Raw genomic sequence first — 106,911 nt, 5'->3', positions numbered from 1 at the left:
TTGATTAAAAAACAACGACAAAAAAGGTAATATTGTGAAATATTATTACAATATAAAACAGATGTATATGTGAATATAAAACAAATTGTAATTTATTCAAATCAGAAATCAAATATGATTTGATGCTCAAGAAACATTTATGAATATTAACAATGTTGAAAACAGTTATTTACATTTTTAATTCAGGATTCTTTGATTAAAGTTCAAAAGAACAGCATTTATCTGACATAGAAAGCTTTTGTTACATTAAACACTACCGTTCAAATGTTTGGGGTCAGTAAGAATTTTTATTTAATTTTTTGGGGGAAAGTAACAAACGTTACAGTAAAGACATTTCTAAAAGGTTCTATTTCAAATAAATGCTGTTCTTTTGAACTTTCATCAAAGAATCCTGAGAAAAAATTACACAACTGTTTTCACCATTGATAATAACAATTAATGTTTTTAAGCATCAAATCCGCATATTAGAATGATTTCTGAAGAGACTTTAAAAAAATAAAATAAAATAAAAAACATTAAAAGTCTTACCGATCCAAAACTTTTGACTGGTAGTGTAGGCCTACACATTGTGAAGTTATTAATTAAAGATAGGCTATTATTAATGACCAATGCAAATAAAAATGATTTAATAAAAAAGACAAGCTGTAACAATATTACACATTTTACTGTTGTCATGTAGCCCACAGTAGTTATTATACGTGATCATCATCAAATTTTGACCGCATGAGGGCGTCAAAACTCTAGTAAACATAAACCCTTTATCGAATCGCTATTTAACTTTCGATGATATAAAAAAGACAGTGTTTTTTGGGGATCTTTTTGTTTATTTTATAATATTTATGATTAGTTTTTAATTCAAATAATTATTGTAAAATATAATTATTTAAACAGTATTTTTTGTCACGCTAAAATAATAGTATATTACAATTAAATTGTTTATTTTATAAATGATATTATTTCAGCAATATTATTTAGTTTTTATAAAATATAAGTATATTAAAATTAGGCTATTATTATATCAATATATCTAAACATTTCCATCATATAGCCTAATCATAATTTAATCATATTAAATCCTAATGTTATATGAAAGTACATTTTATTAATAATATTTTTTAACTTTATAGGAACTTATTTTAAATTACCATGAAAAACTATAAAAAAATATTATATATATATGTGTGTGTGTGTGTGTGTGTGTGTGTGTGTGTGTGTGTGTGTGTGTGTGTGTGTGTGTGTGTGTGTGTGTGTGTGTGTGTGTGTGTGTGTGTGTGTGTGTGTGTGTGTGTGTGTGTGTATATAATATTAAAATTTTAATATTAACTTCAAGAGAAAGCTTAGCAAGCCTCAATGGCTCCATTCAAATTCCTGAAAAGTAGTTTGCATTTCCTGGAGACAATATCAGTTTGGGAATTAAGTTTTAAAGATGTTTGTGGAGAATAATTCAATGTGGAAAAGAATTGTGGAAAAAAAATAATTTAATAAATTTTGGCGAGCTATATTAAAACATATTCAGTAGTCATTTCAAAACCAAGACAGGTTTCAACTCTTATTTAATTAATAAATAAATAAATAAATCAAGCAAATCCCATCATATATAACAAAAGCTGCATGCGATTCCATGATCATATCAGACGCTCGATCTATAGGCTAATCAGCCGTGATTAAAAATGCAACACGGTTTGTTGTGAAGTTGGGTGTGTCAGTGTGTGTAAACCACACCCTCTGAATGGCACTCATTTGACTGAACAAGTTTAAATGAGTCTTGTTTCTCACACAGTCACGTCAACGCAAAATGAACGCAACGCTCTGAGTGACCAGGGATGGTTCATTTGGAAGACACATTTCTGTAGTGTTTCCTAAGTTTCGGATACAAAGTAACTTTTCTCAATATCTGTGACTGTCATTTAATTCGCCATCATGGGTGATGTGATTTCTTCCAACCTGGACGAAGGCAAGCGGGAGATGATTACAGGTAAAACGCGTTTGTGTTACTTTACAAAGGGATGAAGCCATTCTCGGTACAAAAACGGTACAATACTTAACGTAAATGCTTATAGTGAACGTGGACACAACTACACTCGTTTAAGAGAGCTTATTCAAACAGTGTAGTACAACAAAGAAAACCTGGACACATTCGCGAGACGCGTTTTTTACTTAGAAATCACAGTCCTGTCATTAACTGTGACTGTCAGTTCATAACTTTCTGCCTCACTCGTTTTATGTTTCACGGAAAGAATAGAGAAAGTCATACAAGATTGTGCAAAAACATGAAGGTGTTTAAATTATGACAGAATTTTAATATGAATTTGACGCGGTGTCTTAAAACACACGTCGTGTGTAAACGCCCCTTAATGCCTCAAGTATAGGCTACACATACTGGTTTAAATGACCTTTTGAGACATTATTGAGCAATAATGTTTATATTAAAAACACTTGATATTGTCGAGTCGGCTTCCCGTGCCATGTTTAGCGTTTAACCATTTGGCAAAAACTGTTTTTCCTCTTTGTAAACTTCACTCAGTTTTCTATGAGTAATATCTTCAAACCCTGTTTTAGTATTGTTTTGTGTCCACAAATGATATATATATATATATTTTATTTTTTTGCTATATCTCTAATAAAATAAAATAGCTAACTATAAATAAAAAAAGTATTTTTGTCTGCATTATGGTTCGTCTAGTTGGTTTAAAGAACTAGTAAATATAGACATGCTCCACTAAAACCATATATTAATTCCTCTCCCAATATGATGGGAAATAATTACGTTCTTTAATAGAAATAGGCCTATGCTTTTCTCATTAAAGGTTTTTATCCGAAGAGATCATTTGGAAAACGTAATTGTTTACATTTGCTTTTGTTAAACAAGGCTTGTAGAGATTTTCTAGAAACTTCCATGAACATTTCATAAATATCCTGTGCTAACAAACTGACACGTGGGAAAGAAAATGTTACCAGTCCATAATTTGTGACGTATGTGGTGGTTACTGTGCTGCTCCCTCCAGTTTTTCCCTCATGTCAATCCTAGATAAGATCTATGAGTGTAAACAGTCTTGATAAATAAAGCCTAAGTATTCTTTTAGAACAAAGAGTTTTTTTAGTTGTGGAAAGCCGCCAAAAGAAGTTAAATGGAATAATATCCAAAAGATAGGCTATGTTCCCATAATAACTTTCGGATATAACAAAAGCTCTTTTGCCTGTGACTGGAAATATTGGATCACTTCAACCTTGTATGTACACACACACACACTCTTAGAACAAGTCAGGACTGGTTCACAAGTATAGGTTTCATTGTGTGCGTTTGAAGTACGAGTCCGGATCTTTCACTGATGATGATAGGCTTGAGTCACTTGAGGAGTTGCCACTTCATGAAATAATTGTCCCGTTCTAAGCTCATTTCTGAGAAATATTTCCGTGAGATCAATGCAGGTGGATCTCATGCAGACGCTTTTGCTGATGTCATAAAAAGCGATCTGCTGACTCAGCCCTCCTGAAATTCCACTGCTCTGAATTGAACTGTGGGAAGATGTTTGGTCTTCAGATGACAAAAGAGCCACCCCCATAGACTCTCCCTTAGTGAGGCCTGGAGCAGTTATGAAGATGTTTGTGGTAGATGGACAGGAGGTCAGCAGGTTGACAGTCGGTTTGAACACAGGAAATTCCTCTTTAGACCTCCCTCGTGAACAATTTGACTAATAGGGCTGGATGTTTTCTTAGAGTAAGATCAAGTATGAACATGTCTTGGAGTAATAGGGAGGATCTTCTCAAGGTGTCCTCATGCCCTCATACATCTGTCTCCCCCTTGTCTTTCACTCCCTCTATCAATTCCATGGACAGTGCAGGGTTAATCTGCTGACTGTGCATGCGGGAGGGGATGTTTGTCATCTTTTGGTCTTTATGTTCGCTATGGTGCAATGGATAGATAGATTATTGGACTTGTAGAAGTCAGCAGTGAGATACAATTATCTAACTGGCACACAGATGAAGCTTTGTCAAAGAATGACTTATGGTGTTCTAGGTAGCGTCAATAAGAGTGGGTTGAAAAATTATAAACCAGTTGATAATGTGTTTCTATGTGCTATTGTTTTTCAGCAAAAGTGTCTGAATTGTACAGTTGTCTTGGTGTTCCCTGCATAAATAACTATCCCTGCATCCCTGTGCATTCTATCATCCTAAATAGTATGTGAGATAAAGCATGGCATGGGATGTTGAAAAGAGTATGGCAAAAGTCCCTGGATATTCATGTATTTCCGGTAGATTTTCGAAGTGTAGATCCATGCACATAACGGCTAATATCTATGGAAGCTTGTTTCCGCCGCAAAAAAAAAAAAAAAAAAAAAAAAAGATAATTGCAACTTTTCACAATTCAAAATTGGTTTTCACAGAATTGAGATATAAACTCGCAATTGTGAGTTATTGCGAGATTGACTTTTTTTTTTTTTTTTTTTTTTTTTTTTGCAATTCTGATTTTTCAGTAAAAAAAAAAAATAATAAATAAATAATAATAATAATTCTGTGGTGTAAACAAGGTTCCATAAAAATCGCCCAAAACCCATTACTTTGAAGGAGGATTCGTTTCAGGACTACAAACACGAATAAAAAGTGTTAAAAAACCCAAAACAAAAACATTGCAGGTGTGCGCAACCAATGGTTAAATAGAGTGGTTTAGGGGGTTGAGTGACTAATAATCAACATTTAACCTGATATCTATGTAATATTTCATCTGCAACAACAATGTGGACTTTTATAAAGATCCGTTATAGAAACACATGAAGAGAGTTCTCCACATGAAAGACACACAACTGGCACATCAACGTGCTGCTACTTTATTTAAAAAGTATTAAATTAAATGTGAATAGGACTTAAATATCCAGGATGTGTGTAAATATGAGACGAAGTGTCTATTAAAGATGCAATTTAATGACGTGATAGTATGTCCCAAAGCTTGTCTACTCTTTTGATACACACTCAAAAGTATGTACTTTTTCTTCAGAAAAAGAGTGCGTAGTTTTTAATGCTGTGCTCTTTCTAAAGAACTTAACTTAAAATGTAAAATTATATTTTTGTGTAAAAATGTATGAGAAATAATATATTTTTAATAATTTAAAGGGACAGGTCAAATGTAAAATGTCTCTAAAGAAAAAAACTGAATTTATGTAAATATAAAATCATACATTTTATTTGAAAACAGTGAAAATATTTTTAGGATGAGCCGAAATCTGACCTATTAACCTCACTTGAGCAGTTTTTTTTTTTTTTTTTACGATTGCAAAATGGCCACTATTCTCAACTGTATGTGTGTTTATTTTAGTCTCTTTTTTTTTTTTTTTTTTTTTAAATGCTTTGTTACAGGTAGTTGCTCTATTTTTTTTATATATTTTAGATGCCATGAACCAGCTGTTATGATCTTTGTGTTAGGGAACCCTTTCCCAAAGGCGTGTGTGTACACACGTGTAAATATTATTTGGAAAATATTTAGTGGCTATTATTAACTTATTACCTTTTATAATCACTAAAGTACTGTGCTGGGACAGTACTTTTTATTTAATTTAATTTTTATCAATTTTAAGTATCTTAAAAAATATATATATATTATATTTGCATTTTTTTTTTCCTGAAACATTTCTACGGACCCTCTAGCATTCCCTTGCAGTCAATCCGTTTGAAAAAGGTTTGAAAACCACTGCTCTATTGTCCACACTCCGAGTGAAACCCATCTTAAGATGTGACGAGTGACGTGATGTGCTGTGTTCGCAATGGCATTCAATTTCAGTGCTTCTGAAGATAACATAGTTTTCCTGCGAATCGACGCCAATACCTGTTCCTCCTGTGCCGATTGAACGTCTATAAACGCTTTCTGCAAATGTACATGTGAATGAATACTGTGGAATAGTCAACACTGAGCCAAAGCCAACTGAGTCTACAAGTTATTCTAGTTTAATACAATAGTGGGTCTTCTAGAGCGCGGTCTACCTCAGACGCGTCGGCTGCTGCATTCATGCAAACAAAACAACATGCTTTTCATGTTCAAATTTCCTGTAACAAGAAGCTTCTAATCTGATGGATTTCTTAAGAAAAAAAGGTGCAAGTGGAAAGATTCTTTCCTTTGGAGACCTAGGCCATGGTACAGTAAACGGAAATACCCAGAAGGCCATGTGTGCTTGGAGCACTGTACTGTAAATTTTAGTTTGACATCAGATGTGGGCTTCTTCCTTTTCCGTCCTTGTCAGGTTGTTCCTTCCTGTTCTTATGGAGGCATCTCCTTTCACATGCATGCGAACATGCCTCAAGAGATTATTTAACATGTTAATTTTAAATACCAAGGATAGCCTATCGTTTGCTATAAAACTAGACCAAGATACTTTGAATATGGCATTCAAATGTGATCGCCTCCAATCATGCGTCACTTTTTCCATTTATTGCCCCCTTTATATAAGCAAATTATTCTTAATAGCACCATCTTCTTTTCATAAAGCTTCGATAAGCCTGCAGGCTCAGGTCTTTTCATTTTTAATGTGTATTTTCATACTGTGTCTGTGTTTGTGTATTTCCACACTTGACTGTTTTTGCAACTGTTTCTCTTTTTATCAAGAACGCCCTTTAGTTGTTGACCTCCTTTTGTGTTCTAACCCTATTGAATTTCTGGAAAGCTTGGATCAGCATTTACACATATATATATATATATATATATATTTCCACATAACTGTTATGATGTGCAACAGAATACATGGTGAGGATTGCACAGTCTGTCCCAAAAATCATGATGTTTATTTTGGTTAATGTTATTATTTGTCATTTGAACAGTGATATTATAATCCCTTACATCTCATATGGCAGTGAATTTTATAAATTATTATGCATTTATTAATTTTTTATTTATTTTGTTAATTTATTATCTAAATTATTTTTTTTAAATAGAATATAGGCCTAAAAGAAATTATTATTATTATTATATAACTAAGAATCTTGGATCAAGTTACACTCTGTATGTTTGCATCTTTGTTGTTATCTTGCCTAATTGCTATTGGAAACAATTCACAACTAAAAGACTAAACTAACTCAACAGGTTTCTAACATTTTGTGATTGGATGAAATGGTGGTATAAACATTTAACAATCAGAGTGACCTCCAACAAATGCATCCTGCAATTTGCAGTAAACTCTGCAGCTGAAAGGTGATCATTTCTTTCCTCTGCTGCGGTCCTGCTTAAAATCTAACATTCTTGTATGTCTGTTCCAACCTAGCCCGCACCAGTGCTGTGATGGCCGAGTTTGGGAGGTTTTACGAGCAGCAGTACGCCGTGGCTTTGTTCAACAGTGTGCGCTTTGAGATCGAAGGAGGAGGGAATGTCCAGACACAACTACTACATAGAAAGGTAAAGCCCCTCATATTTCCATGAATTTCACTTTTACATCCGAGAACGAAAATTAAACTGCAAAGAAACCAGGTTACCCCCCCCCCCCCCCAGGTTAAAATGAGGTAAGAAATAAAATGAAGCAAGAAATAAGCCTCCTTGCTTTTTTTTTTCCTTTTCCCTCCTCATTTAGAAGGCTCTCTGTGGTCTTGCTTATCGGCATGGAGTCGGTAAAGGGGAAGTGGAACAAATTTCACACAAGTTAAATAGCCGTAACAGAAACCTGAATAGCACACACACAAAAAGCACTTAAAGACTTCAGTCGCCATTCCACCAACTGATGAATCAAAGGATCTTGGGTAGTTCTGACTTTCTCATGCTCCTTTTCAATCACATTTATGCTGGTGCTTGGTACCAACCCACATGTCCACTGACTTGAGTGATGAATATTGACATAACTAACAACATAACCGGCTCACAAGTGAACTTTGAGCATTGCTCTCTTTGTTTATTACTCTCAGTAGGTCTAAGGAGCCTAAACCAGCTTTCTGCGGTGGAAAAATGCTTCAAATAGTTTCTGATGAGACACCAGCACACTTGCTACTTTTACATGCAACGAAATAATCCATTAGTAATCAGATTGACTGCTCAGTCGGACTGAAAAGCCTTCATGTTAACATCTTAATTGATCCAATTGAGCTCGATCCGAATGAAAAAAAAAATTGTATTCAAAGGGGTGGTTTTTTCCTTTTCTAATCCGATCGAGAGATTGCGCATGTGCAATGACTTAGAAATGGCATAATGACGTATGATGCGCGGAATGAGCTGCAGTTGTTCAATAAAATAAATGTCAAAAATGACTCGTTATTCTAAAATTCTCCTACCAAGTCCCATCAGCCCTCACTTCCTACTCTCATCCACAGACACTTTGTTTGGGGCACAGAAAGGGGTGTTTTTACTGTTTGATAAACATAAGCAGCGTGGCATAACGGTTCATGTGCTCGTCGTTTCCTAATCTGTACCCAAAATAGATAAATATTAAGTCTGCTCTTCAAAACAAAGAAAAAAGCAATTTAGGAGAATTGCTCAAACAGCGGGAAACTCTGTACATTCGTACAGTGTGTACATGTCAAATAATCAATTCTGATTAGAAGCTTGTGGCATATAAACACATACATCAACCCGGTCACTTTATTTATCATTCATGTAAACACTACGCTCGGATTCATCAATCCTAATGAACATGTTTCGATTGAAACAAAAGGTGTGCATGTTGGGCTTGAGAGATGATCTTGCGAAGAAAATTAGTCCCCCGGTTATCTCCGTTATCTTAACTAATCTGGAGACCAATGAGAAAGGAAAATGTTCACAATTGAAGGCTGCTGAGTTTTTAAACTTTTTACAAAGTCCCCTTCCTCTCCAATTATCAACTGTCCATGATGAAATTTGATCTCAACTCAACACAGAAATCGAGAGTACAGCCAAGAAAAATGCCCCTTAAGAACTGTGCACAATCATTTTTCAAGTCCCTCAGTTGTTATGAGCCAAGACAGCTGGACTTGAAAATATTTGTCTCTTTTTTTTTTTTTTGGATTTGGTTTCAAAGATTAACCGATTAACCATGTTCAAAGGCATGTTCACTCACCGGCGGTAAATTTGGCATCATTAGCAGAAAGCTGTGGTTTTGATTGTAGACACAACACAACCTTGAATGCCTTTTGTACCAGTTGCTCCGCCCATTTCTTATTTTAGGCTGAATCACTGAGATCAATGTTATATAAACACATCTATAGCTAGCCTTTTTGTTATTCCAGACTGTTGGGAGTGTTTCATGTTGGTCTTCTAAGCATCATTCATTGTATTGTTTAGTCATGCTTTCATCTAGTACAATGAATTTGATTCGCGTTCATTTAAAATGTGTTTGTTCCCACCACAGGACCCTCTGAAGAACAAGTCCATCTTCTCCGGAGGTCTGTTCCAGTATCTGGAGGAGAGCAAGAAATGGAGGAGTCGCTTTTTGTACGTGGGCGACTCTTACAACATCGGCTTGTATGAGAGCAAAGCGGTGAGTGTAAACCGCTGAGTGTGGTTTATTTTTATTTTTTTATGTTCACCACAAACACAGCCAGCTCAGATAATTAAATGTAAACAAAAGAAAAATGATCTGAATGTTAATCTTGCATTATTGTACCTCTCTTAAATTGCATTGCTGTTAGTGGATGCAGCTGCATTCTGAAAAGTCTGTTTCCTCTACAGGCACATGATCGAGGTCTACACTCTAAAGGGGTCATTAACTGTGCCGGGTACAGAGCCCTAACCTCTATGGAGGAGTACCTGGAGCTTCTCAACAATAGCCTGAGTGGTGAGAAATGAATTAATATGATATATAAATAACATTATTCAAAAAAAAAGTTGTTTAGAAAATCCTATTGTTTAAAGATTCTTATAGGAATGTAGTACAAAAGGGTTTTATACAAAAAGTCCAAGTAGGGTTTAAAATTACCTTTTATACATTAGGGTTAGGCTTTTATGTATAATACATATAAAGGTATTAATGATGTTTGTTACAATGCAATGTATAATTTCTAGATAATTGTAACCAAAGTTATAATGCATTATAAGATTTGCACATTCCTTGTTACATCTAAAATTGTTTTTGTCATCATCTTTTCATCTAAAGGTTTAACAATAATTGGATAAATTAAGTGTAGCGTCAGTTCTGGCAGGTCACGTTAGTCAAGCTCGTATCAGCTGACACTCTGCTGATCCACGTCTACCTATAGGAATACGACGCCTATCACTGTATATATATATATAAGCTCCTTCAGTTTTATCAACAGCTGTCGTGTTTTATCAGGAGTGAATTACCCTCCTCCATCCCCAGCTCCTCCTCTCGTCAGTCAGGATGGCATTCTGATTCCCCTTGACTCAGAATAAATTCTCTAATTATGTTGTACTTTAAAATCTTGAATTAATGATATCTGCAATACATTCATGTTGGTTCTGTTGTGTTTACCCTAAGGGGGGTTATTGCTGATCTCCCTGCTTATCCATGCTCGGCTGCATGGGAGTTCTTGAACAGAACCATACTGCCAATCCTAACTGTATGCAATTGCGAATCGTATTTGACGATAGTGGTCCTGACAGAAGTATTATAACTGTGGTTACAGATATTCATGAAACCATAAAATGCATCATAAGGTGCATAAGGCATAGTTAAATGCATTATTTATATAATGCATTAAATATAAAGGCTTTAGGTGAAGTGTTACAGAAAGTTCTTATTTTATCTCATAATATAATATGCATCATTTTATTTATGTATGGACAGGATCAATTGCAGAATGAGTTCTCTGATTAGACTATACTTCTGTATACAGAGTATTCAGTGTAATTTGTGTTCATCTTCTTGTATTGTGTCTGTTGTTTTAGATACAAAGGCCAAAGTGGCAAGTGCCCCATTTCTGAAGTGCCCCACTCAGTTTCCCCTCATCCTGTGGCATCCATATGCCCGCCATTACTACTTCTGCGTGATGACAGAGAAAGAACAGAAGAAGTGGCATGCCGTCTTCCAGGACTGTGTGAGACACACCAACAACGGTGAGTCACTATCACAAACAATGACAAAACAAAGAAGTCCTGCTGTTTGAAAAAAAATTAAATGTGTGTTTTTGTCAGTGTATCTGCTTTGCTGAGTTTAAAAAGATCTATCTTATCCACATTTGCAGGAAATGGTGATTTCATGTTCTTGTGGTGTTTTGTGCGCACTAAAGATGCACATTGTCATGAGAATGTTCCTGTAGTTTGTTTTGGGGAAATTAAAAATGCTGTAGAAGTAGATTTTGCCAGATCAACTACTTTACTGTGCTCCAAAATAACATTAAAACAAAACAAGATTTGACTCTTTCCTCCCTGTCGATCAAACATAATCTTTAGTTTGTAACTAAATATTTAAAGAATTCCCTGAATGCCTTTATTAATTCAGAGTATTAGATTACCTTTATCTCCACCCTCACAAATCTTCTGGCTCATTGTCATATTTCAAATCACACAACAGGGTGTGTGTCTGTGTTTGTGAGGGGGAAAGGCTGTCACAGGTTGAAATGCCTTTGAAATTACTTTAAGGTGTGGAGGATGTTCCTGTTGTAATTGTAACTGATGTTAAATATCCCATGCAAGAACTGTGAAATTATTATTATTAATTTTTTAATTCATCAATGCGCTGATATTAGCCCCTTTCACACATATAGTCTTTAACAGGTCATGTGTGAACAGGAACTTTTCAACTATACCAGTAAATTGGTTCTGGCAATTTATCAGTGAGCGAAGTTGTAACATTACCAGTAAATTACCGGTATATGTGCTGTGTGAACGCAGAATGAAGATTACCGGTATTTTGCACGTACCAGGTCAGAACGTGCTGACTTAAATGGATACTCCACTTTTTTTGGAAATAGGCTCATTTTACAACTCCCCCAGAGTTAAACAGTTGAGTTTTACCGTTTTCGAATCCATTCAGCCGAAGTCCAGGTCTGGCGGTACCACTTTTAGCATAGCTTAGCATAGATCATTGAATCGGACTAGACCGTTAGCATCTCTCTCTCAAAAAAAATGACCAAAGAGTTTCGATATTTTTTTCCTATTTAAAACGTAGAAAATAGGCGCTGCGTCATATCATTGCGCCTGCTGGACCCATGGTACAACAGCAAAGTTTCTTGATTATTACGCAGGAATGAGAGTATAGTTCCTAGCCATATCAGCCTAGAAAATCGCAACTTTTCATTTTCCGTCTGTTTTAGTACACGATTTAACTACAGAAGAGTCAAGTTTTAAATAGGAAAAATATCAAAACTCTTTGGTCTTTTTTTTTTTTTTTTTTTTTTTTGAGAGAGAGATGCTAATGGTCTTGTCCGACTCAATGATCTATGCTAAGCTATGCTAAAAGTGGTACCGCCAGACCCGGAGATCGGCTGAATGGATTCAAAAACGGTAAAACTCAACTGTTTAACTCTGGGGGAGTTGTAAAATGAGCCTATTTCCAAAAAAAGTTCTTATCCCTTTAAGAAGTGATTTAGGCTAATCAGAAGCCATTGAAACTATATAACTAACATTTAACATTTTGGGGTCAGTAAGATATTATGGTCTGTTTTTACTGTATATTTGATCAAATAAATGCAGCCTTGCTGAGCATAAGAGACTTCTTTTAAAAAAAAACATTTTTAAATGTAGTTATTAATAATTTGTTAAATTTATATAGCGCTTTTCTGAGTAGGCCTACTCAAAGCGCTTTTCATATGGAAGGGGAATCTCCTCAACCACCACCAAGGTTATTAAGATTATTAAAAAAAAATTCCTACCGCTGCATGAAAGGTTTAAATCAAAAATGTTAAGTTTCTAAAGAATGTCACACTTTAGACGTTGCAAAACTAATAAAAGGAAGATAGCGGCCAATAAATACAACTTGCAGAGCAGCATAGCTCCAACATGTTGCCAGTCATTGACTTCTAACTGAATATCCTCTGACCAAATGTCAACACCTTCCCATAATGCCCTGAGGTAGATCAGAGGCACTCTCAGTTGGGCTTGTCAAGACATGACAGCAAATTACTATCTTTGTGGATCACAAATGATTCAAAACCAGATACCATACAATTTACGCAGATATATAACATCAAATACCTCTTGGTATCTCACTGGCATGTGACAAGAGACTGCTGAATATGATTAAGGGGTGTGTCTAATAAACGGTAAACCTACATTGCTCACGCATTCCTTCACTCTTGTCCGTCCACTTTGAGGAAACCCAGACCTTCCTGCTCTCCTCAGTCAGATTGATCTTGTTAACTTGATTTTTGAATAGTCGTTCATTTGCCAGGGGCAGTGACCTTCCTGCTGCATTACCTGCAGGAATAAGGCAAACCATTTTTCTTCCATATTGTAACATTTTGCATGTTTGTGACAAACAGGAGACATTTTTTTTGGTGGGCTTTGATTTTTCTGTTAGGAGCTGATTCTGAAAAGTAGTTTGTTTTAAAGAGTAAAAAGCTAGTTTAACCTTGATTTTAAATGGTGATGCTTCTATTATTACTTTGATGTATTTCACAATAGCTGTTTCAATAGTCTGCACAGCTTACATCACCAAAAGCATAGGTGAAGCAAGTTATTACATTTTGATAGATTTATGTAGCCCTTATTTTCCTTTTCTTCTTTTTTTAAAATGGCGTGGACTGTAATCCTGCACAATAAGATGAGGAATGTTGACTCATTTTCAAGAGGAAGTTGTGTTCCTCAGCCTGTTTCGCATATTGATTTAAAATTAACATGTAACTAGGGACTTCATCCCAGATCAATATGTACGGCAAACATATGAGATCTCTAGCTTGCCTCCAGGCTTTTTAAAATCTTAAGGTGAGGTACAGCGCCTGACTCGGTAACAGGCCAAAACAGACAGTCATAAGTGCTAGAAGTTACACAGTGAACATCATTTGCATTTAAGGCAGCAGGGAAGGGCTCTGCGAAATAAGCCGAGGACAGAGATGACTTGAGGTAGTTGCTCTGCAAATGTGAGAATTCAGCTCTGTGTTTTGGCTGGGGGGTTACCAGAGGGCAGAGATCAACCACATGCAAAGCTGTGGTGTTACAGCAGGTGCTTAATATGCTTGGGTTATATTGCAGCAATTGACAAAATCCAGGTGAATTATACTATATCTCGTACACACAAAGGCCTTTCATAGAGCTAAGATAAAGCAAACCACAGATGCACACTATTTTAGCTATCAGACTTTGAACTAAGGCTGTGTATGATCCCAATACATGTTTAAGTTGATCTGTCTAACCTTCTGGAATGGGTCAAAATTAATGGAAAGCTTACACCATTGGTGATTCAGTGCAAATTTTGCATTCTGAACATTTTTATCTAGTATTGTATTCTAGTCATTGTTCTGACGGTCTGTGGTGGTTGTTAGTCACTTGTTTTGTTGAAGTCATACCTGTCTCCTCGGAAACTGGGACAGTTGGTAATCAATCATATCATCACACCCATTATGACATCATAGCATGGAGACCCATGGCAGAAAGAAAACAAACAGGTTTTTAGAGTAGAGGAGAGTAGAGGAGAATTTCAGTTTCATATATGGATTTGTTGACACTGTTGACAGATGCAATACACCATCAAACTGCACACTTTGAATTCAGCTGAAATTTAATAACAGCCCTTCGCACTAAGTAATAGGCACCCTTTGACCATCTGTTTAGTTAACGCCCACATGCGAACCTGAAGAGCAGTGACTTAGATATGCTAGTATGATGCTTCCCATATATGCTAAGATAATTCTGCCATTTCTGCTGTAATTATGATAATGCTGCTTATTTTCAGACTGTGAAGAAATATTATTTTAGTTTGCATATTGATTTTTCTTTCTTTAGTATTTTTATTTAAATCATTTATTATAAAGGTTGCTGATGAACTGATGAGTTTGCTGTCCTAAAGTGATGTACTCCGGTTTCTTGTGCAAAAAAACAACCATCATAATTTAGTTTTGCATGAACGTTTTCTACTCTCACTTTCAATTAAAAAAAAACTATGCACATCCGTGTAGAGAAATGTTTTATTTTCTCTCTTATTTCTATCTATAACCTCACCTTTACTGGGCAGGACAAGTTTCTGTACAGTGAGTAGGTGTCTTTGTGTTAAAGTGGGCAGTCATATATTAATATTAATTTTTTATTTTTTTATATATGTTTCAGTGGGCCCTTTTTTTCCTGGGGTGGAAGTTTTACATTCTGAAAGTTACAGTTTTTAGTTTTTTTTTTTTTTTTTTTTTTTTTTTAAACTTCATGTACACATTGTATGGCCCCTTTAAACTGATTTAGTTATAGACATAGATATATTTATACTTAGAATTTATACTGAAACATAACATAGTTTTAATATAAAAGTAGTCAATATTTACTTGTAAAAGCCAGTCTATGGTGGGATTATTTGTTTTTGCTTCCTAAAGATTTAGAAATAATTTTAAAAGCTAATATGTTGTCTTTGGGTTGTCATTATTGGTTCAGAGATGAGACATTTCTCTTGAAACTCGTGTTGTTGTTGTGCTTTTGATACAAATAAGAAATGCTCCAGTGAACGAAACCGTAATGGTAAGCGCGCGCACATGTGGTGGCAGAGCAATCCTGGGAACCAGCCATCCCAGGAGTCTCGGCTAACCACCGTGCAGTCCCGTGCCAGAGGAAGCCCACGCTAAACTCTACCATATGTACTATTTTTGCTCAAGACTCTTGCATTGAGTTTCTCAGGCCTGCCAGAAAACGAGAGCAGGCAGCTCTTTTCACTCTCACACACAGACACACAGACACACAGACACACACACACATTCAAGTTAACTTTTGATGTAAGGTGTCTCTTGGACTGTTGGTGATATTACCAGTGGATGTGTGTGTTTGGGGACGAGGGGGTATGATACAGATTTTTGGGTTATTTTGTTTTATCGAGCCCAGAACTCTAGGGACTTTCTCCATACAGACCGCTGACAAACGCATCTAGTGTTTTCACATGGGGCTTATGCCAAGAAAAGCTAGTTATTTCCTACTTTCCTCCATTCTGTGTGTGTCTCTGTCCGTCTCTTTCTTTCTCTCTCTTTCTCTCTTGGAGTCTTGGAAAATGAACGCTGAGTGGATTTCCTGTTCCTGACAGACTGTTACGCTCCAGCTCTCACTGCTGACTTCCTGTCTTTGTGTCGGCCAATCTGAAACTCACTGCAGTACACACACATTTCTCATCAACTCCTGTCTTGTGAGTGTTTGTGCAGCTTGACATTGCTCATGTCCATCTGTGTTTGTCTTTCCTTGTGTAACTTTATGGATCACACTCACTTCCTGCTGGCATCAGGAAAGCAACTCTAAAAGGTTATCAATGTCCCAAAAGACTCAAATCTCCCCAAATAACAGCTGTTCAGATTGACTTTTAGTATCAGCGAGAGAGCGTGACTGTTTGGCGTTTGTTATCTACATAGCAAATTGGGTTCCTTTCAGCAGATCTGGTGCACAGCATTTACGTAAATGGTCCTACATGAAGCAGTCCAGATTCACTTCAGTACCATATAATTATATCATCATTTAAGTGTTTTTCCAAAAAGCCTTGTCACATTAGGTCTTGTGGAGTTCTCTGCTTGAGTGGTGGTAGCTGTAGTTTCCATAGACTCTTATTAAAGGCACACTATGCAAGATTTATACCTTAATATAACCGCTTTGAAATCATTTCAATGGTAAACGAATTCGTAGTACGGCGAATGTGGGATGAGGTGGCGCCCTGCCAAATCTTGCGAGAATCACGACTTGCTTTACAGCACGATGTCACATACATCAACAACATATGAAGCAGCCTCTATGGAAAACACTAGCACGCATTTCAGACGTGAATCATGGCAGAGTCGACGAAGAAAAAGAAGACAGTGCGGTCGGAAGAGTGCAGAGACGGCTCTGCATTAGTGGTATTTACAACAGTAACGTTAAATACAAGCACTCCAAGTCGGCGCCAATGGCCTCGTGGTCAGTGCGCCGATATGTAGCGCCTTTGCGCTCGGGCGGCCCGAGTTCGAGTCCCGGCTCGTGGACCTTTCCTGATCCCATCCCCCGTCTCTCTCCCACCTCGTTTCCTGTCATCTCTCTACTGTCCTGTCACAATAAAAGGAAAAAAATACAAGTACTCCACCTCTAGGGGTCGCTGTTTGAGAAAAACAGAAACTGCAATAAATGTCGAGGTTTCCAAGTAAAGATGAGGTCTTTTTTAGTGCAGGTCCTTTCCTTGAGCACAACTCATTCTTAATATAGTAATCCATTCCTCTAACCTTGCTGTACCCACTTAATTGTGTTTTTGGAGTGATTTATTGCTGGTCCAGAGGTGTTGGTCTACCATTTTTCACCAGCTTGGACCAGCAAAAAAACTCAAAAGCTGGTTGATTTGACCATATCCTTGTTTTATTGGTGCAAATGGTCCCCTGTAAAAACACTTAAATAATACTGCACAATTTTATTACTGACCTTATTTTCCAGAAAATAAGTTGCACCTGAATTTCGCATCATTTTCTAGAGAGCCTCTCCCAATATTTAACGGTAGCCTATTTAGAAGAAGAAGAAAAAAAGGCCTATAAAATAAACAAGTTATAGTGGCATTCATTACAAAGAACATTGTTTTTAAAGCCTTAACAAATTAATTTAGCGCATCACAAAAATTAACCGAAAGTCAGCGTGAAGCCTATTTGTAGCACAAACATGAGAAATATGTCTATAAAAACCTTTAAGTGTCTACCTTAAGTTTTGCCTGTTTGACGTTAAATGCATTAGGCTATAAGTCACTTTTGAATATGTTGCAGCACGTTTCAGATGATAAACGTAACAAGCTATAGTCTGAAAAAATAGGGTAGCCTAGCAAAATATTACGCGGACCCCCTAGCTAATGGTCATGGACCCCACTTTGAGAACCGCTGGCATAAACCATGTGAATTTAACAGGGAGTTGATCTGTAACATGTCATGTTTCTTGACCTCTCTAGGCCTGTCAGAGGAGTCCAAGGTATCGACACCGGCTTTCACGGATGCCCTGCGGCTCTACAGGCAGGCCAAGGGTCACTACGGCACCTGGGACTTGATGTGTGGAAACCAAGCACAGGTTAGTGAAGGTCATTCATGTTTGGAGCATCTGACAGCTGTCACAATTAAACATCCTTTATACAAAACAGGATACTTTGCATATAAAATGCATTGTTCCAGTGATGGTTTAATTTCATACTGCAACTTGTACAGTATATTTAGTGAGTTTAAGGTGCTGTCTAGTGGGCCTCAGACACTCTCTTTGACTCATGGGAATAAGAATGGAGGAGAAATCAGAGCCTCCCTGGAAAAGAACGAGAGCGAGAGGAGGAAAGAACAGAACAGACAGCGTTTATCCCTGAGCACTTCTGTTTTCCTTGGATCATTCGGATTGAGTTCCCTCTGAATGTCCTCAATCTTGGCTTTATGTGTCCCAGACAGGTGGGAGGGCACCCAAACTTTGTCTCAGGTGTGGCTGACTCTCTCAAAGTAACAATATTTATTTCACTGAGAACTTTGGCAATGGAGAATCTAGGTCAAAAACCAGGTCTACCTGCTAAAGGTGGTCAAGTTGTATTTCAAAGTCGTCTACCAGTCCTAACCAGCCATGTCTACCAGATTAAACTTGTAATGAAGCTCTAGACCAACTAATTACCATAAATGATCAACCTAGACCAGCTAGAAACCACTTCAAACCAACTTCCATCAGATGTTCATTTAAAAAAAAAAAGTAAATTTACAAGCAGACAGGTGGAAGGGTGTTCGTTTTGGCTTTGTTGCTGAGACTGGGCCATATTCTACAGTTTTGTAGCTTTTATTTTTTCCCTTATTTTCTTGTGTCATGATTTCATGAACCAAATTATATTGTAATTTTTGTAATTTACATATAGATATAGATAGGGCTGGGTGATATATCGCATGACATTGTTATGCGCATCTCGTCAGTAAAGCCGGTTCCTTGATTAGTAGTAAATCGCCATCACCTGCTTTCAGATGGAGCGGCATTTACTACACAGAGCCATAGTTCACTGACAAGCTAAGCCATATCGCATTAATTATCACGGACATATCGCGATAATTAATGCGATTATGGCTCAGCTTGTCAGTGAACTATGGCTCTGTGTAGTAAATGCCGCTCCATCTGAAAGCAGGTGATGGCGATTTACTACTAATCAAGGAACCGGCTTTACTGACGAGATGCGCATAACAATGTCATGCGATATATCTCCCAGCCCTAGATATAGATATATGAGATATAGGTATAGGTATAGGTATGGGTATAGGTATATGAGATATAAGATATATAGATATATGAGGTATAGGTATAGGTATAGATATAGAGATATGAGATATAGATATAGATATATATGAGATATAGGTATGGGTATAGGTATATGAGATATAAGAGATATAGATATATGAGGTATAGGTATAGGTATAGGTATAGATATAGAGATATGAGATATAGATATATGAGATATAGATATAGGTATAGATATAGATATAGAGATATGGGAAATGAGATATGAGATAGAGATATAGATATATGAGGTATAGCTATATGTAAAGATATGAGATATGAGATATCATAGATATATAGATATAGATATAGATACAGATATATGAGATACAGATATATGAGATACAGATATATGAGATACAGATATATGAGATACAGATATCTAATGTCTATGTAATAATGTAATATATCTAATATATCTAAAGATATCTAATGATGTCACAAATATTAGCACATTAACATATGATCAGTAACATTCAATACTTATTCAAAAACTTGGTCCGCCCAAATTAACGATGGTGTTAAGTACATGGAGGTTAGATCAAATTAGATAATCAACCTCCATGTACTTAAAACCATCGTTAATTTGGACGGACCAAGTTTTTGAATAAGTATTGAATGTTACTGATCATATGTTAATGTGCTAATATTTGTGACGACATAACAGCTTTCTGAATTACCCATTTCTCCCTCCCAAACTCATTTAAAAAAATAAATGCTAAAATACAATGTTTTCCATCTTTCTGTCTGACCTGAAGGCCATTTTTAAAATACTAGCTCTTTTTAAGCTTAATCTTGATAAGTCAGACTGATCACTCTGTATTTAAGATCTCTACTGGTCTGGAGCAGCACAAACCCTCAATAATCTCTAAACCACAAAGCAGAGAGACAGCTCAGAATGTGTCATTAGAGGGGTGAGTTATGGTCAGGTCTGTGTGGTTTATGCTGCTGTCTCATTTTAGTCATAATATGCTGGAAATAACATTTAGTTTCTAATAGATTTAGGAATGTCTATCTAACTCGCTTTCTTACTTGTGTGCACAGATTTGAATGAAATGCAAACAGGCCGTCATTAAAATGATTGGGTTCTGGTTGCCCTCACACTCTTTCTCTCTCCTTTGCACACACACACACGCACACCCATACAGTGCCCTTAAAGAGGACCTATAATACAAAATGGTGTTCCTTTTTCTCATTTTGTATTTCTTTTCCACAATCCAGCAACAACGTTTACAAAATGAAGGTAGTAACTGTAATCTTGAAATGAAAGTTTATTACTAAATATTTGTTCCCTTCAAATTCTTCCTTTCTCTTCATAAAATTACATAATTTACATATTTAGGATAAGTATCAACCTGATATTTTAGTGTTAAGCAATTTGAATGTTCTCATATACACATTTTCCTTGGTTTTCAAGAATATTATTAAAATTAAAAGCACTTCTCACCTGCATGTGACGTTTAGTGTCATTTTAATGCACATTGTGATCTGGAATTAAGGTGAGCGTAAGGTGACTCTTTCAAAATTAATTTTTATATCAAATATCAGACAATACTGAATATCTTCTCTTCTATAGCATTCAATTTGTGCACACTGAAGTCTGGTTCGTCCAAGACATGCGATAATCAATGACATTTGACGTCACTTATTGTACATTATTGTTAATGAGTTTCTTTTTAAGGGTTTATTTTTACCAACAGAAAGATGACCGCATCAGAAGTGTTTAGGTTGTATTAAACTAGGAATATTCCTTTTAAAAGCACACATGCACCTTCCGACCTTCCTTTAAATGTTATGTTTTGCTCCCTGCCAGAACACACCCAGGACATGTTTCCTATGAATGAGCTGTTTGTGTGTATAAACTCAATTAATGCCTCTGTTCTTACACTTTAACCAGGGAAAAGTACTATTGCAAATAAAGAAGGTATTGACATTTTGTGTGTGCGAGAGTGATACAGTGATACAGGGCGCCACGGTCAGCCTGGACGTGACAACATGCTGGAAACTGCTGCGTGGGTTGTTATTACTGCTGGGTGTGGGCCGTCTGTTTTTTGTTTTTCTGTGAGGGGTCTGCAGGGTGTTACTGCCCACCTGGCCCCTGCGTTACTGTGGAAACAGGACGAGTGGAGGGGGTGAAAGCCATTCTGTACTATTTACCATTGGATGAAATTGTAAGCTCATGGATCTAAGAAGAACTTGAAATGCCATTCACACAAACATCAAACAACAACAAACAAATTATTGATACCAGTTTGTTCAGCCAAGCCTAAAGCTTTAGCTGCAACAATATAATTGGCTAATTTAAGTTAAATTACTCGCATATATTAGTGTGACCTAGAGGTGTGCATTTTTGTGTATGGTGTGGGTGGAAGCTTCACAGGTGACCAGCTAATAAATGCCAGTCATTTGCTCCACACCATCACCAACAAGTCATAAAGAAGCACCTTTCTACTGACCTCTTGACCCCTTCCTCTCTCTCTCTCTCACTATCAAACACATTGGTTGATATAAGGCAACATTAAGGTGTGAGCTAATCCTAATATTTAGAAAGTAAACGTGTCATGTTTGTGGCGTATTATTTATGATAAAACTATTATCCCATCCCTAAAAACACACATGAAAAAACTTATTCACACAGACACGTTTCCCCATATCAAAGGTTGTTTCTGTTCTGTCTGTCATTGCATTCACTGAAGTGAGCATAAACAAAGCAGCCATCTGTGATGGGCGTCTATGTTATGGGTGTGAACGCTTAAAGAATTATTCATTTGACATGGTAGCCTACAGTCTGCAGTCTATGATGACATGGTTACGGAAGATATGCATGCAAAACTACAAAGCTGTTAGCATAAAGTTAATGATGCCCTCGTAGCTGTCTAAAGCAGTATTCAAATTTTGTCATGCCATCATTAAGTAAACGGTATAGTTCCATTTGCTGTGTTACCACTAGTTTTCAAAGGCTTTTTCTCATTCGCGTCTGTTTGTGTGTCTAGATTCTTGCCAACCTGGTGATGGAGACTTTGCACCCTGAATTGAGGAATCTGATCGTACCTCGGCTGAAAGGAAAACTACAACAGAGACAGAAGGACTGGATGCTGGTCAGTTCTCATATGTAAATTGTAAAGCTGTAAAAAAATAAAAAAATATCATTTACACAAATGTATGCAATTCATTTTTATAATTTTATCATACTTTCTTGGCAATAGATAATAAATCTATTAGTTTATAATAGATATATATAAACAAATTAGATTCCATTTCAGTCTATAGAGAAGTATACATTGGTGTTAGGGTTCACATTGAGGCTCAACAGTTCAAAAAGGGCCAAAATATATATAAATTCAAAATTTTCAAAACATATGTATGTGTTTATCTGCTGCAGTTTGTATGAGGTTTGTTTATCATCTGTTTGTTTACCCTGTCAGATCTCAGATGCAGTATACAGGCAGGTGTTGTCACAGACACGAACTCAACACGAAGCTCTGGTTCAGGTTTGTGAGGTGGAGCGCCCCCGTCTGGACGCTGCTCTACGCACAGATATGGACCAAATCATCACGTCCAAAGAGCATGTTTCCGGAAAGATCCGCGGTAAGAGCAAAACCAAGCTGCCTACTATGTGGAAATCACTAACGTTCCCTCTAGGCCACACACTCCTGATGACTCACACACACTCTAAAAAGCAATAGCAAAAATGAGAGAGAACATATTACATGATAAATAAGATCGTAAAGAGGGACCTAATTGTGCTTTTTTTTTTTTTTTTTCATTTTTAACGTCTTTAAAATTGGTCTGCAAAGTTACAAATTCTTCTTCAAAGGGAGTTATTCTCTATATCAGTAAGCACTGTTTCTGAACTCTCTGAAACGCCTCGATTGTAGTCTTGAGTTTTCTTCCAGGAACATACACATCACAAAGTATCTAATTTTAATAATTTCCACCCAAGACATGGGTAAAAAAAAAAAAAAAAGGAGACAAGGCCTGGTTGTTAGTTGTGTGTGAACTCGTGGTTAGGGTAAAGGGTGTGACATTTTCTGCTCGAAGTGGTTGACCAATCACAACCAGTGTTGGGTGTAACTCATTACAAGTAACTTGAATTACCTAATCCGATTACTTTTTCAAGTAACTAGTAAAGTAACGCATTACTTTTTCAATTTAGAACAAAATATCTAAGTCACTTTTTTAAATAAGTAACGCTAGTTACTTTTTCACATTTTTTGACTGACAGCTCTCTTGTCCCCATGTTGAGAGAAATAAATTTAGGAGGTGTGTGCTCTGTGTAAACATGATGGTTATTTTAGTTCTAGACTAAATGTGAGCATGCATTTACTCATCTCACTTGCACGAAAACATTCAGTATTCGTCAAAATGAATAAAAACCATAAAATACAATCTCAAAATGTTATGCTAAACTTTTATAAATAAGTATATTAAATTTCACAAATATACTTTATGTATTTAATCTCACTTTATTAACCAATGTCTTTGCTGCTGACCTTTTAATGATCTAATTCAACCATACTAATAAACAAAAATTATTTTAGATTAGATTTAGAAATAAGAGTGTTGAACTTCCTTCTCATGCATCCTATTGTTCTTTAATCCAGAATGGCAGTACAGCTGAAAGGTTTGTTTGAGCGGCGCCCTCTACTGTACAGGTGTAAATATGCATTTCCTTCAGCCTGAGGCTTGTTCATTTCACTTTTGGTGTGTAAAAGTAAAATGTAATGCATTACTTTTCATAAAAAGTAACTAAGTAACGCAATTTGTTACTTTTTTGGGGAGTAACGCAATATTGTAATGCATTACTTTTAAAAGTAACTTTCCTCAACACTGGTCTAGCCAACCAATCAGAGCATATTGCACTTTTCGGAAGGAGGGGCTTCTTAGTAAAATGAAAATGGTGATTGATTAAAGCGACTGGCTCTGTCTGGCCCCCCAAGGCCCAGATGTCAAGTTGGTTGCCCTTCATAAAACTTCTCAACAAGCCTGACACAGATTGCTTTTAATCAATGCACAAACCATAAAAACAGTTTAACGCAATCTTTCCCTAAATTCGGATTGGGTGGGCAAGACTAACGTCCATGCCTATGCCAAGATCCGTCCCTGTGCTGCAATAATGTAAAATATGTGAAAATGAATGTGTTTTTGAACATTCAAGTGTGAAAGTCTCAAATTCTTCCATATGATCCCTCTTTCATTAGAATTCAGTTTCACGCAGCTTAGTACAACTATAACCTAAAAAGCCCTGACCGTCCTGCCATAATGTAGGTTTGGCAAGACTTGAGGACTACATTTTTCTTGTCATTTGTGGCTGGGACTGTGGTCCACCGAAAACACCCGTAGCACATTTCATATAACATAAGCAAAATGATCTCGACAGCATGTTTTTGAGTTTCTCATAATCTGTATGATTTTACAGTACACACAGTCCATCTGTGTGTTTGTGGTGCCACCTTTATTCTTACTGAATAATAGAGGTTGTTTTGACATTTCAGGACAGGTGCTTTCCCACAATCACCTGTTCACAGATACCAGGGCCCTTTATGTGGCCTAGAGTCATTGTGATCAGTCTTAAGCTTTTATAATTGAGCTTTTTCTATGGTGTTCTTTGTTTTGGTACATCATTTGAGAAGTGAGACATAACATAATTAAGCATTGAAGTCCCTTGTAGGTCAGTGTGTCTCTCAAACAAGCACGTGAATTTCGCATGTGCACCAAATATTTCACATGCAAATTTAAAGCTTATTAAACTAAAGCGCACAAATTTAATATGCACACACATGAAATTTGTTTCATGTGGTTTTTACCTCTTAATGGAAGTTCTAGTGTGCTAATATCTGTCTAATCTTTTTCTTAAAGCATCGGTGTCACCCCGTGTTGAACAGCTAGTGAGGAGCAAGGTTCAGCCCTACATCCACTCCATCCTAGAGGCCCTCATGGAGCCCACAAGCAGAGGATTCTCAGAAGTGAGGGACATCCTGTTCCGTGAGCTGGTGGAGATCAGCAAGAACTCAATGAACGATGGCAGCAGGGAGAAACTGGGAGAGGTGAGACAAGACATTGATTTACAACATTAGCCTATGCATTTTAAGGATTAGTTAACCCCAAAATCTCTCAATGCTCATTCCTAGCATATGGACAAGCTCTCCATGTTGGCCTTCCACCCGGTGAAGATGCAGAGTTGCTATGAGAAGATGGAGACGTTGAACCTGGAAGGCCTCCAGCAGAGATGTGACGTGTCCAGCCCTTCTGTGTTCATCCAGAGAGCTCAGATCCTCATGAGACAGGTCTCTTTCCTTAGACCCACACTGTTCTTGTCATTTCTAAATATTCCATTTGAATATCTAAAACTTCTTGAAGTGTTGCAGTACTTGGCACTAGCACTTGAAATTGATTTGCTATTAATCATTCTATAGCCTGCATTTCATTTTTTTTGGTGCCAAGCAACAAAATCAAAAAGCAAGTGTCCACATTTATTTAGCAATGAGGCCAAGATCAAGAATCTATGAGAAAAATGGCTTGAGGATATTCAAGAGAAATTTAAGATGCAGTTTATTGTTGATGAGCTCCACCCTGAGGTAATATCTGTTATTGCAGGTCTATTGGCAATTGAGACTTTACTGATATTCAAATGAAAGTATACAATAGATCAAATGGGTATATGATTAAACGGCATATTTCTTTGGTATGATCAATGTTAGTATGATCTTACAATGTTCCATCCCAATCCGTCCTTCCCTCTATCCCAATCCAATCTTGGTATATAGTATCCCATGGCCATATACTGGGTATACTTGGTACTTTTGCTATTTCTACTGCATGTATGTTGTTATTCCAAATGTAGTCATTGTCCATGAGAATTATATAATTTTACAAATAAACCACCAAAGTTGATGATAATCTGTCACCCCTCCTTCCTAAAATTCCTCTATTTGTGGATGCAGCAAATGGATGATGCAGTGCACACATTTGAGCAGTTGGTCCATCAGAGTCTCGAGGGCAACAGCGGGGAGGACCTCTGCAAGACAGTCCAGCGCTGTCAGGACCGAGTACTCAAAGTAAGTGCACTGGTCCAACTCTAAAGCTGAAACGGGTTTTGTTTGCACAGCTCCTGGATTCTTGCTGTTATTAGACTTTTTGCTTCATTTTAATTCTGTTTGTTCATGACCCGCAGAAATATGACTATGACAGCAGCACAGTGAGGAAGAAGTTCTTCAGAGAGGCTTTGCTTCAAATCATCATACCATACATGCTGAAACAGCTCTCCCCGTCCTGTTCGACGGTTGGTACAGTGATTTTTAATACATTTTTATGCTACACATCCCTTTGTAAGAACAAAGTTTTTTTTTTTGTCCTGCTATTCCAGCTTTTTATATTTCTTAGTGGCCATTAGCCCACCTAGAGTCAGATGTTAATATGGGCTCATGTAAAAAATGTCACTAAAAAAGACATTTATTTTCAGATATTAAAAATGTGGGGACACATATGTATTATTTTATTATTGTCATCAGTAATTTATTATTATTACTATTTGTTACCAGTTAATTTATTAATTTGTATTTTTTTACTATAATTTATTAATTTATCTTGTTGCTACTACTACTATTACTACTAGCAGTAGTATTTGTAACCAGGTTATTATTATTATTCCATAAAATTAGTTGATTGTTGATCTATAAGTTTTATAGATAATAGCCTAATCATTTAGAATTTATTTCAATCAATTTATAAATAGTATTTTTTTTCCATATAAAACACACCAAGACATGTTTGCTGATTTTATGTGAAATATTCATGTTTTTTTTTTCTTTTCTTCCTATGACATCTAGGAATTGCCCAAGTTCAAGGAGCTCATCTTTGAGGACTTTTCTAGATTCATCCTAGTAGAGAACATTTTTGAGGAATTGGTCCTGCAGTCAGTCTCCAAGGACATCATGATGGGTGAGTGTCCGCAGCCCCTTCAATCCTGACAATATTTGCCAGGGGTGTAACGGTACACAGAAGTCACGATTCAGTACGTACCTCGGTTTTGAGGTCACGGTTCGATACGAGTTCGGTACAACAGGAAAAAGCAACAAATCCCAGATGCTAGATTTCTTTTTATATATTTTTAAAAGACCATAGTACATTTTGCTCCATCTAGCGGGATTTAGTCCCCCCTGAGGTAGTTGGAACAGTACAGCCTCCTTTAGTGTATTAAAGTCCCTGTAAAGGCAATTCAAAAAAAAAATTCTAAACACATTATAAATGTTAGAAATGTATTGCTAAATCATATTACAAAGACTGTGCACTTTGAAGTACTGAATTGTGGAGTTAGAACGTTAAACAGTTTTTCACCGTTGCTGTGTTCCGGATTTTTTGGGCGGGGCTAAAACGGGGGCTTGATGACGCACTGGAGCCCCTGAGCTCCTGGACACGCCCCTACTTGACGCACTGGAGCCCCTGAGCTCCTGGACACGCCCCTACTTGATGACGCACTGGAGCCCCTGAGCTCCTGGACACGCCCCTACTTGACGCACTGGAGCCCCTGAGCTCCTGGACACGCCCCTACTTGATGACGCACTGGAGCCCATTCACATCAGTTTGCAACTCAATCGCGAGTTACTGTCAGTACTATTACCGGTAGTTACTACATCCTACAGTTTGCTAGCTAGCTATGCCTTCGTCACGGAAATGCGTATTACCTGGATGCGATCACGTACAAAACAGATCGGTGTCCTTATTTAAATTTCCGAAAAACTATCATATCAACAAGAGGTGGATTAATTTTGTGAAGAGCCACCTTGATGGAGAGCTGAGGATCACCGCCAAAACCCGCCTCTGTAGTGATCATTTTACACGGGATAGTTTTATAAACTTTCGTCGGAGACAACTGGGATTCATTCACTGATAATCCGCTGTTACTGGTGGTGAATGTGGCCGAACCGACTATCTCCCGCCTCTGCCTTCATCCTCCCGTCGCGCCGACAACTGGTGCCATCGTCGGCAGTGTTTGCTCACCAATGAGTGTAAGTTGCCTTGTGTGCTTATGTTATAATTATAGTAGGTAGGTATAATTATGGCTTTGTAAAACAAATTAAGCTGCTAGGAGCATCCTTTCCGGCTGTAGCGGTGACAGTTGAGTGAGTCGACGGCAGCGAGCTTTCCCGCGAGTGGGCGTGGTTTCAGCGTAGCCAGCGGACACGCCCCCAGCGTTTGAGAGCAGAGACTACTGCTCATTTTTTCAAGATTTTGATCGCTTATTTTATGTACTTGCCGGCTTTTTTTATCATTAAAGGGGGGGTGAAATGCTATTTCATGCATATTGAGTTTTTTACACTGTTAAAGAGTTGGATTCCCATGCTAAACATGGTCAAAGTTTCAAAAATTAAATTGTACGTTTGAAGGAGTATTTCTGTGCCAAAAATGCTCCTTCCGGTTTGTCACAAGTTTCGGAAAGTTTTTTTCGAGTATGGGCATGTGTGACGTCAGATGTAGCGGAATTTCCTTATACGGGTCCTAAGGGCACTTCTCCGGAAGTACGCGGGCGCGCGCGCGCAACCGTAGACCAGAGCGAGAGAGCGAAAGCAGTACGCCCATCAAAGCGCTATGCTCGGCTTTAGGGAAGTCAATGTCACCAAAGAAGTGGGTTTTTGGTTGCCAGGGCAAGACAACCCTGCACAGATTCCCAAAGAACCCAGCGCTAAGGGACCAGTGGATGGAGTTTGTTTTTCCAGAGCATCAACGGAGTTGTGCAAGACTGTTTGTTCCCTGCATTTCGACGATGATTGTTTTATAAACAAAGCCCAGATCGACGGATTTGCAGATCGTCTAATGCTTAAGGATCGAGCAGTCACAATGATAAAGGTTCGCGGTCGTGCGTTGGAACCGGGCGGTGAGTAAAACTTTTGAACAAATGTCTCTGTGTGTTGTTGTTAGCTCGGCGCGTTAGCACAGCTTTAGCTTCGCCCACACGGCCCGCCTTCAGCCGCTCGTTTTTTTCCGGAAAGACTCGGTACAGCCTATCTTTCTTTTATAAATATAATAAAACTAAAGACTTTTTGGAGATATGAAGGATGCAATACTACTCTATAGGTACTCAAGATTAACAGGAGATGCTCGTGAAAATGAGCATTTCACCCCCCCTTTAAAATTTGGGTGGCTAATAACACAAATTTTTTTTCTTTGGTGTGACAAACTCAGAACACATACTTAATTTTGACTTTACAGGGACTTTAAGCAGTAAACAATGCACTCTTGCATTGGTCATATTTTTTTTGTAGGGCTTGTAAAAAAACAAGGTATTTGGTCACAATCAGCTACAAAACCGAAAAGCATCTGTTGTGTTATAAAATTGCTAAATAAATAGAATAATGAAAAATAAAACTTAGTGTTAGTTTATAAAACTTTAGAGATTAGTTTTCTTTGCGTTTGAGAATTAAGTATCAGTATTACGCTTTTTCAAGAAATCACCGAAAGATGAGCGAAAAGGAAAAAGAGCCTACTTCACCTTTCCACAAGGAGGCACCTGAGGCTTCCTATTTTCAAGACACATATTTGCATCACTGGACTCTAGTAGTGAGACTTCCAGACACAAATTGGCAAAATGCCAAATGATTTTGTCTCATTATAACAGCAGAACAACTTAAAATACTCTGTCGTTTATGGTCATACAGATAAGAGCAAGACATCATTCGAAAGGGTGTTTTTATTTGTGTATACTCACAATAAAAAACGAAACATTGTGCTTTTGTAAAATCCTGGCCATCCTGGTTTCTTTTCCGTGAAGTTAGTGGAGCTCGTCACAAAAATTAATCGAAACCTGCTGTATAGGCTACTCGTCTAATTGTACGTACCAATCCGTGATGTCCGTACCATGATGGTTCGGGATGAATACATGTGCCGTTACACCCCTAATATTTACATTTAATCATTTAGCAGACGCTTTTATCCAAAGCGACTTACAAATGAGGAGAGCAATAGAAGCGATCAAACCCACAATAGGGCAACAATATGCAAGTCTTGTGAGTAGTTCCAGTTAGTCTAGCACAGTACATGTTGCAAGGTTTATTTTTATAAATAGATATAATAGTAAGTGTTAGTATTAATGAGTACACAATATAGCACAACTTCTGTACCTTACTGCTTAAAAATAGTTTTAATGTCTTTTCATTTATTCCTTTTAATTTTGCAGCTGTGAAGGAAGCTGCGGTCCAGCGAAGGCACAACCTATACAGAGACAGCATGGTACTGACCAACAGTGACCTCAACCTGCACCTGCTGGGAGACAACACCATCGACTGGGCTGGCCAATTCGAAGGAGTAAAAGGGGAGAGGCAAGGAGGCGAAATGGCCAACAGGAAGCGCAAACAAATAGTCTCCATGATCCAACTGGACGGCATGCCTTTTCTTTATGAGTCCTGCCAGGAAGTACCGGGAGTGGATGGCATCCCTGAGGAGAACGAAGGTCAGGTGGGACAAGATCTTGCAACAGAAAAGTCTTTGAGACCAGTGGAGCACGTGCCCATCGAGAAAGGACCAGCTTCTCCGGACAGCATCAATCAGATCCGAGACCTCATAAACCCTGTGCTGGAATTTGTGAACCCTGGCGAAAAAGATGACTCTCAGTTGACCAACGGTCTTCCTTTGGAAGAGGGTGATGAGGTGAAGCACATCATCTCAGTAATGGAGACCGTGCCAAGAGAGTCGCCAGAAAAAGTTGACACAAAATTAGATACAACGAGCAGTGAACAGACTTTGGAAGAGCAGCAGCGTGTGTCCGCCATCGAGAGCGCCATTCATCAGATCGAGATCGCCATCCAGGAAGACCCCAGCGATCACCTGAGCGAAGGCGCCGTTGACTCTGATGGGGAATTCGCTCAAACCTCTACCAACTCTAGCCCTCATCGCCATGATGACAGTGGGTTTCAGTCTCCAGCCAATGAGAATGTAGAAGAAGCAGAGCCGCAGCCAATCACAGATGATGAGGTGGTGGACACAGAGCTGGTGATGTTAACTCTGGTGGAGGGAGTGAAAACTTGCATTGATTTAGATGTCGAAAGTTCAGAGAAGAACCCGGAAATTGAAACCACAGCTGACAGAGGCTTGCTTTGAGTGAGATTTACATGAAAACATTTTTTTTATAAACTGAAAGTGTTTGCTTGTTTTCCATCAGCAACACTTGATATTTCAGCCTAGTTGGCGTTCATTTTATTTCGTTTTATTTTAAATTAGTTCTTTTATTTTCTAATCTTGCTTTCCTAATTTAGACATTTTGGGGATGTTTATCTACGAGATATATGTGTGTATATATATTGAATATTCTCATATACACAGATTTATGACCTAGTGTGCCTTAATTTTTTTTATTTAATGTTTTATATAACTCATGACTCCCACACAAATTATTATGTGGCAGAGGTTTAAAAAAAACTGACCGTCATTATCTCGAACAGTTCGAATTCCTGTTTCTGTGCTCACTTAGACTGTGGTTTGGTCGCGGGTGACGTAAACCAGCATACGCTCACCTCTTGACATAATGCAAATGTAGACTTCACCCGACTGTACTCCTAATGTACAGCTGAGTGATATGGCAAATTAGACTGGCAAAGTTTTTTTGTTTTTGTTTACTGTGGAATATATTCAAACACTAATAAATGTATTAATGCAGCATAATTAAGCACTTATGCAATAACTATGCAAATAAATTAAAGCTTGCTTTTTAATGCTTCTAGTGATTACTTTGTGGTTTAGAACCAATTCAAAGGTTTATTAACATTGAGGCATGCCTCTATAGTGTGCTCACAGACTTGCTGTGACCCAGATTCATAGTCCAGCACATCCTCCACCTGTTTACGCATGTTATAGAGGACGGAAACACCATTGCTGAGTTGCAGATAGAGCTCCGTGTCAATGGATTGAAGTCATTGCAAAGGATTCATTTCAAAGGATTGATGTAGGTTTAGAATAAAACACTAAGTCAGTTCACAACTTAGGTTTAGTTCACCTGGGTTTTTCTCTCGCTAGTTTCCTGAACTATGATATAACATTTTACAGTCATTTACAACCTTGAAATGTCTTCTGAAAGTAGTTGAACCCTCTGGTGCAGTTGTTGAAATGCATGTACCGGTATGTGAGGAATTCTCTAATGGGATGTCATACGGGACGGCTGGGCAAAGGTCTACTCTGACTGTGGGATTTTCTTGGAATCACAAAATGGTTAATCATTCTTTACTTGATATATTTATGTTTTAATGTTTTCTGTGCGTTTATCTAAACGAAGCAACGTTTTAGCACCACACAAATATTTCACTAGTTCTCTTCTGTTATTTATTTTAAAAGTGTGAAATTGTGATGTTTTCTACGCCTTTCATTCCTTGGATAAAGAAGTGGATAAATAAATCACTGTTATTTTGAAATGCAGTAATTGTTGTGAGCATTGATTTATCATATAATGTACACTACCATTCTAAAGTTTGGTCAGTTTTTTTTTAGTGTGTGTGAAAATTAATACTTTTAGCAAGGATGCATGAAATAGTTGAAACGTGAAACTTTTACATTATTACAAAAGTCTTCTATTTCAAATCATTTCATTTTGAGCTAATTAAAATGCTCCACGCTCTCTTATGAAAATATTTTATGTAATACTTACATAACATAATCTAAAAAATAAATTGTTCTTTTTAGGGCTGTGCAACAATTAATCGCATCCAAAATAAAAGTTTGTGTTTGTATATGTGTGTGTACTGTGTATAATTATTTTGTATAAATACACACGCATACATTTAAGTTTATATATATATATATATAAACTTAAATGTATACATGCATGTTTATTTATATACACAAAATAATTATACACAGTACACACACATATACAAACACAAACTTTTATTTTGGATGCGATTAATCACGATTAATGGTTGCACAGCCCTAGTTTTTTTTTTTTTTTTTATCCTTTCACACTGGACGCGATTTTGACACAAGAATAATTCGCGCGATGGTTTTATTTTTTGATCAGCTGTTTGTGTAATGAGCATAGAATGTAAAAAATAGGTAATGAGCGCTTCCACACCGAACGCGAATGTGCTGCGGCGAAAAAAACGACTTATTTTTTCGCTTCGATGTCGATTTTTTTTTTTTTTTTTTTTTTTCGGGGACAGAAAAGTATGGAAGCTTGTTTCCGCCACTGAATAAAACATTTTAAAAGATAGTTTTAAAAATAAAGTCAGAATCGCGAGATGTAAACTCGAGATAAAAAGTTTTTTTTTTGTGGCCGAAACAAGCTTCAGCCAATCGCATACTACAAGGACAATGATTGTGTGGCGTAGCATTGACAACCAACTCGGTTATCACGACTGTGAGTAGGCTATGTTGTGTGGTAGTTTTCGTCGTTGTATAGTCCTGTGCTGTGTTGGCTTGAAGGCTAAACTACATTTGGGATAGAAAGCTAATCGTCAAAGATAGAGATAGAGACCGTGTTTGTTTACGCAGCTCATGTGATGGGTTTTGACGCGAACTGTTCGCTTTTTCGTTACGCATCCGGTGTGAAAGGGCCTGTAGGCTAAATCTAAAATTCAAAACTGTGCTGTAACTTGCTATTTTCCTTCTATACGTAGTTCCCACAGGCCAAATAATGTCACGTGACCTCCCCGGAGACGCCATCTTTGAGGGCAAAAGCTTACAATGTTTTACCAGTTCTCTGGTTTTACCATACTGTCTATGAGTTTTACAAGCAAATTTCGAATATTTCTTTCCATTTATAATGTTACGAAAATCATGAAGAGACAAAGTGACAGAGATTATAAAGAGACTCTATTAACACAAGACAGAGAGAGGTACAATGCGAAAATTTCAGTCATAAATGGTGTGGATCCGTATGCACTAACAAAGGAAGCACTGAGCACTGATTATGCAGCTTTGCCTCAGATACAGTATTATCATGTGTGCCATTATCTGGTATTGGCTAGGAGTTTTAATACATGTGAGCAATTCCGAGCCTGGAAATATGTGCATGAATATGAATATACACGTATGAAAATAAATAAAACTCGCGTGCAAATTAATTAATGTAACTTAATACGGAACTACTTTATACGCGGGTTCTTTAGGGACATAATCTGAGATTGCCGTGCTGGAATGTGTGTGTGTGAGAGTGAGAGAGTCGCGGGCGCGATCGAACAGTGGAAACAATGTTGTTTTTGTATGTTTTTAATATCTCGTCATTTTGTTCATACAGGACATAATTCAAACTGCAAAGTGTTAACTTATATTTGTGTACACTCGCAAAAAAAAAAAATTCTTGCGTGTTTTGAGGGAGTTTCTTTCCTGTTTATCCTCGCCAGCCATAACCTCCGTAGTTGTTCTGACAAAAGCTTAGTCTTTTCACATTCATGAAATCTAATGACGGGTATAATGTAAAATCCAAAATTAACTGAACCTCCGACACGATTTAAACATCCATTGACCCAGCAGGAGATCACCATTTTCACTTTTTATCACGAAATTAACTCGGTTCAGCTTCTTCTATTGTTCTGCCCACAGAAATGGCGCCGGGTCGGCAAATGCTAAAAAACTAAATTTAACTGAACCTCCGGCACGATTGGAACATCCATTGACCCAGCAGGAGATGACCATTTTCACTTTTTAATCACAAAATTTCCGTTTCAGCTTCTTCTTCTCATGTTCTGCTGTGTTATGCCCTGAGTGCCCTCAGAAATGGCGCCGGGTCGGCAAATGCCCGTATGTTGTGACGTCATGTGGGAACTATGTATAGACAAAGAATTTAGACAAGGTGTAGACTTAAACACTTTAATACATTGTTCAGTAAAACACAAATTTCATTTAAAAATAAGAAAAAATTGGAAAAAAAAAAAAAGAACGGCTGGAGGAACATTATTAATAGTGCGTTGAAATCATTGCGGTGAGGATTGTAGGTCTCCAATTTCTGCTCTCAGTCTGTCAATCAGTTTCAGCGTCCTGTATTGCTGGTGAACATTAACTAAGGCCACATGGTTTGCATTTCTCTTTTCAACCAATGGTTTTGTTCCCCATTCAGCAATAATTTCCAGCATGACACAAGAACGCCTGATCTTGGCTCATGCAGGAAGTTTATTTTACACATCACAAGGTTTAAAACTAGTGTGATTTCCCAAAATAACAGAAAACCAACAGCTACGTTGAAGCAAATTTCACAGAACAGAATTTAAACATTCATTTGTGTAACAGAAAATCTGCTTATTAATTACATCAGTAATTGTAGAAAGTTTAAAACCGGTCAGAGGCACATCACAGTTCTCAAACGGGTCACATGTGAAATCCCATGCGTTCAACACCGTTTTTTAACGCAAGATAAAAAAATTCCAGTGAGGTTTAAAATCAAACCTCTCAACACTTGACAAGCCAGACTGAAGTTAAGATTTCATGCATCTTTAAATTCCAACCGTCAAAATTATGAGAATCATCCTTGTTCAATCTACACATCTCAACACCTTCTGCACGTCTTGATCGTGAGCTCACAAACCTGGCATCATAAAATCTAACAGGTTTCCCGTCGCTCTTCATCTAGAGTCCTCAGTGAATTAAGATGAACATTTAATGTTTTCATCTCTTCTCAAATGTGATTCAGAAGAGGAAAAGCCAGAAAGTAGCCCAAGACGGATCCCATGATGACCCCCAGGAAGATCCACACGTTGTAGGACATGACGCAGAGCATTAGCATGTAGCCTAGCGTCACCTGCAGGATGTGTATGGCAGTCTGGAGGCAGTGCAGAAGCCAGCTGAAAGAGACAAACAGCAGATATTCAATGAGTTACAATGCTAAAAGTTTCCCGGTTGTGTATTGTGAGTTTGCTGCGAGCATCACCTCTTCTTCGCGGTGGTGATAGTCTCGGTGGGAGATAATGAGATCTCAGAGGGGCTGTTGGACAGAGCAGAGCTTCCCCCTCCACACTTCATGACAGGGGCGAAACACGACTGTTCAGAGGGGAATGACACTGGAGCGGGTGGATGCGTAACGGGAGAGCGCTGTTTTCCGACATTGATCTTCCACACTTTCAGAAACTCGTACATCACCGTGAGCAGTAGAACCACGAAGACCGACAGCACCATCCCTGTAGAGAGAGAGAAGTAGTGAATGTTCAACCTTGAAAATAAGCAGAAATGTTTCATATTAGAATGATTTCTGAAGGATCATGTGACACTGAAGACTGGAAAATTCATCTTTGCCATCACATTGTTAGACTATTTCACAATATTGCTGTATCATGATTACAAGTTATCTGTTTGCCTCTTTCCTATGAAGTGAAACTGATACAGAACAAACCAAATCAGGAACATGCTGTTTATGGGATTCTCACAGCATTACTGAACACACACACGATTACAGAACATTTACTGTACACTCTACACTACACACTCTTGTCTATGAAGATGGAGCATTTCTACAACAAAAGAGCCTGATGTCCAAATTGTAAACTGAGAACTGAATTGAGCTGGACGATGACATCACTGTTTTCTCCAGAGCTGCTGTATAGATAAATTAACTAAATTAATAACTAATGATTTTTACAACGGCAGTCAACACTGAACTGACTTAAGCTGGACAATGACACTATTTTCTTCTAGATCTGCTGTACAGCCGAAACAAATGTTATTTTTTTGTATTCTGCCTTTTAAAACTTCTACTTAACTAAAACTTAAAACCTTCAAACTTCAATTATAAAACTACTTCAAACTTAAAAATGCCGGTCTTAAAGGGTTAGTTCACCCAAAAATGAAAATTCTGTCAGTAATTACTCACCCTCATGTTGTTCCAACCCCGTAAGACCTTCGTTCATCTTCGGAACACAAATTAAGATATTTTTGATTAAATCTGAGAGCTGTCTCACTCCTACATAGGCTTCTAAGACATTATAACTTGCTGGCCCAGAAAATGCATTAAAGACATTGTTAATATAGTCCAAGTGACTCCAGTGGCTCAATCTTAAGTTTATAAAGCAGCGAGAAAACTTTTTGTGCGCAAAAAAAACTAAAATAACGACTTTATTCCACTATTCATTTCCTTCTCTCTGGGCCTCGAGTTTTTTCACATAGTGTTTTAGCGCAGCGCGTCTGTGTTGTACGTCACACGCATCACACACATGACCAGCGTCGGTCAATAGTGAGCCTACGTGTGACGTACAACACAGACGCGCTGCGCAAAAACACTACGTGAAAAAACTCGAGGCCCAGAGAGAAGGAAATGAATAGTGGAATAAAGTAGTTATTTTAGGGGTTTTTTTGCGCACAAAAAGTATTCTCGCTGCTTTATAAACTTAAGATTGAGCCACTGGAGTCACTTGGACTATATTAACAATGTCTTTAATGCATTTTCTGGGCCAGCAAGTTATAATGTCTTAGAAGCCTATGTAGGATTGAGACAGCTCTCAGATTTAATCAAAAATATCTTAATTTGTGTTCCGAAGATGAACGAAGGTCTTACGGGGTTGGAACAACATGAGGGTGAGTAATTACTGACAGAATTTTCATTTTTGGGTGAACTAACCCTTTAAAGCTATTAAGTCTACTTCAAACTCTCTGGTCCGGCTTTCTCAACCCAACTTAAAGTTTGTCTCAACAGACTTTTTTTTTTTTTTTTTTAGTTTTCTTGTTATCACTGTAAAGCTGCTTTGAAACAATCTGTATAGTAAAAAGCACTATATAAATAAAGGTGAAAACTTGACAAACTAAATGGTCCAGCAGTCAAAGTGCATCTTTTAAAATACAGTTAAATGTTTATCCCCCGGTTTCACAGACAAGGCTTAGGCTAGTCCCAGACTAAAGTGCATGTTTGAGCTGTTTTAAATTAAAGCAACTTGCACTGATACATCTTAAAATGTCAATGCCATTGTTTTGTCTCAAGATTCACACCAGCAATTTTGTGCTGTTGTATTGATATTTGGTTATAGGCATAAGGCCAAGTGCTGTAGGGAAATCACACATATCCATGCTGATTTGTTTTGAGATTTAAATATAGTGTCATAATATAAAACCAATGTAAATCAAAGCTTGATAGAAGAAAATATATACAAAAAAGGCACATAAAATTACTAAAACTTAAATGAAAATAGAAAAATAAAAGCAAATTCAAAATATTACTAAATTCTATAACTGTAAATAACACTAAAATAACACTGAAGTAAATGAGTGTAGATAATGTGTAATGTGTAGAAACATGTACAAGAAAGCAAGTTAAACAACATTTCAATCCAACTGGTAGAAGAAAATCAAGATGCATTGGTGGGATATAAACTGTCATTCTGTAAATGTATGCATTTCGTTTGTATGATCATGTTGGGTCTTGTTTGTAAATCCCCTGTACCTGCAGGCCCACGCACGTCCCAGAAATCAAACAACAGCGTGACGTTGCTGGATCCTTCAAAGTGCATCTGTAAAAGGCAGAAGACAAAGACATAATAAGCAAGGCTTGTAATTAGTGGCATGTTTCCATTGAGGGGTGACTTTCAACCCATCCCGTGGGAAGAGAAGAGTCTATAAACAGAAGTTAATAACGCTTCCATTACCTTGTCAAAACAGGTGATATAATCCTGCAAGTCTATGATGTTCAATCCTAGACGTCTTGTTTACTACTAAAATTATCCACATCACAAGAATTCAGTGCCATCAAGCTTAAAGGGTTAGTTCACCCGAACATCAAAATTCTGTCATTAATTACTCGCCTTCATGTTGTGCCAAACCCGTAAGACTTTTGTTCAACTTCGGAACACAAATGAAGATCTTTTCAATGAAATCTGAGAGCTTTCTGTCCCTCCACTGACAGTCCATGCAACTACCATTGTGACGCTTCAAAAAGTTCATAGAGATCATAAAACGAATCCATATGAATTGAGGGGTTCAGTCCGATTTTTCTGAAGAGACTGTATCGCTTTATATGATGAACAGATTTCATTTAAGCTTTTATTCAAATATAAACATTGATCAGCGAACATAAACAGAAGCTCAACCGAACCTGCATGACGCACGAGAACAAACCTCATTGGTTCTTGCAGAAGCTCAAAAGTGCTGCGTAACAGGAGAATGAACCTCATTGGTTCTTGCTGAAGCTCAAAAGTGCTGCGTAACAGGAGAATGAACCTCATTGGTTCTCGCACATCAAGCGAACATTTTTGAGCTTCCGTTTACCACAACTGACGTGTGCATTGATGAATGTTTATATGTGAATAGAAGCCTAAATTAAATATGTTCATCATATAAAGTGAGTCTTTTCAGAAAATCTGAACTAAACCGCTCAATTTCAAATGGATTAGTTTTACGATCTCTTTATGAACTCTTTTTGAAGCATCAAAGTGGTAGTTGCGTGGACTGTCAGTGGAGGGACAGAAAGTTCTCAGATTTCATTAAAAATAATCTTCATTTGTGTTCCGAAGATAAACGAAAGTCTTACGGATTTGGAACAACATGAGGGTGAATAATTAATGACAGAATTTTCATTTTTGGGTGAACTATCCCTTTAAATTACACTAGTGACTCAACTTCTGTCAGTTTCAAGACACAATATCTAACTAGATAGGCATCAGAATGGAATGATATCAGAATTTGTGGTCTTGGCTTTTCTCAGAACTTCTGCAGGTGTTAAGAAACGTAATAAAAGTGTAGGAGAGGAAGCCTGGCCCTTTACACTCGTGACAGTCACATTACGGTTAACAGCACCTTGATGACTGACACATTAAGACAAAAAAATAATAAGTGTGCTGCAAGAAGTACATATCAAACAGAAGTAGACAAGGAGGTCCCTGTTACCCTCTAGAGATCAACAACATTCCTCATCCTGCTATAATCATGAGTAAATCTGCTGTCCTGTCCTCAGAAGCAAAATTTGAGAATTCCATCCAGTCCATTCCAAGCACTGGAGAATTCCACCGAGTACTCAAGACATTGTGTCCTGTACAGCATATCCTCTGTTCTCTTGATTGTTTTGCATTGGCCAAACGGAGACAAGTGGCTTTTGAAACATTTGTGCCTTATCAAGAAATTCCCAGTGTTATCTCGGAGCAGCTGTGAAAGCTTTTGCATGAATACATCTTTTATTTGCTTTGTAAAATGCTGTGGCTTGGTGAACTTCAGAAAAAAAGTAAAACAACCCCAGTTACCTTTACATTTAAAAAATATGCAATTTGTGTGAATGAGGCTGTCAGTCCGTAACAGTAGGGATAAATGTAATTTCCATATGTTGAAGGAACTATCATTTTATGTAACAATTAATAATAAACACCTCTTGGTATATTAAAATGAAATAATCATGTCCATAGAGTAAACTGCAATAATGTTTTACCAACTAACACGGTTTTGGTTAACAGATGCATTCAGTTATATGTAAATGACAGCATAAAATACAAAAACAACGATATTAACTAAACAACTTTCATTAAAAAGTCAAAAACATTATTTTGAAGTGCAATGCTATAGCTGACTATAATTTACATGCGTATTTAATTCAATTAACTTATATTACCAGACACAACGCGTCCAACTTACATTCATGATGAACTCGCGTGCAGTCCTCTAAAAATGAGTTCAGGGGAATTTTAATTTTAGACAGATGAAACGTCCCTTACGACAAAGATACGACTTTACCACTTGCATATCAACAGTCAAATTCGTCACATTTTTATCTGCCTTCATAGCCCAAGCCCAGCAGCTGAGAAGCACTGAACCCAAACAGAAAGAGCACCATTGCATCACGAGGCTTTATTTATATGTGCCGCAGAGGATTCTGGGAGTTGAAGTCCTCTCATCCGCCTGCTCTGCGATGCGGAAATGACCAAATAACTCGATTAGAACTACATATCACTCTAAATTACTTTTTAAAATGCACTTTAACATGTATGAGTCCATATAAAACACGCGGTTTACAAATACAACGATTACGTTTTTAAAGGCAATTGTGGAAAGAATAAATATCCGCTTTTACTGTATCCGTCGGCTCTTGGTGATGAAATCATCAGCTCGCGCCCCGAGGCTTGTCATCAGTCGGCTAATTCTAACACAGCGAAATGAGGGGCTAAATCTAGATGGGATGGAGATTATTAGGAGTTGGACGCAGTCAATTCGACAGGATATATGTCCAGAAATATCAAGAGGGACGAAAGAGATCAAAAGTAGTGCCGGGGAATACATTTGTGGGGAAGTTTGCTAGTTAGCCGTCGTTAGCTCGACAGGTAACAACGTTAGACAATCTGTTTTAAGTCAGTGTTATAATCAAATAGATTGTCAGACGCTTTTATCCAAAGTACTTATTTACTTATGTCAACATTTTCTGTCTAGTGTTAAATTCGGTCAACAAGGCAGGTATGTTAAATCAATTAATGTCAACGAACTGCATAGGACAAGATAAAAAGTGATTAAAGATTGACAGGCCTCTAGTCAGGCAGGGGTTAGATACATTTCAAAGCGGCTTAAAAAGCATATCGTCAAGAAAATACTTCTTAAAATGGGGGTAAACTGGGCCAGAAGAGAAACACACAATTGTGGTGGGTTTGTTATTGCTCTGTTAGCTGTGATCTTCTCCTGCCTTGTGATTGGAGTCACTGGTCAAGATGGACAGGCCATGACAGCAGAGGAAAAGTCTAAAATCAGGTGAGTTTAACTGCATGTGTTGGTACATGGTAATTTTGATGATTGATGGGAGGTCATAATGATGTTAATTGGTATGTTGTGTGTACTATTGGGTATGTGTATATTTACGATTGTATATTTAATATTTAACTGATTCCAACCCATTAGGCAAATATTGTTATTGCTGTATACTCATTGTGAATGCCTAAGGGTGATGACATGCTGTAATGCGGTATGTAATGGTAAACATTACCAGCTGTATACTTTAATTCCATGTCATTTTGGTTTTGTCTGACACTAATAATGTTAGTACACCAATTTCTTGTTCTTGCAAAACATGACCTCATTGTTTTAGTGGTTGTGCCTTGTGATCTGTCTGAACTGGAGAGGATTGCCACAAAAACGATTACACTTAGCAGCTAAGGGATTGTTCACCTAAAAATCAAAATTCTGTCATCGTTTACTCATCTCTAGTTGAGGTTCCTTAACCAGTTATGACTTCCATAGTATGGGGAATTAAAATACTATGGAAGTTAATGGGGCCCGTCAACTGTTATCCACATTCTTCATTCTTTTGTGTTCAACAGAAGAAAGAAATTCATACAGGTTGAGGGTAAGTAAATGATGACAGAAAAAAAAATTGGGTGAACTATCCCTTAACCTCCTGTAATGTCTGGGGTCAAATTGACCCCCCAAAGCAACTTTGACATCTCTGAAAAATATGCTAATTGTATTTATTAGAAGAATTCATAAACATGCACATCTTGTGTTACTGAGTTTTCAAAATGACTGTCCACATTTTTACCCAATCGGTGATGTCTGGTTGCAGTTGTCATGCAAATTCTTGTTTTCAACCACTGAAGTGTGGACTGTCTCTAACCAAGATGTCATGCCTTTTCCCAGAGACAGGGTGTGGACAGTCAGTAGAGGACATTTGATATGTTTATTATGACATTAGATCTTTGGGCCTACCATATACTTGTATGTATTTTTGATATAGTTTGGGGTCTATAAGATTTTGTAAATCTTTTTTAAAAAGAAGTCTCTTGCTCTTCAAGGCTGCATTTATTTGCTAAAAATAGAGTAAAAACAGCAATATTGTAAAATATTATTACAATTTACAAAAACTGTTTTCAAGTTAAAAATATTTTAAAATGTAATTTATTCCTGTGATGCAAAGCTGAATTTTCAGCATCAGTACTCCGTCTTCAGTGTCACACAATCCTTCAGAAATAATTCTAATATGCTGATTTGCTGCTTGAGGCTATTTCTTCTTATTATTATTAATGTTGAAAACTGGCTGCTTAATATTTTTGTGGATACTTTTTCAGAATTCTTTGAATAGAAGGTTGAAATGATGAACAGCACATTTGTAATAGAAATCTTTTGTAATGTTATAAATGTCTTTTCTGTCACTTTTGATCAGTTTAATGCAATCTTTCTGAGTAAAGTTTTTCTTAAAAAAAAAAAAGAAATTACTGATCCCAAACTATAAAGCTATATGCACATACATCTATACCCTTACATCACATAAAGGAGTGAGATCATGTATATTTAATGTGGATATGGAAGGCATACCTGTCTGAAAAGGTGAATTTGGGTGACTTCTGCAACAGTTAACATAGCAGTTGAACTGAGGTTATATATTTTTAGTTTCAGTGTGATATGAAAGAGGACCTGCTGCTTACTCAAAAAAGAAAATTGTTTGTTTGTTTAGGGACCAAATTCTCGAGATGTTTGATCACGCCTATAACAGTTACATGGTGAGTAAATACCAGATCCCACTGTCAATAATTCAGAATTAGTTCTAAAGTATTTTCTTTCTGAACATTCATTTTTATTGTACCTAAATAATGGCATTAGAATTAATTGTTGTACCATCTTAATTGTAATATACCTCTATTCCATTTGTTTGTTATGAAAATGAATGCAGCTGTTATTGCTTGAGACTATGTATAATTCCTTTTTCTATTCTCTTTCAGGACTATGCCTACCCAGCAGACGAGTTGATGCCCCTCAGCTGTAGAGGGAGGGTAAGGGGGCTGGAACCCAATCGAGGGGATATTGATGACTCTCTGGGAAAGTGAGTCAAGCTCATGATGATTTTGTCAAAGTGACAAATTTACCTATTAAAATGACCTGAAATTTACCTATCACAGATCGTGTGCACACAAACATTTAATAGCGCTGAAGTGTATTTTCAGTACTGTTCTTTGATTTATCAATAAAATAGCTTAGAAACTGAAAAGTTCTAAAAGTATAATTAATTCTCACGCAATCGCTCTCTCATTAATGCATTCATATTACTGTGCTACTTTTTCTGTATCTGATTTAGAACGAGAAGAAATCTGTGAGAAATATAACTGTATAAAATAAGCTGTTATGTAGGAGTAATAGCCTTGTGGGCAGCGCTGTGTCTTATGCCATAGCTGTGCACAAGGCAACCCGTGTTCGACTTTCAGCTTATTTGTTCATTATGACGTCATCAGCGACTAGTCAACATCGACTTAACTTTAATCACATAAAAGTCGTTGAACCCCTAATGTGCACGGATAAATCATTTATGATAAACACTGAAATATTCAACAAAAAGTTGTCCGTTTTGATTTAATGGTGACTGTAATAACATTTCTTTCTCTCTTTACAGGTTCTCTCTAACATTAATAGATAGTTTAGATACCCTTGTGGTGAGTTAAATCTTATCTGATTTGATGGACTTTAATTAATGAAACAAAATTAATTGAATGAAAAACACTAATGCTGTTTATTAATTGGTACTTCTAAACTGTTGTTTCTTGTGTTTTGCGCAGTTGTTAAACAAACTGGATGAGTTTGAGGAGGCTGTGAGGAAGACATTGAGAGATGTCAGACTGGACAATGACATTGTTGTCTCTGTCTTTGAAACCAATATCCGTGTGCTGGGGTATGGATCATGATGGTTCTCTAGCTTTGGATACGTTTATCTTGTATATATTTTCAAGTTAATCAGAAATGTATACAGAGTATAATGTTTTCATATAATGTTTTCATATAATGTTCCATCTTGAAGTGAATTATTGACAAATCCTCTCCTTGTTCTTCCAGTGGCTTGTTGGGTGCACATGTGATGGCAGATGTTCTAAAGCAGCGTGGAGAGAGGATGCAGTGGTACAGAGATGAACTGCTACACATGGCCAAAGAACTGGGTTACCGCCTTCTGCCTGCCTTCAACACCACCAGTGGCCTTCCTTATCCTCGGGTAACTCCACCACTGTTGACTGATGGTTGAACACTTTAAACTCTCTTTCTTTTGGCAGCACAGTGACTTAAAGTTGTAAAACTTGGCTGTCCATTGAGCTTAGTCCGGATAGTGCCATATTTAATTTTTGACAAGAATGAAAACAAAGCTGTGAGGGTATATATATATATATATATATATATATATATATATATATATATATACCCTCACAGCTGAAAGGGGGGTGAAATGTGACGGATCCAATTACACTATTAATTTCTTTGCCGTTTTTAATTCCTGAAAACATTTTGTTGATATTGATATGCAAAAGCTACATGAGAATGACTCCATATTGTTTTATAGCCTGAACTGAAATTTAATGTTTTTGCTGCATTTAAAAATTTTTCTTCAGGTAAATTTGCGCTATGGAGTCGCCAACCCCCTTTCTCGTACAGGCACTGAGTCGGACACTTGCACTGCGTGCGCAGGGACCATGATTTTGGAGTTTGCAGCTCTCAGCCGATTGTCCGGGGACACAATATTTGAGGTAAACATGTATTTTTATTTATTTTATTTTTACCAATAACCGATCAAGACCAGACAGTGAAAAGTGTGTGCTAAAAAGTTGTTCAACCTGCATCTATGAAGGAACACGCTAGGAAAGCTATGGACGTCCTCTGGGAAAAGAGGCAAAGAGGAAGTGACCTTGTCGGCACTGTGATCAACATCCACAATGGAGACTGGGTTCGCAGGGGTAAGGCCCCTTCTTTTGTTGTCACTTCATTTACACAATAAAAACACCCCACACAGCCACTTTAACACATCTTATCCTACTGTGACTCTTAAAGAGACGATATTCACATTTGTAGCTTCTCTGCTTCTCATGACAGATAGCGGTGTTGGCGCTGGAATCGACTCTTATTATGAATACTTGATGAAAGCTTATATTCTTCTCGGGGACAAGGTGTACCTTAAGAGATTCAACACAGTAAGGGCTCTTTATTCTCTTGAAATAAACCTCTATTAGTCAAACAGAGCTTGTTTTATTACATCTATTTTCTACACATGTGATTTTGTCTTTGTCTATTGTGACAGCACTACAGTGCCATTATGAAGTACATCAGCCAGCCTCCTCTGCTGCTCAATGTGCACATGCACAACCCCACCGTAAATGTGCGCAGCTGGATGGATTCCTTGCTTGCTTTCTTCCCTGGACTACAGGTTCACTTTTTCATCCTCTTTATTTCATGTTACCTGAGGAAATAGAGATTTTTGAAATTAGAGGATTGGTCCAATCCAATAGACTTCATAGATTAGACCCTCCCTCCAACTAAAACCAAAATGAATGTTAATGTTTAATTTAACTTTCCTGGCTTTACTTTTTTTCTTTTAGGAATTACATAATTGAAATTGTAATGCAAGAATGACAGTCACCTATTTTGGCTCTTCTGTGACGTAATCGAATATACAAAAGCTCTGTATAAAAAAATAACAAAAAAGCTCATTGATCAAATGTTGTCAAATGTCCTCTAACAACTTTTTCCTCAGTTGAAGACCAGATGTGTAGCTAGGAAGCTAAAGGCCCTTGCACACTGAGTCCGGAATTCACATCCGAAATTTTCGCACGTTAAAAAATAAATGCGACCTCACGTTATGTCAATCACACTTGCACACTGCCTCCGAAACTTTCGTCCGTCAAAAAAAATTCAGATCGGGTTCGATTTTCTGTGTTTTTCGCATCCGTAACAAGCATTTGAATGGTGTTTTGACAATTTAGAGCCACAGAATGACGGATATGAAAAAAATCCATGCGAAAATTTCGGATTCAGTGTGCAAGGACCTTAAATGTTGTTCCCTTTCGAGAGGCCTCTCGTATTGCATAAGACTAGCTTACGCAATACTCGTTCCCCTCATCTCAGGGAACCGAGGTTACGTTAGTAACCGAGTAGTTTTGTTTACTTGTATTTCCTTCTTTTAATTAAGTCACCAAGATAATGTGAAGCTAAATAATGTTAAAGGGGGTCGTACACCGGACGCGCAGCTCGGCACCGCGCCTCGCAGCGCCACGTCTTTTAAATTTGAACACATTATTCTCTATGAGTGTACACACACCAGCGGCGCCTTTCGGTGTCTGTCTGCGGCGCTCAGCTACGGCTCAGGACGGCTCAAAATCGCTGCCGATGTTGTTACTGTTAACTAAAACTATTAATTTTATTTAAAAGTTAAGTGAAATAAAGCTGAAAAAATCATCTAAATATTAGATGCAAAACGTTAGAAATTAAATCAAAATTCACATGTTGCCTTCAAGTAGAAGTACAAAAAAAAACGTTTTTCAAAAAAAAAAAAACATTTAAATGACAAAAATACATTTAAAAAAATGACTAAAACTTAAACCAAATTAAAATGAATACTGAAAATTTTAAAATAAGAATAAATACTATAATAGTTTATAAATAATACCAAAATAACACTGGTCACAACATTACACAAAATACCTTTCAGGTTCTGAGAGGAGACTTGAAACCTGCCATAGAGACACATGAGATGCTTTACCAAGTGACTAAACAGCACAATTTTCTTCCTGAGGTAATTAATGAACCACTGCATTTACACAAGTCACGTAAACCTGAAAAACCCGAAAATCTACAGAGATCACAGCCTGTTGTATTGTATTTTAATACTAATCCTACATATGTTTTTGCCTACAAATGATCTGTTGTCTAACAGGCCTTTACCACTGAGTTCAGAGTTCACTGGGGACAGCACCCATTGAGACCGGAGTTTGCTGAGAGCACATATTTCCTTTACAAAGTAAGTATGCCACCTGATACAGTTGAATACAGCAGTTGAATAAGAATGCCTACTAGCAACGAGATTTATTCACTATCAATGTGAACGGAGCTTAAGGGTCACAGTTGACTTGCACTGTCTTGTAAAACTAGTTTTTTTGTCTGTCTTCAGTGTTATTAAATAACATTTTCCATCTCATTTCTAGGCCACAGGTGATCCGTACTACTTAAAAGTGGGCCAGTCTATAGTGGAGAAGCTGAATGCTCACGCTCGGGTCCCCTGTGGCTTCGCTGCCGTACAGGATGTGAGGACAGGGACGCACGAGGACAGGTGGGAGCCCTATTAGTCGTCTTTATCTGGATTAATTTTAAAGGGTAAATTAGTAGTTACACAGTGTTAGTAAAATTATTTGTTTGTTTATTTCAAGGATGGATTCCTTCTTCCTGGCTGAGATGTTTAAGTATCTTTACCTGCTCTTCTCAGAAAAGAGTCAGTTGCCTATAGACATTGATGACTATATTTTCACTACTGAGGCTCATTTGCTTCCAGTATCTCTATCAACGACCCAGCCCTCCTGCCATACCAACAACACGGTAAGAGCTCAACTTTTTTTCACAAACTTCAGTCTTTCAGTCTAGAACATCATTTGGAGGTCAGTCATAGGAACAAGAGTTCTTATGATCCAAAAAATCCTTTAAGGACTCTAGTTGTTTCATAGGGTCTATTTACTCCTGGTTACTTCATGTGTTTTCTCTGATCGGATAGTTATCCAATTGTGAATAGGCCAGGGGCCAGATTCACCAATAGCTTGTGCCAGTACTACTGTCAGGATTTACTAAAGACATGCAGTGAAAAATTAGCACTGAAAAGGTGTGGACACAGTTCTTTTTGCGGCTGACATTATTGCAAATGCATTTGTAGGAGTTTCCCTTTCAGATGCAAAATTTATGGGAGGATACGCATTCCAAACAAAACTGGACAATTGTAAATGCATCTAAATGTTGAAACCATATATGTAAATTTTACTCATTTTTATTCATTATATTAAATGAATAATCCAGCATACTCACTCTCCCAACAAAGGTCTATGAAACCTCCCCCTAAACTAACATCCCAAATGTAGCTAACACACTGGCAGAACCCAATGTCCTGTTACAGGACACATTTAGACTAAACTGAGGGTTTGCTCAAGGCTGTTGATCTACTGAATTTCAAACAGTGCTATAGCTTCTGGCTTTCCTGTATTCTGCTTCAGCTCTTTCCCTTGGTAAACTGTTTGCATGTATGTATGTGTATGTTAGAGTAGTTAAAAGAGTTAGTTCACCCAAAAATGACAATTCTGTCAGTAATTACTCACCCTCATGTTGTTCCAACCCCGTAAGACTTTCGTTCTTCTTCGGAAGTCTCAGTCCTCCATAGGCTTCTATGTTATTATAACTTGCTGGCCCAGAAAGTTAGTAAAGACAATGTTTAAAATAGTCTTTTTAATAATACTTTTTGTGCGCAAAAACAAACAAAAATAACTACTTTATTCAACTATTCCTTTTTCTTCTGTGTGGGCCTCTGAGTGAGTGTGTAACAGCGCAGCGCCTCTGGGTTGTACGTCAGAACGTAGGCTCACTATTGGCCGATGCTGGTCACGTGTGTGATGCTGGCCAATAGTGAGCCTACGTTCTGACATACAACCCAGAAGCGCTGCGCTGTTACACTACGTGAACTACTACGTGAACTCACTGAGGGTGAGCAATTACTGACAGAATTTTCTTTTTTTGGGTGAACTAACCCTTTAAATGTTTAGTCCAGATAATAAAGTCTTGTTCATGTCACACGTAAAGTTGTCCGTGTCTCAAGCTCATAACTGGAGTCACTAATCATAGATTTTGACTAGAGGCTCTGAATAGTACTGTACAGTAAGAAAGACATTTTCCATGCCCCGGAAATGTACATTTCTTAGAATTAATAAACAGTTAACACTGAGTGTTCAAACAGGTTAATTGATTGTAATATTAATTTTACTACGTTAATTCTATTTACTGATCCAAATATTCATAATCAATTATAACAAGTTATTATTGATTATTAATATTTCTTAGAGCTAATTTGCTACATTCACTAAGTGTGTTTCCATCGTAGTGTGTAACTCAATGCTTTTTTTATTCCAAATTTTAAGATTTTTATGTGTATTTTGGCATTTCCCTCCATTTTTTTTTTTTTTATGTGATACCCAAAAGTCGTATAAACATTGATAGTAACATAGCTAAAGTCACAACATCATTGTGTATCTTTCAGGAACCTCAAGCTCACGAAGACGATTTGTTTTCATACTCTTGCCCCAGTGCTCAAACCCTGTTCCCTAACAACCCCACCTTCGCCAAAACTATCAGGGACAGCTATAAATACCTCACTGGTGTGGGAAGAGCCCAGCAGGCATCACCTGTCAGGTGAGTCATATGCTACAGGTTGATCGTAGAGCAGCATGTACAAGAAAAAGGGCCTAACAACTCTTTTTCTTCAACACAGGGGGATTGAACTGCCTCTTCATGACACTGGCCTGGAGCCAGTCGAGTTTCTGAAAAGCATGGGCATCTCTCTAACGCCTCTCACTGAGCTGATCTCTGCAAGCCAAGGCTCAGCATCTCAGGTGAATCTGCAAGAATTATTCATTTCAGGAGACCAACCAGTTATTTTAGTATGTGTGTGTATGTGTAGTATTAGGGCTGGGTATTGACACAAATTTCACAATTCGATTCGATTTCGATTCACAAGCTTGGAATTTGATTCGATTTCGATGATTCGATTCAATATCGATTATTTTGGATATCAGGTACAATACATCGAAAATTTTCTCAAGGAAAACAAATCTCAAATCTCAGTTGTAGCCCAGGCTTCATTAGCCTACTATAATATTGAAGGTAAAAATTAACTGATTTGTATACAAACACTTAAAAAACATTTTTATTTATTTTTATAATAATAAAGTTATATGAAATTATATAAAAATTTAAATGGTGGCTGTCATAAAAAACTTTCCAGATTTATTCAAACATGCATTAAATATTGAAGAACATTAATGTAATTTAATGTATTAATGTAATTTAACAAAATATTCCTATATATATCCTATATAAATATTCCATATATTCCTCTCTAGAGTTAATTTTTCTAGCTGACTAACGAGTTTATGGTCACTGGATATGTTTTTTCTGAGGTAAATGTGACGTTACATGACATTGTTTATGTCTTTCCACGGTTAAAACACTGATTGAGCGATTCCATGTGACATGATACGGACTTCGATAAGTTGTACTCTTATCTTTTAACACACTTTCAGATGCTCATTCATGTTTATTTCGCGCTGTAAGTAACTGGTATTATTAAGGCGGAAGAGAAGAGCATGTGCGCGCTGCTGCTTCTCTTGAGCTGAGCTGCGCCAGAGCGATCTCGCGCCACAGCGCCAAAACGGTAATTATGTTTTTGAATTTCGTAAGAAAATGGACGTAATTTGAAATCTGAGACTTTGTTTCATATCAATAATAACAAAGCACAAAGATTATTGCGATTTATTGGATGGCATGAGCCCCTCACGGACGACTGTCGCTTATACTAAAACAAAACGCAAACATAAAGTCCAGGCCTGGTCCTCTCTTTTCCTTTACGGTCGTCCCTCCTCCTTTTATCTTCCGGAACTCCTCTCCCATGGCTCTCGGCCCTGCTCTGCTTGCCACAATATACTATTGTAGTATTTGTTAATGTTTTATCTAATATCATCTAAAATGTATATTTTATTTTACTTCAGCATTATCTCAATTAAATAAAAATGATTTATAATAGTTTTAATTAACAGTAACAACACTGGGACCAACTGTGGGACAATCTGTGAGTTATCTCTTCTGTATGTCAGTTCATTAATTCATTTATCCGTCTTTTTTCCATAGGACTCTCATAAGGGTGTGTTCAAGTTCAAGCTGGTTGCTGAGGTGAGCCAAACCCCTGAGCATGAGGAAGTGGTGCCACTGATTGTGCAGCTCATTTCCCCTCCATTTTTGGGTCGAACAGTCCTTACGGCCGGTCCTGCAAAGTTTGGAATGGATCTTACCAAACAAGAGCATGGGGTGAGCAACAATAAGGAAATTTCTCGACTTCACTGCAGGCACGTCATTCATTTAACACATTTAATTGTTTCCTCTGACTTTCTCAAAGGTGAAAGGTAGTATTGTGAAGAGCGTTCCTTACACGGCGTGTGGTTACATTGAGAATGCAGTAGAGCTGCAGGGACACATAGCGCTGGCTTTGAGAGGAGACTGCATGTTTGCTGCTAAAGCTCGCCGCCTGCAGGAAGCAGGAGCCGTCGGAGTCATCTTCATTGGTGAGGTCTAGTGTAATATTACCTGCCGCTCATGATTTCTCTGCTCTTTCTTCGAGTCTGGACTCTTAGGTTTTGAATGTTCTCTCAGATCACAGAGAGGGTAGTAGCAGTGCTGAGACGCCACTGTTCCAGATGGTTGGAGATGGAGAATCTACAGATGACATCACAGTTCCCCTGGTGTTCCTCTTCAGCAAAGAGGGAGCTACACTCACTGCTGCTCTGCAAGAACATCACAATGTGGACATTCTCCTGCTCCCCAAAGAGAAACAACTGGGAAAAGGTATTTGATCAGACTAAAGCTGCTGAGTATGGATTACACATACTCTTATTTTGTTGACTCCCTGTCACAGCAAATAAACTGAGTAATACATTTGCTAGTTTGATTTTATTTATTTGCATTTAGATTTGCATTTAAAAACAGAAATATTGTGAAATATTATTACATTTGAAGAACTAATTATTTTAATATAATTCTTGGCAAAGCTGTATTTTCAACAGCCATTACTCCAGTCTTCAGTGTCACATGATCCTTCAAAAATCATACTAATATGCTGTTTTGCTGCTCAGTTATTATTGGTGCTCATCCTCCCAATTATTAATAATGGTTCTTAGTATATAAATAACTTTTGTAACTTTATAAATGTCTTTAATTTCACTTTTGATCAATTTAGTGTATCCTTGCTGAATAAAGTATTAATTCAAATGATTAAATGTAAATTAATGATTAAATTATTTCAATTGAAAAATGAAAACGTTTGAGTTTTGGTGTTATCAAATGTATATCAAATAATATATAAATTAATTAAAAAAAATTATATTTATATTAATCCATCATTATTCACAAACCCATTTGCTAAATAACATGAGTATTTGTCTTGTATATCTTGTATAATTTATAGAGTATTTATTTTATATTTCTTGTAATTAGTTTATGTGGACTCCAATTTCAAGTTTGTTTGATTTTGTTTTTTATTTCCTTGTAGAAAAAAATGATAAGTTAAATATTAAGTTCCGTCTTGCTAAGGAAGGCGAGCTTGTTGAGGGTGAGACAGAAAGCACTACCTTCCAGCTGGTGCTGGAGCAAAGCGAGACGGACACTGAGGCTGCGTCGTTGACTGGGGACAACCAGAAGACTTGCGCCTTTCCACAGAAAGACCCTGAGAACAGCCCCTGACAATGGGATCATCCGTGACCACAGTCCCCTTAGCAGAACGCAGGGCTGTTGCTCCCTTTCACTGACCTCAGATCAGAAAATGCAGGCTGTGCTATGGTGAATGTTTCTGCTACGCCTGGACTGTACCATATGATCTCCTCGCAGGGGGGGGGGGGGGATCAGAAGTCTTATCTTGTGAAGTTGGAACTATATTGATCTGCACAGAGCGAGATGGTGCGAAGCTTCTGTCTCTCTGATATGGTGGTATTTGCAATTGATTCTTCTCAATTGTCTACATTTGAAAAGCAATCAGTTTTGGCATTAAAGCGGTGTACTAGATGTTCTCTCTCACACAAATGTATGTGGATCAGACCTTATTTGAATGGTTTTCTTTGTCTTTTTTTCACTGCAGATCAGGTTCACAGTCCTGTGCATTTATTTTTTTTATTTTTTTATTCATCCTCAAAATTGAAGTGGCTTGAAGTCTTCAGGACTGTTGTGTGAAAATGTTTCCTGGCAGATTTATAATAACCTCATTGTAAGAATTGAGCCGTCACTGCTGCAGACAGCGTTACTTGTTATATGTCTTCTCTTTCAGTTTCTTAAAATAAAATGTATTTTGTCTTACTGCAATTAAAAGCCTCTTTTATCAACTGAAATGTAACTATGTAATTAACCTGATATCTATACATCTATAACAGATGACTGTGTGTGTGTGTGTGTGTGTGTGTGTGTGTGTGTGTGTGTGTGTGTGTGTGTGTGTGTGTGTGTGTGTGTGTGTGTGTGTGTGTGTGTGTGTGTGTGTGTGTGTGTGTGTGTGTGTGTGTGTGTGTGTGTGTGTGTGTGTGTGTGTGTGTGTGTGTGTGTGTGTGTGTGTGTGTGTGTGTGTGTGTGTGTGTGTGTGAGTGAGTGAGTGAGTGAGTGAGTGAGTGAGTGAGTGAGTGAGTGAGTGAGTGAGTGAGTGAGTGAGTGAGTGAGTGAGTGAGTGAGTGAGTGAGTGAGTGAGTGAGTGAGTGAGTGAGTGAGTGAGTGAGTGAGTGAGTGAGTGAGTGAGTGAGTGAGTGAGTGAGTGAGTGAGTGAGTGAGTGAGTGAGTGAGTGAGTGAGTGAGTGAGTGAGTGAGTGAGTGAGTGAGTGAGTGAGTGAGTGAGTGAGTGAGTGAGTGAGTGAGTGAGTGAGTGAGTGAGTGAGTGAGTGAGTGAGTGAGTGAGTGAGTGAGTGTGTGTGTGTGTGTGTGTGTGTGTGTGTGTGTGTGTGTGTGTGTGTGTGTGTGTGTGTGTGTGTGTGTGTGTGTGTGTGTGTGTGTGAAAGGCATGTAGTGCCTTTGTCATTACATCACAGATTGTATGCATTTCATCATATGCCAATACTGAATCTGTGTGTTTGTATGTGTGTTTACATATTTGAAGCCAACACATTCGTCCTGCTTACATGCAGTGACTGGTCAAGGAAGATTTTTGAGAGAGCTGGCCTTTCCTCTACTGCAATACCTGCGCCGTAACGCATCTGTCATAAAGGCCCAGGACATAGACCGATTTTATACTGATTGAAGATAAATGGGTATAGTCTCTTAACAGGGTGATAATTACAATTAATCCTATATGACAACCCCCACTGTCCCACGTGCAGCTTCACCATCACATTGGAGGTGTTGCTTATACCAGATTAATTGCTTTCTACACATCACTTTGTCTTAGAATTGTTGTAATGTATCATAATGATTAGAATACCTTTTGCATTGAATGTTCATTGCAATGCAAGTTTGTCTCACACAGCCATAACGTAGCTCAGACTCTATAGTCAATTAAAATAAGAGTATTAAACGTTAAGAGTTCAGTGCAATCTTTCACTTTATAGCATGTGGAGAACGGTTATATCAGCCCAAAAAACCTTCCATTTCAAGTCTTAATTACAATGTACACCGTGTATTGTGTTGCTGATGGCTGTTCTCAAAAGGATATCGACCTGGCTTTGTACCTCTCGTTTAATTTTACAAAGGGCTTATGACAGATTTACTTCATGGTGTGGGCATAATACAGATCAGATGGGATTATATTTATTTCTGAAGATATTTTCTATACAATACTTGAGATTAAGATGTTTGTTATCGAGGGCCAAAGTGATAAATAAATTCTGTTGCAGTGACAGAACGAGATTTTTATAGTGTCTTTTTATTAGCTGTTTTGTATTGACTGATGAAATGTTAGCACTTGCCATTAAAATCAAGTTATGACCCTACTGTGTGTGTCTCGTTTTTGCTGTAATGTCATTTTAAATATTACTATTGTTATTAGATTATTATTTTTTTCACTGAGGTGCACATTCAGAACTCATTTGCAGAGAGTGCCATGGTTGCCGTTTATCTGAAGATTTAGTCTAAAAAGATTTAGGCTAAACTTAACCCTTGAACAAGTCTCGTATATCTTTTTGCGTGAATTAGCGTTCAAACGTCGAGCAATGATGAGTCTTACAAAAAAGTACGTCAGATAGAGTAGTGCCATCTATAGCCTATCTATACACACACCTTCAGTACAAACTATATCAAAATGGTTTTGAATTTTTACTTTCAGGACCTATTTTTTTAAGGACCAAATGATACCTTTTACACTTTTATTATTATCATTATTGATTGATTGATTGATTTAGCTCACAGAGGGACTAATGTGGAGAACAGAAATCCCAAAGAAAGTGTAGCCTACAAAAACGTGTGTGTAGCCTATTTTTACACATTAGCCTAGCTGTAAGGGGCTAATTAATTGTTTAAATATGTTTTTTATGCTGATATGCTAAAAGTCGGACTTCTAAAATAATTTGCTAAATTCGCAGATAAAATGTATATCCTTGCTAACTGAAATATGCTTTTTCAGTTGTCAGTGGCACTACCACAAACTATCAACAGAGGGCGCCCTTTAGCAACGCCTCATGCCTCTACTGGGCCGTCTCTAAAAAGTCTATCCACATTTCTCTTTCGATTCAGCACTTTAATTCAATTGTAACCTCACTCTGTTAGATATCATAGCATGTTCATGGAAACTGTACATTTGTATGCCTCCTTACAATTTACAGCTGCTCTTGGTCAAATCAAGCAATTCATTTAGTTTTTGTCTTGAATCTCTTTGGTTTGCAGTGGCTCTTACTCTTTTGGGTAAATTCCCACCATCCAGAATGCTAACATCTTTCTCAAGCACAACTGAGGTATCTACTTTTCGAAAACCTTTACTGGTTAATCAGTAAGAGTTACAATCATTCATACCTGTTTGCCTAGTGTTGAAGCACTTATTTTGTTTCTGGAATCATGCTTTTGCTGTCGACACTACCAAAACAGACCAGAGGAAGCCCTGTAGAAAAGCCTCAGGCCTCCTCCCCTGGGCTCCCTACCTGGCTTTCTCTCCCAAGACTAGATTCACCCAAATGTAAGCGCCACTCAACCTCTCAGCACTATAACCTACGGTTTGATCCTCACTCTGCTAGATATCATTGCATTGCCTCCTTAGTAATTCATGTCTTGGTTTCCAGCGGCTCTCCCTCTTCTGGATAAATTCTCGCAGACCGTGTACCTTTAACCCAAGCAATCTGAACAGGACCCTCAAAACTGAGGTAGCCTATATGTAGCCTATATACTTCTCAAACCACAAAAAAGTCTCATGATCAATGTTGCATTTGAGTTCACCTTTGTCTTGGTTTCATATCTCTGATTATGATGGTGATTAAAATGTTTACAGTGTTTAATACTTGTTTATTATCTCTGCAGACATCCCAACCTGCACAAAGTCATTTCCCGGAGTCAAGAAATTTCCAACGGGGGGGGGGGGGGGGGGGGGATGCGATTCGGTTATGAATAATTCGGTTCGAGAAATCTCCAACGGGGGGGGGGGGGGGGGGGGGGGGTTGGTGTGCGATTCGGTTATGAATAATGCGGTTCGAGAAATCTCCAACGGGGCGGGGGGGGGGGGGTGTTCTGATTAATTCGGTTCGAGAGTAGAGATAAAATCCCGAGGCACACACGCACACTAGCGCACACACGCAAGGTCTCTCGCTCCCTCTCTCTGCCGTGCGCGCGCTACGCTTGCGCGCTCTTGCTTCCGGGAGATTTTAACTGATTTGCGGGCATCAGGGAGCCGCTATCAATATGCGGGAGACTCCCGGAACTTCCGGGAGACTTGGGATGTCTGTCTCTGTCAGTACTCAGGCAAGGACCTTGAGCTATTTGTCAGCAACAGCCCTGGATACCCCAGAAAGGAAGCCAGAAAAGAATGCATCCGCCTTCAGTTTTGATCATTACTATGTGCAGATGACAAGATTTATGTTGTGATAAAAACATCAGTGTGCCTTTGTGTCTATTTCCCTGTAAAAAAAATTATCTGTTTTTTTTTTCTTAATTTTTTCTCTTTAAAATTGCTTTTGTATTCACGTTTATATATATATAAGAACTGAGAACTGATAAGAATGTAAAATGTGTACCTTGAAATGCACTGTAAGTTGGACTTTGGACTTTTTAACTTTGGATAAAAGCGTCTGCCAAATGCATAAAAAATTAAAAATGTAAAATACATATATAAATGGGTGTATGTATGTATATATATATATATATATATATATATATATATATATATATATATATATATATATATATATATATATATATATATATATATATAGGCAACACATGAGAAAGAAATTGATTGCTCCCTAATAATTTGCATTTTTTCCACTAGGTGCCACTATCAGCATATTTTAAAAGCATGGCATCTGAATTTCAATATTACCTTATCTGTTGATTTTTCTATCAAAAAAATGTTATAGAATCTACTACACAAACAGACAGCGAACAGCTTCTAAACAACAAATGTTTTTTTTTCTCTCGCAATTGTCATTATTCGCAGTTTCGCAGACAAACGTGTTTTTTTTTGTAGCCTATTTCTTCAGTTTTATAGACCCACTGAGATCAGTTTTTCGCCCTTCTGTTGACATGAATTCCTTTTTTCACCGTTTTTTTTTTTTTTTTTTTACATTTCAGGGCTTCCATAAATAATGAACTGTGTAATATGTGCAAAAGAAAAAAATCTAATACATTTGAAACGTGCAAACAAATATTGTATGCAAATTATTATAATGTATGTTATTTTTATGAATTGTTCATTTTATACTAGTACTGTTTCTTTTTGAAAACCAGAAACATACAGTAATAATAGGCCTAGGCCTACTAAACACTACAAGAGCACACTCAATCTAACTATTACGTTTTTTAATGGCAGCAAGAAAATTTAAGTCGTTGAGTCAAAACATTTGTAACAAGGGTTATATATTGCAGTAACTTTTTAGATTGAAGGTCTCAAAAACACAAAATTGTTTTATCTAGCATTGGTTTTGTGTGTTTAAAACAGAATTTACTTCAAAACTGTTTGCATTTTACTAAAAAGAGTATAAGGCTGTTAACAACAAGTTCCCACTTTGACAACTTAATGTGTGAATACAATTGTATACTGAAAACCTCTTTTCTTTTGTTATTAATAGAATGTGTTCCCTCACATGAGAGAAGAAGCACCGACGTCAGAGCAGCGTCATTGCGTCACGAGCTCATTCATCCTCCTCGCGCTGCTGCAAGTAGCTGTTGTAATCTCTCGAATAGCGTGTCTATCAGTGGAGGTCCTCCTTCTTCTCCTCCTCCTCCTCCCTCCTCAATCTCTCTCATCTATCTTTAGCTCTGTACCACACGGGCAGCGGCTTAACGCTCTTAACTTGAGTTGACGCTTTCATTCGGGCCGGTTTGTCTCTCTCAGTCGTGTACGTCCAACTGACCCACACAAATAAAGGAATGACACTCCGGAGCTTTTATCTGCTGTCTTGGGCTTGAGAAGAGCAGTGAAGGATGTTGTTTTACCCTAGTCGGAGCGCACGGCGAGCCCGGGCCTCCCTCCTCTTACCCGGGGTCTTGATCTGCGTAATCCTTGCCACCGTCGGTGCGAGTATGCCGGGTAAGTGTCTGCCTGTATGGTGGTGGCAGCTCTTATTTATATATATATATATATTAGTATTAATAATATATAATAGGCTACTTAATATAGGCTAATTCATAATATGTGATAGGCCAATGAAAATATTATTTAAAGTGGTTAAAATGCTATTTTAATTAAATTGTATCCTACATAATTGATTTCCAAAGCTGATTGTGAATTTAAGTATTTTTATACTTGGGAATTGCTTTAGTTTAGACGTGTGAGTTATTCTTTATTACACTTTTGTTGTTGTAGACACAGTATGCTAATTAGAATAAACAGGATTCATACTGTCAATATAAACCCTAATCCGGTTGAACAAGTGGAGAAACAATGAGAAATAAGTTGATATTGCATAACATTTAATGTATATGTCTTAGACTATTTGCATGCTTCTATAACATGATGTTTACATTGCAACGCCAAAGCCACCAAATATTCATTACTGATGTACAGATTATACTTGTACACATTTAAGTTTTAGTGTGATATGGGAGAGATAGTTACTTTTAGCTGAACTTAAATATTTAAATTTTAGCTTTGATGGAAGTTAACTTAATATTGCAATTTTTTTCTTCGCTAAAATTTGTATTAGATCATGCATTAATTGGCAAACCTGTTACCATAGGTTAAAAAAAAAATGCTGTTGTCATAATACATTCTTTATAAATTGTATTCATGTAGTAGATCTTATGCATTTATGCTTTCAACCAAAGCGCTCTTATTCATCATCTGCTGTTCCATTTGCACTAAACTGTAAATATGTTATAAGGAAGTCCATATATTTTTCCTCCTTTGTTCTATGCTCATTGAGCCAGTGTCTGATTGATTTCTCGAATGTTCATTGTAATAGTCTAAGAGGTTCATTGTGGACTGTGTGAGCTGGAATGTGGGATGTGAGTGCAGCAATTATGGAGAACATGAGCAGAGATTATCAAGTTTCTTTTTCAGACCCCTTTGGGAATTACAACAGCTGGACACTGGCACAACACTCTCTCACAATCGCACAATCACTGACACACATCTGCACGCTGAGCTCCCCTGAGACTTATTTCGTTTTATCCAGCAACCGAATATCAAATATAGAAGATGAAAATAATAATTTTTATTTATGTATGCACTAATGCACTAATTTAATCCAACATATAATTTTGCCCGAAAGGTTTCCAGTGTGCTAAAACATTCCCAAAGGCTAACAATGGAGATTTTCCATCCTTCTTTTTCTCTTTCTCTCTCTTATCTCATCTCCTAGTGCCATTAACGTGTGTTTATGCATGTTTTCCATTGTAGATTGTTTGTTGTTCACTAGCGTGTGACTTCTGAAAAGAGCTGCCACGTTTAGTGTGAACTCTCCGCCTCAGGCTGTTGATTATCTGATCGACACAGAACAGCATGTCATATTTCACGGAGAAAGACATCTGTGGATAGAGCCGCTAGCCATGCAGTAATTTCACAGATGGTGACCAGAGCGTATGAAGATAATCAGGCTTGTTTCGTGCAGGTGAATAAAGCAACCACTTGGTCTGCTTGTTTGAAGAGCACTTTTATGAATATCATTAGTTAATCTCAGTGGCGTAGTGGACTTCTGAAACTAGTAGTAATGGAAAGTAGTCCTGTAAGTCCTCATTCTGTGTAGGATTTCAGATTCAAAGCAGATTCAAGTTCCTTTTCCATAGTTTTCCAGTGTACGAAGCCTGTGAAACACCATTTAGTTACACCTGGGACAATCAACAAGCAGCTACAATTATAATATTTAATGTTTATGCTGTTCTATTCACAAACATAGTCACATTGGAAGTCTCATCAGTTTTATTTATATTTAAATTTTATAAAATTTTATATACATTGTATCAATATTATTTATATACTAGTATAGTATTTATTAATATTTTGAATTAACCTTTATTTTTATATTTTCAGTTTTCATTTGTATTTTTTTTATTTTATAATTTTTTTTTATTCTTTTATGCACTTTTGTCATTTTTATTTATTTAAAAAAACATTTCTGTTTAGCTTTATTTTGCCTTGCCTTGCCTAGTTTTAGTAATTTAAGTAACTTCAACTTATTTATTTTAATTATTTGCCAAGGCAACACTTATTTTTTGTTAATTCCGTTTATTTTTTCATCTAATATTTATATTTTGTTTTATTTTAATTCAGCTTTATTTCAATTACTGAAAATTATTTTTAATAGTTTTATTTTAATTAACAGGAACTGATCACATTGACAGGGTTATCAGTCCATCATTGTGCTGTAGAAAATGGCCCTGGTTAATCAATACCCAATTTCGTTTGTTAATTCGAACTTGTTCTATAGTCATACAACTTGCTCAAAACACTGAAATGTTTAACGTTTATGAGTCAGGTTTGAGGTACAACATGGCTATGTCCTGAGCCCTTTTTATTTTCATTTGTAAACTGTTAATTGCTGACTTTTAAAGCTGGAAAGTAGGCCTTTTAGTCTGTGCACAATAGTGTATCTGAGGAACACTTTAAGTGCTTTGTTAGACGCTCAAACTTGAAATCTGAACCTTAAAAATGCCCTCTAGAGCACAGGATAAAAGAGATATAAGAAAGGGACCTTGCTCTTTCACATAATGGGAAAAATCTCTTTCTATTACACTGCAATTCTCGTCACAGCTCGCTTCGTAATGCACTTACATAAAATGTGTTTGGGTGGTTTTAGGTGTCTTGAGTGCTGCTTTGCTCTCTTCTGAGGTGATGGAGTGGATTGAGAAAAGGTTAGCTGCATGCGTTGCTGTAGTAACTGCTGAATTGGATCCTGCTCTTGCTGTCTCAGGAGAACGTGAGGATCTAAGACTCTACAGAGATCTGGAAACAGCCTGTTGTTGTCACAGTGATGATTTGCAAAGCGCACATTGAGAGCAGCGGCTTATCTCTGCAGCAGTTCCCTGAACAAGGCCACATGCTCTTTACAAACCTCGCTGTGTGAGAGCGAAGCAGCTGCGGCCATATTATCTGTATTCTGATGGGTGAGACTCAAAATGTGTACTTCTTTTGCAGTTAAGGCAGAAACAAACATGGCGTGCATGTTTAAGTATGCGCTAGGTTATCCAAACACACCCTTGAGCGTTCATTAACATACAGCAAACATCCACCCTTAAGTCTTCCCACATTGAGTACACACAGGTTGCCAGCTTGGTTGCGGAAGGCACATTTAGATCAGCTGAGACTTACACTTTGTTCTGTATTGTACGGAAACTTTGTGGGCCACAAGGGTGGTTTGTGATTGTGATTGTCTTAATGTGGCTGTTGAAAGATGTGGGCGTAAATCTGGGTTCTCATTTCCTGTGGTTCACTACATTTCTCTCTCTAATGAGGGTGTGTGTCATTATTCCTTTTTTTTAATGCAGGCTATAAAAGAGACCCTCAGACTCTTGAAGCGCAGTCTGATGTAACTTTTTTTGTGCTTAAAGGAGAACTCCGGTCAATTTTAACATTGAGCTCATTTTTTTGTACATTTGGAGTGCTGTCAATACAGAGAACAACGACAAAAATCGGTGTTGCCTACACCGAGTTATTCTATTTTTAAAATTTGCACCCTGTTGACTTCAATGGGGCAAGTACTAAACCTGCTTTTAACCTCTTAACATCCTTGATGTGTCATTACAAGTGCACAGAAAATGTGAGTGATTCCTTCAGAGTGATCACGAGTGGATCTGACTGCAGTAGATGTGAAAGATATGTATAAAAATGATGTTATTTAAGCCAGCGCAAATACCTGTGTTTACATCCTGTTTTCGGTTGAAGTCCAAAGTAATCGATTGTCGAGTTCACGCGCGTGATCATAGGTAACTAAACCTATGCGCGTGAACTCGGCAATCGACTACTTTGGACTTCAACCGAAAACAGGATGTAAACACAGGTATTTGCGCTGGCTTAAATAACATCATTTTTATACATATCTTTCACATCTACTGCAGTTCTCCTTTAATCCTTTAATCCTTGAGAATTTTCCAGACACATTTGTTGACTTCTATTTTGGTTTTATAACTGTTTACATTTTTATTTTATAGTATATTTTTCAAAACTGAATAAGCTGGTTTCAGGTTCCACAACCAGATGTCTGTCTGCATTTGAATGGCTGTTAAATTCTAGTCATTTGTTGGATGATCCCTTGTAAGTATCCATCTGTATTCACATGTTCCTTTTCCTGTACAAGTCTTCCCTGCTGAATGTGTTGTACCTAGAAATTCCCACAATCAAATATTTTATTGCTCTAGAATGTAACTATTCAAATGATGCTTTAATCAACCGCTATCAGTTACTCAAATGTGCAAATGAAGTGTGGAAACCTGCATACTCTACTACACTTTTCTACTGCCATTTATTCACATGATTAATTAAAAAAAAATGATTGGTAAATATATATATATATATCCCAGTTGAACAGATAGATAGATACATAATAAATAAATAAATGTTTATTTAAATATTACACACATTTTTTATATACAATAAATTTGAAATATTTATCAAAGTATCCTGAAAGAAAATGTCTGTTTCCACAAAAATATTAAGCAGCACAACTGCTTTCAAGATTGATAATAGCAGCAGCAAATCATCATATTAGAATGGTTTTTGAAGGATCATGTGACACTGAAGACTGTAATTATGTATGCTGATAATTCAGCTTTGCATCACAGGAATATATTATTGTATGATTGTATTATCACATTCTTACTATGATATTTACTTTTGGCATTTGTGAGTCCCAGCACGTTTGTGCAAAACGTTACCTAGTCATGATTACCGACCCGTTCATGTGCCCTGCAACTTGGTGGGTGTTAGCCGGACAACATAGTTTCCATAGCAGCAGGAATAGTAGCCCATTCCCATGAAGTGAATAAGTAACGAGAGTGAGAAAGAGACAAATGGATGGAAGCAGGTGAACACATCCCAGGAGTGTCTCACGGAAATAACTCTGAGGTCTATTTTCAGATCAAGGATATTGTATTGAATGTAGGCATATTGCTTTGGACATTAATGATGCATCAAATGGTGTGGTATTGTTGTTTAAATTGATGAAAACAGGTGAAAAAATCTCTTAGATTTACAATGAAGTTGATACCCAAGCCCAGAATCTAAAGCCCAGAATATCACCGAAACTTGGCGGTGAGTTTGTTTTACTTGGACCAGGAAGAAACCACCCAGAACACCTAGTAACCTGTGAACACCTTAGGAAATGACTAGTGGTGCCTAAACACACAGCGAATTTTGCATTTACAGGCATTTCATCTCCAGGAAATATAAAGTCTAATCATATGACTTTATGAGATTAAAATCTGAAGCATGTGTATCTGCATGAATGGAAGAGAGCCAGTTTAAACAAGGAAAAGAACTGGCACTTAGCTTGACTTTTGGTAGAGCAACAGGATGTCCACACAATGGGAATTTTCCCTTATCCATCCACTTTCCTGTTCCTGGCATGTCCTATCACAACTGCAAGGTTATTAGCCTATCTAGTTGAAAATATTTGTTCTAATTTATTATTTATTTACTTAAAGGGATAGTTAAATGTCCCAAAAATGTATTTCTTCTGCTGAACACAAAATATATTTTGAAGAATATGGGTAAGCAAATGGATTGTGGACCCCAATGACTTCCATAGTATATTTTTTTCCCCCATACCTTGGAAGTCAGTGAGGCCCACCAACTGTTTGGTTACCCATATTCTTCAAAATATTTTCTCTTGTGGTCAGCAGAAGAAAGTAAGTAATTCAGGTTTGGAACAATTTGAAGGTGAGTAAATGATGACCAAATTCTCATTTTTGGGTGAACTACCTATTTTTTACATGTGTGGCCACTTATGATGCACACATCCTTCTTCACGAAGTAAGTGGAATCTGTCAGTATTGCCACGTAAGTGTGTCTCTGTTCTCGTGCTGCAGTTCTGTGCTGATGTTGGCTTCCTTCCCGCTCAGAGCTCGGTTAATGATTTCTGAGCCAGCAGCAGATGGTTAGAAATATTCATTTTTAATCCAGCTTCATGACATGCTTATCTTTCTTATGTAATCATGTGCGCTTTTCTTTGGCACCACAAATGACCAGAGATGTTTTGAAAAAATCTGATTCTCCACAGCCTCCTGGGAGGATCACACCCATTGGAGGTTTTGCCTTTTTTTTATATGTTTTTTTTTTGGGGGAATATTACAGATGAGTTCGTAAAAGGACATAAAACAGGGCGTTTGCAACCAGTTAAATTTCTCAGTTTCTGAGTTACCTGATTGTAACCCACTAGTGCCCAAGAAGAATCCACCCAATGAGACTGGTGTGTTAAGCATGGAAGCTTGTTTCCACCATGGAATAAAATAAAATAAAAGATAATTGCATTTTTTATCTAACAATTCTGACTTTATTTCTCGATATAGTTTGTAATCCCATTCTTTATAACCCATCTTAGTTGCATATCTGTAAATGTATTGTAATTTCCCATCTTTGCAGAAAAAGATCCATCTTCATTTGTAGGCATGCATTCTTCTTCTTTTTTCATTGTATAAACTTGTTTCAGTTTCTGAGTCAATTGAATCAAGCTTGGAGGATCTTCTTCATTCCACTTTTATAATTTTTTTAGCTATCAATTACAATTTCCATAGTACATGTCTTTTCCTCTTCTCTCTTTTCCTCATTGTAAACTTTTTTGGTCAATGCTCCCAACAAACACCATTGGATCAATTATATAGTAATTTTACTCCTATTTTTTATTTTATATTATAAAGCTTGTTTCAGAAACAGCTCTGTTTCCAATGAGATCCACTGCTTCCATTCTTGCCTTCCTTTTCAAGGTTTAGATGTTTCATGCAGGATTGTACACATGAAGGGCACATATTAGTGGGTCCTTCAGGGAATCCAAATATAGTAAGTGGTCTGTCAGGATTGACTTTGATCAGTGTTATGTCATTGATGTTTTGATGAGAGGAGATGGACTGACTGATCTGGCGATCAAAGTATCTCCTCCATCCAGAAACACTACAGCTTCAGATAAATAGTCAGTGAGGCCTGTTAGCTAAAACAATAGGGTCCTACACAAAAGCAGATATTTTAAAAAAGGTATCAGTGTTTTTTGTCCATGCAATAAAAGTCAATTGGGTCCAGAGTTGTTTTTGAGCCCCACTGACTTTCATTGTATGACAAAAACAGTTCTTCAAAATATCTTCTTTTGTGTTTCACTGGGGTGAAAAATGCCATGTAGGTTCGGAACGACATGAGGGTGAGGAAATCATGACAGAATGTTTATTTTTTTTTGGGTGAACTACCCCTTTAAGATCAGTTTACTGATGTTGTGTAAGTGTACTGCAAGAAACTTCAGGTAAAATATGCTTAATGACACTGAAGTCAAGTAGTTACTGGAATCAAATTATATTCAGTGCAGTGTAGTTTAAAAAACCTGTTGCTTCCAAATTCCCTCCTTATTTCCAAGCACAGCTTGAGCTTGTGGTTGGTTGTGTAAATGAATGTCCATGACCGGCTGGAGGTGGGCGGCCCAGCAGGGTGTTTAGAGGAATGTGCATCTCTCACATGCACGCATACAGTTGCACCTCATTAGTCAGTTAATCTCAGTTCTCATGACTCCTCGTCCAGATTTAAAAGCAATCTGGTGGCGTTTTATGAAGGCTAATGAGGGATGATGATGTCTATGACTAGTGATGAGCAGAAATCAATGCATACAGTATTTAGCAGCTGGAGGGTAAGCAACATCTATAGTAAAGATTACAATGATGATATGGTCAAAGCTAATAAACCTTACAGGGATCGATCCAGGCACCTTCTAGTTAGTTAAACGGTGCGCCACACCACCAGCACACATTTGAAGATAAAGATATCGATATTGAAACTTTCCCTTTTTTGTAAACCCTATGGTATTTTTGGTGTAAAATCAGTCGAAGCGATCCAAACTAGGCAGATGCCAGCATATTATGTGACAGATCTTGATCTGCCTGTGCAGTTCATACTAATATTAAACATTTCAGTGTTTATGGACATACTGTAGTGTTAAAAATTTTGGTATCAGGTTGTTTTTTCTGTAAAGAAATTAATACTTTTATTCAGCAAGGAGACATTAAATTGATAAAGAAAAATGACAGTTAAGACATTTATAATATTACAACAGATTTCTGTTTCTAATAATGTTGTTCTTTAGAAATTTCTGTTCATGAAGGATTCCTAGTTTCCAAAACAGTTTCCAAAATATTAAGCAGTTCAACTGTTTTCAACTGTGATTGTTGACTAAATGTTTCTTGAGCAGCGATTATAATGATTTCTGAAGGATCATGTGACACTGAAGACTGGAGTAATGATGCTGAAAATTCAGCTTTGCCATCACAGGAATAAATTACATTTTAAAATGTATTAAATATGCATTGTTTAATATTTAGGAGAATCTGTTGACAGAAATGCGATATAATATATATAACTATGTTTTCAGTGGTGTATAAAGACCTTACATAATGAACCATGTTTTTATTACCTTAGAATGAGCCATTTCTATCTACATACACCGTGGGTTACATTGAAATGGCCATTTAAACCATTCATAGCCCTAAACATATTGTATATAAATATATATACGGACAAACTACTTCAGAGCGCGTTTCGTCACTATGTTGTTCTCTGTGCAAAGAAGCTAGCAATAGCTTTCAGCATAGCTCATTGGAAATATGGGAATGTTTATTTTATGTTTATTTTTTCAATGAATTAATCGTTTATACTCACAAATCTGCTTATGACCAAACAAAATGTTTATATTTTGTATAAAATATATTTAATATATGATATGTTTATATATTTTATATATAATATGTTATGTATATTATATATATATATTTTGTACACAGTTTGTATAAATTACCCCACATTTTGAATTAATTCCCATAAATTCTCGTAAGTTTCCAATTAGGAATATTTCCAATATTCCCCATCTTAACTTCTCATGGAAAGTTTCTGGAAATTTTCCACCCATTTGCAACCCTAATTAGAACATAGACACGCATATATTCTATGTACATTTCTGCTGTGGCGTATGTAAGCATTTGCCTTGACAGGGCACTTCTACCCTTTTATAACAGCTCCTTTTTTGTTGCCTGGAAACACACAGGAGACCTGTCAATATAAAAATGGGACTGTAAAAGCAAAGAAAAGCTTTCAGAATTTAGTTTTATGTCCACATGAACAAATTAATTAAGTTTGTCTTAAAAGATAAACACCATTAGTTGAGTTTCACAGTTCAGCTGAGCTCCAGTCTCCATGAAGAATGAGCCGTTCGGAACAGAGAGTGAATGATTGTTTGATGATGCTTCACGCTCATTTAAATTATTCCGGATGGGACGTGTGTCATCAGGTTGGTACTCAGCGTTGAGTTCTTACTGACGTCCGCCAGATGATGTCAGAGTGACGGATAGCGATCCACTCATCACAGAACACTGAAGCGCTTATTCATGGCAGATGAAAATGAGCAGACATTTTGCTTGGAGTGTCTGTTAGGGCTCTGGAAGTAGAAATCCTGGTAATGTTCTCTATACAGAAATGGCTTTTTATCATATTTCATTTTAAGGAAGATCTTGGCATGAGCTCCCAGGTTGTTAAGTAATGGTCATTGTTTGGTAGTAACTGATTACATAAAAATTAGTACTTGGTTAAATTAGATTAATTACATTTTAAAATGCTAATAATCACACTGCAGTTAGTTTTTATTGATTACATTATTATTATTCACACAATGGCAGTAATATTCATTCATAATAATTCATTATAGATTCTCCCTAATTCTTTGTCATTTTTTATTTTTTCCTATCCAAAGAAACAAGTAATAAAAACTCAGTGAGTGTTTTAGTGCAATTTTCTGACGTCATGGGATCACAACACTAAGAGATAGTAAATCTTTTCCTGGATTTTTTTTGTGCGTTCCCGAGACTAGACATAACTTCCTTAACATAATGCCGAAAACCCAAAGTCTCTAGGTGGTCTGGTTGAGGAGTAGATAGAAGTGCAAGATTGGTGCGCACAGACAGAACAGAAATCATGAGTTAACAATTGCAATTTTGTCCGGTGGAAAATTGCGCTAAAAACCATATCATGTATATACATTCAGAAAGTCTTTTAGTTTTGTGGAATTGCACACACATAGACCAGCCACCAGTCAGGTGGTTATAATTACATGGAAAATTGGGAGGCCACAATGCATTTCATCACTGAATTTACAGAAATCGTTTGGTTTCTCAACGTCCTCGGACCGGGAATAATGCGTTTAGATGGCAACACTATCAATGCCTAAATAAATCTGCAGCGGTCATGTGGTAACAATGGAGCTCTCCGAAAAGTATTGTTCTTATGGAAATTACCACATGATGTGTGCGCACCTACAGTCACGGATGAAAGGGCATTGTTAGGCATGTGAAGCGGAGTGCTTGCAAGCTCTTCAGCCTTGACTGTTTACAATACGGCACGCCTTGAGTACCTTATTGCTTTTATAAAACATTACCACACAATACAAATACTATTAAACCCGAAGATATGTGTGTTAATATGTTACTTTTAGTTTAAGGTGTGTTCATGGCTTGCCGAAACTTGTAAAAAGCATTAGGCCTACTTGGCATGAACGCATCATAAATAATTATAGCACCTCACTGCAGTACATGAGATCCAGGGGGCGGAGTTGGATCCAGATCTAAGGGGTGGAGATTGGTAGGTTTAGGGGTGGGTTTAGGGATCAGGGGGTGGAGATGGGTAGGTTTAGGGGTGGGTTTAGGGATCAGGGGGTGGAGATGGGTAGGTTTAGGTATAGTGACAGAGCGCATTTAGGCCACGCCCACACCCAGGGGGAAAACAAACCAACCGTCTTTTAATCCACTTTTATGTCCTCAAACGCTCGGTTTTTGGGGTCGACAGCTTATGAAAACTTATTTCTGGGTTTCTTAGCTTGTTTCCTGTACACCTTGTCACATAGCAGCTTTTAGGCATTTTTCTGTCTTTTCTTAGAAGCAAGAAATGACAAGGAGGCAGCCTCTCGCAATGCAAAGTCAATGGAGACGGTTGGTTTGTTTTCCCCCTTGGTGGGCGTGGTCTTCAGATTATGACGCGTTGTGCTCTGTCTCTATATATAAGGTGGGAGGAGTTGGATCTGGATCCAACTCCTCCCCCTGGATTTCGTGTTCTGCAGTGAGGACCATCTAATCTTCTGCCAGAAAAATAGTCCCTGAATGTGACACAAATCAGCAAGAGAATGTTCCTAGATGTAACGACGCATCTGATGTAGCTCAAATAAATCTGGGAACAGTTCTCATACTCTGTCATTTGCTAATATTTCCTCACACACGAACAAATGGAAACAAGTGATATCATAATGTAATCATATGCATATGTACAATAACATGACCATCAACATTAAATGCCATATAAGCCAAAACTGCCTAATGTTACTGAATGAAATGTCGACCCAGGAAGAGCTATAGTAGGCTACTGTGAATATTTGGTGTTGATGGACTCGATCTACTCCATCTATGTTTTGATTGTCGTTCTGAATCCAATCTGGATGTAGTCTTTGACAAAAATTTGATTTTCTCGGCTTTTTGCTCAAAATGTTGCTTTTTTATGAAACTTACCCATATTCAAGTGTTGATTAAAAAAAAAAAGCATGAAGCTAGAATAAAATGTTATATTACAGCAAAATATGGCCGTGAAATGTTTATGAAAAAAAATACGCAGGCGTTGACTGGCAACTTTTTTGAAAACGCTGGCGGGGAAAGAGTTAGAAGAGAGCTACTTGAAAATTGGACAAAAAGACAGTTTCAGTGAGGTAAAGAACTGCAGTACCATGAAGCATTTAAAAACAATGGAGAAATAAACTACTCATTGATTATATGTATAAAGCATATATATATGTATATATACAAACAAACAATTAAAGTCCACATGAAATCAAAATTGACCATATTTAGATTTACTTTGTTTGCCTAAATTGATCGTTTTGTGGTGAACAATTCATCCATGCAAGTCAATCCACAAAAAAAATTTTTTTGACTTCGTAATCTTTAATCAAAATCTGAAAATGCCCCTCACCTCTTCATTGGAGAACCTTCCCTGATGACGTATGTTTGACGGCTTGGTTTGGGAAACGCTTAACCACTCCCCTCAAACCGTTAATCTGTTATGAGCAGAGATGGAGAGGAGGAGCGCTAGAGTAAAACCCTGCCCTCTGTTCAATATTCCGTTTCACTGGGAAATACGTCACAACACTGGAGAAAAATCGTTTGCAACTTCCGGTTCACGCGGACTTTAAGTATTTTGAAAGTGTAGGTTGATGGACTTGATTACGTCATTCGCAGTTCTTCATGGTAGTAGGCGGGCTAAAAAGCTATTTAGGAGCGTGTCACTTTTTTTGACTGAATGGTGTAATTTTCTGTACAGCATTATTTATTTAATTTTTTTGCCAGGAATTCCACTGTTAAACACAATAATTATTCTAAAAATCAGCTGGACTAATGTGGTCCGACGGCTTCAGCAGAAGCAAATACCATAATTTAACAACCTCATAGCTCACTGTAGGTTTACAAGTTATCGTTCAAAATCAATTTCCTTTTGGAGAAAAAGAAATTAAGTTTTTACCTCCGGAACTGAACTGTTGCACTCTATAGCCTTTCTTTATCAGAAAATAAAACACAGCTACTGACCAATCAGCATCAAGGACCAGAACTACCAGTTTTATATATAAAAAAGTGACAAAAACACAACAAAATGTATAAAAACCATAATAGTACATCAATGATTCTAAAACAACTCTGATCAAATCCACTGACTCTGAATGAAATCCACAAGCACCATCACAGCACACACACCTGCTGCTGACCCAGTTTTCTTCACCGAGAGCAGAGCACCCCCACTGAGAGAATTAGACAGAAAATTGAGGGATTTAGGAGCACATGGGATAAAGTATCATTGAAGAGAAGGAGCTGAGATTATGATTGCGACTGTGGAACGATTTGAGTCATTCAAGCGTGTTTGTGTCTCTGACTGATTTTAGAGTCTCTCTAACGATTAGAAGTCAGTCAAGGGTATCAGACACAATGAATTCAATAGCACTGATGTCATTGGGTACTTCACTCACCATTACCATTGAATGTTTTTCAAGCTTCAAGGAATTTTCAGTTTCAATGCAAGTTAAGCTCTATCGACAGACACTTTTACGTCAAACCCTAATTTTCTGCCTTGCATGTATCATGCAAAAGTTACCAGTTGTAAGTGGTTTGCTGGCTTTGCATGATCATGACAAGTTGAAATGTATGTATACACACATACTTTGAAGGAAGTCTCTTATGCTCATCAAGAATACATTTATTTGATCAAAATTTTTCAATTTTTTCAATTTGTGTTAACTGCTTTCTGTTTGTCACATGATCCTTCAGAAATCATTCTAATATGCTGATTTGGTGCTCAAGCAACATTTTCATTGTTAATGTTGAAAACAGTTTTGCTGCTTAATATTTTTGTGGAAATCATGATACATTTTTTCAGGATTCTTTGATTGATCAGAAAATTCACACTAGCAGCATTTATTTGAAATATCATTTTTTTTACAATGTAAATCCATCGATCACAATTATGCATCCTTGCTGAATAAAATGTAATACATCTTAAGCAAAATCATTTTCTGAGGTAAACAACAGATGTCAAGAGCTTTTATTATGAATTTCAAAGCATTATTATGTTTGTTTAAAGGGACATACTGATGTTTTCTACCTGCAGAATCAACAATATCAATAAAAAAACATGACAGGTGACTAAATGCATGTGTGGCTTCAGAGAAAATGATGACTTTTAATGATACCCGTAGGAACAACATTACCAACACATGCCGTTAACACCTGGTGCACTAATTCATAAAGATTTTAAGGCACATTGATATTCAAATACATGATGTGTGATGTTTAGTGCTTCAGATGTAATAATATAATTTGAGGATATCTAATACTTTTTTTTACTATTTTAACATGTCTTTTTCTATTTATTTATTTCTTTTTTCAGCAAACAAGTGCCCAGATCACATAGACTGTACCATGATGAGGCGGCACTTCTGTGAGTCTTGCTCCTGCCACTGTGGCTCCTGCCTCAGTCCATTGGAGGAAAATGAAGACGGACATTGTGTTGTTCCCAGGGGACACAATCACGGTATGAAGGCGTTCACACACCCACCACACCCACCTCTGGCTACTGTGTCACGATTTATTTAGCACCTAGTGCTTTAGTGCTTGTGCATCAACAAACTCAAACTGCCAGTCAGGCAACACACAATCGTTTTCTTAAGCCGAATGCTGTGCATTTATTAATCAAACCCTCGGCCTGTGACTAATGCTATCCTGAAAGAGGAGATGATGTTGATGGTTTAGACCTCAGATCCTCCCGTCATCTGGCCTGTCCTTTTGCTCTCGGTTCTGTCCTCCCTCACTGTTTCTATTGGTTTTGTGGTGAGCATAATCTCTCTCTCTCTATATCCTCATGTGGCAGAGGCACATGACTGAATTTAATCAGTTGGATTGTAAGCGTGCACGCGTATGTCTGTGTGTGGCCTTGGCTTTAATGTAATTCCATGTGAGCACTGCTCTAGCAGAAAGAAAAAGCACTCTTTTTTTATCTATTTCAATACTGCAGTCATAGGGTTTTGCTTTTGTGCTAAATATTTTTTAAATGTCATCTTTTAAGTAAGTGTCAAGTAAGTAGATACTTTAGCAACAAATGCTTTCAGACAGATGTACACTAGTATTTATTAATAATATATATTTTTAGTATATTAATATTATATGTTTTAATATTTGTATATTTTAAATTTGTAAAAAATGTTGTTAAATATTTATTAGGTTTTTAATTTGCTATAATAGCTGAAAATGTTGTGACTATTGTAATGGCAGTCTATGTCATTTTCCAGGATTTTGCACAATTTCATTTGTCAGGTTACAAAAAAAAATCAAACTTAAGAACTGTTTACCCTTAATCAAGCTTCAAATATTTTTTTATAAATATTTTACTTAAATATTTTAAGAATTTGAACAGTCAAAATACTGTCTACCAAAATTTTCTAAAAAGTAAGGTTTACTCACGCTGAAGTCATGTGATGCGTTATAAATATTCAAAATATACATATATTAATATACAAAATAACACTCTTAAGATCCAGGAAAAATATTATAAACTTCTCTGTTGTAAATGGCTCTCACAACTATAATGTAGTAAATATATATATATTAGTGCCTTTACTGTCAGTATGTCTGTCTGTATGTCTGTTATTTGCATATCTCTCGAACCGTTAGTCCGATGGATTTCAAACTTGAACGGTGTCTCGCTACGGGCACGAGTAAGTGCAGCGCCAAGTTTGACGTTGTTTGGAGCTGGCATTTTGCACTAGTATAAATTTGTGAAATAAAAAAGAGCTATTTTTAATAATATTTATTTTTGAATTGATTATTATTTATAATTATTTATATTATAGTTATTACTTTATATATATATATATATATATATATATATATATACACTATGAATAATAAATATATTCAATATTCTGTATTATAAAATATAATTATTATGTATTATTTATATTTATAAATTATTATATATTTATTTTACAAAGCTTTAATCATATATATATATATATATACAGAGGTGGACAAAGTACACACCTTCCTTACTTAAGTGAAAGTACAGATACTACTAGTCAAATATTACTCCGTTACAAGTAAAAGTTGTAAAGAGTGATTTTTACTTAAGTAAAAGTACTTAAGTATCTAAAGTAAAAAGTAAATGTCAATGCATTGTTTTATTATTGTTGCATTGTTGTATGTAATACTTGCAGTACCTTATGCCTCTGAATCTATGCCTACCCTCATATCAATATCACATTTATTTCTAGAACACAGTTCCAGTAGTGGGATTGAATGTGAGATTGAATAAGTGGACTCAATAACGTCATCAATGGTTTCGGATACCCAAATGGCTGTTCCCTCAAATAGTGCATTTAAAAATTTTTTGCTTTAAGTATGAATATGTTTGCCTTACTGTTATCTATAAGCTAGTGTGCTCCAAAACAATGACAAAATTTGCATTTATAAAACCAAACCCAACATTGAAAATGAAAATCAGGTTGATGTCAGAATCCAACGTCAGATTGACGTTAATCTTCAACGTTGGACAGACGTTGTATTGTGGTTGAAAATGAAAATCGGGTTGACGTCAGAAACCAACATCAGTCGGGTTCTGACGTCAACCCGACTTTCATTTCCAACCAAATGCAACCCCTAAAACCAAAATAATCCCCCGACTGACATTACTACTTTCTACTCAAGGACTTTGACAGAATTGTAGTGGAGTATAAAGTACGATATTTGTCTTTCAAATGTAGGGAAGTTTCCAGAAAAAATAATACTCAAGTAAAGTACAGATACTCAAAAAAGTGTGCTTAAGTACAGTACTCAAGTAAATGTACTTTGTTACTGTCCATCTCTGAATATATATATATATATATATATATATATATATATATATATATATATATATATATCATTTTTAATCCATTTAATCCATCCACATACACCGCCAAAGAGTGTATGTACTGTATGTGAGCAATAAAGTGGCTATTGTGGTAACGCAGTAGCACTGCCTTCATAGGGTTTGTCTTCGCCCACAATTCTCAAGCTAATACACCTTCTTTCTACCTTATCTTCTCTCTTTCTCTTACTCTGCAATACTTTTCCTGTAATTCAGCTCTGCAAACATAGGCCTGGCTCACTGAATGATGAAGAGCCTGATAAAGGGCTGAAGACGACAGCTGACAACTTTCATTTTGAGCACGTCATTTGTGTAGCCAGAGCCTGTGTGTTTCTGTTACTAAGAATATCTTCAAAAATAAGAGCATGATATGAATGTGTTTAGTGTTTTGCTGTGCATTTTACATCATTACTGAGAAACAGAGATATATTAAGGAATGTTTGCTGAATTGTATTCTCGAATAGGATAGGTTATCTTGATTTTTAGAGCAGTTTTGTCTCTTATACCTTTACCTCTGCTCTGTCCTTATGAAATGCTTTACAGGAAAGTCTTAAAGATTCAAAGAGCACAATAGAAGTGATAGTGTATGTTAGACCAAGGTGGAACCTGCTGTTGAAGAGTTTACTGATCAAACAGTCATGCGTCATATTTGCTTTAATATTGCCATGAGCGAACAACACTGGCTCTTCGGTTTTAAAGCACAATCACATTTAATTTGGATTTTTATTCCACCATAATGTTTTTAAAATCCTAATTTTTTTTCCAGCCCTTGAATTTGGGCCACATCAGCTGAACCGAAGTCTCTGCCACTAACCATCATCCGTCTATGTAGGTCAGCAGTCTCATTTTTACGTCACTGATAGGAAATTAATCCAGAGAGAGAGAGAGACCAGAGGCCATGGCTGCGTTTAACTCCACTTTAATACATACACTCAAACTTCCTTAAACTCTTCCCTTGGGGGGAATCCCCGGCAACATTTTGAAGTGTGTTCAACTTTAATCGGACGAGGGAAGTTTATTTAGACAGACCTTCGATCCCTTGATTTTGACTGAGGGAGCGAGTCTTCTCAACATGTACACTTCAGGCAGATCCATAGACCACAATGCATCGTGATTGTGACGTCACAGCTGATCTCGCGTAATTTACCCCCACACAACTCTTGTGTATGATTTTGGAGATATTTTGACATTTAACCGCATAATACTTGTAGCTACCTTAAAGCTACACTGTGTAACTTTTTAAGTTGATTCTTAGCAAAAACACTTTGTTCTATCAAGGCAAGTCAAGTGTATTTGTATAGCGCTTTTCACAATACAGATTGTATCAAAGCAGCTTCACACAGTATTAAATTAAAATAATACAACAAGGTTTGTTTCTAATGGAATTTATTGATTGATAAAATTAAAATTAAATATCCCCAAAATATCCCCAACTGAGCAAGCCAAAGGCAACAGTGGCAAGGATCAAAAGTATATGTGCTCATTCATGTGTAATTACTTCCACCAACTAATCAAGTATTCTCGTAAGCGTAAAATCTGCCATTTATAATACATACGCGAGTCGCTCGAATGGCGGCAGCCATGTTGCGCCTCCATCTTGAAAATACATTCGCCAAAGAGGGACCTACCTGGAAATTCAAGCTTCACCTTTCGCGTTTTACACTCAGTGACACCGTGACGAATGCGAGGGGGAGATTACAAACAGATTCATACAAATGAATTAGGAAAAACTGTACATAATAAATCAGATCCATTGAGGATTCCAAGTGATCAAGGGCTTAGTGCGTTAGACTTAAACCATAGACTGTAAAAAAATATGGACGTAGTGTCCGTGACGTCACCCGTAGGTTTCTGAAGAGCATTTTTGAAGCCTAAAGTGGGCGGAGCCGGCCGTCGCCATCTTGGCCTTGCGTCACTCCCGGATAACAGAAAATAGACAAACAGGCGGGGCGTGAGTGGAGCTGAGGAGCCTGGCTATCTGAAATCACCTAGCTCGACGTGATCGAGTTAGCTGATGATGTAATGCCAATTAAACGTTCCTATTTTTGCCCTTCGAAATATTATAATAGTTAAAAGACATGGCTACAAGTGAGACTGTGTATTACTTCGAGAGTGTTTGTGTGTGACAGTGATTTATGTGCATACATGTCCGTCACTCTTTCATGGTCCGTCAGCGCGGCATCACTCAAGTTCGTAGAGAGCTTATTCAGTCCATTTTAGATTCTGATTTTGGCCGTCTCTCAAATGGGTTAAACCATAGATATATTGCCTTTGAAGAGCAAGTAAATGCGCTAGAAAATCCGCGCTCATTCATGTGCATTTATTGCATGGACGGAGAAAGCGCTGACGCCCGCATGATTTCATCTGACGGTACATAAGCATATTATAATCCATCTGTTCCGTGAGAGCAGAACGAACGAGCATGTATTGACGTTTTAAATTTGAAAAACCCCAAAAGCAACGAAATTGTCAGACATCCATTAGTACAGGTTCACGGAGGAAAACAACTGAAATACAGCGCTGGTTGTTGTCTCGAACGATAACGACGAAATCCAAAGACGTGGGCTTTGTACCCAAGTATTAAATTGTATGAAATAATCCCGAAAAAAAGCACAAACACAGCAGAGATGGCAAGTTCAGCAGCTAACATTGCTGAGGTGAAGTGACGGCTAGTAACAGCAGACAAACGGCTAGCACTGACAGCGGCAATCCATCTGTCACTCAAGTGGCCACTGGCCACACCCTTAAATTTAAATATTAATCAACTAAACGGACGAGTTATAAAATAATTCACCCCCCTCACAGTTGTTATGAAGGGCACAATTAGCTGTATAGACCAAAGCCACATAGAGATCCAGGCTGTAAACATATTTTTTTCTGCTGTAAAGTTGGTAATTTTAACATGAGGGAGATACAGATTTGACTCACTTCTGCAGCCAGGCCAAGCGGCCAGTCAATGAATTGCAGTTTAACTCACTTCCGTGTTGGTTTCAAGAGAGAGACGGGGAGGTTGCCGCTTGACTTAAACACATTTCAAGGGTTCCGCCAGTAGTGGGCAATCGTGCGACGAAGTGAAGTTAGCAGGGACAGCAGTCAGTAAACACTTGCCTGATTTAAACACTTACATGACTGTGTTAATTATCACATTGACTGAGGCTACGTTTACACGGAAACGATCTGAAGAGAAAATGCAAAAGTGATCACTTTTTATTCTGCGTTAAAGGAGAACTCCGGTCAATTTTAACATTGAGCTCATTTTTTTGTACATTTGGAGTGCTGTCAATACAGAGAACAACGACAAAAATTGGTGTTGCCTACACCGAGTTATTCTATTTTTAAAATTTGCACCCTGTTGACTTCAATAGGGCAAGTAGTAAGCCTGCTTTTTAGCCTCTTAACATCCTTTAAGTGTCATTACAAGTGCACAGAAAATGTGAGTGATTCCTTCCGAGTGAACACGGGTGGATCTGACTGCAGTAGATGTTAGAGATATTAATAAAAACGAAGTTAATTCAGCCAGCGCTCATACCTTTGTTTACATCCTGTTTTCGGTGGAACGCCATAGTAATCGATTGTCGAGTTCACGCGCGTGATCATTGGTAACTAAACCTATGCGCGTGAACTCGACAATCGATTACTATGGCCTTCCACCGAAAACAGGATGTAAACAAAGGTATGAGCGCTGGCTGAATTAACTTCGTTTTTATTAATATCTCTAACATCTACTGCAGTCAGATCCACCCGTGTTCACTCGGAAGGAATCACTCACATTTTCTGTGCACTTGTAATGACACTTAAAGGATGTTAAGAGGCTAAAAAGCAGGCTTACTACTTGCCCTATTGAAGTCCACAGGGTGCAAATTTTAAAAATAGAATAACTCGGTGTAGGCAACACCGTTTTTTGTCGTTGTTCTCTGTATTGACAGCACTCCAAATGTACAAAAAAATGAGCTCAATGTTAAAATTGACCGGAGTTCTCCTTTAAGACGAGCGTTATGGGGGGGGGGGGGGGGAATCTGCGTGCATACGGTGACGCAAAAGTGTGTGAAATTCAATGTAGTGTGCACTCCAGGCGGCTAGGTGGCAATGTGAAGCACTGATCGGTGCCTTCACTGTCTAGCAGACTTTTGCGTTTTTACCATTATTTAGACGGAAACGCGACGGTGGAGCGTTTTTAAGATTTCCACTCTGGAGGGTGGTTTCACTTTTTTGCGTTTTTAAGCCCCAAAAACGCCGTCGCCGTCTAAACGAAAGGCACATCTGATAAAATATTTTTACGTTTTCACCCGGGAGCGTTCTCGTGTAAACAGGGCCTGAAATAGCCTGGCTGGAAGTAGTATTTTAGTGTTGTCCAAAGTTGGTTGATGTCAGTGAATCACATATAATAATTGGAATTTATTTTTTTATTTTTTATGTGTCGTTGCATTGATTCAGATTTAAGAACTCATTGTCTGTCAAAAACACCTGAAAAATGATGTCCGTTGACCAAGTAACCACTAGATGGCAGCATAATCATGTCAAAAACTAATTTCAAAAATAGCCTATATACAGCCTATTGGTTTTAGATGCCAGTCAGTCAGAGCTGTTGTGTCTGGCTAGTTATAGAAAGCTGCATGATATACTTGCACAGGTCAGAGAAATTAGTGTGTCCCAAATCATGTACAGAAAACAGTCAGCCAAAGGTGCTGCGATGGTATGCTTTTTAAGTTTTTTTTTTTTTTTTTTTTTTTTAAGTATGCTTCCATGCATTCTCTTTTTTTTGTGTGTGTGTGTGTGTGGTTAATTTGCTCATTTTACATGCAAATGCAAACAGTGAGGGATCTGTGGTGTCAAGGCACAGTTTTGTAATGACATAATAGTATGTCTCAGTACTGCTGTTCTGTCTTAATCCACACTCATGTCACACAAAGTCCATACTTTTACTGCGCAAATTGAGTAATATAATATTAATCTTTTTTTTTTTTTTTTTACATTTTTCACAAATGTGTATTATTTTAAAAAAAATTAATCATTTGATTTCATAATAGTTTGAATAATTTCTGTCTATATTGTTTAAAGATAAGATTGTATGTAAAATTGTGTAACTACTTGTCTTATCCAGTGTGTTCTTTTTAGTATCATTGAGATACTATTGTAGTTTTCAATAATATTTGGAACTAGTTTTTATTTGAATTATTTCCATTTTGATTTTAGTCAGAGTTGCAGTAATTTTGTTGTGTTTTTGTCATTTGTATGGGTTTTTTTTGTCAATACATTTTTTATTTTAGTTTTAGTTATCTTAGTACATCAAGTTAAACTATTTGAAAATGAGAAATTAATGAGAAATAAGTATATATTTTATTTTAAGTTTATTTATTCAAGCAACAATTTTTGTTATGGTTTTAGTTAACTATAACCCTGGTCTGATCTTGTACATGTAGCACCCTCTGAATCAAAACTTTCATTTTGTTCATTCTTCTTGTTGGTCATCAGACTTTATTCAGGCTGTAGTGTTTCTTCATGTGTAAAGCTCAGATTTTCAGGTCCACTTGTACAGATGGTTCGTCCCGCCTCCTTTGACACCTGCTGTGGAGGACAGACACACAGCTTGGACTGTGGGGGTGTTGAGACAGCGATATGTGTTGCTGTATCACATCAGTCTTGTTCCACGAGACAGATGGCCAGTCTTCTGTAGACTAAACACACACTTTCATGACAATAAACATTCCCTTTTCCAGTATTTCCAGTCTGTCAGCACTTTCTGGTACAGTGCTGAATAAAGACTTGATTTTTCTGTGTGCAACGTGAAGCGATGATTACGATAAAGTTTGCTATATGGAAATATTACGTATTTTTTCAGCAGCTCATTGCAGACACAAACTCTGTACCATATGCAACACTTCACCTTTCAACAGCATAGCAGTTAACCACACCTAGATCATCGCTGTCAACGTGTCAGATCAGGCGGGAACAGCCGACAGAACCAGGGCTAGGCGATATATTAAATAATTATGATGTATCAATGTTTTTAATGCAAAGGCCTGGGAGATATAATAAATATGTTTGATATAGTCTATATTATGATGTTGCCTATATAAAATTAGCCAACCAGGGCTGGATGATATAATTAATATTTATAATATATTTAATATTATTTTGATTTATTTTATCATATTAACCAGCTAGTACTGGATAATATATTGAATATACACACACACACATATATATATTTGCAATATATTCTATATTATTTTGATTATATAAAATTATACAACAAGGACTGGATGATTATTTATAGTACTGGCAATATTAAAGCGGTTTAAAACGTCTCCCCTTAAAACGCTATTGGTCTCGACTATTTTAAAAAGTAAAAGGAATATAACTTGGCCTAAAAAAAATTCAGTCAGAAGAATTTTTTTCCCTTTAATCCCTGAGTATAACACAATTTATTTAGTTTATTTTATAAAATTAAAGAACTAGGACCAGATAATGTTTTATATACACACACATATACAATATGTTCTTTATTATGTAAAATGTATCAACTTGGGCTGGTTGATGTTACTGATATTTACAATGTGTTACAAGTATGTATGTATATATATATACTCTTAATATATATATATATATATATATATTATTGCATTAAATTACCCAATTAGGGCTGGATTTTAACCACATTTTCAATATTATTTTCTAGTTGATGTTACATTTACTAACCATGAATATTTTTTTTAATAGTTTTTTTTTTTGCCATTATACAATTAGCCAACTAGGGCTGGACAATATATATAAATGTAAATAAAAAAAAAATCATATATTTAATCTAATATATATATATATATATATATATATATATATATATATATATATATATATATATATATATATATATATATATATATATTTTTTTTTTTTTATATATATATATATATATTTATCTATTTATTTATTTATTTAAAAAAAATGTGGTTAACATTGAAAGTAAATAACATTGTGTTGTGTATTGGAGCGATAAGAAAGACTTATTTTAACAGTGTATTTTATTTGAAATGGATTTATTTAAGATAAATGACAATAGAGTTTTGCTTCTTTTCTGTGAATAAGTTCTTTCAAATCAGTTTCTGTGTGTAAGAGGTAGAGCGATCACACACCCCCTCACACTGGCCACACACACACACACACACACACACGCGCACGCACACACACACACTCAGGCTGGTTGCCGGGGGGGACGATCTTCCATAGTCTTGGAATGCAGCTTACTGTCTGGCCAAACGTACCATTAAACCATGTGCTGCTTTTGTTTTCCGTTTAGAGCGTGTCAAACAAACAACTCCCTGGCACACTCTCACTCAGGACACACACAGCCCAGTCATCAGACTTCTGCTCTCATAGATCATTTATGAATCATTCTGAATTTTCAGAATATACTCCCAGTTCACATGTGTGGTATGTTGTTTGTAAGACATGGTGGTGCCATGATTTTTGTGCACATTGCATGGCAGAACCATGTTTGTATGGTAAAATATTCTTATCAAATGAAATTCTGTCCTTGTTTTTGCAGATAAAATGCCCTTTTATCCTACTATTGATGAAGAAATCGACCATCTGTCTGTCATTGGCAAGCAGCAAATCCCAGAAGTCAAGCAGCCAGGTTTGAACAATCTGCTCTTAAAATCTGTGTGGTTATGGTTATTGAGGTAGTACAGCGGTTATAGTGGTCATGATTCATTGCAAACTCTTCTGAATTTCCACCTCGCTTGCTCTTCGCTATGCAGTTTCAGTTTTAGTGTGGTGTGACATGACAAATAACGGCAGGTTTGGATTGACGATGCCTTTGCCGCTTATAGTGCAGTCATTTTATGAAAAAAGGTTGAACAAATTGCAACTGATTTTGTATCCTCAATATGTCCTCGATATGCGCCTCTCTCTTCATGCGCCTATTCATTATTTTTCTTACGTGAATAGGGTAAAAATTTTAGCCTTTAGATATCACCATGAAAATTACTGAGTTGATTACTTACATCAAGACAAACAAAAAATGTATTACAAGTTTTTTGAAATTGTTTGTTAACATGGACAAACGGTGCATAATCTAATGACGTATGTGCTAATTTGCATAAATACCACAACAGATCTAAACATTGGGTATAGCCAGGTGAAAATGTCTTGTTGAATCTTGTTGACATATAACAGTAAAATACTTAACATTAATGTCTGAATGGAACCCATTTAGGCTACCCATGAGCATTAATACATAGAGGCAGGAAGAAGTACTTTAAACCAGCCTTTGAGTTTGCTTCTCTTGCAATTTGTTCAAGGTTGACCCCCATTTTGGCTTAAAATGACTGGACTATTAGTTAACAGTGGAAAAACATTGTAGTAATTAGGGACCTTAGATCAAAATAAGGATTTTAATTCTCTTCTTTTCTCTCTCTTTAGACTCTCACTCGCAGTCTCCTCCACAATCCAATTCAGAATCGAAGCAGAAGAGTCTGCATAAACCCACAACTGTTGAACCAACAACCGGCAACCCGTCGACACCACAACACCGGACCTCTAAATCTCCCCAGCCAAACACAAACTCGTCCAACCGCCATGGACCGATGGTTTACCCCCACCATTCTAGAGACAGCCTGCTTGTCCGTATGTGTCTTTTGATTTTGTTTTTCTGATTAAGTTCTAATTACGATTAATGTGTTGATGTGAGTTTTTTATTTTTATTTATTATTTTATCATGCTTTGACCCGGTTTCCACAGAAATTGAGTGCAAAATGCACAAATTTTAACTGTTTACTGTGGTTTGGCCTACATCCCTGTATTTATCAGTTTATACACCGTGCTCTCATTGAAGTAGCATTGAGTGTGTCCCATTTTAATGAAGCAAAATGTCCTCCTCAAAGGTCTCTGTTTCTCTCTTTTATAATTGTGTTTGTACGGGAGCAGTGATGATTTCTTTATGCATTGTCGTGGGGGCCGTCGCACTCGTTGTTGCTGCCGTCTGCTGGATCAGGTAAATTGAATCTTTTCATTATCGTTATTATTTATTATCAGTTATACAGTTGGTTTTGTCAGCCAAAACCATGATCATGTCACTGTAGTGTGTTTCAACCAACCCTTCAGATCAAACTAATGAAAATAGCCTTTCTCAAGACAATTCTCCAGTATTTAACCAGGGAAAGGACAATGAAAAACATTACCAGATCTTAATTTAGTAAATTTGTTATATATATATATATATATATTCTATTTTCAGTACAGTGCACCATTAGCAAACAAATAATTTTAGGAAGGTATTTGTGTACTTCTTTAAGACAATGTAAATGTTAGTGTTTTCTATTGCAAGCCTTATGTTTTATGTTTTTTACAGGTTTCAGAGAGAATCTCAACTGGCTCAGAAGGTCGATTACCCTGCGTTTCATGCAGCGGGCTCTAACCATAACCATACTTCTGTAAGAGAATTCACATTAATACCAGTTCATGCATCTGAAAATACAACATACACTTCAGAACCTCTTCTTGTAATGTTTAAGTGTTTACGAGCGTTCTCTTTCCGTGTTTTAGTCTGGGGATAAAACGCTGGCTCACAGTGCTCAGATGTATCACTACCAGCATCAGAAACAACAGATGCTCTCTATGGAGAAGTAAGCACAAAACATGATCTGTTGATTAGTTCAGGCGCTTTAGCATGCCTTGTCTCTTCTCAGCTCTCTGACCTGATGATTTCCTTTAAGATTATTTGTGCATTTTTATCGTTTTAAGTCGCTTTAAGAGACTGCTGATTAAAAACACACGTTTTTAAAAACAAGAAAGTTCCTTACTCTTTTCCTTTCTACTTATTTGGCGATTATTGTGCGAAAGATATGAAATCATGATAATGAAGTTGAAGCAGCTGTTATAAATATTATAAATTATAATCTTTTTTGAACAGACATAAAGCAGAACCTAAAGTGTCAGAGTCTGGGGCCACATCAGATGAGGAGAATGAAGAGGGAGATTTCACTGTGTATGAGTGCCCTGGACTAGCACCGGTGTGTACACTTTTATCATCATCTCCATCTCTCACTTATCTTACTAACTTCCTATATATATATATATATATATATTAAAGAGTTCAGATGCAAAAGCCTCTAAATGCCATCTGAAATTTTCTTCTAGAATGATCATTTTTATCAAGCTTGTATATTCAATAATTTCACTTAAATAACAATTCATAGGTAATTTTCATTGACATTCAAGTGAAATTACTGAACCTAAGCTTCATAAAAATTATCATTCTAGAAGAAAATAATTTCAGATAGCACTTAGAGGCTTTTGCATCTGAACTCTTCATATATATATATATATATATATATATATATATATATATATATAATATATACCACATATAAATATACACACACTTTAGGAGCCATATCTATGTGGTACAGAGGTGCTTTCCTGGTTCAGTCCTAAGACAAAGATGCACATCTAATAATGCAGTTCTGGCCAGAAACGAGTATGATCACTGTGTTGTTGTTGTTTTTTTTCTGCAGACTGGAGAGATGGAGGTGAAAAACCCACTGTTTGACGACTCCACCTTACACTCTCAGAAAAATCATAAGTGACCTGGACACACACACCCACACAACCCTGAAACACACCTAAAAGCGCTCCGCTATTGGGTGAAGTTGCACCACACGCAAATGATAACATCTAAACACAACATGGAAAGAAAAAACTCTGACTCTGTTTTTCCTGGAACATCTGAGCTGACACCCAGCCCCGTCAGAACAAAAATTACTCAAACTTTAAAGATGCTGAAGAAGGGATGATATGTAGATGAATGATGAGGTAAATAAAGTAAAAGACAGCAGTGGTTAAGAAGTTTTTCTTGTACTCAAATGCACATATTGAATCTGAAAGAACTCTTGCACCGCAAACTCTGTGGAAACTCAAAGCGGCCGTTTAATGTGGTTTCTTTACACAACTACCATCTTTATTCTTTAAGTCTGCTATCTTTTTATGTCTCCTACCTTTTAAAAGGGTCATGTTAGGAAGCTTTACGAGCATCTCTTTCGGCTAGATGTCATTTTTTTAAGCAGTGTTCATCTTTTTGGGCAAAGCTGCCTCCAGAAGCACCACTTATCATTGTGTATATGAAGTACACAGTGGTCTCTCAAACATTGTTATTTGTCTTTCCATTTCTGAATATTGTTTTCTTGTTGTCAACATTTGGTTGTCTTTATCTGTGCTGATTTAAAACAACATAATATATTCTTTATCTTTTTTTTAAATTAAGAATAGTTACATTTTTGTCACTTTAGTCATTTTTCCACTATATGTTTCTTCAATGAAGTATGAAGCCTCTCTTGTATCTTTGTTTGTTTTCTTTGCATCCCTCAGTAAAAATCAAATTCATAATGATTGCGTCTGGGAATTAAATATTAGTCAGACTGAAACAGAGTTGTTGAGGTTCCTGTGCTCAAGTCACTTTAGTGTAAATAAATAAACTTAAATAAATGTATTATATTGTATTTCCTTGAAGCTTATGGGTAATAATGACATGACAATCACAATCTCGCATATCATCACAGCTGTGATGAATGTTATAATTCAAGAATTGATTGAATACTGTCTTGTTCGGATTAGAATTGAATTATCATTTTTTTACTTCATTTTTTGCAATATAATGCATACGCACTACCGTTGGTAAGATTTTTTTTTTTTATGTTTATGAAAGAAGTCTGTTGCACACCAAGGTTGATCCCAAACCTTTAATGATATTGTATTGAACGATATTCAAAACGATTAAGATATGGCACAGAAAGTAAATATATTTCAAGCGGGTGTTTAGACCTCATAGTTATTAAAGAATTAATGCATTGAATTAATATGTTAGATGACTTTTTATTTTGTATTGTATATTTACATAAAGCTTCTCATCAAACTTTAATGTATTATGTCACATTACAGTAAACAACATCATATGTGTTCCATAAATCAAGAAGGATTGTATGGATAGTGTTGCATCAACTATGTGAATATCAAAGACTTTCATTGTCAAAAGTATATCAAATCTTTGACTGTTATGAAACATCTGTCAGTATTTCATTTATATTCGTATTTGTATTAGGTTGGAGCTGAAAGACGCTTGTTCTCTGAAAGAAACTGTAGCTTAAATGGCTACAAACAGAACGTGGCGAGAGCAGACACAACCTCCCCCCCAATACAGGCTCTTTTCTGCGATGGGCCACTTATCTGTCCCATAAGGTGTGGTTCAGAGGAGCCCATCACAGATCCAGCCTCATTGAGGTGTCTATGGGGGAGAGCCATTAAAGGCCATTGTATCTGTGAATGGTGAGGAAGGCAGCCATAGGCCACCTGATCAAGATATGTGGGGAGAGAGGCAGTAGTCGTCAGCAGGGTGTCGAAAGCAATCAAAAGGCCATCGGACAGGTTGTATAAGTCAATGGGGCAGAAGTGGAGAGAGGTCACATACCTGTTTATCAGATACTAAAACTTCAGGGTCCATTTTTTTTATCTGTTAGAAAATATGTAAGTTTAAAAAAAACATGTTCACTGATTACCAGACCATATTTGTAGCCATTTTTTTTTTTTTTTTTTGCTTCAGACGTAAAGTCAGATTAATAGGGAACTATTAAAAAAAAGACCTTCGATATAACATAAATGGTTTCTAGAGTATAACTTGGCATGTACATGGGATTTTACATTTGTTTAAAATATTTTATATTGTATAAAATAGTATATCTCCATTTCTCTAGATATTGCTGCTGTCGTCATTATTCAAAAGAATACAGCCAACAACTGAAAATCAACTTCCGTTTTATGTTGATAGATATTAATCATCAGTTATTTATATTTTATATTTAATTAAATTTTTAGTTTCATTTTTTGAGTTTGTCTAAAGTTTAAATTGTATTGTCTTTGTCATTTTATTAAATATTGTTTTTTTAATATAGTTTTTATTCATTTTTATTTCAAACTGCTGGTTTTGGCTAGTAGCTGAAATAAAATAAGTTTAAAAAAATTAATTTAATTTCAATATAATAACCGTATTTCATAATTGATAATACTTTAGATGCCATGTTATAACAAAGTGGTATCAGAAAGCAACTGGGATGTTTAAAAGAAAAATTTTATTAGCATCTTGTTTGTTTGATTTTCTGCTGCAGATTGCAATCTCCAAACCATTTCATCTCAACCTGCACTTTACCACAACATATACGCCCTTTGATTAGCACCATTATCTCATTTCGCTTCCACACCTCTGTGTGTGATTCTGAAGACACTGATGCAGATGTAGCCTCATTTTGAAATGTTCCGTGCATCAGATGTTAACAAGGGTGGGGTGATGATTTTGCACAATATTAATAGCTACCGGAAACTGCTCGGTGCAATGAAACATGCTCTGAGTTAATGTTTACTCTGAAGTTATCTCAAGAAAAGATTTGCCGAGTATGAATTTAACAGTACACAAAAAAATAGACCCGGCCTGCCAAACAGAGCCACCCGGGAGTGTTTTGTGGCCTAATCCTGGTCCTGCCGTCCCTCGCTGCACACCCCACCGGCCTGTGTCATCTCTTCTCACTTTCTCCTCCTCTGTCTGCACTTTACATAACAATCCCCACCAAGTCCATGGGCCAGCACAATGCCTGCAGCAGTGGTTTGATGTCTTTTAAAAGCTTTGACTGGCCCCGGAGTCCTCCTGTGTGTCCTTTCCTCGGCTTTGTGGCCAAGAGAGATGGACAGCTCAGTTTGTGACCTATAGCTCCTGGTCTGCAAGAGTGTGTTTGGAGGCAGGGGGTTGATTGTTGTAGATTTGTGTTGGCCGTGCTTGTACTGATGGTGTTGGTGTGTGTGTGTGTGTGTGTGTGTGTGTGTGTGTGTGTGTGTGTGTGTGTGTGTGATGCCCTGGGTGGGTGGTGATGAAGCATCAGAGGGATTAGACAGGGAATCACAGTTATATGCGTGCATGATAATTCCATGCCTTAACATATAGGTCTACTTTGCAATCAGAATCCAGTATACACGTGCGTGTTCAGGCTATACTGGAAAGAGACTTTGGACATCGGTGAAACTATGACGACTTTGAAACTGTGTTTGTTTCGGAGCAGAGGAGGGGGTAGGGGAGGAATCAAAGGGTTGAGACTTATTGTTCAGTGCTGAAAGGCAGCTAATGGCCGGCCATCGCAACTGTGGCTCTGGAAGCGGCGGGGGGCCTCGGGCTCTTGTGGCACAATGCCTCCCCCATCCACTTTCCTGCGGCGCGTCTTCCTGCCGCAATCTGCACCGATCGGCTCGGTCGGGGGTGCACAGCTGTATCGATGCGCTTTCACAAACTGTAAACAACTTTAATGAAACCAAACGAAAGCTCGCTTATACGCCTTAAAGTGCGTGGACGAAGCGTGCGCTGTTGTTAGGCCTAGCCTATAGGCTATACAAAAATATTTAAAATATTAATATTGCAAAAAAGCTAGCCTATATAATTTATAGACATATATAGGCTACAGGCTAATATTAACAAAATAATCACTTTCGTTTTAGGCTAGGCTATATATTACAATATCCTTAAACTGTTTTACCGTGACGTTTTAATCAATGTTTCTATTTTTTATGTTTGTCGCACCCAGACTAAAATTATCATATTGGCTATAAAAAAAACGAATAAATAAAATAAAACCAGATAAATTCGATTTTGACTGAATAGATCGAATAGGATATAAGCTTTTTCTTACTCCCCCTTGGCTTTTCGCCTATAATAGGAAACCTTTTTTTTAAGCAAGTAAAACAGGTTTTAAATGAAGGCTATTTGAAATGTACACATATTTGAAGGGAGTAGGCTAAAGATGAAAATGAGATCATCATAACTTTTTGATTTCGCATTTGCGCATAAAAAAAATTTGTGTAGGCTATTTTTGCACTATGGGCTTTTAATTTTGCGATTTTGTTAACTTGTTATTCTCTCAGCGTGAAGGTGGGAGATGTGACGCTTGTAATCCAATTGCTTATCAGCAACAGACAAACAAAACAATTCACCTTTTATTTACACGTCTTGACCAAATAACAGGAATAATGCATGTGAATGCATTTTTATCGATTATACCGTTTTATGACCAATTTTGTTTACAATATAATGAATTAAATATCTATGAAATATGGTAAACGAAGTTAGAAAAATAGGCTATACCACATAAAACGTGTGCACGATAAAGCGGATTTCCCACGGAAGTTAAGAATTTCAATATCAAGAACAACTCATTAAGTGCATATTACTGAAACAAAGTTTACTTAATGGCATGAATATAAAACACATGAATATATAGTCCTATTTTGCATTGTAAATACTCAACACGCATAATAGCTAATGCTACTGGATGTTGCTTCTAAACAAAGTTACAGATTGCATTTCATTTTATGGATTGTTTTAAAGGTTTGAGTGAAAGTTAAAAGTTTTAATTAAGATTTTATTTGAAGTTTGTGCACCTTAGGAAAATGCATAAACATCTCACATTCCCAAACGTGTCCTCACCCAATGAGAAAACCAAGTTCATTCACAAAGTCAGCTGTGGCTTATTGTCTCGGGTGACCAATAGGAGAGGAGATGGTTTAGACCCCAGCCTCCATCTCCGATTGATTAGGAAAACCTGTGTGGGACAGGATCAGAGTTGAGATTGGGAAGAGTTGGTGAGTTTCTAGTTCATTCTAAAGGCCTAATTGATGGCAATCACACAAGAACTGGTCGCATTTCAGCACAGGCTGATGTTGGGACACACAATCTGAGGCTTAGAGATCTGTTTTGGTTCGCTCATTTTTAAAAGGACATCCTGGCATGGAGCTACTGATCGCCGGTTATTGATTATCAAACTAGCAGTCTCAACGCTTTCTTGTTTGAAATCTAAAGAACTTTTTTTTGTGGGAAGATGACCGAGAGACCACAAACCCCGACAGGAGCAGACTGCAGACCTTACGAGGTCAACAGGGCCATGTATCATCAAGCCCCGGGCCTGGATGGACTTGGTGGTGCGTCCTTGCAGTTCGCGCACGGCATGCTTCAGGATCCTAGCCTGCTTTTCAACAAAGCCCATTTCAACGGGATCAGCTCTGCGACACACCAAAGCTTCTTCCCATTTTCGGGCGATTTTAAAACGAACGATTTGCAAGGTAGTGATTTTGCGCAACCCAAACACTGGTACCCGTTTGCTGCCCCTGAGTTCACCGGGCAGGTGGCGGGTGTGACGGCAGCCACCCAACCAGCAAACATAAGCCCGCCTATCGCTGAAACCAGGGAACAAATCAAGATGCCATCTGAGGTAAAAACCGAGAAAGATGTTGATGAATACGCCAGTGAAGAAAACAAGCCGCCGTCACAATATCATCTCACTCCCGGTACATCATCCGTGCCCACGGGGGTGAATTATTACGCACCCTGGAACCCTTCGTTTTGGCCTGGACTGGCTCATATCACGGCCCCCGCTAATATTTCTCAAGCTCCCCCGACTCCCTCGGCATCATCTCCCTCTCTGTCTCCATCTCCACCCGGAAATGGCTTCGGAAGCCCCGGATTTTTCAACGGAGGCTCCGCTCCAAACATCTCGGGTCAGGCGCAGGGCGCAGCCAGGAGCAGCGGGTCCTCCAGTGGAGGCTGTAGTGATTCTGAAGAAGAGGTGAGCTTTTTTTTTTTTTTTTTAAATGTAGTTTTAGATCTAGCATTGTTGTTGTTTGAGTATAATCTAATTGTTTTGCTTTTCTTTTTTAAAAATAGGAGAATCTGACCACAGAAGACTTGGAGCAGTTTGCTAAAGAGCTCAAACACAAACGCATCACTCTTGGCTTCACGCAGGCAGACGTGGGTCTCGCGCTTGGAAACTTGTATGGTGAGTTTGAGGTCTATAACCATTATAAATAAATGTAGCCTATATGTATGAAATGGTGGATTTATTTAAGTTGTACTTTTTGGCTATAGGCAAAATGTTCAGTCAGACGACCATCTGCCGCTTTGAGGCTCTTCAACTTAGTTTCAAGAACATGTGTAAACTGAAGCCGCTGCTACAGAGGTGGTTGAATGAGGCCGAGAATTCCGAAAACCCTCAGGATGTAAGTACACTACGATAGCCTACACTACATTACACTAGGGGCGTTCAAAACCGACTACCTGTCACTGAACTTGAGGATAGTTTACTTCAGTCACCCGTTTACAGCACGCGTGCTTTTTGTGGAATAGAATACGTAGTTTACAATGAAATCATGCACTGATTTTTGACATGCTTCTCTGGTGATGTATGCAGGACTTATCCAATTGTTTCTTCTGCATTAATCCCACCCCTTTCTTGCAATTGACTGAAAGCTTGCTAAGATCTGCCTTTGTGCAATCAACCCCCTACCTCCCCCCAATTTCACAATACAGAGTAGGCTATATGTTGATAATTCGGTTACATGCAACTGTCAGCCTGCTTAATACGTGGCTGTGTAAGAAATTAAAGTCAGGCCAAAAGACTAGTGTTGACTAGTCAGTTTTCTCGCATGTAGATTGACTTACAGCTTCTGCTAAGAAAAATGGTCCAGTACACTGTAGGATATCAACCTAGGTGCAACAATTACTAGTTTTACAGGTCCTTAATGTACACAAATTTGACCTTTCAATGCAGTGATAGTTTTAAAAATATATACATTTCTAACTTGCTCATGTTGGACATGTTACTCTGTCTCATGGCCCATTTTTCAATATCTTCCAGATGTACAAAATTGAACGGGTGTTCGTTGACACAAGAAAAAGAAAGCGGAGGACCAGTTTGGAAGGCACGGTCCGTTCTGCTCTTGAGTCGTATTTTGTGAAGTGTCCCAAACCCAACACTCTAGAGATCACACACATATCTGACGATCTAGGCCTGGAGAGAGATGTGAGCATGCCTCAAAGTCTGTGGACCCTTCCTAATTAGTCGGTGCTTTTAAAAACCCATTTGACTTATTTTTATTTTTTTCTTTAGGTAGTACGTGTGTGGTTCTGCAATCGTAGACAAAAGGGAAAGCGCCTAGCATTGCCCTTTGATGACGAATGTTCCGAAGTGCAGTATTATGAGCAGAGTCCACCACCTCCGCACCACATGGGTGGCACATCCCTCCCAGGGCAAGGCTATCCTGGACCAGCCCATCCCGGAGGAGCCCCTGCCCTATACATGCCATCCCTCCACCGACAGGAGGTCTTTAAAAACGCCCTGCATCCCGGACTGATGGGTCACCTCACCAGCTAACCGGCTACAGATGCCCACTAAAAGTTTATAGTAACGCTCTGAGCCAAGCTATGGATCAAATCAGTCATAAGATTTATCTTTATGTAACCATTGCGTCCGTTTATTTGGTTCTTTCCGTACATGCATTTGGACACTCTTAATTGCATAGTGTCTGGTTTAGACTTTACCACGCACACTAGCATGGGTCTTTGTATAATGGGTGCTTTGTTGAATGCGTTTGCACATGAAGTCATGGGTTCAGATGATTTTTATAGTTGTTTTTATGACTTTTTACTCGTGTATCAATTTTTATGTACTTATGTTTGTATTTTATTGTTCAATATTTGGTTATTTTTTTTTCAAAAAGTATATTTCCATATGTCTCCATACTTTATCGTTTTTTCTCATCAACCTTTGTGTGAACGGGCAGCAAATTCAATACTTCAAGAACTTGTATTTTGACTAATTGTTGACTTTTTAAAGAGATGGATATTTTTTTTAATTTTATTACAATTTGGAGGAGACCTTTTTCAGATGGTCCACAAAGAACACCAGTCACTGTTCTTTTTCTCTAAATATTTGCACTCTGCCATCTCCAGTTGAAAATAATTCTGTGTAATATCTTTTTATCAGGGTAATTATAGAAGAAATTTGCTACCAGTTTAAAAAAAAAAGCCTCTGTGTGGAGGTCATGTGCCTTATCTTTTAGTGTTTGTATCATGCATGCTCAACCTTGTGCAATGGAAATTGATCTGTGCCATATCTGATAATTTATTGAAATTCTGCTCTAAATCAACACAATATCTTCTGGGCAACAATTAAACCATTTCAATTGACAGTCATTTCTAGTTTCTTTTGAGAATATTTGCTTTTTTGTATTTTATTGTCTTCCAAAGAACAGGTTTTGCTTCTAGACCCATCTGTTTTTGTATCAAGTGCCGATCCCAGCACAAAACCCTTTATCTTTACCAATGTCTTCAAACCAAAATATACCAATTTAAACCAATAATTCACTGCAAAAAAACAAAACAAAAAAACATTATGGTCTGTAAAACAAGTTTATTTTCATTACAAGAGGGCCCATATCTAAAAGTTTTTTGACTATTTGTTAATTTTTTGCAATCTAGAATGTAACCAATGATTTTCTTTTCTCAAACACTGTATAGAGCTTAAATGGACACACAGCTTCTGTCAACAACAAAAGATATTGCAAGTATTTTTTTAAGATTAATGTAGGCTAAGTGTGTGTGACTATATGGGTATTAGCATTTAGCGTTCCCCTCCCCCAAAACAGACCTGACCAACTTTCCATCCTTCAAGAATCCGTGTACAGAGGATATAAGCATGTTGACAGGAGAGGAAACAGGGTTTTCACATTGTGGTTTCAGTTAGTCACCTTGGCCTCAGAAGCGTATAAGAGATTTTGTGTATTATGCAGGTGCACGCCAACACGGCTTTATTTCTACATAAATGATGCTGCTGCTGTCTACCACTGTGACTTCAAATAAACGATTGCCTCATGTAACCTGTAATGTAGAGACATATTCACACAGAACATGGTTTTGCATTCCCACTGTTCTTTTGTTTTTGTATAGGATAAATAATGCATTAGATAGATGTGATACGCCATTTTGCTCGCATAGCGTCTCGTGCATGACACAGCGTTTAAAAATGCAGCTTCCAAAAAAACGGCTGCTCTAAAAAATCTATAGGCCTGTGTAAATTGACTTTGTGAATCGTTTACCCAAAACGCGTTTCTCGTTTCAGTTCTCGAGTTTATCTCTTCAGCAGGGGCGTTTCTAGGTTTTAAAAACATCAGGGGCTGAGCCTGAAACATCAGGGGCTGGTGTGGGTAATAAGATAACATGATTCGATACAGAGAATAATGTATATTTTAGGCCTATATGCAGGGGGCAGACTGGTTAAAAAATTCAGTCCTGGCACTGTTGCCACACCAGCCCATATTACCACACAGACACACACATTAAAATGTGAAGTAGTTAGGGGGGTTCGGGGGCATGCTCCCCCGAGAAAATTTGGATTTCTCGGACCTACATATGTGCATTTTAAGGTATTTTAAGGCCAACATTTTTTGATAACAATTATAGCTTTAAAAGCATGTCAGTGGGCAGTATACATAAATTATTTGTCAAGCAGATAACAGATTCTTAAACATGAGAATGAGGATAAATGTTGAAATGAATGATCCACACTAGAAAATGGAAATGCAAAATGTTTCTGCTTATAGTTGACAATACACAATCACATATTCCAAACAGGAATGGCCTTAAATGAGAAATCTTTCAAGGATTATTTTGAATAGATGTAAACTTTTTAGCATTAAAGTTTGGTTTCAGCAACTTGTTTCTTTCTTGAGTTAATCAATGTTTTTGGCACTATTAAATCAGTTAAATCAAATTTCAATTGTTCACTCATAAAGACAGTCACTTGTCACCACCTACTGGCTTAATGATGCAAGTTGCGCAAACACAGACAAGCGGAGTGATACAAACTGTGAAAAGGCTGATGCTGGTGAAATATTCGAACACATTCGAGGACCTTATATAGGCTACATACTGTATCAGAGTTAAATAGGATAGGAATACATTGTAATAATGTTAATCAAGCAGCCTAAATCACAGGACTGTGCAGCAATATTTAAGCTCATTATACAAATTAAATAATACAGATCTAGACAAATTGGGCTGCTTAAAAGAATGTCATGAACGATCATTTAGGCTAGATGTAGGCCTATTTTTCACATTTTTGGTCACAAAATATTTCGTCAGTTTTGATGACTTTGCAATATTGATAAAATATTAGAATATTAAAAATGAAAAATGAGTAGGGCTACGCCAAAATGTGTAACTTATGTAGCCTACAAAGGAATACAAAAGCCCCGACATAGAGTTTTGACGCAGCTTTAATCTCCCTTTTGGTTATTTCAATACTTAATTGACGACAAAACACGACGTTACATGCTAGTAGTTTATTTTGCGTGATACAGGGCGCGCCGCCTTTGCGCGTGATTGAAGAGTGCGCGCCGCGAGCAAACGGCTGACACGACAGTAAGTTAGTTTTTCTGAGTTTTACTGACATATAGCCTGACAACATCTGGTCTGACAGAAGACTGTGCGGCGGTGCTGACTGCGTTATTTTTTATTATTTTTTTATTTGCTGTGAGATTGCTGTTGCGCGCAAATCCTGGAGATGAACTTGGATAGCTAAATCGCTCACGTGGGAGAGTGTGAGAGTAACCATAGTAACTTTGATCTGCTTGAACACATTTTAATCGTCTTTAATACATGATTGATTCCGAAGGATATATTAAAAGACCCGGTCAATTTTTTTTAAATAAATACAAAATTATTAAAAAATAATAATAATTATCAATAAATTCAATTTTTTGAGATCCGGGGCTATAAAAAAAACATCCGGGGCTTCCCCATGCCTAACGACGCGCCTGCTCTTCAGTATGCATTCAAAAACACATAGACATTATAAAACCATTTTTTTGGGTAACGTGTAGTTTTAATTTTGATCATTTTCTATGTATACCGAAGCATTCCTTGCATTCCAATAATTCCTAGGTGGGTATTTTTTTTTAAACCACATAAACTAATTATTATTTATTTATTTATTTATTTATTTATTTTTGCATACGTGGTTCAAGTGCGTCAAAAGTCCCAAGGTCTTGTACCGCTCTGATGATGAACACTGAATGTTTTTTTGTTTTGTTTTTTTCAAAGATTTATTTCGAGTCAAAATGACCTAAGGGACGGGTGATGGTTAATGCAGGAAATCATCGCGCTACAGGATGCAGCAAAGACAATGTGGAGAGTTCACGTCTTGCATCTTTTGCAGTGTGTCGCCATCAACACGGTACTCTAAAAACGCAGATAAAATTGAACTTAAAAGAAGTACAACTTTTAAAAACTTGGTTTTTATTTATTTTTATTCTTATTTCTTTGTGCGTTTGTTGCTTTCCGGTTCGCTACTTTTTAATGTTAAACAATTGCTATATTGACGTCTTTGACCTTTGCACCTTTGCGAAAAACACAGTGTTCTAAAAACGCAGGCCTCAAGTTAAAAGAAGTTTAACTTTTAAAAAATACATCTGTAGACCATGCATTCCTGCGTCTTGCATTTTTGCTATGTAACGTTAAACATAAGACGGACGTCTTTGACCATTGCGCTCGCTTGTTGCGAACAAGTGGTCTGAAAATGCAAGCCTAAAAAAACACAGCTGTAGACCATACACATGCTCTGTGTTTTGTTATGTTACCATTTTGTCCAAGCTCTCAGATCCTCATAAACCTTTTGAGCTGGCAATTGTCCGAAGATGGGGCAGATATTGCACAATCTCTCTCTCCAGTCTGTATATAGTTTGACTGTGTAGTCTTTTTGCCAGGTAAAATATGCATTATACTTCTTTGGATCTTTAGTTAGGCCTCTCAGGTACTCAGCCAGGGCCTTAATAGATTTAAAATCATCCACATGGATGAAGGATTTCGAAGGCGCCACCGCTTCATAGTCTTTGCGTGGCGGCCCCAGCACCACAGGCACGGCCCCGGCTTGGAAGGCGTTTCTCCACAGCTTCTCTGTGATATAGTGTGGAGACTCTGTGTTTTCAAAGGCTAGGTAGAAATAACAGCGGGAAATCGTTGGGAGCAGGGCCTCCTTTGGTAGTGTTTTTTTGGCGAAAAGGCCATACAGTTGCACGTTGAGGGTCTTGTTCAGCTCCTGGAAAACCACGCTCCTCTTGTGCCGTTTCTGGTAGTTACTAACCACCCAACAGGCTTCATAACTCTTGTTTTTTGGGATAACAAAGTCTAGACCTGGTTTCTTCCTCTGTAACAGCTTCCCATAGGGCACAGTGATGTCAGCATGAGGGTGATATGACATGGTGAGGTTGAAAAGGTTGTTGTATTGCGACAAGTCACCATTGTTTTGTGATGCTTCTAACGAAAGCCATACCCACCTCTGTTTGGCGGGCCGATGGAGATGCACTGGAAGGTGTTCTCTATGCAGCTTCAGCTCAAAGTTATGAAAGACTATCAGATCGGCGCTCTCGTTGAGAGTGCGATTGTCCACTAGCACACATCCAGAGATGCCGTAGTCCCTCAGACACACGTTCCCCGTAAGGCTGTACCGGGTGCCGAACGGCCAGTGCCAGAACAGGATGGTGATATTGTTTGTGTTTGACTCATTGCTGCCACTGAGATGTTGTTCATGAACCATTAGCACCCAACTGTAGATTAAGCTGATGATCAGGAATAAAATAATGAGAGTCTTGGGGGGTTGAAGATGCTTCTTTATCCATCTCCACCTCCATCTTATGCTGGAGCCCATTCGTATGCTGTGGAAGTAGCAGAACTGGGCGTTAGTTTGTTGTTTTGTTATATTTTTGGACATTATGCAAGAACTTCATCTACAACTTGAGGTTTTGTCAGTCAGGATCTATGACATATTTTTCCTTTCTGAAGATGACAAGCGGAGTGACCAGTAGAGGTAGTCTCTTCACTCAAGCAGAATCCCTGGATCTTTATCTTTATTGTGCTTTCTCTATCTTTCATTGAAGAAATTGTAATGCAAGTGCTGTTAAAGTTAAGACATGACACATTTTCTCTATTTGCTAAAAGTGGCATCTGTGGGAGGAAATGCACTCATTAAAAATCAGACAGCGGATATTTACACCGAGTTTAAATAGAGGTAGACACTTAGCAAAAAATTGCATTTAAGTACAAATAGTGATATTTGTGGCCACGGGATGCTGGTATCTCACATGAAAATGACAGCATGGTGAATGTATGTCCGGATTAAATTCATATTACACACATTCATACTATACTATACATACATACTATATAGAAGATACTTTTCTAGTGGTTGTGAAGTAATTACTTATTGAAAATAATACCTATTTAAGAGAGTATGTGATTTCGTTCTTAAATTTAATTACCAAAAAAGGTTTTAAATATTTTGTTTTAGTATTATTTAACAAAAGTCTATTCTGAAATATGTTTTAAGATCATTCACATCAAGATAAAGACTCCTGTCATATTATTAACATTAACATTAAAGCTGTTTAATTTTTATCAAGCAGGTTGCCTCATATGGGCCGCTGTTTTTTGGTCACATAACCAGCCCCAAAATACTTTGTTTTCTCTTGATCATCACATTCCAGCAAAGGAGAACAAAAGATTTTATTGTTACTAGTGGAAATGTCATTTCTGATATCAAAAATAGCCATTGTACTAGTAGAAATTTAATACCTGATATCAATAACTATCATTCCCTTAACTGTCACCCCCCTTTTTGAGAATGGACATTAAAATGCACTATTCAAGCTTAAATAGTTGTAATTCAAGAATGCTTTGGAGTATAGACCTAAGTTTGGTCTTGTTTTAAAGGGAAAAAAATAGCAGATTATTGCTGAAGTGAAGTATGAAAAAGTTATGGAAGTTTAAATTTACATTAAATCAAATATAATTTATTTAATATTTTTATTTTATATAAAATATATATTTTACAAAAAAAAAGTTTTGTGAAAGATATGAATAAAAATGATGTTATTTCAGCCAGCGCACATAGCTGTATTTACATCCTGTTTTCGGTCGAAGTCCATAGTAGTCGATTGTCGAGTTCGGGCACATGATCGTACGTACTAAACCTATGCACGTGAACTCGACAATCGATTACTATGGACTTCGACCGAAAACAGGATGTAAATACAGGTATGTGCGCTGGCTGAAATAACATTATATTTATTAATATCTTTCACATCTACTGCAATCAGATTCACCCGTGTTCACTCTGAAGGAATCACTCACATTAGCTGGGCACTTGTAATGACACATCAAGGATGTTAAGAGGCTAAAAGCAGGTTTAAAACTTGCCCCATTGAAGTCAACAGGGTGCAAATTTTAAAAAGAGGATAACACTGGCAACACCGATTTTTGTCGTTGTTCTCTGTACTGACAGCACTCCAAATTTACAAACAAAACCTTTACAACAATATATAGTTTGTCATGATTAAATTAGGATTTAATTGTAATATAGTGAAGTAAACTTAGGCGTCCCGTATACGGGACGGTGACAGTTAAAGGGTCATTTTAACTAGTGAAAATTTAATTGTTGATATCAAGGATTCATATCCTGGAAATGAATAAAAGTTAAAACGGCTTGCCATAGTTGGCCTCGATCTACTCCATCTGTTTTTGATCACATTTCTGAATCTGATCAAGGCGTAGTCTTTGACAAAAATGAGATTATCTCATCTTTTTTGATTAAAAACTCACCAACATTCAAGTGTTGATAAAAAAGGATGCATGAAGCTAATAAAATGTTTTTAAAATGAAAGTACAGTTAAAGGTATTTTTCACGTATAAAAAATAACATTTGAACATAGTAGTATAGGTCTTTATAGCAGCTTGAAAGAACACATATTGAAGGAGTAAACTGTAGGAGTAAACTCAAAACTGACCACTGCATGAAAAATCAATGTTTTTGCCTGCCGTGTCTCGCCTTAACAAAAGTCTATTCTGAAATATGTTTTAAATCATTCACATCAAGATAAAGACTCCTGTCATGTTATTAACATTAACATTAAAGCTGTTTAATTTTTATCAAGCAGGTTGCCTCATATGGGCCGCTGTTTTTTGGTCACATAACCAGCCCAAAAATACTTTGAAAGTATAAATAGAATGTAAAAGACAAACGCATATGTGTAAAAATGCAGATGATCTAAAGAAAAACATAAGTGCATTAGAGATCAAAGGAATTGCAGAATTCTTACCTGTGTCTTTGAGGAATGTGGCTTGTGGGGAAGACCGCAGTAGTCCTTCGAGAAATAAAGTGATGTGGAGGCCTGTGCTGTCATTTATTGATGGAGATATTTGCGAAATGACTTAAAGGAAACAAGAGCTTCCTGTTGAGATCACTCCTATTATATGTCCTTCCACCCTTTCACACGTCTTCCCTCCCATTTCGCATGGCTCCTTGATCATTAAAGCATCTAACTTTAACATGCCACATCTGATTATTTACAGGTCAAGTCTGTAGAATGTGATGTGTCGCCTTCTAATAATTGACTGCTAAGTTCTTCTTCTTCTTTTTTTTCTGTGATGAGTTTTGCTTTATAAAGTGTCCTACAAGAGCAAGACGAATAAGAAAAAGGTATTCAGCTCCACATGTATCAGTGCATGTATCAGTGTCAGTTGTGTGGTTGTGGCTTCTGAATTGTACCGAGGGCACTGAAACACACTACAGGAAAAGGAAGTGAGTGCTTTTTTGAAACTTCTCTCTCACTCGTTCATCGTCTGCTTGTTGCCTTTTTTGTAAATAGAGAAGTGAAAAATGCATTACATACATTATAAAATGTCATTTGTCTAACGTCCCCCAAGAAATATGAGTAAAAAAGAATGCAAGTGAAATCACTGGTGATGTATGATGCTATATAGTTACTAACCACCCAACAGGCTTCATAACTCTTGTTTTTTTGAGATAACAAAGTCTAGACCTGGTTTCTTCCTCTTTAACAGCTGCCCGTAGGGCACAGTGATGTCAGCATGAGGGTGATAGCCTGTGACATAGTGAGGTTGAAAAGGTTGTTGTATTGCGACAAGTCGCCATTGTTTTGTGATGCTTCTAACGAAAGCCATACCCATCTCTGTTTGGCGTTTATATTATATATATATATAGGCCTAATACATTTAACATTTTTCTACTCTTTGTAAACTCATATAATATTGTCTAAAAGAGTCTTTCTAGAACATGAAAAGAGAGAGAGTCAAAGTAAAGGCAAGAAAACATTAGATAAAACACTATCAACTGTCATGTCATTCGGATTAAATAGTGTGTTTTCAGAAGCATTGCATCATAGACTTGCTGAAAATAATAGCTTGAGCCCAGCATGACTAACGAACTGCTGATGTTGATTGACCAACATGTTCCATTTGGTGAACGTTGTTGACAATGCTTTCTTGCAATATTGTAGTTCACACAAAATATGTGTCGCCATTTACTCATCCTCATTGCAAAACTCTGTGAAATTGTTTCTTCTGTGGAACACAAAAGTGTCTTTTGTCCGTCAGTGAGACTTTAGACTCCACTGACTTTAATTACACGTCAAAATCGGCTGAAAAACTCTTCAAAATGTCTAATTTTTTGCTCCACAAAAGAAAGAAGATCATACAGGTTTGGAACCGGGTATCGTTCGTTCATTTGTTTTTGCTTTCACATATGAAAACGAAAAAACAACTAATTTTTCCGTTTTTTTTTTTTTTTTTTTTTTTTTTTTTTTTTTTTTTTAAAAACGAAAAAACGAAATTATGACTTGATTTTTGGTTTTCCCGTTCTTGCACGGAAATCAGAAAAAACACTTGATATCGCAATTTTCCCCTATGGGTGGTGCTAAATTTGATTGGCAGAGCCTGTAAAATGAATAGGCTATTTGTCACCCAATTATTTGGCTTAACTGACTGAAAAAGCTATTGAAATAACATAAATGTAAACATGTTCCCGGTCCGTGTAACGCTTCACAATTCAGTTTTCAGACCATACAATGCAAATGCAAAAATGAAAAATTGAAACCAGACATTAATTTTTCTTGTTTTTCCAGTTACATTATCAATGGATATTTGCATTTTTCTCCCCTTTTTCAATTTTACTTTTGCTAAATTGTGACTTCAGAAACAAACATTCGAATAAATGAAATCTAACCGATTTTCTATTTTTCCATTTTTCGTCTTGTAATTTGTGCCGTGGGCGGTACCATTAGCACGGGGGTGTGGCCGTGGACTAACTTTACTATCATTTCATTGATGTAACTGCTTTATTTACACTGCATGCACGTTTGAGGAGAAGTTTAAAAGACGGAACACAGGACGACATTTTTCACCCAAAGTGCCATCATTTTTATTATTAATAGTCTGTGCTAAATTATAAGGCAGTCTCGGACCGGCCATCGTGAGCAGCCGGGAAAAGTGAAATCCCAGTGGCCTGGGTATGATTTGGCACATTGCCCTTGTTTGTATTTACCTATCCATTTTTACTTTATTTTATTAATATATAGCTATCCTTGTTGTTGTTCATTTTACATGGTAGGCCTACAGTAGCCTAGGCAGCCACAACCATGAGATCCAGACAGTTCATTTTCAGTGCAGCAGAACGGGGGTGGCTCGCAAGATCCTTCACGGGAATCTAGAATAACGATAAAAGTTATAGCCTACTAAGCAAAAATATAGAAAAAAATAACCATACCCCCCCCCCCCTCTCGTTTGTAGGCTAATACAATATTTAATGTCTATAGTACTGATTCATTATCAAATGGCGAATTTAATGTGCTCGAATAAATAAATAAAAAACAAGCTGGGCAATGTGCCAAACGTAGCAAGATATTTCTGTTTATTTATTGAAAATAAATAAATATTATTGCTCTTGATTTGCAGCATAGTTAGCTATAGCCTATCGCCTCATATCCCAGCGAACTGCTTCTATTGTAATGAAAGTTCTACAACTGTGCTAGATTTAAGGGCATTTTACGGGAACGAGAAGCACAGAAACTCGAAGCGGATGCCGTGGTAACGAACAATGCCCGCTATAGTGAAAACATCTGCATCTTTATTGTATTGTAGGCTAGGCGAGAAACGAGAGCTAAAAACCTAACAAAAAAAAAAAAAAAAAAGAAGAAGCTTTTTTCCTATATTTTCGCTTGGTAGTATTTTTATTAATAAGGTCAATACAAAACAGGTAGGGCAATGTGCCAAATCATATCCAGGCCACCGGGATTTCACTTTTGCCGGCTGCTCCCGATGGCCGGTCCGAGACTGCCTTATAATTTAGCACACGTAGACTATTAGCCTAATAATAAAAGTTATGGCACTTTGGGTGAAAAATATTGTCCTGTGTTCCATCTTTTAAACTTTTAAACTCCTCAAACGTGCATGCAGTGTAAATAAAGCAGTTACATCAATGAAATGATAGTAAAGTTAGTCCACGGCCACACCCCCGTGCTAATGGTACCGCCCACGGCGCAAATTACAAGACGAAAAATGGAAAAATAGAAAATCGGTTAGATTTCATTTATTCAAATGTTTGTTTCTGAAGTCACAATTTAGCAAAAGTAAAATTCAAAAAAGGGGAGAAAAAGGCGAATATCCATTGATAATGTAACTGGAAAACCAACAAAAAAGAATGTTTGGTTTCAATTTTTCATTTTTGCATTTGCATTGTATGGTCTGAAAACTGAATTGTGAAGCGTTACACGGACCGGGTCCGCATTGACAGTTGTCAGAAACGTTTTCATTTTGTTTTTGCTGTTGTCTGGTCCTCAGAGTTACATAACTCAAACTTAACACTAGATGGCAGTGGTGCTTTTTCAAATAAAGCATGCACAAAATGACCCTTGAACTCTTATCATTGGATTGAAGTGTAAACTATATTAAAAGGTGTTGTGTGCTGTTTAAATGTCCTTTCATAATACAGTGACAGAAATGAAGGTAACCTATCACTGAACATACATCTAAACGCGCTTCTTATTAACTAATTGATACTAAATGATGAAACATTAACCACCACAGTACAATGTGAGTTACATGATGTTTAGATGATTTGTGTGTGTGTGTGTGTGTGTGTGTGTGTGTGTGTGTGTGTGTGTGTGTGTGTGTGTGTGTGTGGTTCAGGTATACATTATGGGGACAAAATGTCCCCACAAAGATGGCATAATTTAGTATTATGTAAAGTGAATATTATACCATAGAAAAGCTTTTTCCAATAAATATTACTATATATATTACTATATATTAATCATATTAAGATCTTCTAAAAACACTAAGAAGCATTCATACTATTTTTTTTTTATATGTATTTAATTAATTTTTATGACATTAGTGGTTGATACGAAGTTGCCATAGTTTTATTGTGACAATATGATTATAATGTTTGGGCATCTATAATTACCCTGGTAATTTTTCCAGATTAAAACTGGTTCAGTTGAATTCATAACTAATAGTTAAATGACTCAGACTATTTTGAACAAAGGCAGCATGGTGTTTCAGTACATTCATTCTCTGTACTGACATGTAGCAGGTTGTGCTTGGGACGCCCATCATTCACAAAAGTCTACACACCCCCTGCCCCTTAAGTGTTCATTCGATGATTCTTTCAGCTACCAATAAGAGTGAAGAACCCTCAGCTCTTTATCATAATCAATTCCACAGATTCTTAAGTGCAGAAAATGTCAAATAAATAAATTACAACCCAACGGATGCTGGCAAAGTGTTCTAGGACATAGGATTTATGTGCATTTTTAAAGTGTCGCCATGTTTATATATTTAAAAAAATGTTGGTGTGGTTACAAGATACAACACAAGTCGAAACAGTAGGTATTCAAATTAATGATTTGTCATACACTGTCAGAATTTAGATGTCACACCTCATACTTAAATCACTCCCCAGTCCTGAGTATCCTCATTCTCACACGCATTCCTCGGATCAAGGGTCAAAACACTTCAACACTGATCGATGCTACAGGAAATTAAAGTACCGTTACAGTTTTCATGGCACAAAATGGTTGCCATACACTCTTAAAAGTAAAGCAATGCCATAGTAGAAAAAGAACAGTGAACAGTTCAAGAACCATTTTTGCCTTAGTGTGAAGAACTTTCTTAATAATCTAAAGAACCCTTTTCCTCTATAAAAAACCTTTTGTGCAATGGAAAGGTTCCATGGATGTTAAAGGTTCTTTATGGAACTATCGATACCAATTAAGAACCTTTATTTTTAACCAT

At 37.1% G+C, this 106,911-nt stretch overlaps 6 protein-coding genes across 7 annotated transcripts; 4 read left to right on the top strand and 2 right to left on the bottom strand.

Annotated features, from left to right (window-relative positions):
* The first annotated feature begins 1,695 nt into the window (after window positions 1–1,695).
* niban2a (niban apoptosis regulator 2a) lies at window positions 1,696–32,644 on the top strand. Its single transcript, XM_081390658.1, has 14 exons — window positions 1,696–1,975; window positions 7,245–7,375; window positions 9,291–9,419; window positions 9,611–9,716; window positions 10,787–10,954; window positions 17,907–18,022; window positions 22,237–22,341; window positions 22,669–22,831; window positions 25,103–25,290; window positions 25,375–25,530; window positions 26,188–26,301; window positions 26,418–26,525; window positions 27,073–27,184; window positions 30,417–32,644. Exons 1-14 carry the CDS (start codon window positions 1,921–1,923, stop codon window positions 31,334–31,336), a joined length of 2,571 nt encoding a protein of 856 aa, XP_081246784.1. The 5' UTR covers window positions 1,696–1,920; the 3' UTR covers window positions 31,337–32,644.
* Window positions 32,645–35,018: 2,374 nt separating this feature from the next.
* Window positions 35,019–40,986, bottom strand: slc31a2 (solute carrier family 31 member 2). 2 transcript variants are annotated; one of them, XM_081390028.1, is made up of 5 exons: window positions 40,757–40,963; window positions 38,785–38,850; window positions 38,583–38,649; window positions 36,087–36,333; window positions 35,019–36,000 (listed from the first exon to the last, which is right to left on the bottom strand). In XM_081390028.1, the coding sequence occupies exons 3-5, from the start codon at window positions 38,647–38,649 to the stop codon at window positions 35,835–35,837; spliced, it is 480 nt and encodes a 159-aa protein (XP_081246154.1). In that variant the 5' UTR covers window positions 38,785–38,850; window positions 40,757–40,963; the 3' UTR covers window positions 35,019–35,834. The 2 variants fall into 2 exon arrangements, with proteins under 2 accessions (XP_081246154.1, XP_081246153.1); XM_081390027.1 differs by lacking the exon at window positions 38,785–38,850 and having other exon boundaries at window positions 40,757–40,986.
* Window positions 40,987–41,202: 216 nt separating this feature from the next.
* Window positions 41,203–53,845, top strand: LOC308705145 (ER degradation-enhancing alpha-mannosidase-like protein 3). The gene is made up of 20 exons (XM_081390026.1): window positions 41,203–41,857; window positions 43,554–43,599; window positions 43,819–43,919; window positions 44,484–44,523; window positions 44,647–44,759; window positions 44,921–45,074; window positions 45,466–45,600; window positions 45,702–45,807; window positions 45,944–46,041; window positions 46,149–46,274; window positions 47,556–47,639; window positions 47,781–47,864; window positions 48,049–48,173; window positions 48,271–48,436; window positions 50,133–50,284; window positions 50,364–50,484; window positions 51,779–51,955; window positions 52,044–52,209; window positions 52,298–52,489; window positions 53,193–53,845. Exons 1-20 carry the CDS (start codon window positions 41,712–41,714, stop codon window positions 53,381–53,383), a joined length of 2,523 nt encoding a protein of 840 aa, XP_081246152.1. The 5' UTR covers window positions 41,203–41,711; the 3' UTR covers window positions 53,384–53,845.
* Window positions 53,846–58,896: 5,051 nt separating this feature from the next.
* Window positions 58,897–87,580, top strand: npdc1a (neural proliferation, differentiation and control, 1a). Its single transcript, XM_081391344.1, has 9 exons — window positions 58,897–59,336; window positions 73,395–73,538; window positions 83,455–83,544; window positions 84,333–84,536; window positions 84,837–84,903; window positions 85,261–85,342; window positions 85,455–85,534; window positions 85,822–85,921; window positions 86,426–87,580. The coding sequence occupies exons 1-9, from the start codon at window positions 59,231–59,233 to the stop codon at window positions 86,495–86,497; spliced, it is 945 nt and encodes a 314-aa protein (XP_081247470.1). The 5' UTR covers window positions 58,897–59,230; the 3' UTR covers window positions 86,498–87,580.
* Window positions 87,581–91,380: 3,800 nt separating this feature from the next.
* pou5f3 (POU domain, class 5, transcription factor 3) lies at window positions 91,381–94,962 on the top strand. The gene is made up of 5 exons (XM_081390900.1): window positions 91,381–92,557; window positions 92,656–92,767; window positions 92,857–92,987; window positions 93,626–93,790; window positions 93,878–94,962. The coding sequence occupies exons 1-5, from the start codon at window positions 91,814–91,816 to the stop codon at window positions 94,139–94,141; spliced, it is 1,416 nt and encodes a 471-aa protein (XP_081247026.1). The 5' UTR covers window positions 91,381–91,813; the 3' UTR covers window positions 94,142–94,962.
* Window positions 94,963–97,777: 2,815 nt separating this feature from the next.
* Window positions 97,778–102,345, bottom strand: fut7 (fucosyltransferase 7 (alpha (1,3) fucosyltransferase)). The gene is made up of 2 exons (XM_081390901.1): window positions 101,919–102,345; window positions 97,778–99,479 (listed from the first exon to the last, which is right to left on the bottom strand). Exon 2 carries the CDS (start codon window positions 99,470–99,472, stop codon window positions 98,402–98,404), a length of 1,071 nt encoding a protein of 356 aa, XP_081247027.1. The 5' UTR covers window positions 99,473–99,479; window positions 101,919–102,345; the 3' UTR covers window positions 97,778–98,401.
* Between the last annotated feature and the right edge of the window lie 4,566 nt (window positions 102,346–106,911).

The sequence above is a fragment of the Scardinius erythrophthalmus genome (genome assembly GCF_964197995.2).
Source record: "Scardinius erythrophthalmus genome assembly, chromosome: 17".
In the NCBI taxonomy this organism is placed as follows: Eukaryota; Metazoa; Chordata; class Actinopteri; order Cypriniformes; family Leuciscidae; genus Scardinius; species Scardinius erythrophthalmus.
Note: the sequence above shows the minus strand (reverse complement) of the source record. Positions and strands in the feature narration are given on the sequence as shown.

Excerpts from the sequence above, each read along its gene's own strand:
- niban2a (XM_081390658.1), top strand. The coding sequence starts at position 1,921 with ATGGGTGATGTGATTTCTTCCAACCTGGACGAAGGCAAGCGGGAGATG. Across the intron at positions 18,023-22,236 it reads TGTGTGGAAACCAAGCACAG|ATTCTTGCCAACCTGGTGAT; the intron begins GTTAGTGAAGGT and ends TTGTGTGTCTAG. Across the intron at positions 26,526-27,072 it reads TCTCCCCGTCCTGTTCGACG|GAATTGCCCAAGTTCAAGGA; the intron begins GTTGGTACAGTG and ends TATGACATCTAG.
- slc31a2 (XM_081390027.1), bottom strand. Across the intron at positions 36,334-38,582 it reads GGACGTGCGTGGGCCTGCAG|GGATGGTGCTGTCGGTCTTC; the intron begins GTACAGGGGATT and ends CTCTCTCTACAG. Across the intron at positions 36,001-36,086 it reads ATCACCACCGCGAAGAAGAG|CTGGCTTCTGCACTGCCTCC; the intron begins GTGATGCTCGCA and ends TGTCTCTTTCAG.
- LOC308705145 (XM_081390026.1), top strand. The coding sequence starts at position 41,712 with ATGGGGGTAAACTGGGCCAGAAGAGAAACACACAATTGTGGTGGGTTT. Across the intron at positions 46,042-46,148 it reads ACCTTAAGAGATTCAACACA|CACTACAGTGCCATTATGAA; the intron begins GTAAGGGCTCTT and ends CTATTGTGACAG. Across the intron at positions 52,210-52,297 it reads CGTCGGAGTCATCTTCATTG|ATCACAGAGAGGGTAGTAGC; the intron begins GTGAGGTCTAGT and ends ATGTTCTCTCAG.
- npdc1a (XM_081391344.1), top strand. The coding sequence starts at position 59,231 with ATGTTGTTTTACCCTAGTCGGAGCGCACGGCGAGCCCGGGCCTCCCTC. Across the intron at positions 59,337-73,394 it reads CGTCGGTGCGAGTATGCCGG|CAAACAAGTGCCCAGATCAC; the intron begins GTAAGTGTCTGC and ends TTCTTTTTTCAG. Across the intron at positions 84,537-84,836 it reads TAGAGACAGCCTGCTTGTCC|TGATGATTTCTTTATGCATT; the intron begins GTATGTGTCTTT and ends GTACGGGAGCAG.
- pou5f3 (XM_081390900.1), top strand. The coding sequence starts at position 91,814 with ATGACCGAGAGACCACAAACCCCGACAGGAGCAGACTGCAGACCTTAC. Across the intron at positions 92,768-92,856 it reads CGCGCTTGGAAACTTGTATG|GCAAAATGTTCAGTCAGACG; the intron begins GTGAGTTTGAGG and ends TTTTGGCTATAG. Across the intron at positions 93,791-93,877 it reads ATCTAGGCCTGGAGAGAGAT|GTAGTACGTGTGTGGTTCTG; the intron begins GTGAGCATGCCT and ends TTTTTTCTTTAG.
- fut7 (XM_081390901.1), bottom strand. The coding sequence starts at position 99,472 with ATGGGCTCCAGCATAAGATGGAGGTGGAGATGGATAAAGAAGCATCTT.